Source organism: Mobula birostris, chromosome X, assembly GCF_030028105.1.
Source record: "Mobula birostris isolate sMobBir1 chromosome X, sMobBir1.hap1, whole genome shotgun sequence".
Lineage (NCBI taxonomy): Eukaryota > Metazoa > Chordata > Chondrichthyes > Myliobatiformes > Myliobatidae > Mobula > Mobula birostris.
Genome location: NC_092402.1, coordinates 35,188,800 through 35,332,064, shown reverse-complemented (window position 1 = coordinate 35,332,064; position 143,265 = coordinate 35,188,800). Strand labels below are relative to the sequence as shown.

General features: G+C 40.4%; 5 protein-coding genes across 5 annotated transcripts; 1 reads left to right on the top strand and 4 right to left on the bottom strand.

The window, feature by feature from the left end:
- Positions 1-6,676: 6,676 nt before the first annotated feature.
- Positions 6,677-17,735, bottom strand: tmem101 (transmembrane protein 101). The gene is made up of 4 exons (XM_072249212.1): positions 17,585-17,735; positions 12,681-12,861; positions 10,940-11,086; positions 6,677-10,362 (listed from the first exon to the last, which is right to left on the bottom strand). The coding sequence occupies exons 1-4, from the start codon at positions 17,713-17,715 to the stop codon at positions 10,054-10,056; spliced, it is 768 nt and encodes a 255-aa protein (XP_072105313.1). The 5' UTR covers positions 17,716-17,735; the 3' UTR covers positions 6,677-10,053.
- A 21,300-nt stretch (positions 17,736-39,035) lies between these two features.
- On the bottom strand, positions 39,036-40,223 carry LOC140191820 (uncharacterized). Its single transcript, XM_072249613.1, has one exon. The coding sequence runs from the start codon at positions 40,221-40,223 to the stop codon at positions 39,156-39,158; it is 1,068 nt and encodes a 355-aa protein (XP_072105714.1). The 3' UTR covers positions 39,036-39,155.
- Positions 40,224-49,182: 8,959 nt separating this feature from the next.
- On the bottom strand, positions 49,183-50,370 carry LOC140191497 (uncharacterized). The gene has a single exon (XM_072248950.1). The coding sequence runs from the start codon at positions 50,368-50,370 to the stop codon at positions 49,303-49,305; it is 1,068 nt and encodes a 355-aa protein (XP_072105051.1). The 3' UTR covers positions 49,183-49,302.
- Positions 50,371-78,613: 28,243 nt separating this feature from the next.
- LOC140191650 (protein LSM12-like) lies at positions 78,614-115,831 on the bottom strand. Its single transcript, XM_072249247.1, has 6 exons — positions 115,662-115,831; positions 106,268-106,511; positions 101,154-101,287; positions 86,590-86,699; positions 83,842-83,968; positions 78,614-79,655 (listed from the first exon to the last, which is right to left on the bottom strand). The coding sequence occupies exons 2-6, from the start codon at positions 106,443-106,445 to the stop codon at positions 79,560-79,562; spliced, it is 645 nt and encodes a 214-aa protein (XP_072105348.1). The 5' UTR covers positions 106,446-106,511; positions 115,662-115,831; the 3' UTR covers positions 78,614-79,559.
- A 149-nt stretch (positions 115,832-115,980) lies between these two features.
- Positions 115,981-142,920, top strand: g6pc3 (glucose-6-phosphatase catalytic subunit 3). The gene is made up of 6 exons (XM_072248917.1): positions 115,981-116,315; positions 119,419-119,528; positions 123,014-123,104; positions 125,503-125,621; positions 128,848-128,989; positions 134,186-142,920. The coding sequence occupies exons 1-6, from the start codon at positions 116,098-116,100 to the stop codon at positions 134,547-134,549; spliced, it is 1,044 nt and encodes a 347-aa protein (XP_072105018.1). The 5' UTR covers positions 115,981-116,097; the 3' UTR covers positions 134,550-142,920.
- Positions 142,921-143,265: the final 345 nt, after the last annotated feature.

Sequence of the window (143,265 nt, the reverse complement as noted above, 5' to 3'; positions counted from 1 at the left end):
GGAAATAGCAGGGGCTCTGACAGAAATATTTCAAATGTCATTCGAAATGGGAATGGTGCCAGAGGATTGGCATATTGCTCATGTTGTTCCATTGTTTAAAAAGGGTTCTAAGGGTAAACCTAGCAATTATCGGCCTGTGAGTTTGACATCAGTGGTGGGTAAATTGATGGAAAGTATTCTTAGAGATGGTATGTATAATTATCTGGATAGACAGGGTCTGATTAGGAATAGTCAACATGGATTTGTGTGTGGAAGATCATGTTTGACAAATCTTAGTGAATTTTTTGAAGAGGTTACTAGGAAAGTTGACGAGGGTAAAGCAGTGGATGTTGTCTATATGGACTTCAGTAAGGCCTTTGACAAGGTCCCACATGGAAGGTTGGTTTGGAAGGTTCAATCATTAGGTATTAATATTGAAGTAGTAAAATGGATTCAGCAGTGGCTGGATAGGAGACGCCAGAGAGTGGTGCTGGATACCTGTTTTTCAGATTGGAGGCCGGTGACTAGTGTGCCTCAGGGATCTGTACTGGGTCCAATGTTGTTTGTCATATACATTAATGATCTGGATGATGGGGTGGTAAATTGGATGAGTACATATGCGGATGATGCTCAGATAGGTGGAGTCGTGGATAATGAAGTAGGTTTTCAAAGTTTGCAGAGAGATTTAGGCCAGTTAGAAGAGTGGGCTGAAAGATGGCAAATGGAGTTTGCTGAAAAATGTGAGGTACTACATTTTGGTAGGACTACTCAAAATAGGACATACATGGTAAATGGTAGGATATTGAAGAATGCAGTAGAACAGAGGGATCTAGGAATAATGGTGCATAGTTCCCTGAAGGTGGAATCTCATGTGGATAGGGTGGTGAAGAAAGCTTTTGGTATGCTGGCCTTCATAAATCAGAGCATTGAGTATAGGAGTTGGGATGTAATGTTGAAATTGTACAAGGCATTGGTGAGGCCAAATTTGGAGTATTGTGTACAGTTTTGGTCACCGAATTATAGGAAAGATGTCAACAAAATAGAGTACAGAGAAGATTTACTAGAATGTTACCTGGGTTTCATCACCTACGTTACAGAGAAAGGTTGAACAAGTTGGGTCTTTATTCTTTGGAGTGTAGAAGGTTGAGGGGGGACTTGATAGAGGTATTTAAAATTATGAGGGGGATAGATAGAGTTGATGTGGATAGGCTTTTTCCATTGAGAGTGGGGGAGATTCAAACAAGAGGACATGAGTTGAGAGTTAAAGGGCAAAAGTTTAGGGGTAACATGAGGGGGAACTTCTTTACTCAGAGAGTGGTAGCTGTGTGGAACGAGCTTCCAGCAGAAATGGTTGAGGCAGGTTCGATGTTGTCGTTTAAAGTTAAATTGGACAGCTATATGGACAGGAAAGGAATGGAGGGTTATGGGCTGAGTGCGGGTCGGTGGGACTCGGTGAAAGTATGAGTTCGGCCCAGACTAGAAGGGCCGAGATGGCCTGTTTCCGTGCTGTAATTGTTATATGGTTATATTAATATGGAAAAGCATAGGAAGGTTAAGTTATTGGAGCAGCATCCAATGTTTCTGGACCATTGATCCAGAGGTATGTTTGGAATCCACCCTGGCAGCTGGAACATGAAAATTCAAGCTAAGTAAAACCCAGAATTTTAAAAAAGCTGTCTCAGTAACTCAAGACTGTTGCAAGAATGCATATAGTTTAGGGAAAGAAATCAGCTACTCTTCGCTGGTCTAGTCTATATGCGGCTCCAGTAGCAGTTGATTCTTAACTTTGACATGTAAAATTACTCATTCCTCCCTCAACAGTCATAGAATAGAAATCATTTATTTGAAAATCAAACTAACTAGATATGTTGGAAATCTGGAAGTGCTCAGCTGGAGGGAGAAACAAAAAAGTTAATTGTAGAAAGAGGAAACGGTGACGAGAACAAAGGAAATGCTGCTGATAATGTGGAGAGCAAGACTACCTAGATGTCACACCACTTGCAGAACTGTCTAGTTAAGAAATGAATAAAGATAGTCAAAAAAATATTAGAGGCAGGAAACTGCTGAAACTGTAAGAGGCAGGGTGCAGCAGTTGCTGGAAATCTGAAATAAAAATATTGGAAATTACAGCATTAAGGTAAATGACGTATTAAAACCAGCTAATTCATACACAATCAGAAATAGTGACGTTTGGCATTGCTGAATTTAATATTGTGGTTCCAAGGCTTCAAGATGTCTAAAAGGAAGATGAGGTGCTGTTCTCTAATTTACATTCAGAGCCATTCGTTGTAGGAGGCCAGAGTATCAAAGTCTGAGAGAGAAATAGAGATTTAGAGTGATAGGTGACTAGAAGCTCAGGGTTGCCTTTGCAGATGGAATGGCAGTGAGCTGCAAAGCTAGCACCAAACCTGCAATTCCCTTTGCAGAAAGCCTCAATACTGTCCTTTCCAGCTACCTATGATTTTAGTTCTCCAACTCACTCCCAGTCTGACCTCTCATCTGTTTTCTCTATGGATATTATTTGTAACTACTTCTATTCTTCATAATTTCCAAATATGAAAGCATAGTTTTTCTTTTATTCATAAGGAAATGTAGACAATTACTGGCAATGCTGGTATTTCATAAACACAAGAAAATTTGCAGATGCCAGAAATCCAAAGCAACATACACAAAATGGTGAAGGACCTCAGCAGGCAGTATCTGTGGAAATGAATAAACGGTTGATGTTCCAGGCCAAGACCCTTCTTCAGGATATTTATTGCTTATCCTCAATTTTCCTTGAGAAAGTGGCAATGAGCAACCTCGATGATCTACTCATCCAAATGGAAAAGATTCTCCCCTCCAGTATGGAGTTCCAAAATCCTAATCAAGCAAGAACAAAGGAATAACACATCATTCTTACTCGGAATGTTGTGTAAATTGAAACTTGATGGTGATAATGTTTTCACATACCTGCTGTCCTTGTGCTTTTAGAAGGTAGATACTGTACATTTGAGATGGATTGTCAAAGGAAACACAGACATAATTCCTGATCTTATAGCAGAGGGAAAAAAAAATTAACAAAGCAGGTGAATTTGTTTAGGCTAAACAAATAGGTTCGGTGTGCAATTTGGAAGGCAAACTGCAGCCACTGGTGTCTGCATCTGCTGCCTTTACCCTTCTTGGTGGCAGAATTCATGGGCTAGAGAGGCAGTGTTAGGCATTTTGTAGATTGTATACACTCAGCTTCAGTGAAGAGAAGTCAGGTGAGTTGCTCTGACATGGATGTCAATGAGCTTCCCAACATTGATCATTTTTCATTATTTGTTGCTAAAGTATATTTACTTCAAGGAAAATTGAGAAGAATTTTATGAAAAATGTTTTTCCCCCAAGGATTAAAGAATGACACAAAACATGTTTTGAAACTTTATTAGATTTAATTTTGAAGTTTACTTTTACATTCAATTTGCATTTTAAACTAGAGAGAAACATTTGTTATAATTCTAATCTTTAAATAATTAAGGGTTTAAATATGAACTATGGAAGCTACCCAATGAAAAAGACGATTTGAACCTTTTAATAAAATTTACACATTGGCTGGAAAATAGAAACTGGAAAAGCACATTCATTGCTAAGTGGCTGCTAAGAAACAGTATACCATCCATTCGATTAATTTTAAAATCTGAATCATTTCTGAAACTATTTTCCCATTTCTCATACTGACCACATTTTTTAAATTGTTTGGAAAATACTTTAAATGTGAGCAAACATTTCAATGCATTTTTTAAAAAATTATTCCTACAGTCATATCACATGGAAACAGCCTTCCAGCCTGTTGTGTCTGTGCCGATCAGCAAGCACTCATGTAGACTTAAGTATCTTCCCTCCTGGATCACCATCAATTGTAGCAATCCCAATTCCTGCCAACCCCTCCTCAATTCTCCTGGGGGGGGGGGGGCGCAAATCCAGTCACAGCGAGAGCATGGTAATGTCAGGATCATGCATGGTCTTAGGCGTCATGAGAGAATGGTCTAACTGCTGTACCACTGTGCTATTCATATAATCTTCAATGGTCAGTGTGCGTAACTTGCTTGAACTAAGTAAATTGGGAATAATTTGCAAGTTTTATTGACCTCATTTGATGACAAACCTCAGTCTCAGTATAAGGGTCTTCAAATTCTGCTGCTTTACATTAGAATCTACACATATTGCTTTCATGACTAATACTTATGATCCTGTCCTCCTACAAATGACTAAAATCACTGTTCATGGCATCTTGTATATCACAGCACAACTAAATTATATTTAGCTTTTCAATCCTTTGCCTTTGAAGGATAAGTTACCAAGGCAAATGAAGACTGATTTTATATTAAGATTCAGACTTTGCAGTGTGTGCATGAACTCTTTTTCCACATATTGCAATACATTTTGCAAGCATCTTCATGACCTAAAATTCTTCCATTGCTAAAAATCTCCCGTATTTACAGGGTCACAAAAGTCAATACATTTGGAGAAAGATCTTGATAAGTAATTGGGGTTAGAGAAAGACAGTAGATGGGAAAATAATTCCTGCCATTTAATTACAAAACAGCTTGACGTTAGCATCACTGCACAACAAGGTTATGTAAACAATTTATGCAAGTGCACACAGAAAATAATTCATGGTTACTAGTTCAAGTTTCAATTAGTAAGTAGATTAATAAAGGTTTGTTTATCCAAAGAGAATCCTATAGGTAGTATGTGTGAGCTAGAGAGGGACAGAAAATATTGAACAGGAATGTTAACTAGACTGCGGGGCTTGAGTGACAAGGGAAGATTGGATAGGCTGGGACTATTTTCCCTGTAGCAGAGACCAAGGAATGACCCTATAGGAGAGTATAAATTTGTAAGGGACATGCATAGGGTCGATAGTGTTTTTTTTCTAGGGTAGAGTCGTCGAAAACTTGAAGCACAGGTTTCAGATGAAAATTGAAATATTTAAAGGGGATCTGAGGGGCGAGTTTTCCCCCCACACAGAGAACGGTGCGTATATGGAACGAGCTGCTGGGGGAAGCGACAGAGGCAGGAAAATTGCCATGTTTAAAAGACATTTGGAATGATAACATGGGTGAGAAAGGGATCTGGGACAGCAATGACAAGTTGGACCAAATGGTCCATTTTATTATTATATAACTATGATTGCAGCCATTTAATCAATGATTTCTAATGAGCTGAGCCTATGTTTTCAGAATCATAATATTTGGCATAAAATACAAAGAATTTTCACATCTGGTAATGATGATTTTTGATTGTTTTTTTTGGAATTTGACCAACATGGTAAGACTCGACCACTTCATTACAATACAAGTTTGCTTTTGAAGTTTTAAACTAGTTCTGTTACAATTTCCCCTCATTCAAGTGACTGACAAAAGTGAAAAATTGAAAAATTAGATTTCACATCTATTTTCCAGAATTACTGCACATTTCATATAAAAAGAATCCTCAGGGAATATTCACCAAACAAATATTGTATTTTGGTTAAAGCTGCAGTAAATACCAAGTACTTTCTCACATCAGAAAGCTACATAAATAATGAGGGATGATGTAATGATGAAATTTGGCTCAAGAAGCTACAAAATCATTATCTTTCACAAGGAAAAATAAAATTTGCACTTTGGTATGGTATAAGTAAAGAAGATTTCATACCAAATTGGATTTCAACAGATTTTCCTTGAAATGATTAAATTAGCAACATCCACCTTGTGAATGTAGCAGGCCAGGCAGCATCTCTAGGAAGAGGTACAGTCGACGTTTCAGGCCCAGACCCTTCGTCAGGACTAACTGAAGGAAGAGATAGTAAGAGATTTGAAAGTGGGTGGGGGGGAAGATCCAAAATGATAGGAGAAGACAGGAGGGGGAGGGATGGAGCCCATCCTCAGGGCTTCCCCCACCTTCCCCTTTTCTTTCTCCCTAGGTCCTCTCATATCCCTTTTGCCAATCAACTGTCCAGCTCTTGGCTCCATCCCTCCCCCTCTCAAATCTCTTACTAGCTCTTCCTTCAGTTAGTCCTGATGAAGGGTCTGGGCCTGAAACATCAACTGTACCTCTTCCTAGAGATGCTGCCTGGACTGCTGCGTTCACCAGCAACTTTGATGTGTGTTGCTTGAAATTCCAGCTTCTGCAGATTTCCTCGTGTTTGCGTTTTTAAACATCCACCTTGAACAAGTTTAGAAGTACTTAAATCCAAATAATTCATGTACAATGTCAAATCAGCCAAGAAACTGTAAATGTTTGAATTACAACTATGTTAGTGCTATTATTGCCATTGCATTTTAAACTTTATACTTGGATCAAATTCTACTAACTGCATAAAGCAAGCTGGTCTGGGAGGGGGAAAAAGAAAAAGGGGCAATGGAGTAGGCTTTAGCAGTGATGCTGGGAGGTAAGGAAGTGGGCGTGGATAAGGATATGTGTATCTATTTGTGCTGGCAAAATGCATGTGTGTGCACATCCAATGGTTATAGGCACTTACGCATTGTCACATGTTAAGTCTATGCAGCAGAGTCTGCCTTTGGACCAAGATATCATGCTGACAAGATCTTAAGGCAATTGGCATGTTACATTATTCCCAATTTTAAAGAAGTCACACAGAGGCATCACCCACTCCTCACTCAAGAGAAAGCAAGACGTCCTTCCCAGTGAATGCAAGCTATGAATAAAGTAACTCAATTTTAATAAATAAGTTAAAATAACAAGCTTTTTAATGAATACAAACTAATTACAGCTTGGGGCACACTTGGGTTGACTGGTAACCTATTCAGTTTTTTTTTTAAATATACATCAGATTGAAAATAGAATATGTGCATAAAAGTTAACCATGGAAATTTACCAAACATTTAGTGATTTGAACAAAAGAGCATTCAAATCATTCTGTAGTTAACTTCATTTGAACAGCTCCTTAGGCTTAATGAAAGCCATTTTGTCATTTATTATATTTATAGTGAAAATTTTACTCCCAATCTATACACTCACAATTTGAAACAAACACTTACACAATATTGATCAACCTACAAGAAACAGAAGTGAGTGGATTGGATCCAACTGATGCAAAAATTACCACCACCCACTTAATCTAAACATACTATTCATGGAGAAAAGTAACAATGATAATATTGTCAAGGATACATTAACTTTTGTTTTATATTCTTCAGCAATTTCAGCACAGAAACTCTAGACACCTTTCCTTTACCATTACATTGGTACATATGGGGGATGAGAGAGGACCCGAACTGTGGTCTGTGGTCAAAAGGGGACACTGGCTCATATACTGTCCGGGTGTAAAACAGCCCTAACTCAAAGACAGTATAGGTGGTGCCATGATAAGGTGCTTCTGGCTCTTGCTGACACACTAGAGCGAGAGAGATGCAAGAAGAGGACGGCTGGCACAGATTTGAGGAAGGCCATCAACTTCATCAAAGAGGGAGCTAGGCCTTTTGTAACCAAACAATCAAAGTTCAATCTGCTGCTAATGGCCAGGTCCTGGGAGATGAGGGTCGATGTGGGAAGGAGGCTGCAGTTCCCAGATGTGGTCCACACAACCCTACGCCCAGACATTGTATCGTGGTCAACTGAAGACAGGAAAATAATTCTGGTTGAGCTGACTGTGCCGTGGGAGGAGGGATGGGAAGAGGCCCACCAGAGAAAGGCCTTGAAGTACCAGCCCTTACTGCAGGAGTGTAAAGACAAGGGATGGCAGGCATGGTTGTTCCCTGTGGAGGTCGGCTGCAGAGGTTTCCCAGCCAAATCAGCATGGCGGTTGTTGTCAGCTCTGGGTCTGGACGAAAGGAGCAAAAAAACAAGCAGCTCATAGGATGAGGGAAGAGACAGAACAAACCTCTTGTTGGATTTGGAGTAGGCGAGAGGAGGGGAGCTGAAAGCCAGGAGCAGACAGGCAGTGATTTGACCACCACTGCCGGCCCACCAACTGGAGAGTATCGTGGTTAAGGGTCGAAACACTCAGTGAAGGTTGGGAACCACCTGATGACATCTGCTCCTGGCTGAAGGCTACGGTTACCTTAAGGTATCTGGAAAATGCACCCTAACAGGTGTATGTAACAAAAGGCTTCAATCTGACCAAAATATAATTAGACTTAGTTATTTTCAAGAACATGAGTTACAAGGCTGCTACAGTTTTACCTTGTACAATATTGATCCCATTTTTTCAAGTAAATTATCCAGGTGCTACAGTTCACAAGCACTTCAATTGACAAGCCAAATCACTTCAACATATAGCATGTTCTATGGCGAAATCATGTTTTTTATGCTCTCCTTAAAATGCTCATTTTATGAGCATTTTATTCCTGCATAAGTATTCACAAATACAACATAAAAATTTAGAAATTCCAAATATTCAAATACGGTAGACATTGGTCTCTTTGTTTTAATTAAATGTCTACTTGCTTAAAATTGAAATGCATTTCTGGATATTTGCTTACAGAAATGGAAGTCCTTTGCACTTAAGTGAAATCACAATGAAAAAGTTAGAATAATGTAACTTAACTATTTTAAAGAGACCTTGATAAATAATCCATAATTTCATCACAATCTATGGCTTCAATCAGAGAGGATGCACTTACTGAACTTTTTATAAAATGATGGGAAACAAGAGATCCTCCATTTCTTCACAAAAACAATACATTTTTGAAATCCTGATTCTACTTTTTAAATTCTGTTTTCCAAATCAGCACAATTGTTTGAGGGACTGTAATGCTTTAGTAAAATTTTGTTCAGTCGTCGGATTAAATGAAAAGATTGGGAAAGAAAAAGAAAACACAGTAAATCTGAAACTATTAATTAGTCAACGTACTCTAAGACATTCCTAAAAGCTCTATCTCTGTTTCACTTTTTGAAAACAGAGAGCTACATTAATGCAGCCTGAAAAGCAACCTCTAGATTATAAAAAGAAAATTTTTTAAACTATGACTTGACATACATCCAAATGCAACCACTCATTGTACCTTGAGCTACTAAAAGAGAGATTCACCACCAATAACCACAGCCCGCCAAAAAAAAAATCAACTCTAAGCAGAGATGCAGAATTGAGACAAAAAAAACCAAAAAACATCTGTTGAAAAGTTAGATAAATCGCTTACTTTGTGAAAAATATCAACATAACCAACATGTTTAAAACAACCATTTCACTCAAATGGATTGATGCTATGGCTTCATACCAACATGTACACTGCTGTGATCAACAATACTCACTTGGACCACAGTGCTAATTCATCATGTATTCTGGCTTAGTTACCTTCTAGTTTACCTACTCTTCCTGCTACAGAGGTAGATGAGAAATTCTAGAGGAGTAATCCTTCAGAAACCGATAGTTAAAACTAGAGACTGCTGATGGATGAATTCACTATTGTGCTAACAAATACAACTGGATAAAAGTTTTGTCAGTGGCATCAGAGTCCAAACTAAAACATTATTCAAAAACATGTCCCACATGTGGATTGTAACTGATCCACTAACTCAAGAATTAAGGAGTTCTTCAGGTTATCAGTTAGATCAACCAATACACTAGCTGCATAGGTGTTGTTCATCTGTTTGCTCAGATAAATTGAAAAAATTGCAGCTTTAAGGGAGAAATATACTCATCATAATAATAGAAATGTGTTGTACTATACTACTAGGAATCAAAAGTTATATAAATCACAAGACAATGTTGTACAAATTATAGAGCTTACTTATGACAGTGCATGGAATTTAGTGTGAGGATTATAAATGAACACAGTGAGTCAATTTTCCAGATACACACACGTAGTGTGAAAGCACTCAAAACGGTCCTAAAAAGTGAGACTGCCAGGAGCAAAATTTCAGGATGTTGCCCTCAGTTAGTATGTAAGTTCACTAGAATCTAAGCTATTGCTCACACAGCTGTTTATCTTTAGAATTGTGTAAGAATATCAACCATACTGAAAATATATTCAAGAACCTGTACAATTTTTTTTTTTTTTTTTTTTTTTTTTTTTTTTTTTTTTTAAAATGTCAAATAAATAGCAGTACAAGGCAGTGGTTTCATTAGTGCCACGCAATGAGAAACTCCACCTTTAAAAATCATTAGCAATCTGTGGCCAAAATGATGGCAGCACCAAAAATGCCCACATTCTGCCCAAGCAATTTCATTTGATTCCAAAATTCAACCCGACGAGAATGGTGCCAATAGCCCACATTTCCATCAATAAACAGAACTACAATAGGCATAAGAATAGAAAGCATCTGGGCTGCAGTCCGAACACAGTATCCAGAGAGGAAAGACAAAGCCAGCACAGCATAAAGTACAAACAACAACTGCAGTGTAATTTCACCTCCTATGATGTGATTCAGATAGGCCAGGCGATCCTCCTTACTGTGCTGAAGGGAGTAAGCCTAAAGATTAAATACGATAGAATTAGAATACCAGCACTTAACCTGCCATCTATTATAACTACTGCATGTTCCAAAGAACATTTCACTTCTGCAATCTCTGCTACCTCAAACCAAAATCTAACTGAAATGCAATTCTACATTGCTGAAAGGCTTTTGGGGAGGAGGCAATTAAGAGACTGAAGTGAATTAAGTTAGTATCACAAACACAAGAAAATCTGCTGATGCTGGAAATCCTAAGCAGCACACCTAAAATACCGGAGGAACTTAGCAGGCCCGTGGACATCTATGGAAAAGAGTAAACAGTCAGCGTTTTGCCAAGACCTTTCTTCAGGACTCAAAGGTCTCCTGAAGAAAGGCCTTGGCCCAAAACGTCGACTGTTTACTCATTTCCCCCATAGATACCGCCTGGCCTGCCGAGTTCCTCCAGCATTTTGTGTGTATTGCTTTGAATTAAGTTAAGTTAGGACAGGTCCGAATATTTATTTTACTCCAAAAAAAGGAAAAAAAGTATTCACAAAATGCATAGAAAAACATTATCAAAAATATACCTTTAGTGAAAAAAATATTAATTACTCACCACACAAATAAGGTGGATGCCAAGAAACACTTGCCCGGTGGACTGTAGTGACCTTGTACGAGGTTTCTGCCGATATACCTCACCAGCTCCACTTGCCAAAATCAGAAATCCTCCAATTACAGCTATAGTCCTGGAATACATTCTTACCTGTGGAATTCAAAATACTTATTTACATACTTCATCTATATGGTTTTTTTATAACTGCATCAGTCAAATCAAATTTATGATGTATGCTATCGTATTTTATATCTGAACACTGATCGCCATCCAGTAATAAAATGTCACCATATTTAAAAAGGAATTCAAGCACTGCCCAGAAAATACAAACTGGATTTTGATACACCCAGCACATCTGGCAACAGCTCACAGGTACAAAACAGTACAAAAGAGTCCAACTGAATTCTGTTCATCCATTGTAAGTTTTATTTTTCGGAGGATTAATGGTGCTGAACAAAGACATTTATTTTCTGCAGCACAAACAAGCAGATAAATGATGCCAAAAAGACAACCTAAAAATATTGTTTGAATAGACTAAGGATACAAACCCAGAAACCTTTCAGTTTTGAAGAATTATTCGGGCATTTTCAAATCACAATTTAATGTTAACTGCTTCAGCAGTATATGGTCAAACAAAATCAGTGAACATCAGTGGCAAGCAAGAATAAAAGCCTCATTGAATGTACCTAATTGTACCCTTCCATGCTGACTAATTTCAGCTGATCATAGAAATTGATACCTAAAAGTTTAAAGTAAATTTATTATTAAAGTGCATATAGGTCACCAAATAGAACCCTGCAATTCGTCTTCTTGCAGGCATTCACAGTAAATACAGAGAAACATAATAGAATCAATGAAAAACTGCACGTAAAAACATTCAAACAATTGTCTGCAAAAGAAAAATAGTGCAAATACAAAAATAATAATAAACAAATAAATGATAAATATTGAGAACATAAGTTGTTGAGTCTTTGAAAGTGAGTCCATTGGTTATGGAATTAGTTCAACTGTTGGGATGAGTGAAGTTATCCACTCTGGTTCAGCAGCCTGATAGTTGTTCCTGAACCTAGTGGTGTGGGACCCAAGGGTCCTGTACCTCCTTCCCGATGGCAGCAGCAAGAAGAGAGCATGACCTGGATGACGGGTGCCATTTCCCTGGGGCCACACTTATCTACCAGCCCTTTATAATCTCAGATTCATATGAGATGTGATGTTCACATATGAAGAGAAGGAAATAAATATATATTAGAACATAGAAAAAACAAAAATGACATAAATGTAAGCCATTCCTCAAATTCATGCTGATTCTTGTCTGCCTGTACCTGCAAATTAAATAACATGAACGCAGGCCACAACTTGACTAAAACTGATTTGTTTTGCAAAAGTGATGTCTATAATGGTGCTAATAAATCACAACCAGACTCAAACTTGTGCAGCATTATTAATTACCCTGTTATTATTATATATCAGCAATTCTAGCACCAAGAAACATTGCCATCCAAGCATGTCAACTGAGGATGATGTCAATCTCAGGATTGATTCAGTTTTACTTAATCTGAATAGTCATAAGTAGCTCCCTTCCAGTTTTCCTCCTTTGAGTAGAGTTACACTGAAATGACAGCAGGAAATTTCAGGTCAACAACAGATTACAAATGGCATGAAAATCATATAAAACGGAATTACTTCATGGCATCTCCGGTTAAATTAGACTTTGAGATTTTCTGGTGCAATCTGGTTTCCTTACCTTAAGCCAGTCCCCATAGTGCACTTGTTCTCCAACGTATGATGCATATGTGCTGATAGCCAATTGAAGGGCAGCTCCCAAAGCAAACCATCGCCTCTTCACACCAAAGGACATGAAACTGGCACAGATAACTGCAGCACCCATATCAAAATAGAGGTATGGCACAGGAATATCTGGCTTCCTAAGAGAAGTCATAGAGGAATCATGAACAGTAGTTAAACTGCAATTACAAAACATTCTTGACAGCCTTCAAAAGAAACCAATTAGTTTAACATAATGATATTTACAGACTAAATTTCACAAGATATGAAATCTATAATTTCCTTACGACATGGAAGAAAACCATTTCAAGACACTGCATCTGAACTGGTTCATGGAATAATCCCATTTCCCATTAATTTTCCCTGCAACTTCTCCCACATTCCCATCAACTCTTTCCAACCATCTCCTTTCCACAACATAAGGAGAAAATTTACAGTGGCTTACTAAATTACCAATCCATGCATCTTTGGGACTTCAAGTAAGCCAGGGAAAATCCACAGGAAGAACATGCAAGTCTCACATAGACAGTAGAGGTCAGGATTGAATCAAAATCACTGGAGCTACGAGGCAGCAGTTTATAAATTGAACCACTGTGTGGCCCCAGTCACTAATAGGAATACCGAATATTAGCTTAAAACTACATCTCTCTCGTGCCACAGGCAGCATGGGAGTTGGCTTTGTTCAAAGCTGTTTGATTGCTCACATTAAGTGAAATTGTCATTCTGTTCCAGAATTCACGCCCTCAGCTGTGACAGTCTGGGATTGGAAATATTTAAAATTTATCGCGAATTCTCTTTAATAGAGAGTCTACCTCAGCCTACATTCTAGAATTTTTGACAAATTGGTGCCTATCAGATTACCACAGTTAGCAAATCAATGCAAGTACTGGTTTAGTTGCCGATTTGGCTCTTCTCAGCCAATTAACTCTTCTCAGACAAAGCTAGTAATGGGCATCAGCATCTTTGGGTGAGCTAAATGTTGAAAATGAAGTTCCTCATCAGTCCAGTCGGGAAAAGACAGGTAATTATAAGCCAGTTAGCCTGACTTCAGTGATTGGCAAGATGTTAGTCCACTATGAAGAATGAGGTTTTGGGGTAGTTGGAAGCCTGACAGATCTGTTTAAATTATTTGAGGAAACAGCAGACAGAATAGACAGAGAGTTAGTGGATGTTGTTTACTTGTATTTTCAGCTGCACATGAGACTGCTAACCAAGATAAGAGCTGATGGTATTACAGGAACAATACTAGCATGGGCAGAAGACTGACTGACTGGCAGAAGGTAAAGAGTGGCAATAAAGGGTACCTTTCCTGGTTGGCCGTCAGTGACCGATGGTATTCTGCAGGGGTCAGTGTTGGGTCTGCTACTTTTTACGTTATGTGTTAAAGATCTGGATGATGAAATTGATGGCTTAGTGGCCAAGTTTGCAGATGATACAAAGGTAGGTGGAGGGGTAACGTGTGTTGAGGAAGAAGGGAGTCTGCAGAAGGAATTGGACAGATTAAGAGGAATAGGCAAAGAAATGGAATACAGTGTAGCTAAGTGTATGGAATGGAGGCATAGACTATTTTCTAAACAAGGAGCGAATTCAGAAATTGGAGGTGCAAAGGGACTTGAGAGTTCTAAAGTAAAATACCCTGAAGGTTAATTTGTAGGTTGAGTCTGTAGTAAGGAAGTACAAATGCAATGTTAGCAGTTATTTGAAATGCTGCTAGGCTGGGAGACGATGAATAGTGAGGATCAGAGGAACCATTTTATTGCTCTGGCCAGCCAAGAGCAGAGGTGCAGGCAATAAATGAGAAGCAGTCGAGGCTCTAGCATCTATCATGGTTGACATGATGACATCTCAGAATCATGGAAAATCTCTTCATCAAAGCAGACATAACACAGACAGAGGAGCTAAATGAATGGGGTGAATCCTTATGGAAAGCAGGATGAAGTACAAGTCAAGATAGCTGTACTGGCCTGTGGGTTCATAATCAATACTGGTCACTAACCTATCCCCCAAGATGCAGACTGAAAAATCCAGCAGGGGAAACAGAGCCAGAAATGGGTCATGTTAAATAGGCATCAGAGAAAACTGGCTGCAAAATTACTGAAATTTAAGCAACACACACAAAATGCTGGTGGAACACTGCAGAAATTTAAGTTCTGTCTGCGCGTAGGAAGCAGCAATAAACTCATCCATGTATAGGAACAACAACAACTGAGGAAAATAAGTATTAAACCCTCTGTTCAAGTTTTAAACTGCACCAAGTATTAGCAGTCTGAAAGTTTACAGGGCCATGTAAATATATTCAACCCCCAACCCTTTGTTCACATAGATGTGTATTTTAACCAGGGATTTTGATCAATTTAACTGAGAACTTTTATTTGTGAATCACGTGCTCTTTTTTCACAGTACAGCCCCTTACAGATCCAGTATCTCTCTGTATTTAGCAAAACTCATCTTCTCATAAGTCATGACCAGATTTCCATCCCCATAACAGAAGCTACCTCCACCATACTTTACAATAGGGATAACGTTACCTGGCTGATGTGCAATATTAGATTTACGCCATACATAGTGCTGAGGCCAAAAAGTTCCACTTTAGTCTCATTTGACCAAGTTTAGAAGGGCGACCTGACCTAGACAATGTGGCTGTGGCTTTATATTTTTTTCCACTTTTTCAAGATAGACTGCACTGAGCTCAAGGTATGTTCAGTACCTTTGAGATGGTCCTGTACCCTTCCCCAGATTTGTGCTTCTCTATTATCATTTCCCTGACATACATTGAATGCTCACCTGGAGAAGAGGGATCCTTATATTAGAATGCTGTTCTTGGACTATAGCTCAGCATTCAACACCATAATTCCCCACAGGCTCGACAAGAAACTCAGAGATATTGGCCTGCACCCTGCCTTGTGTAACTGGATCCTGGACTAAATGTCAGATCGTCAGCAGGTGGTAAGGATAGGCTCCCTCACCTCTGACCCCCACAGGAGCCCCCCAGGGCTGTGTCCTGAGCCCCCTCCTCTACTCCCTAGACACAACTGTGTAGCCACACATAGCTCCAATCTGCTGATCAAATTTGCAGATGACAAGACATTGATAGGCCTTATTTCCAACAATGATGAGACAGCCTACAGAGGAGAAGTCAAGGCACAGTGGTGCCAAGAAAACAACCTCTCCCTCAATATTGAAAAGTGAAGGAGTTGATCATTGATTACAGGAAAAACAGAGACAGGCTAATCCCTATAAACATCAATGGATCTGGGGTTGACAGGGCAAACAGCTTTAAGTTCCTCAGCATAAACATCTCCAAGGATTTCACGTGGTCTGCACATACCGGCTGTGTGGTGAAAAAAATACAACAGCATCTCTTTCACCTCAGAAGTTCAGCGTGAGTCCCCAAATCCTCAGGACTTTACAGGGGCACCATCGAAAGCATCCTGACTCGCTGTGTCATCACCTGGTAAGGAAACTGTACTAACCTCAAACGCAGGACACTGCAGAGAGTGGTGCGGACAGCCCAGCATATCTGTGGATGTGAACTTTCCTCTATTCAGAACATTTACAGCAGCAGGTGCGTAAAAAGGGCCCAAAGGGTCATCAGAGACTCCAGCCACCCCAACCACAAACTGTTTCAGCTGCTACCATCTGGCAAATGGTACCACAGCATTAAAACCAGAACCAACATGCTCTGGGGCAGCTTCTTTCATCAGACCAGCAGATTTATCAATACGCATTGATTTGATTGCATCTCTGGCTGCACATACATGTATATAAAACAATTATGTATACAATTTTAGTCTTTGAGCCATATCCTCCCATATTTCCCCTCTTTATTGCTTGTACATTGCGACAGAGATGCAACTTCAAGGTTTTTTACTCCCTTGGATGTAAGAAATAAAATATTCTATTCTATTGTTTTGACTTTGGTTTGGTCTGATGAAAATCTGCCATACTGTTGGACCTTACAGAGAGAGGGGGTATTTATTCAGATGACCCTCTAATTTTCTACATCAACAAATTGGGTGAGTTGGTATGGTTAATATACTGTACTGCACCTAAAGAAAGTTAACATAGTAATTACAAAGGGGATGAATACTTTTACAGCCTCATAATTTTGGTTTTTAATCTTTATGAAATTTTTGACAAGTTTTGGAATTTTTCTTTTGATTTGACACAATGCAATGTTTTGTAGATTAGCTCAAAAATTCTACTTCAATATATTTTAAATTTAGAAAATGAGACAGTAAAATGTGAAATTAGTTGTGGGGGGCTGAATACTTTTTCAAGGCACTGTAAAAGAAAATCATTGCAAAATGCAAAACTAAATGGCAAATAAATGACATCATAATGTGAGAATCTGCACTGCTGTCAGTAGGAGGGAGATAGGCATTTCAATGTGATCTCATAATTAAATACATATTAAAAGGGCAATAGAGAGATTATAGTTTGTAGTAACCAGGGAAAGAGAAGAAATTCCTTAATTTGTCATGGAAGTGCCTCAATAACAGTTCAAGATTCTATATTTTGATTCCTCCTCCCACCACCACAAATCCTCCCACCCTTTTCCTCACCACTCTCCTCCCCACTGCTATCCCCATTTACCTCCACCCTTCCCAACAACCTTCCTCCTTCCCTCCGCCATTTTACACTGCTCCACTTTCCAACCTTCTCCACCCCTCCTCCCTCCAAGTTCCCCATCCTTCTCTACCCCTCAAACCCCAGCATCCTTCACCAACTCCCACTCATCCCTCCCAATCTTACCACTCCACTATTCTCTCCTTACTCCACCTTCCCAGTCGCATCACCTACCCTCTCCCTCCCTCCGCCAAATCCAACTCCTGCACCGCAGCCCCCCGGGGTCACACTCACCTGCGCTGATCAGCTCGTTCTGCAAACAGCATCAACATGCTGAAGCAATTCCAAAAGGGGAACCGTGTAAGGATGATGGCGCCGAGGCGCATGAGGAGTTTAAAAAACCGCCTGCGAGCATCCAGCGCCATGACTTACCGCGCCGCCCGTCCACAACTAAAGTCCGGCCGGAAACCCAGGCTCAGCGCGCTTGTTCCCACCTCCGCCAGCAGAAGATTTATCAACCAGGGCCACCCCTATGAGCGTGAATATCTTTGTGACTGAGAAACTCGTTTTTAACTAATTTATTTACATAAAATCTATCTAATCTGCTATCTTTCACATTTACTAAAGTAACTACAGACACGTTAGCAACATTTAAGTTTTTGTGTTATACGGATACCGACTTCCTTTGTACTGAAATTATAAATTGAATGATCACATATATTACAGGACAGCATTAGTTTAAGGGAACAGTAAAAAACAATATAATCTTTTTGAATGTTGACGGTGGAATATTCCATTTTTTTAGTAATCGAGATATCTAAATGTTTATATGTTGTTTTACTGTGTTTAAGGTAGATACTTCTATTTGTAATATGATTGTAACTATATTCTGGAGTTCATCGTTTCTCATTCATGTGTAGTCTTAAGTTAACTTTGTTCATAATTAAAGATAGCTGTCTCAGTGCCGAATAAAAACTAGCTCATCGCCCTCAGTGAGACAGAGATTGGGGCTCCCAGGAGTTCACACTAGACAAGTACTTATCTGTTAACCGCAACTCAGTCACTGAAGTTGTGACCTTGGTTCCAGAGTGTAGTTGATGCAAGTTGAATAGTCTCCCATTAGTTTGGAAGATTTAACCTACCTCACTCTCCCTTACCTTCTTATACTGGTTATCTCCCCTTAACTCTTTTAGTCCAGATGAAGGGACTCAACCTGAAATGTAAACTGCCCAGTTCCCTCTACAGATACCGCCTGTTGGTTGAACAGCTCAATTTTTGGTTCAGATTACAAAATCTTTGTTTGGGCATTTGATGGCTCTAGGCCTGTACTCAATGGAGTTTAGAAGAATGATGAGGGATCTCATTGAAAAATATTAAATATTGAATGGCCTAGATAGAGTGGATGGGAGAAGATGTTTGCTACAGTGAGGGAGTCTAGGACAGAGGGCAGAGCTTCAGAATACAAGGATGTTGCTTTAGAACAGAAGAGGAGGAATTTCTTTAGCCAGATTGATGAATCTATGGAATTCATTGCCATGAACAGCTGTGGAGTCCAAGCTATTGGATATATTTAAAGCAGAAGTTGATGATTTTTTAATTACTCAGGGTGTCAAGTGTTACAGGCAGAAGGCAGGAGAATAGGGTTGAAAGGGGTAATAAATAAGCGATGATAGATTGGAAGAACAGACTCGATGGGCCAAATGGCCTAATTCTGCTCATGTCTTACAGTTTTATAGTATATATGGAGGCTTTTCTGTATTTGTTTCAAGAAAAAAAATCCCAGGTTTTCCATCCTAGACTTACAATTGAAATGTGGCACTTTGAAACTATTCAATTAAATGTTTTTTAGCCCCACCCATCATTTTGATGGGAAACTATTGATCTTTACTCTTGCATTAAGTTTATTTTATTGGTTATTTTAGTTAAGAAGTGATAGTAACACTTTCTAATTGTTCAGTGGAATAGATTGGGAAAAAAACTCAGTGCAGAGTCGTTTCCACATGGGGTTTCTAGCAATTTCTCACTTAAGTCAGGCTAAGAGTTCAGGAGAATCCTGATGAATTTCAAAGTTGTTGTATATGTTGATAGAACATTCCTTCATATATCTTGAAATTAGATTAAATATTCGTATGATTCCTATGTTAAAATCTATCTATTAATTCTTGTAACAGCTTCTTACATGCACCAGGTGGTGGTAGTTTCATGTTATTTTCTCCTCAGCCTTCTAGGTGGTAGAGATTGCAGGTTTTCTGAATGGAACCTTAGTGAGATGAAGCCATGCTTTTAATTTGGAAGTAGTGCACACTGGAACGATGTTGTTTTGGTGCTGGATGGAGAGTATGTTCAGGGTGATTGAAGGATTACAATTAAGCTTCAGTCTTCAAAATTCGTAAAATTTATTATCAAAGTACATATACTGCACGTTGCCATATACAGTACTTCCTTCAGATTCATTTCCCTACAGACATTTACAGGAAAATAAAGAAATAAAATAGAATTTACCAAAAAATATACATAAAGTGTGGCAAGCAACCAATGTGCAAAAGAAGACAACTTGTGCAAATAAAAAATGAAACTGAGAACATGAATTATAAAGCATCCTTAAATGTGTGTCTATAGGTTGTAGAATCAGATCAGAGTAGTGCTGAATGAAGGTATTCACACCGGTTCAGGAGCCTGATGGTTGAACCTGGTGGTGTAGGTCTGTACCTCCTGCACAATAATGGTAGTGAGAAGAGATCATGGCCTGGATGGCAGGGTCTTTGATAATGGATGCTGCTTTCCTGCAACAGCGCTCCATGTAAATGTACTCAATGGACTCATGGTGCGGAGGACTCTGCCTGTGTTGGACTGGGCTGTATCCACCATATTCTACAGTCTTTTCCATTCCTGAGCATTGGTGTTTCCATAGAAAGCCATGATGCAACCAGTCAGGATACTCTCCGCTGTGCATCTATGGAAGTTTGTCAAAGTTTTTGGATAGCATGCTGAATCTACACAAACTCCTTGGACAACTTGTGAAAGCAGAGAAAATCTAGGTCAGTGCAATACATTCCTTTATAATATTAATATGATGTGTAAATGACAGAAAGGCTTGAGGAACCAAAGTGAGTCTCAGGTAGATGCAGTGACTGGTCTGATCCAGACAGAGAAATCATTATCCTGCACATTTAATTGAATTCCCAGGTATTGCAAGTGGCTGCGTGATTCTCGCATGTGAATCCAGGCATACAAGTATTTGTCCTTATCCTCAAACAGGCAGAAATCAGTCTAGTGTCGTGGTTGAAAGAGTTGATTGATGTAATATAAACAACTTGTTCCCTGGATGTCTAGAATTGATTATCAAGTTTTCTGGAAATGGTTACATAAAGATTAAAATCCTTTGTAGTTTCAGTTTAGTTAATATCCTGAGGTGGAACTGTCAAGGTAATATAGATACAGTAATGACCCACTGTATCTCAGGAAGGCCATATTGTTGGTAAATCTTACCATCCCCACTCCTAATACCATAAACCACCCCTCCCCAGACCAATGCTCATGTTACCTCCTTTACTGCATTCCATCCAAGGAGAAGGAGATGAATTTTATTCTTGAACAGAGAGCATTGGCACCTTTCTGATTCATCAGTAGATAACATGACACTGATGTGACTAGAATCAACAAGAAGTGACAATATCTGGGGCTACTATTAGCTCTAAAGCCATTACTAGAATGGTCCATGCATTGCTCTGCAGATGTTCTGATGGTTTAGAGTCAATGTTCTGACACATCCACCTACAGCAGTAGCTGTCTGGCCACTTGTTGGATATGCCATCCTGACCCCACCTCCTACATCTGACAGGCAGCCCTGCTCCACAGACCCTCGCCTCCTCCACTCTCCACCTTAAGGCTTGATTCATAATTACCAACATATCTGTATCTGATTACCAGTGTAGACAGACAAAGATATAACTCAGGATTTTGAGCTCAGTCCCAGCAACAGTACTCGCTGGATAAGTGACAGAGTTTCCTCTGCACTCCACAGTTCAACTGCAGTTCTCATAAATGAACTGAACACTTAATTACCAACAAACATTCAGGCATCATAGGTTATTTTAAATGGTTATGATGGGTTGGAAATATTTCTTCCTCTTAATCTATGGTTTTTCATGCATAACTAACAGATGCCATTTGATGAATAATTACAGTTCAGGATTGTCTATGAATAATAAATTCCAAATCTGTATTCTTCTGCCATGAACTAGAAAGTTGCAACGTGTTGAATTGCACTAAAAAAAGCCACAGATTTAAAAACAAATTGTAATATTAATATCTTGTCTTTTCATAGAATCCTTCATCACCAGAATTCCCGACCATTAGCCTTGCTTGGCTGGTGATGAGAATTGCCATCTCTAGCAGATCCTTCACACACAGCCAGAGTCTCAACCCCATCTTGTGTTGCCATTCAGATGGCTGTGATGTGGAAGAGATTGCAATCTGTCTCCTGCATTGTGTATTTGTCATGATGGTTTGGAAAGGGATGCAAATTTCTTGTTGAAGTTTATCTTCAGCAGCTGTGTAACACTGGACTCTGAGCTCCAGGGGTGCATCCTAAAACAAATGTCAGCTGCTGCTGGAATATCTTCAACTTGGTGAATTCATGAGGATAGGTTGAGTAAACTAGGGCTTTTCTGTTTAAAGTGAAGGAGAATAAGAGATGATTTAATAGAGGTGTATAACACAGTAAGAGGCATAGATACAGCAGACTATCAACGCCTTTTTCCCCAGGATAAAAATAATAAATGTGAGAGGGCATAATATTAAGATTACTGGAGAAAAGTATGGAGGGATGTCAGAGGTAGGGTTTTTTTAACACCGAGAACAATGGAACACACTGGTGCTCGAGGCAGATACATCAAGGAGATTTAAGAGACTCTTAGGTAAACACATGGATGAAGGACATGGAGGAATATATGGGAAGGAAGCATTAGATTGATTGTGGAGTAGGTTAAAAGTATGATACAACATTTTAGGCTAAAGGGCCTCTACTGTGCTGTACATTTCTACATACTTTGGTCTGCCCAGATGTTGCTGACCTTCCAGCTGAAGCACATGCTCACAACAGAATCTAGCAGGACCATGTGCTGAGACATTATTATAGAAACATAGAAACATAGAAAATAGGTGCAGGAGTGGGCCATTCGGCCCTTCGAGCCTGCACCGCCATTTATTATGATCATGGCTGATCATCCAACTCAGAACCCCGCCCCAGCCTTCCCTCCATACCCCCTGACCCCCATAGCCACAAGGGCCATATCTAACTCCCTCTTAAATATAGCCAATGAACTGGCCTCAACTGTTTCCTGTGGCAGAGAATTCCACAGATTCACCACTCTCTGTGTGAAGAAGTTTTTCCCAATCTCGGTCCTGAAAGGCTTCCCCTCTATCCTCAAACTGTGGCCCCTCGTTCTGGACTTCCCCAACATCGGGAACAATCTTCCTGCATCTAGCCTGTCCAATCCCTTTAGGATCTTATACGTTTCAATCAGATCCCCCCTCAATCTTCTAAATTCCAACAAGTACAAGCCCAGTTCATCCAGTCTTTCTTCATATGAAAGTCCTGCCATCCCAGGAATCAATCTGGTGAACCTTCTTTGTACTCCCTCTATGGCAAGGATGTCTTTCCTCAGATTAGGGGACCAAAACTGCACACAATACTCCAGGTGTGGTCTCACCAAGGCCTTGTACAACTGCAGTAGTACCTCCCTGCTCCTGTACTCGAATCCTCTCGCTATAAATGCCAGCATACCATTCGCCTTTTTCACCACCTGCTGTACCTGCATGCCCACTTTCAATGACTGGTGTATAATGACACCCAGGTCTCGTTGCACCTCCCCTTTTCCTAATCGGCCACCATTCAGATAATAATCTGTTTTCCTATTTTTGCCACCAAAGTGGACAACCTCACACTTATCCACATTAAATTGCATCTGCCATGAATTTGCCCACTCACCCAACCTATCCAAGTCACCCTGCATCCTCTTAGCATCCTCCTCACAGCTAACACTGCCACCCAGCTTCGTGTCATCCGCAAACTTGGAGATGCTGCATTTAATTCCCTCATCCAAGTCATTAATATATATTGTAAACAACTGGGGTCCCAGCACTGAGCCTTGCGGTACCCCACTAGTCACCGCTAGGACAGACTTTATTAAAACACCAAATCGAACAGAGTCTTTCCCAACCAGAAGCTCTGGATGAACCATGAGATCTAAAAGCTGCTGAGGGCCAGATCCGAGGCATTCAAGTTTGGAGACCAAGAAAGCTACAAATGGTGCAGGTATGATCTCTGGAACACCATCTCATGGGTGAAGTGAGAATTCCACCCAAAGCTTAAATCAACAAGGGATGTTCAACAGCTGTGACAGGGCTTGACTGCTATCACCTCCGACAAAATTAAGTCAAGTGACATGGGAGACAGCAGAACTTTGCTTCCACATGATCTCAATGCCTTCTATGCTCGCTTTGACCATCAAAAGATGGAGGGACTATCACGAACCCCCGCATCCCTCGATGATCTTAGTCTCTGAGGCTGATGTGCGGGCTGCCTTCAGAAGGGTGAATACATGGAAAGCATCTGGACCAGATGGGGTACCTGACCAGTCTCGTTGGAGCTGTGAGGAAGCAGCTGTACTGGTTGTGTCGCTGAGCCGTCATAAATTGGAATGATTGGCTTTGCATACTTTATAGCTACAGCAGGGCTTGAATACTATCGCCTCTTACAAAGTTAAATTAAGTGACATGGGGACAGCAGGGCTTTGTTTCCAGATGAACTCTGTGCTCACTTTCACCGTCAACATGGAGGAACCATAACAAACTCACACATCCCCGATGATCCTATGACTTCAGTCTCTGATGCCGACGTGCGGGCAGCTTTCAGAAGGGTGAACCCACGAAAAGCATCCGGCCCAGAGAGGATACCTGGCCAAATACTAAAGACCTGTGCTGATCGACTGGCTGGTGTGTTCACTGAGATCTTTAACCTCTCACTTCAGCAGTGTGAGGTACCCACCTGCTTCACGCAGGCTTCAATTATACCAGTGCCCAGGCAGAGCGTAGTGACTCACCTCAATGACTATCACCCAGTTACACTTACATCCACAGTAAAGGAGCATTTTCAGAGGTTGGTGATGAAAGCTATCAGCTCCTGCCTGAGAAATGACTTCAATCTGCTTCAATTTGTCTTCTGGAGCAACAGGTTCACAGCAGATGCCATTTCATTGGCTCTTCACACAACCCTGGAACATCTGGACAGCAAAGATGCATACATCAGGATGTTATTTATCAATTACAGCTCAGCATTCAATGCCATCACCCCCTCAAAACTAATCAATAAGCTCCAAGTTCTTGGGCTCAATACCTCCGAGTGCAATTGGATCCTGGATTTCCTCAGTTGTAGACCCCAGCCAGTTCAGACTGGCAACATTTTCTCCACGATCTCCATCAGCACAGATGCACCACAGGTACTTAGCCCCCTGCTGTACTTGTTTTACACCCATGACTGTGTGGCTAAGTACAGCTCCAACACCATATTCAAGTTTGCTGATGACACCACTGTTGTGGGTCGTATCAAAGGTGGTGATGAATCAGGATACAGGAGGGAGATTGACAATTTGGCTGAGTGGTGTAATAACAACAAGAACCTCTCTCTCAATGACAGCAAGACCAAGGAACTGATTGTAGACTTCGGGAGAGGAAAACCAGAGGTCCATGAGCCGGTCCTCATCAGAGGATCAGAAGTGGAGAGGGTTAGCAACTTTAAATTCCTGCCTGTTACTATTTCAGAGGACCTGTCCTGGATCCAGCACGTAAGTGCAAATGCGAAGAAGGCACAACAGCGCCTCTATCTCCTTAGGAGCCTGCAGAGATTCGGCATGACATCTAAAACTTTGACAAACTTCTATAGATGTGTAATGGAGAGTAGATTGACTGGCTGTATCATGGAAACACCAATGCTTTCGAATGGAAAATCCCATGAAAGGTATGTAAGGAGTTTCTTCTTTTATGTTACTGCTAAGGCTAATAAAAATGGCTTCTTTGTTATGTTAACTGCTGAGAAAGTGCTTCTCTCTCACAGCTTGTTTGAGTTATAATTACTGATAAGAAAATTGTATTCATTTGCTAACCAATGGGGATGGATGTTATTCTTTCTTGTGTGTCTGTAAGCTATTGTTTGCGTGGGCTTCGAGGGAGAAGGCACAATGGGGACAGAGAGAGGAGACGCGATGCTGTAAGCTGGGTGGCGGGACGGACCCCGAGTGGGAGTCCGAGGCCCAGGATCTTCGGCTAGGAGAGGAGACAAAGACAGATTTGTGTGGAGCATCTGGTCAACCACTGTGGTTGGTCCCAGGCAGCGGGCCGAGGAGGTCAGAGGGGATCAAATGGTGGAAAAAAGACTCCATTAATTGAGCTCCAACTGTTGTGCACGAAGTGGTTGAATTTTGATAAGTTTGGTGCCTTTTACTTTCCTTTTATATTTTATCTCTATTAATTACATAGTTCCAGTAAGATCTATGAAGTGTAATCATTTAATCACATATGGTGTACTGTCTGTTATTTGGCGGGGTGGGGTACATCACACAGCATCTACACAAGCGTGATTACCCAGTTTGGCGGGGCCGAAGGCTGCTCCCCTTAGACGAAAGCGAGCTGAGCGAGCCTGAGGCTTACCAGGGGGCCACAGGTAGTAGATCACAGCTAAAGCCCTCCAAACCATTGAGCACATCTACATGAATCACTGCCGTAGGAAAGCACCATCCATCATTAGAAACATGCGAAATTCTGCAAATACTGCGTGGCCTGCTGAGTTCCTCCAGCATTTTGTGTGTGTTTTTCCATTATTAGCCAGGTTCGCCACCACCCAGGTCATGCTCTGTTCTCAGTACTGCCTTCAGATAGAAGGTACAAGAGCCTCAGGACTCGCACCACCAGGTTCAAGAACAGTTACTACTCCTCAGCCACCAGGCTCTTGAATAAAAGGGGATAACTATGCTCACTTGCCCCATCATTGAAATGCTCCCACAACTAATGATCTGACTTTAAGGACTCTTTATCTATTGTCTCATGTTCTCATTATTGCTATTTTTTATATTTGCATTTGCACAGATTCAGAATCAGAATCAGGTTTATCATTACCGGCATGTGTTGTGAAATTGTTAACTTAGCAGCAGCAGTACAATGTGTCACGTACCCCGTGACGGGGATAAAGAACCAGCAGAAATAGAAACCACTTTGGAGTCCAGTATTGCTATAAACTACTAATATTTATTAGTAACTACACAATACAGTAATATCAATGTAAATAAATCACACAGGTTAGCAATGATTACATATAAAAGTAAGTGTGGAATATATATGTATGAAAACCAAGCTTCTCTAAGTCTAGAGGTAAAAAGATACAGTCTTACGATGTTGAGTAAAGTTCAGTTCAGTTCAGTTCGTGGTATTTAGTTGAGTAGTGATGGAGAGAGAGAGTGAGTTGAGTCTTCAGGTGAGCTGATGCCGTTGATCTTCTCGTCATCCTCCGAAATCCTTCACAAGTCACCGACTGTGACTTTAACCAGGGGAACCTGTTTTCCTGTGGTGGAGTTATCACCCAGGCGAGGGTGGACACATAGACAACTCCCCACCAGTCAACCCCTTCTTCACTGTTGGAATAGCAATGTGGATCAATCCACCTGATCGATCCTCCAAAACCCACTTTCTCTGTGGGCACAACAATGCTCATTCAGTGTCCAGATCATGTGTCTGAGGTCTGTATCATCTGACCTCCCATTTATTTCACCAGGCTGAGCATCACCTGTCATTCAAAGAGTCCCTCCTTCCTTTGTCTGTGAAGAAATGCACAAGCAGGCAACAAGTCCTTGAAGAAATATCAACAACCTGCTGAAAACCATAACATCGAGTGTCCATTAAATAACACCGCCTTCGGTTACCACAGCAACTTACGAGCTGCTCGGTGCTGTCTCCAACTCCAAACTCAGTAAAAATCCAAAGTTACTTCCAATGCCTTAAAGTGACAGTCCAACTGTTAATCTTCGTCTCTCTCTCTCTCTCTCTCTTTTCAAAAACAACATATCAGTGGTAAATAACTCTCTCTCTGTCTCTCTTCAAACAGATAATAGGGGCACTCCTGGATCCCCTCACACTCCCCTTCCTCAGGGAAAAAAAATTGTCTATCACAGGGTTTTAAACAATACAGGGAAAAACATCAGATGACAAAGCAAAAATGTGTACAGTTTTCAACTTAACATCGGGATAACTAATCAGCTATAACATTGTCAGTAACTTTCACATGTTTGATTTTTAAGTCACCTTCCTGCAATACTAGTCTCCAATTTAACAGCCTTCTACTCTCATCCTTCATCTTAGTTAGAAACATCAACAGATTATAACCCATGTAAACCACAAGTGCTCTCTGAGCAACAGAAAGGTTTTGAGGTCTCTGATCATAGGCCTCAAAATGTTGTAAAGCCAGAATAAGTGCCAATAACTCTTTTCAACAGTTGAATAATTTTTCTGGTGTACATTAAAGTTCTTTGAGAAATAAGCTACTGAATGTTCAATGTCATCCACTCCCTTCTGTAACAGTACTGCCCCAGCAGCTTCGTCACTAACACCAGCTGTTATAGAAAATGGCTTTGAAAAGTCAGGTACTTTGAAAACAGGATGATAACACAGGATGGTTTCCAGATGTTCAAATGCCTCCTGGCAAAGGTCACTCCATTCAAATCTTTCACTCTTCCCCAGAAGCTTTGTTAGGGGGAGAGCGATGTCAGCCAAGTTCTTACATAACTTATGATAAAACCCAACCATTCCTAAAAACCTTCTCGAAGCTTTCTTGCCAGTTGGAACAGGAACTTCAGCAATCGCTTGAACCTTGGCCTGTACAGGAGCCAGCTGGCCTTGGCCCACCACATAACCCAGATATATGACTGGGGCATGGCCAAATTCACTTTTAGCAAGGTTCACCATAAGATTAGCCTTAGAAAGTCTGTCAAACCGTTTTTCTACAGCTGCAATATGCTCTTCCCACGTGTCATTCCAGACCACTAGGTCATTGATATGAACTCCTGTGCTTCCTAACCCTCCAATCACAGAATTGATTATTCTTTGAAATGTTTCTGGAGCATTCTTCATCCCAAAGTGTAAAACATTGTATTCATGCAGTCTAGAAGGTGTCACAAATGTTGATATCTCTTTAACCCTCTCTGTTAAAGGAACACCCTTTTAACAAGTCAATCTTAATAAAGTATTTAGCCTTCCCCACTCTATCAATACAGTCATCCATTCTCTTTCTTTGTTCTTTCCTGTTTCTAATTTCTTCTTCAATCATTTTACTTTTCTCAAAATTCACTCTGTGAAGATGCCATTTCATAAGCTGGGCTAAATTCATAATGATGTCATGCACTGCACCTGTGCACCATTTCAAAACACCAATTAGTTCTTTTACTTGTTTTTTTCAGTTTTGGGTCCAATTGATGGACCTTATCAGTAATATTTTCCAAAACAATGGAATTCTGACATTTGGGTGAGTCTAGATTCAATGAGTAAACACATTTTTCCATTCCATTATCAGATTTCACAACTCCATTTTGTACTACAACAATTCTCCCAGTTGCAATTCCAGTAAACAAGTGTCTTATTTTGACTCGCCCGTTTTGTAAACTTTCCCTAGCAAAGTCACAAAGCTTACTAAATCCCTTCCAGAGTTCTCTGAGTAGGGGCAAAGGTCCTTTTGGCCTGTAACTGAACACAGGTTCCAACAAATTACCCTTCACCGCCTTCTGAATCGAATCTCCAACAATAAATAAGAAGAGGGGAACCCCCTCATTCCCATTTTCCTCATTTCTCACACAATGACGTCCACCTTAAGGCATGTTTAAAATTTCAGCCCTGTAACCTTTCAAAACCACCACGTGACTTGCAGGCACTGTGGCTGGTCTCCACTTCCTCATCAACACCTCATCTTTAGGGTAACATCCCACTGACTCTCTCTGAACCTCCTCTCCTGTGAGAGCCATCTCCCTTAAAGTCACCATTCCAGAATCTCGCTTCTGTTCCTCGATACATTTCTTTCTCAATAAAGACAAATCTTTCTTATACACCTTACCCTTATCAATTGTACTACCCTCTAAGTCCTGCTGAAATCTGGAAGGTAGAAAAGTCTGTGACATATCATAATTTAAACCTTTGGTCCTGCTATAGGCCTCAACAGCAGCTTTGCTCATTAGCTGAATTGCTGAAACACTCTTACCTTGGAGAGCTGTCAACATGTCTCCATTGTTTATTAAACTCAGTACCATCATCAGGCTGATCAGAATCATGTATACATTATGGAAGAGACCAAATAAACTACCCATCTGATTACGTCCTATACTTCCACTTGCTTCCATAGCAACTCCCACTCCAAAATCACAACAGTTCTTCCTCTCCATAATATTACTCTGAATAACAGCATGACCTTGCAGGTGCTTAAATGTCCAAACAAAGTCCAACAAACTAGCGCATCCTGTCTCAGCGGGCCTTTGTCCTGCAAGCAGGGTCAAAGAGCGTGCAACCAATCCAACCTTTCCCAGCACTTTATCCAAAAGTCCAGGAACAGCACTTTTCCCATTACTTCCAGCAACATTGACCTCACCAGCTTTTAAAACACTGTCTACTACAAATGACTGAGAATCCTCACATTCCACTGGTACCAAGGTTAACCCTTATTCACTGAACCAAGATCATCTGACACACAAAAACTGCATTCCTTTCCAACCAAGTCAGGCACCTCAGACTTCAACTGAGCCTCAACATCATGTTCAGAATCCTGTGAACCCACAGGTACTTCAACAACCTGAACACAGGCAATCAGAACAACTGCCTCTTCTGGGCTGTCATCACTAGTCCCAGTTTCAAATTCAAGGTCATCTCGAACCTCCCGGCTATTCTCTGGCAAACTCTCATCTGGAGTTAACTCAACCTCATGGGTTAAAACTTCCTCGTCTGCTTTCTCAACAGACCCCCTCAGGGTGGGGCATCCTCTGCCACAGGATATGCCCTTACCTCATCAGGAACACAACTTTTAAATTCATCACACGAAACAAACCCTTCTGAGCTGTAAAAATCATCAGGGTCCGACACTAAGCCTCTTTGCTGCAACTACTCCCTTTTAAACTGTCTCTGCCTTTCTGCCACGTGATCTTCACGTTGCCATTTCTCCCTCTCGAGCTGTCTCTGTCTTTCTGTCTCTTCTCTCTGTTTTGCTGCTTCTGCTCTCTGTTTCTCTGCCTTTCTAGCCTCATGGACCCTTCGCTTTTCTGCTTCAACAGCTTCTCTCTCGAGCAGTTTTAATTTCAATTCATGCTCCCTCTTTAATATTTCCAACAGAAGCTGAAGCTCATCCTCAGTAGGTTCACCTTCCACGAACAACTCTAATGCCTCCTCATCAAATGTTCCCTTATCTATATAATATTCAACTATTTTTCTTTGAATTTCTACCTTACTCACACCCTTCTTTACCTCAATTCTCAATTCTTTAGCAATGTCTCACAACTCATACTTTTTAGCTAACTTCAAAGTCACCAGGTCTGGTGATTTCAGAAAGTCTCTAACATCCATTTCTGCTGTTTTTCCACACAACCAAATCAAAAGTCCAAATCAAAAGGGATTTTCCCCAATCAATTCAAACCAGCCTCCCGACCAATTTGTTCATATCGCGGACGCAGGCCCCAATTATGTCACGTACCCTGTGACGGGGATAAAGAACCAGCAGAAATAGAAACCACTTTGGAGTCCAGTATTGCCATAAACTACTAATATTTATTAACTACACAATACAGTAATATCAATGTAAATAAATCACACAGGTTAGCAATGATTACATATGGAAGTAAGTGTGGAATACATAGGTATGAAACCCAAGCTTCTTTAAGTCTAGGGGTAAAAAGATACAGTTTTACGATGTTGAGTAAAGTTCAGTTCATGGTATTTAGTTGAGTAGTGATGGAGAGAGAGAGTGAGTTGAGTCTTCAGGTGAGCTGATGCCGTCGATCTTCTTGTCGTCCTCCGAAATCCTTCACAAGTCACCGACTGTGACTTTAACCAGGGGAACCTGTTTTCCTGTGGTGGAGTTATCACCCAGGCGAGGGTGGACACATAGACAACTCCCCACCAGTCAACCCCTTCTTCACTGTTGGAATAGCAATTGGGATCGATCCGCCTGATCGATCCTCCAAAACCCACTTTCTCTGTGGGCACAACAATGCTCATTCAGTGTCCAGATCATGTGTCTGAGGTCTGTATCATCTGACCTCCCATTTATTTCACCAGGCTGAGCATCACCTGTCATTCAAAGAGTCCCTCCTTCCTTTGTCTGTGAAGAAATGCACAAGCAGGCAACAAGTCCTTGAAGAAATATCAACAACCTGCTGAAAACCATAACATCGAGTGTCCATTAAATAACACCGCCTTCGGTTACCACAGCAACTTACGAGCTGCTCGGTGCTGTCTCCAACTCCAAACTCAGTAAAAATCCAAAGTTACTTCCAATGCCTTAAAGTGACAGTCCAACTGTTAATCTTCGTCTCTCTCTCTCTCTCTCTTTTCAAAAACAACATATCGGTGGTAAATAACTCTCTGTCTCTCTTCAAACAGATAATAGGGGAACTCCTGGATCCCCTCACAAATGCAATACATGATAATACAGAAAGAAAAAATATTTTAAAAATAAGTAAAACAATTACAGTAAGTATATATATGTATATTAAATAGTTAGTTTAAAAATAGTGCAAAACAGAAATAATATTTTAAAAAGTGAAATAGTGTTTATGCGTTATAGTGTTTATATAAAATAGTTAAATTAAATAAGTAATGCAAAAATATAAATAAAAAAGTAGTGAGGTAGTGTTGACGGGTTCAATGTCCGTTTATGAATCGGATGACAGAGGGGAAGAAGCTGTTCCTGAATCGCTGAGTGCGTGCCTTCAGGCTTCTGTACTTTCTACGATGGTAACAGTGAGAAAAGGGCATCCCCTAGGTGATGGGGGCCCTTAATAATGGACACCGCCTTTCTGAGGCACCGCTCCTTGAAGATGTCTTGGATGCTATGGAGGCTGTTACCCAATATTAAGCTGACTAATTTTGCAACTTCCTGTAGCTTCTGTGCAGTAGTTCCACCCGCCCCCCCCCCCCCCCCGCATACCAGACAGGGATGCAGCCTGTCAGAATGTTCTCCCCGATACATCTGTAGAAGTCTTTGAGTGTTTTAGGTGACAAACCAAATCCCTTCAAACTCCTAATGAAGTATAATTGCTGCCTTGCATTCTTTATAGCTGCATCGATATGTTCAGACCAGGTTAGATCCTCAGTGATCTTGACACCCAGGAACTTGAAGTTGCTCACTCTCACCACTTCTGATCCCTCTATGAGGATTGGTTCATGTTCCCTTGTCCTCCCCTTCCTGAAGTGCACAATCAGCTCTTTCATCTTACTGACATTGAGTGCCAGGTTGTTGCTGCAACACCACTCAACTAGCTGGTCTATCTTGCTCCTGTACACCCTCTCATTGCCATTTGGGATTCTACCAGTAATGGCTGAATCATCAGCAAATTTATAGATGGCATTTGACACAGTTTGTTGTCCTCTGCACTCTGATTGATCTTTTATTGACCCTGCTATAGTTACTGTTCTATAGATTTGCTGAGTATGCCCACAGGAAAATGAATCTCAGTGTTGTGTATGGTGACATAGATGTACTTTGATAATAAAATTTACTTTGATCTTTGAGTCAATAGACAATAGGTGCAGGAGTAGGCCATTCGGCCCTTTGAGCCAGCACCGCCATTCACTGTGATCATGGCTGATCATCCACAATCAGTACCCTGTTCCTGCCTTCTCCCCATATCCCTTGACTCCACTATCTTTAAGAGCTCTATCTAACTCTTTCTTGAAAGCATCCAGAGAATTGGCCTCCACTGCCTTCTGAGGCAGAGCATTCCACAAATCCACAACCCTCTGTGTGAAAAAGTTTTTCCTCAACTCCGTTCTAAATGGTCTACCCCTTATTCTTAAACTGTGGCCTCTGGTTCTGGACTCCCCCAACATCAGGAACATGTTTCCTTCCTCTAGCGTGTCCAATCCCTTAATAATTTTATATGTTTCAATCAGATCCCCTCTCATCCTTCTAAATTCCAGTGTATACAAGCCCAGTCATTCCAATCTTTCAACATATGACAGTCCCGCCATCCCTGGAATTAACCCAGTGAAACTACGCTGCACTCCTTCCATAGCAAGAATGTCCTTCCTCAAATTTGGAGACCAAAACTGCACACAACACTCCAGGTGGGGTCTCACCAGGGCCTTGTATAACTGCAGAAGGACCTCTTTGCTCCTATACTCAATTCCCCTTGTTATGAAGGCCAACATGCCATTAGCTTTCTTCACTGCCTGCTGTACCTGTATGCTTACTTTCAGTGACTGATGAACAAGGACACCCAGATCTCGTTGTACTTCCCCTTTTCCTACTTGACACCATTCAGATAGTAATCTGCCTTCCTGTTCTTGCCACCAAAGTGGATAACCTCACATTTATCCACATTAAACTGCATCTGCCATGCATCTGCCCACTCACCCAACCTGTCCAAGTCTGCATTCTCATAACATCCTCCTCACATTTCACACTGCCACCCAGCTTTGTGTCATCGGCAAATTTGCTAATGTTACTTTTAATCCCTTCATCCAAATCATTAATGTATATTGTAAATAGCTGCGGTCCCAGCACCGAGCCTTGCGGTACCCCACTAGTCACTGCCTGCCATTCTGAAAAGGACCCGTTAATCCCGACTCTTTGTTTCCTGTCTGCCAACCAATTTTCTATCCATGTCAGTACCTACCCCCAATACCATGTGCTCTAATTTTGCCCACTAATCTCCTATGTGGGCCCTTATCAAAGGCCTTCTGAAAGTCCAGGTACACTACATCCACTGGCTTTCCCATGTCCATTTTCATAGTTACATCCTCAAAAAATTCTAGAAGAACAGTCAAGCATGATTTTCTCTTCGTAAATCCATGCTGACTCGGACCTATCCTGCTACTGCTATCCAAATATGCCGCTATTTCATCTTTTATAATTGACTCCAGCATCTTCCCCACAACTGATGTCAGACTAACTGGTCTATAATTGCCTGTTTTCTCTCTCCCTCCTTTCTTAAAAAGTGGGATAACATTAGCTACCCTCCAATCCGCAGGAACTGATCCTGAATCTATAGAACATTCGAAAATAATTACCAATGCATCCACGATTTCTAGAGCCACCTCCTTAAGTACCCTGGGATGCAGACCAAGTGGGTCCCTACACCTCCTATCTCACCACCATTCAGGGCCCCAAACAGTCCTTCCAGGTGAGGCAACACTTCACTTGTGAGTCTGTTGGGGTCACCTATTGCATCCGGTGCTCCCAGTGTGACCTCTTCTACATCGGTGAAACCCGATGCAGATTGGGGGACTACTTCGTCGAGCACCTCCGCTCCGTCCGCCACAACAGACAGGATCTCCCAGTAGCCACCCACTTCAACTCTGCTTCACATTCCCATTCAGACATGTCCATACGTGGCCTCCTCTACTGCCATGATGAGGCTAAACTCAGGTTGGAGGAGCAACACCTCATATACCGTCTGGGTAGTCTCCAGCCCCTTAGTATGAACATTGAATTCTCCAACTTCTGGTAATTCCCTCCCCCTCCCTTCCCCTATCCCTATTTCACCCTGCCCCTCCCCCAGCTACCTACCACCTCCCTCATGGTCCCACCTCCTTCTACTACCCATTGTGTTTTCCCCTATTCTTTCTTCACCTTTCCTGCCTATCACCTCCCTGCTTCCCCTCCCCCACCCCTTTATCTTTCCCGACTGGTTTTTCACCTGGAACCTACCAGCCGTCTCGTTCCCACCCTCCCCCTACCTTCTTTATAGGGCCTCTGCCCCTTCCCTCTTCAGTTCTGACGAAGGGTTCCGGCCCGAAATGTTGACTGTTAGTTTCCACGGATACTGCTCGACCTGCTGAGTTCCTCCAGCGTGTTGTGCGTGGAGGGGGCAGGTTGGGTCTGCTATCCATAAAGAAGCGGAGAATTTTAAGGTCTTTCTGATGGGGAGGTGGAGGATGGAAGTATATAGGAAATGGAAGTCCAAGGTGAAAATGAGACGATCGGGGCCAGGGAACTTGAAAAGATCCAGAGCATATGACATGTCACGGATGTAGGTGGGAATGGTCTGAACTTGGCGGGGGCGGGTGCGGGGGGAGGGGGGAGAGTGGAAACAAGGTCGAGATATTATCTAGAAAGAAGCAGAGAGCTTTAAGCTCTCCGTCAGCTCTTGGGTCCTCGGAGACTCCATCTTCCTCCCATCCACCTTCCCTGAAAACCCCAACCTCCCCTAATTCCCCTCTCTGATCCCAGCTGTCTATGCCGGGTCTTCACTATTCCCTGTGACCTTCCCCTCTCTGAGGCAGAACGTTCTGTCCTTAGTAAGGGCCTAACTTTCGTCCCCCTAAGCCCACACATCGGTGAGTTACGCGCCCGCCTTGAAGCTGAGCGCTTCTTCCGTCGCATCCGTCCCCGTGCCTGTTTCTCTACCCCGCACCGATGACCCCCTTTCTCCCGTCTTCAACCCTCCTCATCTCCCTTGACACCCTGCCCTGGTCTTCTGCCTGCTCTGGATCTTTTCAGTACTAAATGCCGACGAGTCTTCAACCGTCTCGACCTTACCACTCCTCTCTCAAATTCAAACCTCACTCCTTCAGAACGCATTGGTCTCTGCTCTCTCCACACTAATCCTAACCTCACCAGCAAACCTGCAGCGAGGTGCTGTAGTTGTCTGGAGGACTGACTCCTAACTTGCTGAGGACAAGCAACAACTCTCAGTCACTTCCTCGTACTTACCCCTCGAACAGGACCTCACTGAGGAGAACCAACCATTGTCACCCGCACCATCATTGTCCTTATTATGGATCCCCTTATTCTGGATCCCATTCACTGCCAGCAACCTCATAGTTCCCTTACCCCGCACTTCCCGTTGCTACCTCCTGTCCACAAACCCGTTAGTCCAGGTAGACCCATTGTTTCTGCTTGTTCCTGTCACGCTGAACTTCTATCTGCATACCTCGACTCTGTTTTATCCCCCCAGGTTCAGTCCCTTCCTACCTACATCCGTGACATTTCACATGCTCCGGATTTTTTCAACTTCCCTGGCCCCGATCATCTCACTTTCACCATGGACGTCGGGTTCCTATACACCTCCACCCTCCATTCCCCATCAGGAGGGCCTTAAAGCTCCCCGCTTCTTTCTAGATAACAGGTCTAACCTGCTCCCTTCCACTACCACTCTCTTCCGTCTGGCGGAACCGGTCCTAGCTGTTAATCTCTCCTTCGGCTCCTCCCGCTTCCTCCAAACCAGAGGTGTAAGTAGCCATGAGCACTCGAATGGGTCCTAGCTTTGCCTGACTTTTTGTCGGCCATGTGGAACAGTCTATGTTTCAAGCCTACACTGGTGACCATCCCCCACTTTTCCTACGCTACATCGACGGCTGCATTGTTGCTGCTTCCTGTATTCGAGCTCGTCGACTTAATCAACTTTTCCTCCAACTTCCATTGCCCTCAAAATTTACCTGCTCTATTTCCAACACCCTCTCCCCTTTCTCGATTTCTCTGTCTCTATCTCTGGAGACATTTGCCTACTGATTTTTTTATATAATCCTTTTTGTAACCCCACTGGTTCTCACAGCTACCTGGTACTTAGCCTTGCCAACGGAACAAGTGCTACACCCGCCCCTATACCTTCTCCCTCACTACCATTCAGGGCCCCAAACAGTCCTTCCAGCTGAGGCGACACTTCACCTGTGAATCCGTTGGGGTCATCTACTAAATCGGGTGCTCTCGGTGTGGCCTCCCGTATATGAGTGAGACCCGACGTAGATTGGGAGACCGCTTCCCCGAGCACCTACGCTCCTTCAGCCAGATCTCTCGGAAGCCACCTATTTTAATTCCACTCCCCATTCCCATTCCGACAAGTCCATCCATGCTCTCCTCTATTGTCGCGATGAAGCCACACTCAGGTTGGAGGAGCAAAACATATTCCGTCTGGGTAACCTCCTACAAGATGGTATAAGCATCGATTTCTCGAACTTCCGGTAATTGCCCCCTTCCCCATTCCCATTCCTGTTTCCCTCTCTCACCTTATCTCCTTACCTGCCCATCACCTCCCTCTGGTGCTCCTCCTCCTTCCCTTTCCTCCACGGTCTTCTACCCTCTCCTATCAGATCCCACTCCCCCCCCCCCCGCCCTTCTCCAGCCCGTCATCTCTTTAACCTATCAGTTCCCCGGCTCTTTACCTCACCCTCCCCCCTCCCGGTTTTGCCTATCACCTACCACCTTGTGCGTACGTACGCGTGTGTACACACACACACACACACACACACACACACACACACACAAACACAGACCACCACCACCACCACCACCTTCTTGCTCTAACTTCTCATCTTTTTTTCTTGTCCCGATGAAGGGTCTCGGCCGGAAACGTCGACAGTTTACTCTTTTCCATAGATGCTGCCTCACCTGCTGAGTTCCCCCAGCATTTTGTGAGTGTTGCTGTATATTGGCTAAATTGGCATTAATCAAATGCTCACTATACTTTGATGAAATCCCCCAAAGGTCTTTATATAAAATGCAAACGAAATACAGTACAGTAGTTATAATTTCCAGCACGCAAGGAACAAATTTTAAAATATTATTATTTTTAAAAAGCCCTGTTGACGGTTAAGGTTGATGAAACAGCTAATAATTAATATTAATTTTAAAAGGACACACTTCAGTTTAACTTTTCACCAAAATGAACAGTAACACAAAGCAGTTCATTTTCGCATACTGCATGTAAGCGCCATTTTACCAGGTAATGATGGCTCCAGTATCAGTGCTTGTAACGGTTTAAGAAAGCTACTCTGATGTAGCTATAAAAGCTCAGAAAACATCTAGAGTTTCAAAACTGAACTTCGTTTATAACATTTTAAGAAAGCAGCGAGCCGACTTGTTAATCTACTAGTGAGCTTGACATGCTGTTGAATTCTTTAGGAATGCAGTAGCCAGTGGATCGCGCGGAACAAAGAATTCTCTATGCAAAATGTTCAGTTTTACCTGTTCATCGAGAAATTCAAAGCTAGAGTAATTCAAGAGCATTCACTTCCACTTTGACTTAAGTAGCACTAATCAATATAACCGTTCCCTGATACTTTTGCATTACAGATATACATATAGACATGACTTCACTGATCTGCCGTCTCATATTCTTCCTGTCCCTTACATCACCGATTCACTCCGAGCATTCTCCGTCTGCTTGGATCGAACTACAGTTGGGATATTTCCAAGTCTCGCCAATATTCATGGTCCGTGTTAGCTACAAAAAAAAATGGTTAAACTATAAGGGAATTAGAAACATTCTATAGCAGACGGGGTGGCGGGGATTCAGTGTTGTTAATATTCCGGGAAAGTGTGCATTCTCAAGGGGGGAAAAACAACCGGAACAACTCTCAATGAATGATTTATCGTTTGACATAATCCTGACAGATCGGGAGATATAAAGAACGGTATACAATTTCTGTTCAAACAAATGGTTGTGTTAATTTCTCTGAAAGTTGGTTTACTTTTGTGGGTTCTCAGAACGTGGGCTCTCAGAAACTGATTACAATTTATCAAGAACATTTTCTTGAAAGATAATGTTTATGATAAGATGTTCTGAACCTGGTATCTCAGCGGAAACCGACACCATTGATCTCAATACAGTTCTTCAGCAAAGCGTCATTTCTCCTGAGAGTCAAAGGGCCCGTCGTTGTCGTTCCAACTCTTGTTCCCGGCTTTCTTCCGGTTCCTTTCGGCCATAACCATGGCGGCGATGACAGTGACCAGCACCGTGCCAGTTATCACCAAGACGGTGGCAGTCTCGGCCACGCACAGCTGCGAATCCACTGCTACCAGTGGATATCCCAGGAGGTGTCCAGGAGCTGAACACGTGATGTTGCTGTAATCGTCTACATGCAGATGCCGAACACTGACGATCTTCCCAAACACTCTCTGGAGATCGCAGTCACACGTCCAATGATTACGAGCGAGCTGCAGGTGGGTTCCTTGAGTCTGAATGTTCAGAAACGTTTTGAAGTTGATGTGATTCAAACGATTTCCATTCAAACACAGGAGATTCAAGCTCCGCAGAGAGCCGAACGCTTCTCCCTGGATGGTTGAAATGTTGTTATTCTCCAAGTGAAGAACTTCCAGACTTTGTAGCATGAGGAAGTATCCGTTTTCAATGACGACCAGCCTGTTGTTTTTCAGGAACAGAGTCCGGAGTTTGAGCAGACCTCTGAAAACCCCGCTTTCCATGGACGTGATCAAATTGCCGCTCAGGTCCAACTTCTGCAGGCTTTCCAAATTCCGCATGCTGTCGCCGTGTATGTATTCAACATGGTTATTCGACAGTCTCAGTTCTATCAAGTGCTGCAGGCTATTAGAAAGATCCCCGGGTAGAAACTTTATACGATTTTGATCCAGATCTAGGCTTTCCAGAAAATTCAGGGACTCGAAGGCTCCAGAATGGATGCGATTGATTCGGTTGCGAGCCAACAGGACTACCCGCGTGGACCACAGTCCGCTGAAGGAACCGCAGGGAATCTCAGCCAGGTTGTTGTATCTAATGTCTAGCATCCATGTGCCGTGTGGGATATCCCTCGGGATGGAAGTCAGGGAACGCCTTTTACAGTCCACGAAATGGGAAAAATCATCGCAGGAGCAACGGTGCGGGCACAGTTTGAATCCATCGGTCTTCAGGATGCCCACCAAGACACCGAGGCAAGTGGTAATAATTAGGTTCATACCGTTTGCAATTTTCAAAGTGCTTCAGAAACTGAGGTTTTCGAGATACGGATAAACAAATTCCTTCAAGTATTTGGCGAATGCAAAATGTATGCCAGTTCCATTAAACTGAGTCACTTTAACAACCTCTCGCAAATAGTTTAACTATTGAAAACATATATCGTAGCATTTGTGTCTTTTGCTTACATTTACGGATTGTTCTCTTGATTACCTTTCTAAAGCTACTTTTTCCTTTAATTTTGGACATACAATATTCACCTTGTCACTGCAGGCTCATCGCTTGTCATTTGTTTTTGTTTTTGATTTCTTCTTTGTCAAGAACGTCCAAATTTACAACTACTTTCTCGTCACTGTAACAGTAAATAAAACATATGTTACTTAACATAATGTCTAACTTTTCTCCCATGATCCACATCAAATATACATTCTAATCCCTTATTACCTTTATATTTGTCTGGGTTAAATTAGTTTTCCCGACAATTATATATTAAATGACATGTAGTAAACTTGTGAATATTGTGTCCTGTCTTGGGTGCCTCCACTATTCTAGAACCCTCAAGATTAGGAGTCAACTATTCTGCACTAAGAAGAGGGAAGATTTCTTCACTTAAACTGTGTTGAATACTGTACATGGAATTCTGTATCCCAGAGGACTGGAGACCTTCCACGAACAACTCTAATGCCTCCTCATCAAATGTTCCCTTATCTATATAATATTCAACTATTTTTCTTTGAATTTCTACCTTACTCACACCCTTCTTTACCTCAATTCTCAATTCTTTAGCAATGTCTCACAACTCATACTTTTTAGCTAACTTCAAAGTCACCAGGTCTGGTGATTTCAGAAAGTCTCTAACATCCATTTCTGCTGTTTTTCCACACAACCAAATCAAAAGTCCAAATCAAAAGGGATTTTCCCCAATCAATTCAAACCAGCCTCCCGACCAATTTGTTCATATCGCGGACGCAGGCCCCAATTATGTCACGTACCCTGTGACGGGGATAAAGAACCAGCAGAAATAGAAACCACTTTGGAGTCCAGTATTGCCATAAACTACTAATATTTATTAACTACACAATACAGTAATATCAATGTAAATAAATCACACAGGTTAGCAATGATTACATATGGAAGTAAGTGTGGAATACATAGGTATGAAACCCAAGCTTCTTTAAGTCTAGGGGTAAAAAGATACAGTTTTACGATGTTGAGTAAAGTTCAGTTCATGGTATTTAGTTGAGTAGTGATGGAGAGAGAGAGTGAGTTGAGTCTTCAGGTGAGCTGATGCCGTCGATCTTCTTGTCGTCCTCCGAAATCCTTCACAAGTCACCGACTGTGACTTTAACCAGGGGAACCTGTTTTCCTGTGGTGGAGTTATCACCCAGGCGAGGGTGGACACATAGACAACTCCCCACCAGTCAACCCCTTCTTCACTGTTGGAATAGCAATTGGGATCGATCCGCCTGATCGATCCTCCAAAACCCACTTTCTCTGTGGGCACAACAATGCTCATTCAGTGTCCAGATCATGTGTCTGAGGTCTGTATCATCTGGCCTCCCATTTATCTCACCAGGCTGAGCATCACCTGTCATTCAAAGAGTCCCTCCTTCCTTTGTCTGTGAAGAAATGCACAAGCAGGCAACAAGTCCTTGAAGAAATATCAACAACCTGCTGAAAACCATAACATCGAGTGTCCATTAAATAACACCGCCTTCGGTTACCACAGCAACTTACGAGCTGCTCGGTGCTGTCTCCAACTCCAAACTCAGTAAAAATCCAAAGTTACTTCCAATGCCTTAAAGTGACAGTCCAACTGTTAATCTTCGTCTCTCTCTCTCTCTCTCTTTTCAAAAACAACATATCGGTGGTAAATAACTCTCTGTCTCTCTTCAAACAGATAATAGGGGAACTCCTGGATCCCCTCACAAATGCAATACATGATAATACAGAAAGAAAAAATATTTTAAAAATAAGTAAAACAATTACAGTAAGTATATATATGTATATTAAATAGTTAGTTTAAAAATAGTGCAAAACAGAAATAATATTTTAAAAAGTGAAATAGTGTTTATGCGTTATAGTGTTTATATAAAATAGTTAAATTAAATAAGTAATGCAAAAATATAAATAAAAAAGTAGTGAGGTAGTGTTGACGGGTTCAATGTCCGTTTATGAATCGGATGACAGAGGGGAAGAAGCTGTTCCTGAATCGCTGAGTGCGTGCCTTCAGGCTTCTGTACTTTCTACGATGGTAACAGTGAGAAAAGGGCATCCCCTAGGTGATGGGGGCCCTTAATAATGGACACCGCCTTTCTGAGGCACCGCTCCTTGAAGATGTCTTGGATGCTATGGAGGCTGTTACCCAATATTAAGCTGACTAATTTTGCAACTTCCTGTAGCTTCTGTGCAGTAGTTCCACCCGCCCCCCCCCCCGCATACCAGACAGGGATGCAGCCTGTCAGAATGTTCTCCCCGATACATCTGTAGAAGTCTTTGAGTGTTTTAGGTGACAAACCAAATCCCTTCAAACTCCTAATGAAGTATAATTGCTGCCTTGCATTCTTTATAGCTGCATCGATATGTTCAGACCAGGTTAGATCCTCAGTGATCTTGACACCCAGGAACTTGAAGTTGCTCACTCTCACCACTTCTGATCCCTCTATGAGGATTGGTTCATGTTCCCTTGTCCTCCCCTTCCTGAAGTGCACAATCAGCTCTTTCATCTTACTGACATTGAGTGCCAGGTTGTTGCTGCAACACCACTCAACTAGCTGGTCTATCTTGCTCCTGTACACCCTCTCATTGCCATTTGGGATTCTACCAGTAATGGCTGAATCATCAGCAAATTTATAGATGGCATTTGACACAGTTTGTTGTCCTCTGCACTCTGATTGATCTTTTATTGACCCTGCTATAGTTACTGTTCTATAGATTTGCTGAGTATGCCCACAGGAAAATGAATCTCAGTGTTGTGTATGGTGACATAGATGTACTTTGATAATAAAATTTACTTTGATCTTTGAGTCAATAGACAATAGGTGCAGGAGTAGGCCATTCGGCCCTTTGAGCCAGCACCGCCATTCACTGTGATCATGGCTGATCATCCACAATCAGTACCCTGTTCCTGCCTTCTCCCCATATCCCTTGACTCCACTATCTTTAAGAGCTCTATCTAACTCTTTCTTGAAAGCATCCAGAGAATTGGCCTCCACTGCCTTCTGAGGCAGAGCATTCCACAAATCCACAACCCTCTGTGTGAAAAAGTTTTTCCTCAACTCCGTTCTAAATGGTCTACCCCTTATTCTTAAACTGTGGCCTCTGGTTCTGGACTCCCCCAACATCAGGAACATGTTTCCTTCCTCTAGCGTGTCCAATCCCTTAATAATTTTATATGTTTCAATCAGATCCCCTCTCATCCTTCTAAATTCCAGTGTATACAAGCCCAGTCATTCCAATCTTTCAACATATGACAGTCCCGCCATCCCTGGAATTAACCCAGTGAAACTACGCTGCACTCCTTCCATAGCAAGAATGTCCTTCCTCAAATTTGGAGACCAAAACTGCACACAACACTCCAGGTGGGGTCTCACCAGGGCCTTGTATAACTGCAGAAGGACCTCTTTGCTCCTATACTCAATTCCCCTTGTTATGAAGGCCAACATGCCATTAGCTTTCTTCACTGCCTGCTGTACCTGTATGCTTACTTTCAGTGACTGATGAACAAGGACACCCAGATCTCGTTGTACTTCCCCTTTTCCTACTTGACACCATTCAGATAGTAATCTGCCTTCCTGTTCTTGCCACCAAAGTGGATAACCTCACATTTATCCACATTAAACTGCATCTGCCATGCATCTGCCCACTCACCCAACCTGTCCAAGTCTGCATTCTCATAACATCCTCCTCACATTTCACACTGCCACCCAGCTTTGTGTCATCGGCAAATTTGCTAATGTTACTTTTAATCCCTTCATCCAAATCATTAATGTATATTGTAAATAGCTGCGGTCCCAGCACCGAGCCTTGCGGTACCCCACTAGTCACTGCCTGCCATTCTGAAAAGGACCCGTTAATCCCGACTCTTTGTTTCCTGTCTGCCAACCAATTTTCTATCCATGTCAGTACCTACCCCCAATACCATGTGCTCTAATTTTGCCCACTAATCTCCTATGTGGGCCCTTATCAAAGGCCTTCTGAAAGTCCAGGTACACTACATCCACTGGCTTTCCCATGTCCATTTTCATAGTTACATCCTCAAAAAATTCTAGAAGAACAGTCAAGCATGATTTTCTCTTCGTAAATCCATGCTGACTCGGACCTATCCTGCTACTGCTATCCAAATATGCCGCTATTTCATCTTTTATAATTGACTCCAGCATCTTCCCCACAACTGATGTCAGACTAACTGGTCTATAATTGCCTGTTTTCTCTCTCCCTCCTTTCTTAAAAAGTGGGATAACATTAGCTACCCTCCAATCCGCAGGAACTGATCCTGAATCTATAGAACATTCGAAAATAATTACCAATGCATCCACGATTTCTAGAGCCACCTCCTTAAGTACCCTGGGATGCAGACCAAGTGGGTCCCTACACCTCCTATCTCACCACCATTCAGGGCCCCAAACAGTCCTTCCAGGTGAGGCAACACTTCACTTGTGAGTCTGTTGGGGTCACCTATTGCATCCGGTGCTCCCAGTGTGACCTCTTCTACATCGGTGAAACCCGATGCAGATTGGGGGACTACTTCGTCGAGCACCTCCGCTCCGTCCGCCACAACAGACAGGATCTCCCAGTAGCCACCCACTTCAACTCTGCTTCACATTCCCATTCAGACATGTCCATACGTGGCCTCCTCTACTGCCATGATGAGGCTAAACTCAGGTTGGAGGAGCAACACCTCATATACCGTCTGGGTAGTCTCCAGCCCCTTAGTATGAACATTGAATTCTCCAACTTCTGGTAATTCCCTCCCCCTCCCTTCCCCTATCCCTATTTCACCCTGCCCCTCCCCCAGCTACCTACCACCTCCCTCATGGTCCCACCTCCTTCTACTACCCATTGTGTTTTCCCCTATTCTTTCTTCACCTTTCCTGCCTATCACCTCCCTGCTTCCCCTCCCCCACCCCTTTATCTTTCCCGACTGGTTTTTCACCTGGAACCTACCAGCCGTCTCGTTCCCACCCTCCCCCTACCTTCTTTATAGGGCCTCTGCCCCTTCCCTCTTCAGTTCTGACGAAGGGTTCCGGCCCGAAATGTTGACTGTTAGTTTCCACGGATACTGCTCGACCTGCTGAGTTCCTCCAGCGTGTTGTGCGTGGAGGGGGCAGGTTGGGTCTGCTATCCATAAAGAAGCGGAGAATTTTAAGGTCTTTCTGATGGGGAGGTGGAGGATGGAAGTATATAGGAAATGGAAGTCCAAGGTGAAAATGAGACGATCGGGGCCAGGGAACTTGAAAAGATCCAGAGCATATGACATGTCACGGATGTAGGTGGGAATGGTCTGAACTTGGCGGGGGCGGGTGCGGGGGGAGGGGGGAGAGTGGAAACAAGGTCGAGATATTATCTAGAAAGAAGCAGAGAGCTTTAAGCTCTCCGTCAGCTCTTGGGTCCTCGGAGACTCCATCTTCCTCCCATCCACCTTCCCTGAAAACCCCAACCTCCCCTAATTCCCCTCTCTGATCCCAGCTGTCTATGCCGGGTCTTCACTATTCCCTGTGACCTTCCCCTCTCTGAGGCAGAACGTTCTGTCCTTAGTAAGGGCCTAACTTTCGTCCCCCTAAGCCCACACATCGGTGAGTTACGCGCCCGCCTTGAAGCTGAGCGCTTCTTCCGTCGCATCCGTCCCCGTGCCTGTTTCTCTACCCCGCACCGATGACCCCCTTTCTCCCGTCTTCAACCCTCCTCATCTCCCTTGACACCCTGCCCTGGTCTTCTGCCTGCTCTGGATCTTTTCAGTACTAAATGCCGACGAGTCTTCAACCGTCTCGACCTTACCACTCCTCTCTCAAATTCAAACCTCACTCCTTCAGAACGCATTGGTCTCTGCTCTCTCCACACTAATCCTAACCTCACCAGCAAACCTGCAGCGAGGTGCTGTAGTTGTCTGGAGGACTGACTCCTAACTTGCTGAGGACAAGCAACAACTCTCAGTCACTTCCTCGTACTTACCCCTCGAACAGGACCTCACTGAGGAGAACCAACCATTGTCACCCGCACCATCATTGTCCTTATTATGGATCCCCTTATTCTGGATCCCATTCACTGCCAGCAACCTCATAGTTCCCTTACCCCGCACTTCCCGTTGCTACCTCCTGTCCACAAACCCGTTAGTCCAGGTAGACCCATTGTTTCTGCTTGTTCCTGTCACGCTGAACTTCTATCTGCATACCTCGACTCTGTTTTATCCCCCCAGGTTCAGTCCCTTCCTACCTACATCCGTGACATTTCACATGCTCCGGATTTTTTCAACTTCCCTGGCCCCGATCATCTCACTTTCACCATGGACGTCGGGTTCCTATACACCTCCACCCTCCATTCCCCATCAGGAGGGCCTTAAAGCTCCCCGCTTCTTTCTAGATAACAGGTCTAACCTGCTCCCTTCCACTACCACTCTCTTCCGTCTGGCGGAACCGGTCCTAGCTGTTAATCTCTCCTTCGGCTCCTCCCGCTTCCTCCAAACCAGAGGTGTAAGTAGCCATGAGCACTCGAATGGGTCCTAGCTTTGCCTGACTTTTTGTCGGCCATGTGGAACAGTCTATGTTTCAAGCCTACACTGGTGACCATCCCCCACTTTTCCTACGCTACATCGACGGCTGCATTGTTGCTGCTTCCTGTATTCGAGCTCGTCGACTTAATCAACTTTTCCTCCAACTTCCATTGCCCTCAAAATTTACCTGCTCTATTTCCAACACCCTCTCCCCTTTCTCGATTTCTCTGTCTCTATCTCTGGAGACATTTGCCTACTGATTTTTTTATATAATCCTTTTTGTAACCCCACTGGTTCTCACAGCTACCTGGTACTTAGCCTTGCCAACGGAACAAGTGCTACACCCGCCCCTATACCTTCTCCCTCACTACCATTCAGGGCCCCAAACAGTCCTTCCAGCTGAGGCGACACTTCACCTGTGAATCCGTTGGGGTCATCTACTAAATCGGGTGCTCTCGGTGTGGCCTCCCGTATATGAGTGAGACCCGACGTAGATTGGGAGACCGCTTCCCCGAGCACCTACGCTCCTTCAGCCAGATCTCTCGGAAGCCACCTATTTTAATTCCACTCCCCATTCCCATTCCGACAAGTCCATCCATGCTCTCCTCTATTGTCGCGATGAAGCCACACTCAGGTTGGAGGAGCAAAACATATTCCGTCTGGGTAACCTCCTACAAGATGGTATAAGCATCGATTTCTCGAACTTCCGGTAATTGCCCCCTTCCCCATTCCCATTCCTGTTTCCCTCTCTCACCTTATCTCCTTACCTGCCCATCACCTCCCTCTGGTGCTCCTCCTCCTTCCCTTTCCTCCACGGTCTTCTACCCTCTCCTATCAGATCCCACTCCCCCCCCCCCCGCCCTTCTCCAGCCCGTCATCTCTTTAACCTATCAGTTCCCCGGCTCTTTACCTCACCCTCCCCCCTCCCGGTTTTGCCTATCACCTACCACCTTGTGCGTACGTACGCGTGTGTACACACACACACACACACACACACACACACACACACACAAACACAGACCACCACCACCACCACCACCTTCTTGCTCTAACTTCTCATCTTTTTTTCTTGTCCCGATGAAGGGTCTCGGCCGGAAACGTCGACAGTTTACTCTTTTCCATAGATGCTGCCTCACCTGCTGAGTTCCCCCAGCATTTTGTGAGTGTTGCTGTATATTGGCTAAATTGGCATTAATCAAATGCTCACTATACTTTGATGAAATCCCCCAAAGGTCTTTATATAAAATGCAAACGAAATACAGTACAGTAGTTATAATTTCCAGCACGCAAGGAACAAATTTTAAAATATTATTATTTTTAAAAAGCCCTGTTGACGGTTAAGGTTGATGAAACAGCTAATAATTAATATTAATTTTAAAAGGACACACTTCAGTTTAACTTTTCACCAAAATGAACAGTAACACAAAGCAGTTCATTTTCGCATACTGCATGTAAGCGCCATTTTACCAGGTAATGATGGCTCCAGTATCAGTGCTTGTAACGGTTTAAGAAAGCTACTCTGATGTAGCTATAAAAGCTCAGAAAACATCTAGAGTTTCAAAACTGAACTTCGTTTATAACATTTTAAGAAAGCAGCGAGCCGACTTGTTAATCTACTAGTGAGCTTGACATGCTGTTGAATTCTTTAGGAATGCAGTAGCCAGTGGATCGCGCGGAACAAAGAATTCTCTATGCAAAATGTTCAGTTTTACCTGTTCATCGAGAAATTCAAAGCTAGAGTAATTCAAGAGCATTCACTTCCACTTTGACTTAAGTAGCACTAATCAATATAACCGTTCCCTGATACTTTTGCATTACAGATATACATATAGACATGACTTCACTGATCTGCCGTCTCATATTCTTCCTGTCCCTTACATCACCGATTCACTCCGAGCATTCTCCGTCTGCTTGGATCGAACTACAGTTGGGATATTTCCAAGTCTCGCCAATATTCATGGTCCGTGTTAGCTACAAAAAAAAATGGTTAAACTATAAGGGAATTAGAAACATTCTATAGCAGACGGGGTGGCGGGGATTCAGTGTTGTTAATATTCCGGGAAAGTGTGCATTCTCAAGGGGGGAAAAACAACCGGAACAACTCTCAATGAATGATTTATCGTTTGACATAATCCTGACAGATCGGGAGATATAAAGAACGGTATACAATTTCTGTTCAAACAAATGGTTGTGTTAATTTCTCTGAAAGTTGGTTTACTTTTGTGGGTTCTCAGAACGTGGGCTCTCAGAAACTGATTACAATTTATCAAGAACATTTTCTTGAAAGATAATGTTTATGATAAGATGTTCTGAACCTGGTATCTCAGCGGAAACCGACACCATTGATCTCAATACAGTTCTTCAGCAAAGCGTCATTTCTCCTGAGAGTCAAAGGGCCCGTCGTTGTCGTTCCAACTCTTGTTCCCGGCTTTCTTCCGGTTCCTTTCGGCCATAACCATGGCGGCGATGACAGTGACCAGCACCGTGCCAGTTATCACCAAGACGGTGGCAGTCTCGGCCACGCACAGCTGCGAATCCACTGCTACCAGTGGATATCCCAGGAGGTGTCCAGGAGCTGAACACGTGATGTTGCTGTAATCGTCTACATGCAGATGCCGAACACTGACGATCTTCCCAAACACTCTCTGGAGATCGCAGTCACACGTCCAATGATTACGAGCGAGCTGCAGGTGGGTTCCTTGAGTCTGAATGTTCAGAAACGTTTTGAAGTTGATGTGATTCAAACGATTTCCATTCAAACACAGGAGATTCAAGCTCCGCAGAGAGCCGAACGCTTCTCCCTGGATGGTTGAAATGTTGTTATTCTCCAAGTGAAGAACTTCCAGACTTTGTAGCATGAGGAAGTATCCGTTTTCAATGACGACCAGCCTGTTGTTTTTCAGGAACAGAGTCCGGAGTTTGAGCAGACCTCTGAAAACCCCGCTTTCCATGGACGTGATCAAATTGCCGCTCAGGTCCAACTTCTGCAGGCTTTCCAAATTCCGCATGCTGTCGCCGTGTATGTATTCAACATGGTTATTCGACAGTCTCAGTTCTATCAAGTGCTGCAGGCTATTAGAAAGATCCCCGGGTAGAAACTTTATACGATTTTGATCCAGATCTAGGCTTTCCAGAAAATTCAGGGACTCGAAGGCTCCAGAATGGATGCGATTGATTCGGTTGCGAGCCAACAGGACTACCCGCGTGGACCACAGTCCGCTGAAGGAACCGCAGGGAATCTCAGCCAGGTTGTTGTATCTAATGTCTAGCATCCATGTGCCGTGTGGGATATCCCTCGGGATGGAAGTCAGGGAACGCCTTTTACAGTCCACGAAATGGGAAAAATCATCGCAGGAGCAACGGTGCGGGCACAGTTTGAATCCATCGGTCTTCAGGATGCCCACCAAGACACCGAGGCAAGTGGTAATAATTAGGTTCATACCGTTTGCAATTTTCAAAGTGCTTCAGAAACTGAGGTTTTCGAGATACGGATAAACAAATTCCTTCAAGTATTTGGCGAATGCAAAATGTATGCCAGTTCCATTAAACTGAGTCACTTTAACAACCTCTCGCAAATAGTTTAACTATTGAAAACATATATCGTAGCATTTGTGTCTTTTGCTTACATTTACGGATTGTTCTCTTGATTACCTTTCTAAAGCTACTTTTTCCTTTAATTTTGGACATACAATATTCACCTTGTCACTGCAGGCTCATCGCTTGTCATTTGTTTTTGTTTTTGATTTCTTCTTTGTCAAGAACGTCCAAATTTACAACTACTTTCTCGTCACTGTAACAGTAAATAAAACATATGTTACTTAACATAATGTCTAACTTTTCTCCCATGATCCACATCAAATATACATTCTAATCCCTTATTACCTTTATATTTGTCTGGGTTAAATTAGTTTTCCCGACAATTATATATTAAATGACATGTAGTAAACTTGTGAATATTGTGTCCTGTCTTGGGTGCCTCCACTATTCTAGAACCCTCAAGATTAGGAGTCAACTATTCTGCACTAAGAAGAGGGAAGATTTCTTCACTTAAACTGTGTTGAATACTGTACATGGAATTCTGTATCCCAGAGGACTGGAGACTTGGTCACTCAAGTCTATTCATTCCCCAGATCAACAAATTTTCAAACAACAGGGCATTAGTGCACGAAAGTGGGGCTAAGGTAAAAGATTACCCATGACCTTGTTGAATGACAGCGCTGACTTGAGGGCTGAATGGCCTGCAGCTGCTTCTATCTATTATGTTCTTATACGTAAGCTGAACCTGGAATAAGAGCTGATTAAAGAAACCAGGCTCCTGTAGATCAATCAAAGGTCATTAATGAGATCTGGATAAGGTATTCAAAATTGATAAAGTAAATTGCAAAGAGCCCATTTACATTCATCACCTTCTGTAACCTAAGGACAGAGATGGGTAACAGCTGATAAAGAGGGAAGGAGGTGGTTTGTTGAATTATATTATCTAGTAACTTCAAATACTTTGCAGATATAATTTCCCTTCCTTTACACATTGGTAGCCAGTCTTTATTTATGTATGGTTTTTCCATAAATTCTATTGGATTTCTTTATTTTCCTGTAAATGCCTGCAAAAAAATGAATGTCAAGGTGGTATATGGTAACATATATGCACGTACTTTGGTAATAAATTTACTTTGAAAACTTAAGGATAAGCATGATGTAAAATGTAAAGTTGATACATATTTGAGAAAGGATAACTTAAAATGGGTTGTGAACAGTGTCAGTGGATGGGTGTAAGTGAATAACCCAGTCAAGTGATTAGAGTGGTGATAATGGACCCAATGGTGTCCTATGCTTTGAATCAACTCTGGATATTCCTTTATATTTATTAATGTTTTGTTTGTGAATTTATGCATGTAACATGAAAAATCATTTAATTCTACACTGCACAGCAAGAAAACTTAAACCATCAAATTAAGTAGAAGACAGTCAGGTAGAAACAAAATAAAATCATAAAACAATTCACATCAAACTTCTCCTTTCCTCCATGGTTTTTCCAGCAGCTGGTATTAATAATTTTTTGGTGTATACAAAAACAGCATGTACTCCATAAATGGTGTTAGCATAATTTTACTTTTACAAATATTTGTGAAAGATTCAAAACACCTGTAGGTAAATTCAGTGCAGGGTGTCACGAAAATGAAATCTTTTCTGGTGTTATGCACACCATTGAAATTTCTTCTATAATCCTTAGGAAGGTGTCCAATGTGTCAGCTGTCTCTCATTTAAATATATATTATACATGATGTAACACCCCATTCTATATCATTTCAACCCATAAATTACTGTATATTCCAATTTTTTTAAGTTGTCAGCCAATCCAATAAAAACTGGAAGCACACAGCAGATTAATCATTATATAGCCATTTCTTCTATTCCTCAGAATATGGTTACAGCAATTTTACTTTTCAGTGCCTGCAGTAAAACAAAAGTTGCCTGTGAGTTCCACAAATTATGGCTGACCCACTGTGTTTTTCCAGCATTTACTGAATTTAATATTTATAGTATATGAAACATTTTCTCTTTGCTTATCAATGCAGCAATTGATTAGATTAATAACATGTAGGTAACAAGATCTGAATATATCAATATACATGATATCACTTACCCCTCTCTGTAGGATGGAATGTACTTGCAGTCTGAAGGTTTGGTTCTGTACTGATGGTTTTATAGAGCTGGGGCTGTCACATGTGAAACTGCTTCCAATCAATTTTTACTTTGTTCTGACATGTCCTTCTGCAGTAACCACAGATGTTTTAACTGGAAACTTCTGTCTCCACAGATTGACAGCTCAGATTTTATTAAGATTACACTCATCAACCAAGATTAATTATTTAAAAGTCAGTTGCTTTACAGCTACCATTAATGAAGATTAAAAGTTGCCGTCGCAGTAAAATAAGTATCTTCGAAGGATTGTCATTTACTAATGCACAGTTGCAGAGAGAGAAAAAAAATAAAAATAGAAGATCGAGTTTCTGGCTCAATTCTTTTCTTTTAATTTAATTTTTATTTGGATAAGGTATTCACAAGTAATACACAAACTTTTTTTTACATATATAACCTTTTCCATTTTTGTGAGTAAATCTATATTAATTTGTACATTCACAAGTGCACATTGAGATAATATAGAAAATAATTAGGCACTCAAATAGATGTTTATGTGCAATTGTAATTCCACTCTATTAAACTAAATAACGATAATAGTTGTTATAAAAATATTAATAATAGTGGTTGAATACTAATTTCCATGTACTGGCTCAATTCTTTAAGCATCTGGTCTTCTGTATGCAAATCCTGTAGACAAATGGACACAGGAGAAGCAGTGAATTTCCCTCAGAGGTTGATCATAGCCCAAAATATCTTCTTTCCTTTCTCCATATTCCACCCCACTTCCTCTCACTCTTATTGGAGTTCAAAGTGCAACAAGGGTGGGTAACAATATAGACATGTTTGTTCTTAAAATTTCCCTCTGGCCCAGTAGTGCATGGCAGTTTGTGCCTTTTTGTTACAATGATCAAGGCATAGAGGAACAGTTTTAAGCTCTTCAGTCAACCATCTTCTGAAAAGGTAGAGTCAGATATAAAATGATAAATTAGCCTTTTCTATACACATCAGCTTCTTTGTTAAAAAAAACTTTTGTTTTATTTGGTGCCCTCATATTGTCACATTATTGGAACATAGGTTAGTCCATATGTGAGTGTATGTGACAAAAGTCAATAATCAGGAAATTACTTAGGAAAAGATCCCCAGAAACTATGGAGTAGTAAAATGTTGCACTTCATTTAGATACAATAATGTGAAATGTAGAGTGATTTCCCAGAATGGTATATTTGAAAATTGTATTGACCATGACAGAAAGAATATGAAAGGAGATCAAATGTATCTGTCTAAAAAGTGGAAGGGCTGGGCTGGTGGCTGATTAAAAAATGAGATTAGTTGCAACTTTATTATGTGCATGTGACAATTTGCCAAATCTCCTCTGTGTCCCCTGGAACCTAAAAAGGTGAAAAATTATAATTCACAGATTATAGATTAGAGTAACAATTACAGAAACAAATATTGAAGAGACAATAGAAACAATAGATTCCATTAGTATTGTTGTTTTCAAACTTTCAAATATTACATAAATGTTATCTTAAAGAAACAGGTTTAATTACAACAAATTAAAACATGACCGCCATTTGCCCCTCCTGGTTACCACCCATTTAACTTCCTCAGCTGATGAATGTTGAACATTTGAAAGAAGCACTAAAAGCTGAAAGGGCACAGAATCCAGTCAGGATGGGGGACTTCAATATCCATCTCCAAGATGGCTTGTTAGAATCACAGTGTGAGCTGGTCAAGTCCTGCCAAATGTAACTGCCAAATTGGATCCAATATTAAGGATAAGCCTACCTGAGCAACAAATAATCTGCTGGAGAAACCCACATGGTTGAGCAGCACCCAAGGGGGTGGGAGAGAAGGAATTGTTGATGTCTCAGATTGAAACCCTGCATCAGGCCTCAGGGTTCTGATGGACCTCAAAGGGAAACTACTCCAAAAGCCATACCTTGAACAAAAGCAGACGGATAAAGCATTCCAGTCCCAGGATAGCAGTGTGCTAGGAGCAAATATTTTAATTTGCTTCATCAATGACCTTCTTTTCATCAGTAAGTCAGAGGTATTTCTCATGATAACAAAATGTTCAATTCAATTCAGTTTTTGAGAAGTAAAACATTCCATGTCAGCATGCAGCAAGATCTAGACAACACTCAGACATGGATGAAGAAGTGGCATAATATTCACAGTATAGAATGCCAGACAATGATCATCACCAGCGAGAGAGAGAGGCTAACCATCTATCTGTGACATTCAGTGATAATCATTAGCATCCTGGGCTTTACCATTGAAACTCAATTGATCCAGCAACCTGTTATGGCTGTAGGAGCATTCTTCACTGTTATGGCTGTAGGAGCATTCTTCACTGCTTGGATGAGTGCAGCTCCAACAAAATTCAAAGAAGCTCAACAAAATCCAGAATAAGGGTGCACAGTTGACTGGTACACAATCTGCCACCTGAAGTATTCATTCCCCTCATTACCAATGCATTGCGGTTGCAGTTATAGTACTACATTGTGGTTCAGGAACAGTTGTTGCCCTACAACCACTGAGCTCCTAGATGGGTTCAACTAACCTCAACACTGAACTGGCTCCACAACCTGTGGACTCATTTTTGGGGACTCTGCTGATCATGTTCTCAGTATTATTTATTTACTTATTTTATTATTTGCACAATTTGTCCTCTTTTGCCTATTGGATGTTCATTAGACTTTGTTATGTATGGTTTTTTGTCATGGATTCTATTGTATTTCTTTATTTTCCTGTGGGTGCCCGCAAGAAAATGAATCTCAATCTTGTATTTGCTATACCTACTTTGATAATAAATTTGCTTTATACTTTGAACTTATAAAAGAAACTGCAATTATTCCCTTAGCCTACTACCACAGCACCTCACCCAACTCATGATCTCTACCAGAAAGGAACAAGTGGTTTCAGGTGAATAGGAACACCACCACCTGCAGATTCTCTCCAAGTCACACTCCATCCCATCTTGGAAACAGTTCAGCATTTCTTCACTGTCACCAAGTCTAAGTTCTAGACCTCCAATTCAACATTACAGTGGGGGGACCTTCAATTGTTCAAAAAGATGGCTCATCCTCCCCTTCTCAAGAGCAGTTAGGGATGGGAAATAACTTCTAGCCATACCAACAATGCCAAAATGATTTTTATAAGTCTTAAGTATAACTAAGAAAAAGAGCAGGGATAAGAAAGTACAATTATACTTGGAAAGGACAATAAATATATTGGACCCACTTCAAAGTATTAATAATTTTATTATATGTATTTTGGTAAGATCTTTAACCTTGATTCTCAGTCAATAACAAAAAATAAATGCAAATTTCCAGTCCTACTGGTCTATTTTTAAGTTCTGTAGAGGGATGAAACTAAACACCACATGAACATGATCACAGCAGGAAATTTGAATCAACTTTGCTGCCTGACCCAAAGGTTTCCCCAGACAGCTATAAACAGATTGCTTTTGTACTTCCATCAAATTGAAACATAATCTGGATATACCCCTGCTAATACCAACCAATGTGTTCATCCTCTGGGTTTCAATATGAAACAATTAAGGAGTGCTTTATTGCATTGTGAGCCGAGACTATTTTCTCAAATGACATCTGAAATTAGATTCTGAATTTAAATTGCATCAATTAAAAACACATAAAAAGTAATAAAGTTGTATGCTGTATTTTCCCAGTCAAAATATTCCAAGCATTTTTGATGAACCATTCCAAATTTACTGTTGGCCATGTTATGTTAAGAACATCTTACGCTTTATCAAGTTCCCTTTGGTGGCTTTAACAATGGTGTTAATGTACTTAAATTTGAAAGATCAATGCTCCCTCCAAAATACTTACTTGAATAATTATTTCCCAATGTTGTGTATAGAAATTGCGTTGATACTACTAAAAAAAATCTACTTAATTATGCTGTCAGACTTTGTGGTAAAAAGCGGATAAACTTTACAATTTTATTGTAACAAAAGTATGATGAATTTAACAACCCCCCTTCCATCTGAAAAACCCTACTTTATTTATGCAGCAAAATTGCTAGAAATCCAGGTTTCCAGTAAAGCACAAGATGACATCTGGGATTCATCAACTTTGTGCTCAATGGCCTTTCTCCTCTACCAACCAAGTTTACAGAACAGGGCAAATGTTGGTGAAGGGAATGTGTGGATTGGTGTAAAATTAAGTGTAGACAAATAAATAGAGAAGGGAAAGGAACAAAGTGCAATAAGATGGAGATTAAGAATAGACAAAAAGTTTATAACAAAAAGTGATGTATATGCAGAATAAGAGTATATGATAAGCCAGGTGTAGTGCTGATTTGTTGATCCCTGGGAAGTTTATTATGAGCAAGATATATATTCAAATATTCTTACTTATATCCAACACTGCAAGTTATTTTCTAAAAGAAGTCCATTTACTTTGCATTTCTAAATGTCAAATAGCAGAAATTATTTTTGCAAAAGTGGCACATAAATATTATGGAGAATATAAAAACTCTTTAAAAGTATTATCCAAAAACAATCTCTATCAGCTGGAATTAGACCCCCCCCCCCAGTTTCACTTGTTTTCTTTAATGTCGGGACCATAAATCATTTCATTAGCAGTACCCATGCAATGAGATATACCAACCTTAAATGGTGATGAGATTTAAGTCTCAAATACTGTGCAAGCTATAAATTTCATGATACATAATCAATTCCAGTTAGGACCTGATGGCACAGTTAGTCTTCCTGTCTTTTATCAAAACTAATGACGACATGAAGCAAAATGTGGAGAAATGGAAATTATATTTTAAATGTAAGAAATAAAGAATATTTCTGGAAATCAAGAATAATACAAAATGCTGGAGGAACTCAATATGTCAGTTAGAATCTACGGAAAATGAGAATAGTTTGGGCCAAGGTTCTTCATCACTAAGGTCATGATGAAGGATCTCAGCCTGAAATATCAACTGTTCTCATTTCTATAGATGCTACCTGACCTGTTAAATTCCTCTAGCATTTTGTATCTGTTACTCTGGAACTTATATTATCTCTTTTTCACAAATTACTCAACTTCTGCTTATTAATAATTGGAAAAGCAATTATTTTTCAGCAATTCCAGACACATCATGTTATAAGAAATAAATTATGTCATCATGCTGCTGAAGGCTTATAGCCTGCAGGCAACCTTGATCTTTGTCAATGACCTAGCAAAGCAGATTGCTTTGCAATTTTAACAAGATCTACCAATATACTGTTACCTTGTCCATCTAATCAGGACCCAAGTTGATGGAACCCATTAAGTATATTGCAGTAGAAGATTATGCATTTTCCAGTATTGACTGGGATTGCCTTCATGTAAGGGACTTAAATTCTTTCTCTAAGTGCATTCAATAAAGTTTTTTGAGAGGAAAAAATACATGCATACATTCTGTTTTAACACACACACACACACACACACACACACACACACACACACACACACACACACACACACACACACACACACAGTGTCCAACTAGGGACAGGGCAGTAGTCGACCACATCTTGGGAAATGAAACTGGGCAGGTAATGAAAGTGTTAGGCAGGGGAGCAATTTGGAAACAGTAACCATAATTATTTAAGTTTCAAAGTCATTAGGGAAAGGGGAAAGGTTTTTAATTAGGCACTGTCTGATTCCAATAGTGTAAGAGGTTGTCTGGTGAAAGTAGATTGGGAGCAGATGCTCATGGATAAATCAACCAATGACAAGAGGAAGTCTTTTAAGACCATAAGGCACAGGAGCAGAATTAGGTCATTTGGCCCATTGTCTGCATCACTATTCCATCATGGCTGATTTATTTTCCCTCTCAATCCCATTCTCCTACTTTCCCCCGTAGCATTTGACACCCTTACTAATCAAGAACCTATCAACCTCTGTTTTAGATATACCCGATGACTTGGCCTCCACGGCCATCTGTAGCAATGGACTCCGCAGATTCACCAGCCTTTCGCTCATGAAATTCTTCCTCATCTCTGTTCTAAGGGGACAGCCTAGACTCTCCTACTATAGGAAACATCCTCTCCACATCCACTATCTCAGCCTTTCAATATTAAGTTTCAATGAGATTACCCTCACTCTTCAAAATGTCAGCGAGTACAGGCCCTGAGCTACCAAAGGCTCCTATGTTAACCCTTTCAGTCCTGGGAACATTCTCATAAACCTCCTCTGGACCCTTTCTTAGATATGGAGTCAAAACTGCTCACAATACAACAAATATAGTCTGAACAATGCCTTTTAAAGCCTCGTGGAGGCTTTCCTAACAAGGATTCTACATATCAAAAGAGACTTGGTAAGAATTCAGGGTGAGCATATTCCAATAAGTGAGAATGGCAAAAATAGAAAGATTAGGGAACCTTGGGTGACAAAGGGTATTAAAGATCTGATGAGGAAGAAAAAATGAACATATAGCAGGCATAAGTCACTGGGACTGAGTCTCTTGAGGAATAGAGTGTAAAAGAGTCAGAGTATTACAGCACAGAAATAATCCCTTTGACCCAACCATTCATGCAAACCAAGATGCCCCATCTAAGCTAGTCCAATTTGCCTGCACTTAGACCATATTCCTCTGAAGCTTTCTATCCATGTACTGTCTAAACATATTTTTAAGTATTTTAATTTCACCCACCTCTACATCTTCATGTGGCAGCTCACTCCATTCACCCACCACATCTGGGTGAAAAACTTGCTCCTCTCACCTTAAACTTATGCTCTTGAGTTTTACATTCCCCAATGCTGGGTGGGGGGGGGGTTAAAAAAAAGACTATATATCCTACTACTACGACTCATAATTTTATAGACATCTATAAAATCACCACTCAGCCTTCTTTCTCCAGGGAAAACAATCCAAACTCATAACTCAGACCCTCCAATCCAGGCAATGCATTTTGAAGTCATATAGGGTTAGGATATATTCAGTAAATGGAAGCATACTGAGGAATGTTGATGAAGAGGAACCTTAGGGTTTAAGTCCATGGTTTACAGTTAGTGGCAATGCAGGTAGATGGGCTGTATGGCATACCTGCCTTCATAGGTTATGAGATAAAATGTGAAAGTTGGGATATTTATGTTGCAAATTTACAAAACACTGGTTAGACTGTACTTGAAGATGAAAGGGCTGAAAGAGGTAAACATAGATAGGGTAGATGGGGAATGTTAAGGGGTATCAAAAACAAAAGGATTCATTTCAGCTGAGAGGAAGGAGTTTTAAAAGGGATTTAATGGAGATGGACAAGTATTTTTTTTAAAACAGCTCTTGTTGATATCTGGAACAGCAGGGAATACTTCCTTTCTAATGTTTAACTAGGAATTTGACAAAATATTTATCTTAATAAGGAATTTCAGCAAGTTATTTTAGCATGGCATTGTTTTCTTGTTAAATAAATATTAACAAGAAAGGGCCTACTAGAACAGCACAGGAACAGGCCCTTTGGCCCACAACATTTGTGCTGACCATGATACCAATTTAAACTGCTCATCTTCCACAACATGGCCAATATCCTTCCATTCACTTGCCTGCCTAAAAGCACCTTAAACATTCCTATCATATGTTTCCAGCATTTCCCCTGGCAATGTGCTTCAGACAACTACCACTATGTAAAAAAAAATACTTGCCTCAAATACTTGCAGATCAGTGGGACTAGGCAGAAAAATGGTTTGGCACAGCCAAGGAGGACCAAAAGGCCTGTTTCTGTGCTGTAATGTTCAAGGATTCTATAAATCTCCTTTTATGCAAATGCAAGATGATTTCCTGACTTTTATATTTGGTGCCCCATACATCTTCTTAACACTCAATCCCATACTGGTGTTGCCACTTTCAGGGAGCTATAGAGTGTCTGATGAGGTTACCAAGCACCCAGCACATATTTTTCAAAAATCTGTACAACAGCATTGCCATAGCTGAAGTTCTAGATAAATGGATTAAATTAGTGCTTGCATGGAGATGGGGGAATCTCCAGATCGAAATTCATCTGCCAAGTAAATTATTAATAGGAGGGAGCAGTTCAGATCAACTAAGAATTTGAGAATATTTCTAATCTCTCAGAAACTAGTCATCTTAGTCCTGACACTAGACCACATACTGCTGCAAACCAGAAAAAAGATTTAAGTTTAATAATAAATTGAGGAACTTTCCATCATGAATAAATTTGAACATGAGAATTGTCTATTATTAATGTTACTTTATGTCATTTAAGTATCTATTACTTTCAACCATCATACATGATCAAAACCTGTGCAACATTCAATTAAAAATTGATTATTCATGGCTGAGAGATAAAACTGAGTAATGACACCTGTGTTTATTAGGTTCATGGATGAATATTTATTCCAGAATAGTCTTATTAGTCAAAAATAAATAAGAATAAATTAGCCTAGATGCTTGTGAAGTTAGCAAACAGTCTTGCAATACTGAATTAATAGTATACTTCAAGATTCTGATTGCAAGAGACCAGAAATAAAATCTAGTTTGCAGATTTTAAATCTGCACCTGACCTCTACCCCACTACAGCTGGATGATGCAATGAGTTGAATGAATGAGACAAAGAGCATTGTAAGAGTCAGATTTTGAAATGAAGAGCAGTTTAAATTTCATGAAAAAAAATCAAAGCACAAGTATTATATGTTTTATATTTTAACCGTGAAAAGAATGTTTGAGAATTACATGCTGTAGGCACATTTACAACACTAAAATAATTTTATATAAAATACATAGAACAGTTACAATTATGGCATTTTCAGATAGTAACAATGTCTTAATGTGCTTTATACAGAGCATATTATGTAACCAAAAAGGCTGACAGACTAAGTACTGGAATTGGCACTTCCAAATAACTGAGTTCCAAGTCGAAAAAAAGTACGTTCAATCCTTTATTACGAAACCAGCAAAGACGAATGATTTTATAGCGACATTAGAAATTAACTAAACTAAATTAGCAATATAGCAAAATAAGCAATTAGCATTCAAATTAGTGTAATTAAGCGGTCAACAAAGAAAAAATAGCACCCCCGGCTCAGTCCCTCTCAACTAAAGTAAAACAAAGAGTGAATACGTAACAATATTTCTTTGCTTCTACCACGCCCCAACCCACGTGACAAATTACCGAAGCTCATAATAAACGCACAATACAAAATACAGTACAGACAAAAAGTAGATACATGGCTCCTACATTATGAATACAAATCTATTGTAGCTCATTAAAACTTGCCAACATTCTTTATTGAAGCAAACGCTGTACTGTAGTAACGGGTGGACAGAGCGGTGATGGAGGTCTCTGGTACACTGGCCATCAGTTAGGGAGCTAACTATAGAAGTTGGGAGATTATAGCACAGTTCCACAAGACTTTGGTGAGTCAGCACTTGGTGTACTGCATTCAGTTTTGGTCACCCTCCTATAGGAAAGACGTTATTAAACTGGAAAAGGTGCAGAAAAGATTGGCAAGGGTATTGCCAGGGATTGAGGGACTGAATTGTAGGGTGAGTTTTGACAAACTGGGGTGTGAGAAACTGAGAGGCAATCTTAGCGGTGTATAAAATCATGAGGGGCATGGATAGGGTGACACACACAAAATGCTGGAGGAACTCAGGTCAGGCAGCATCTATGGAAATGAATAAACAGTCAACGTTTCAGGCCAAGACCAGGTGTCTTCCCTCCCCCACCTCCAGAGTGGCAGAATCAAGAACTATGTAAAATGCTGGAGGAACTCAGCAGGTCAGGCAGCATTTATGATAAGGAATATACAATTGACATTTGGAGCCAAGGCCCTTTGTCAGGACTGGAAGGGAAGGGGAAGCAGCCAGAGTAAGGAGATGGGGGAGGGCAAGGAGTACAAGTTAGAAGGCGATAGGTGAAGCCAGTTAGATGGGGGTGGGGTGGGAATGAAGTAAGCTGGGAGGTGATAGACGGAAAAGGTAAAGGGCTGAAGAAGGAGGAATCTGATAGGAGAGAAGAGTGAACCATGGGAGAAAGGGAAAGAGGTGGGGTGCACCAGGAAGTGATAGGCAGGTGAGGAGAAGAGGAGGTAAGAGGGGAGCCAGAGTGGTGGTGGTGGGGGGGGGGATGGAAAATGACCTCAACTGCCCATCACCTTCCCCAGTGCCCCCTCTTCCCTTTCTCCCATGGTCCACTCTCCTCGCTTATTAGATTCCTTCTTCTCCAGCCCTTTAAGTTTATCTCCCAGCTTCATATTTTATCCCCTTCCCCCACCCACCAGGCTTAACCCATCACCTTCTAGCCTGTACTCCTTCCCCTCCCCCCACCACGTTATTTTGGCTTCTTCCCCCTTCCTTTCCAGTCCTGGTAAAAATAGGCGCTATGGTGAAATATACTGATGGTCCTTGCAGAATAATTTGCATATAAATATAGTCAATTTGGTATCAACCCTTTTCCTTTCCCAACATTATTTCTGATAATGAATCATACTTTCAGACCTAATTTAAGGAAGCTTTTAGTCCATGATTATATTCAAAGGACAATTTGCATTGGGTTACATGGAAAAGGCAGACCTATCTGTGATGACCTAACAACCAGAGTATGTGGCTAATTATGACTTATACATGCATAAAACAAAACGCTGAAGGAACTCAGCAGGCCAGACAGCACCTACAAGGGAAATAGACAGCAGACATGGGAGAAAAAGATAGACAGTTGACACTTCAGGCTGAAAGCCTTCATTTGGACTTGGATTGGATTCTGGACATTCTTCCTTATCCAGTGTAGAATCCCTTTTTTACTACAGGCCTGTTGAACTCGAGTAATAAATATTTGACTTTGTCCAGGAGGTGGAATTACATGTCATTTAGATCCATCAAATAACCTGAGGTTTCTTTGGAAATTAAAGATCTATAAAATGGTATTTTTGATCTCACATTCTTCAGTTTTGAATTTAGCACAGGTCTTTCAAATTATATAAAGTGGTAAAGCTATTTAACAGAGTGAGCAAGAGGTATGATCAGCAATATTAGGATCTCTATAAGATCACAAAATGCATTTCCAAAAAAGGTCACAGAATATTTGCAATACTGAAAATGCTTAATGATTTCAGTGCTTTCTATAATCTTTGTCAGTGGTGTATCATGTAATTATACAAATCCCCTTAGATTAAGGGAGGTGACACTTAAACCAGTCACCAGTATAGAAATAGAGCTTATCCAGTAGTAAAGTGAGCCACGGTAGCATAGTGGTTAGCACAACACTCTTATACCTCAAGATGTTTCAGAGTTCAATTCCGTGCCTCTGTAAGGAGTTTGTACATTCTCCCTGTGAGCATGCAGGTTTCCTCCAGGTGCACCAGTTTCTTCACACAGTCTAAAGACTTACCAGTTAGTAGATTAGTTGGTCATTGTAAATTGTTGTGTGATTAAGCTAGTGTTAAATAGGTAGGTTGCTGGGTGGTGCAGCTCGTTAGGCTGGAAAGGCCTGTTCCATGCTGTAGCTCGAAGCAAGAAATTAATGAAGGATCTAAAAAGAATGAACAGATTTAGAAAGGCACAATTTTCACAATTAGATTACTATAAATCATTTTAAAGTTGCTTTATTAGCTCAGTCACTTCCTTTTCCGGTAACTTATATTTTCCATAAAAATCTTAGAACATTCAGATTAAAGCTTTAATGTTATTTTTAAAATATAATTGTTATTAATTTCTTAATAAAAACATTCTCAAACAGCATGCACATTATGGGGGAATAAATGAACAGATATTTTCAAATAGACAAAAAAAATGTCACAGAACTTCTTTAGGCTTGTAGAGACCCTCATTGATTCATTCAAGGCAAAACATGGTAAAGGGGCCATATGACACTGAGGAAGCTAAGCCGAGAAGCTGGAAAGCAGCAGAATGAAGCTACATGAAAGAAGAAACTCCCCATCCCTTCACAGAAATGTTCTCTTATGTGTGATGATTTATTGATTGTTTACTGCACCCAAGAACACATTGGTTTGATAATAACCAATAAAATCAATATTGTACAAGTCAGAACTATATTAAGTAAATACAAGGTAGAATTTAATTTCATGATATTTAATGTCAAGTTTGATTGAACATATATATATATAAAAAAAGGAGCAGGTCATCCAATTGGCATCTCAAGTGTGTTCTATTTAAATTCATAGCTGATTTACCTATTACTTTTCTTTTATTCTATCGCCATATCCCTTGTTTCCTTTAATATTTAGCATCTATTGCTGTATTTTGAATACAATAAAGGACGGAACCTTCACAATGCTCCTGGGTAAAATATTGCAAAATGTCACCATCTTCTGAGTGAAGAAATGTCTCAATTTCAGACCTAAATTGTCTGCCCATTCTTATTTTGGGACAGCCTTATCCCTAGTTTTAATTCCACAGTCTGTCAATTAATCTGAAGCTTCCACATTATTCAGGAAGAATTTATTATTTAAATATTTCACATTTATTTTCCTCTTATAAATTCCTAGGTTCCTGTTAGAAATGGGCATACATGTATTACATTGTGGTTAATCTCCTCCAGCATTGGGACTGTTATGGGTAGATGAAAGCTGTCCTGAGCAGTTCTCTGATCGATGATAATTTGTTCCACTCTGGTTTGACAGGCTCAGTGGTGGCTATGAGTTTGATGTCAGAAATGAATATTATTCCACAGATGAGGCAGCGGCAGCAGCTGGTAGATAATTAGCTTTTTAGGTGGTTCACACAATCCACCATTTACTCCATGTTCCTATGGGCTGCTTGTCCATAGTTTGAGATTCACAGCATAATCCAGAATGCTCCTTAACCACTTAGGTTAGTTCCAAACTAGAAGTTGCCAAGGAAGAGCGGGAATATTGCACTTCAAGTGGAAGTGAGCACATCCTCAAATCTATTTTTCTTGCTCTCTTGGTAATCTCATCCCAGAACAGAGCTCGTCAATTTTAGGAATCTGGCATCTGACGCATGAGGGATATGGGGTAACTAACGTACTGTAGTGGACCATGAATACCTAGGGATCAATTCTAAGGCAGTTAGCTTGTGAGTGTACATTATTTCACTTATCCTTTTGGGGAAGTTGGATGAGTTTGCAAGGACGACATTGATGTTACATTTCATTGCCTTGAGGTGCCTGCTGTACGTAATCCAAATCATGTATGGATATAGGGGGTAGAGAACAAAAGTTCATGAGATTTTCTTTGAACACCCTACTCATTAACTAAAAGGCTGCACCGTGTATCTAAGGTAGCTAGGGAAGCAAGATTTGGAAATTCAATGTGTCATTGAACTAAATCTCAAATTGCAAAGTCTGAACAATATAGACATGTTAGCATACTGCATACCTCAGTGTGTCACAAATTCATATTGCATCCCTCAGGGCATCACAATATTCCTTACTGTGAAAAATAGATTAGTATACCTACCCTAACATATCATTGATATTGCTGAATTTCTTACATCAATACCACATCTAATCCAGGCCCAAAAAAAAGGCAAACCTTGCATTTATATAGCAGTTTCAGTGGTTCTGTGTATGTTGCAGAATGGACTATACTGAGAGAAAATGTAAACCAAACCAATAAGTAGTAACCTAAAAAGCATAAATAAAGTGTGACGGGATCCTGAATTACCCTTATGAACTGTGCTCGTTTACCCCTATTAACTGTGTTTTTGAAAAGAGAGAGAGAGTTATTTAACATCGATATCTTGTTTTGAAGAGAGAGAGACGAAGACTAACTGTTGGACCGTCACTTTAAGGCACTGGAAGTAACTTTTGGATTTCTGCTGAGTTGGAGAGAGAGATGGCACCGAGCAGCCTGTAAGTTGCTGTGGTGACCGAAGGCGGTGTTATTTGATGGACACTCGATGTTATGATTTTCGGCAGCGTGTTGATACTTCCCAAGGACGTGGCATGCTTGTACATTTCTTACACAGACAAAGGAAGTAGGAGTTATTTGAGTGTCAGAAGATAAAATAGGAGGTCAGATGGTAGACCTCAGACACATGTTTTGGACACTGAATGAGCTTTGTTGTGCCCGCAGGAAAAGTGGGGTTTTGGAGGATCAATCAGGCAGATCGCTCAGTCACTCTTGCAGTGAAAAGGAAAGGGGTTGACTGGTGGGGAGTTGTCCGTGTGTTCACCCTTGCCTGGGTGATAGCTCCACCACAGAAAACCAGTCCCCTTGTTTGTGGTCACAGTCGGTGACTTTTAAAGGAGTTTAGAAGACAACGAGGAGACTCGACAGCGTCAGCTCACCTCCAGACTCAAAGACTCACTTTTCAACTCAATACCACGAACTGATCTGAGCTTTACTCATCATCGTAAGACTATCTTTTTACCCCTAGACTTAAAGAAGCTTGGCTTTTCATATATATATACACACACACACACACACACACATATATATACACACACATATATATATAAATCATTGCTAACCTGTTTATCTACATTTATATTACTGTATTGCATAGTTACTAATAAATGTTATTAGTTTATAGTAATACTGGACTCCAAAGTGTTTTCCATCTCTGGTTCTTTATTCCCATCACGGGGTACGTGACAAAAGGATTAAATTAGGCTGTGAAGAATGAGGCACATGAATAGATGATGGAATTTGTTACATCTATACGCAATCTTGGAGTAATAAGTAGTGGCATGTCAAAAATAGAAGCCGATGTCAAGCTAAATGAAATAGCAGGATATTCAATGAACAAAATTCATGAGATTATACTGTATGTAAAGCATTAGTGACTGAGCAGATGTTCAGTACAGAGTCAAAAATAATGGATATTCATGATGAAATACATGAAACAAAGATTACAAGGGCACATTGTAGTGCATGTGGCATAGTTAATTTGTGATTCATTGTTGAAAACTATTTACAAAGTTGAACTTCCGGCTGCAAGAACACAGTGAAAAAGGCTCATTCCTCCATAACTGAAGCTGAACTTCTCAGACCCATTAATTGGTACTAAACAATAGAAAAGTATGATGAGCAAGACAAGTGGAGAATTCACACTGACATAATCAATAACCAGTGTTACTACACCTTATATTGAGAAACCCTTTCTATAGTCAAGTTACTACAATGCCACACTTAAACCATTCATGGATACTAATTGTTAATTGTTGTCTCTTTTGCATAGGTGCCAAAGGCATATTTGATGGTTTTTTTTAAAAAAAGATGCGCTCTCAATGTTGCATTATTGGCAACACTGACATTTGCTTCCTACCACTAAATACGGTGATATCTGGCCATTGAAAAGGACATGCAAGTGAATCACATTGGTGGGGTACCGGAAGCTGCACACTGAACCAAGATATAAAATCATATGCATTCTAAAATGCAGTTGTCATCAGCTTTATCAGATGGCTGTTTGAACTGCTGGAACTTTAAGCCTTTGGAAACATCACATTAATATGTTCAGTTCAGTCTAGATTGGGATAATTTAATTTCAGTCTCTCAGCAGGTCCTGTGACCAAAACATTAGTTAGTTCATCTATTCTCAGGAATATGTGAATAGTACTAATTCATATCTTCCATACTAAAAATAAATAAATCAGGAATTTACTAGTATTTTTGATTTATTCTGACAATTATTTTCCCAACAATAACTATACACATCTTTGAAAATTCTGAAACCCATGCTTCAAGATTTTAAGATCAATTCATTTGCATTAAATTTCTAATCAACACCACCCCAAAATAGCATTTAATTTTGCAATCTACAAATGTTCTCATTTGGCTATGCTCTTTTCACAGAATTAATAGCATCAAACCCAAGTCTTACTCTTACAAGGATGTATTATCCTTGAACCAAAAGGTTTCATCTCTGACACTGTGGCAATTGTTCATCATTGCATTGAAATCTTATCCTGAACTGTAGTAAAGAAAGGAAGATCAAGTCTTAGATCCTCCAACTTAAATAAGACTGTTACTATTGAAATTAATGTTATTAGCATTAATAAAGGTCTATTAAGGCAAAACAAACTCAGTTAAATGATCTTCACCAGTAAGTTCCTGCCATATCTCACATGTGTGCAATACTTAAGATTGGCAGCTGAATCTTGTTGAAGGGAATGAAACTTCTTGGTCATTTTTGAAAACATGACTTTTGTACATCAAGGGACACAAAAGAGGAAACAAAACAATTGAAAATTGCTCAAAAATGCTTAGATTTAGCTTACATTTTTGATACAATATTCAAATAATATCTGCAACCCAAACTATTAAATTTTAACTTCCATAAAACCAAGCCTCAATTAAAATTGTTTGTCTTACTGAAACTACATGTACAGAATCAACTGTAACAATACCATAATGGATTAAACTTACTTTAACATCTCCAAGCTGACTCATTACTGTAACATCTCTCATTTTGTCATCTGTTTCAATTAAGAGACAACAGGAAGAGGCTGGGTTCTGCTCCATTACCTAAGATCACAAATGATCCTCTGCCCAAGTCCACTTTCTTACTTAGCACTATTAGTTGCCTTAGCTTTGACCCTACAAAACAAAAATCCTCATTTAACATGTTAAATGAGGTGTTATTGCAAACCTGATGAAATGCTTTAAGAGTTGAACTAGCTGAAGTACTTGAGCTCATTTTTATCTAGTTTATTATGAGGAAGATATTTTCTTTGAGCACGTGCTCCATGTCATCCAGTCAGTTGTTCAATACAGTATTCTGAATACCCAAAGCGAGCAGTTGCTTGCCCAAAATTGGGGGAAAAAATCCCATTATGAACAGAATTTCTGGGCACTAAGGGCAAGGAGAACTTAGGAGGAATGTAGCACAGTCCACTCTTCATTGATTTACAGGTAAAGATAGTGTCCATTTCGTTACTGAACCAAAAAAATCCCAGTTTCAATTCCACACTATACAGTTAATTAATTTCAGCCTGTGGCAATCTGCAGCACCACATTCATTTAGGCATTCAAATGAAAAGGTTCTGAATAATAAAATGAGCAAATACTACTCTTGGAAATATGACCTCATCTGAACAGTGGTCAGCACTCATTTGGGATTATGCATGAGTAACAAAAAATTTTGACTGGTTGAAGCTACAAGTGCATTGAACCACATTGACAAATGGACTTAAAAAACAGAAGTTCCCCCCCCCCCCCCGGATATTATGAGGATACAAGATAAAAGGAATTTGGATCTCTGGTTATTTGTAAATTTTACAAGCATAAACTTTGAAACAATTTACATTACCGAGAAAAAAATCCATGACCCGAGGGTGCAGTTTCAGAATAAAGGGGCATCCATTTAAAACTCAGATGAGGAATTTCTTCAGCCAGAGGGTGGTGAATTTGTGGAATTCATTGCCACAGAGGGCTGTGGGGGGTCATCATTGGACGCATTTAAGGCAGACATTGATAGGTTCCTGATTGAGGAGGAGGTTATAATTCCCCCCCCCCACACTTTTCCTTCGCTACATCGACGACTGCATTGGCGCTGCTTCCTGCACGCATGCTGAGCTCGTTGACTTTATTAACTTTGCCTCCAACTTTCACCCTGCCCTCAAGTTTACCTGGTCCATTTCCGACACCTCCCTCCCCTTTCTAGATCTTTCTGTCTCTATCTCTGCAGACAGCTTATCTACTGATGTCTACTATAAGCCTACTGACTCTCACAGCTATCTGGACTATTCCTCTTCGCACCCTGTCTCTTGCAAAAATGCCATCCCCTTCTCGCAATTCCTCCGTCTCTGCCGCATCTGCTCTCAGGATGAGGCTTTTCATTCTAGGACGAGGGAGATGTCCTCCTTTTTTAAAGAAAGGGGCTTCCCTTACCCCACCATCAACTCTGCTGTCAAGCACATCTCCCCCATTTCACGCACATCTGCTCTCACTCCATCCTTCCGCCACTCCACTAGGAATAGGGTTCCCCTGGTCCTCACCTACCACCCCACCAGCCTCCGGGTCCAACATATTATTCTCCGTAACTTCCGCCACCTCCAACGGGATCCCACCACTAAGCACATCTTTCCCTCCCCCCGCTCCCTGCTTTCCGCAGGGATCGCTCCCTACGCGACTCCCTTGTCCATTCGTCCCCCCCCCCCATCCCTCCCCACTGATCTCCCTCCTGGCACTTATCCTTGTAAACGGAACAAGTGCTACATATGCCCTTACACTTCCTCCCTTACCACCATTCAGGGCCCCAAACAGTCCTTCCAGGTGAGGCAACACTTCACCTGTGAGTCGACTGGGGTGATATACTGCGTCCGGTGCTCCCGATGTGGCCTTTTATATATTGGCGAGACCCGACGCAGACCGGGAGATCGTTTTGCTGAACATCTGCGCTCTGTCCGCCAGAGAAAGCAGGATCTCCCAGTGGCCACACATTTTAATTCCACATCCCATTCCCATTCTGACATGTCTATCCACGGCCTCCTCTACTGTAAAGATGAAGCCACACTCAGGTTGGAGGAACAACACCTTATATTCCGTCTGGGTAGCCTCCAACCTGATGGCATGAACATCGCCTTCTCTAACTTCTGCTAATGCCGCACCTCCCCCTCGTACCACATCCGTTATTTATATGTACACATTCTTTCTCTCACTCTCCTTTTCCTCCTTCTGACCATAGCCCTTGCCCATCCTCTGGGTTCCCCCCCCGCTTACCCCTCTCCCTGGGCCTCCTGTCCCGTGGTCCTCTCATATCCCTTTTGCCAATCACGTGTCCAGCTCTTGGCTCCATCCCTCCCCCTCCTATCTTCTCGGATCTTCCCCTCACATCTCTTACTAGCTCTTCCTTCAGTTAGTCCTGACGAAGGGTCTCGGCCTGAAACGTTGACTGTACCTCTTCCTAGAAATGCTGCCTGGCCTGCTGCGTTCACCAGCAACTTTTGTGTGTTGCCAGTTTTATAGAGCTGCATCATTACATCGCGACTCTTAAACTCCATCCCTCGACTTATGAAAGCTAACATTCCATAAGCTTTCTTAACTACCCTATCTACCTGTGAGGTAACTTTCAGGGATCTGTGGACATGTACCCCCAGATCCCTCTGCTCCTCCACACTACCAAGTATCCTGCCATTTACTTTGTACTCTGCCTTGGAGTTTGTCTTTCCAAAGTGTACCACCTCACATTTCTCCGGGTTGAACTCCATCTGCCACTTCTCAGCACACTTCTGCATCCTATCAATATCCCTCTGCAATCTTCAACAATCCTCTACACTATCTACACCACCAACCTTTGTGTCATCTGCAAACTTGCCAACCCATCCTTCTACCCCCACATCCAGATCATTAATAAAAATCATGAAAAGTAGAGGCCCCAGAACAGATCCTTGTGGGACACCACTAGTCACAATCCTCCAATCTGAATGTACTCCCTCCACCACGACCCTCTGCCTTCTGCGGGCAAGCCAATTCTGAATCCACCTGGCCAAACTTCCTTGGATCCCATGCCTTCTGACTTTCTGAATAAGCCTACTGTGTGAAACTTTGTCAAATGCCTTACTAAAATCCATATAGATCACATCCACTGCACTACCCTCGTCTATATGCCTGGTCAGCTCCTCAAAGAATTCTATCAGGCTTGTTAGACACTATCTATGAAAGCAAGAAGTGAATTTTATATACATAGTGACAAAGTTGGTAAACTGTTGGCTAATCAGTTGAAGACTAATTCTACTAAATTTCAAATTAATCAGATTTATAATCAAAAAGATCAACTGACATTTGATCAAGCTGAGATTAATCAATCCTTTTTTGACTTTAATTCCTCCTTATATCAATCAGAGTCTCCACGAGATTCTAAACATATGTGTGACTTTTTAAGATAACCTAGATTTCCCTAAGATTTCACACGATACATGTTCTATGTTAGACACTTCCTTTACCACTGATGAGATTAAGAATGTTATTTTTTCTATGAACCTGGGGAAAGCTCCTGGTCCTGATCGGTTTACCGTGGAATTTAAAAATTTTTTTGCATCCTCATTAATCCCTTGGCTATTCAGGGTTCTGGAGGCCTCATTAAAACTTGGTAAACTACCCGAGTCCTTTTATAGAGTATCGATCTCTTTAATATTAAAGGATAAAGACTCTGCTCAATGTGCATCTTATAGACCAATATCCTTGTTAAATGTTGACTCTAAATTTTTTTCTAAATTATTAGCAAACAGACTAGAAAAAGCACTTCCTTATATTATCTCGCAAGACCAAACTGGTTTTATTAAAAATTGTTATTCTTTTTATAATATTCGTACACTTTTAAACATTGTCTATACCCCGTCACAAAACGATCCTGAATGCTTCATTTCCCTAGACGCTGAAAAAGCCTTTGACAGGGTCGAATGGCCTTACTTATTTAAGGTGCTTGAAATGTTTAACTTCAGCCCGAAATTTATATCCTGGATCAAATTATTGTATCATTTCTCCTATGGCCTCAGTTCGTACTAACTCTTCAAATTCACCCTTTTTCCCCCCCTCTTTTTTGAGGTACCAGACAAGGTTGTCCTCTTAGTCCTTTATTATTTGATATTGCATTAGAACCTCTTGCAATTGCTATTCGAGAATCTCCTAACATTATTGGTATAACTCGTGGTTTAATGTCTCAAAGTATCACTTTATGCTGATGACTTAGTTTTATATATTTCTAATCCTCAAAAATCTATTCCTGCAGCTTTAGATTTAGTAGTACAATTTAGTCTTTTTTCAGGTTACAAGTTAAATCTCAATAAGAGTGAACTTTTCCCGATTAATAAGCAAGTTCCCTTATATCAGAACCTGCGCTTAAATTGGTTAATAATCATTTTTCACATCTTGGAATTAAAATTACCTGTAAACATAAGGATTTAAGACTAATTTCCTACCCTTAGTTGACCACATTACACAACTTTCATTTAAATGGTCTCCACTTTATCTAACTTTGATTGATCGTATTAATGCTGTTAAAATGTTTATTCTCCCAAAATTTTTATACATATTTCAGGCATTACCCATTTTTGTTCCAAAATCCTTTTTTGACAAAGTTGACTGTAAAATTTTATTTATTTGGCAAAATAAAAACCAGAGACTGGGTAGAATACATCTACAGAAAGCTAAGAGAGATGGAGGTTTGGCATTACCTAATTTTAGATTCTATTATTGGGCAATTAATATTCCATACATGAAATTTTGGTTACTTGACCAAGATATACTATCCATTCCTAAATGGATAGTATTGGAATTACAATCTGCTCACGGTTATGCACTTGGCTCCATTTTAGGTTCTTCTCTTCCTTTCGATTTGAAACACCATAAACAGGTTTGTAACCCAATAAACATACCTTACGCATTTGGTTTCAACTCCAAAAATTTTTCAATCTTGATCAATTTGGGCTAGCGATTCCTATTTTACGCAACATATTCTTTCCCCCCTCTTCTACGGACCCTGCCTTTCAAATTTGGAAGACCAACGATATATCTCAGTTTTTGGATTTATTTTTAGATGGCTCCCTTATGTCTTTTGAACAATTATCTAACAAATATAACTTACCAAGAATACCTTTTTTTTTTAAGGTATCTCCAAGTTAGAAATTTCCTAAGCATCATACTTTCTTCCTTTCCGGCATTACCCCCTACATATATTTTAGATACTATAATTATCCTTAACCCATGTCAGAAAGGTGTAACGGCTATTATTTATAATACTATCATGAAACTTAGGATAGCTCCATTCGATAAGATTAGGTCCAGTTGGGAAAAGGAATTGGGCTTTTGGCGGATGACTGGGCACATATTTTACAACTAGTCAATACTTCCTCTATCTGTTCCAAACATTTCCTAATTCAATTTAAAGTTGTTCATAGAGCACATATGTCTAAAGATAAATTAGCTCGTTTTTATTCTCATATTAACCCTCTTTGTGATAGATGTCATGGGGAGATAGCTTCCTTAACTCATATGTTTTGGTCCTGTCCTACTTTGGAAACTTTTTGGAAAGACATTTTTAATATTATCTCAAAGGTATTGAATACAGATATTTCTCCCCATCCTATTACTGCTATCTTTGGATTACCTAAAACTTCCAGTAATCTTTCCCCTTCAGCCCATAGAATGATTGCATTTCTTACTATAATGGTGAAAAGATTTATTTTACAACATTGGAAGGAGATTAATGCCCCAACTACATTTTTTTTGGTTTTCTCAAACGATACTATGTTTAAATTTGGAAAAAATCAGAAGTAATCTTTATGATACTTCAGTTAAATTTGAACAGACCTGGTGATCTTTTATTCAATATTTTCATTTAATGTAACTTTTTTTCCTCTTTGACCATATTTACATTCCCTTCTTGGTTTTTAACTGTTATTAATGGAGGTCGGGTTTGAGGACGTGATTGTTTAAGTCTACTTGATACCTAGTTAGCCCATTGCTTTGCTTTTTAGCTTAGTTGCACGGTGGGTTTTTTTTGGGGGAGTCTTTTTTTGAGTTTTTTCTTCTCCTTATTGATATATATGGAAAATTAGTATATTACCTCGTTATTTTATAACTAAACTGCACTGTTTGTACTGTTTTTTTATGTATTAACATCTCTTGTAAATTTATATCACAACAGTGTATTAGTTTGTTTTACCTTTTGTGTACTAATTCAATAAAAAGATTTAAAAAGAAAGAAAGACACAATCTGCCCTTCACAAAGCCATGCTGACTGTCCCTGATGAGACCATGATTCACTAAATGCCCATAGATCTTATATCTAAGAATCTTTTCCAACAGCTTTCCCACCACAAACGTAAGGCTCACTGGTCTATAATTACCTGGACTATCCCTACTACCTTTTTTGAAAAAGGGGACAACATTCCCCTCCCTCCAATTCTATTCCCGTGGATGAGGACATAAAGATCCTGGCCAGAAACTCAGCAATTTCTTCCCTCACCTCATGGAGCAGCCTGGGGAATATTCAGTCAGGCCCTGGGGATTTATCCGCCCTAACGTGTTTTAACAACTCCAACACCTCCTCTCCCTTAATATCAACATGCTCCAGAACATCAACCTCACTCATACTGTCCTCACCATCAAGTTCCCTCTCATTGGTGAATACTGAAGAGAAGTATTCATTGAGAACCTCGCTCACTTCCACAGCCTCCAAGCACATCTTCCCACCTTTATCTCTAATCAGTCCTACCCTCACTCCTGTCATCCTTTTGTTCTTCACATAATTGAAGAATGCCTTGGGGGTTTTCCTTTACCCTATTCACCAAGGCCTTCTCATGCCCCCCTTCTTGCTCTTCTCAGCCCCTTCTTAAGCTCCTTTCTTGCTTCCCAATAATCTTCAATAGACCCATCTGATCTTTGCTTCCTAAACCTCATGTATGCTGCCTTCTTCTACCTGACTAGATTTTATACCTTATTTGTCACCCATGGTTCCTTCACCCTACCATTCTTTATCTTCCTCACCAGGACAAATTTATCCCTAACCTCCTGCAAGAGATCTCTAAACATCGACCACATGTCCATAGCACATTTCCCTGCAAAAACATCCTCCCAATTCACACCTGCAATTTCTAGCCTTATAGCCTCATAATTTGCCCTTCCCCAATTAAAAATTTTCCTGTCCTCTCTGATTCTATCCTTTTCCATGATAATGCTAAAGGCCAGGGAGCAGAGGTCACTGTCCCCCAGATGCTCACCCACTGAGAGATCTGTGACCTGACCCGGTTCATTACCTAGTACTAGACCTAGTATGGCATTCCCCCTAGTCGGCCTGTCCACATACCGTGACAGGAATCAGTCCTGGACACACTTAACAAACTCTGCCCCATCTAAACCCTTGGAACTAATCAGGTGCCAATCAATATTAGGGAAGTTAAAGTCACCCATGATAACAACCCTGTTATTTTTGTACCTTTCCAAGATCTGCCTCCCAATCTGCTCCTCTGTATCTCTGCTGCTACCGGGGGGGGGGGGGGGGGGCTATAGAATACCCCCAATAACTGCTCCCTTCCTGTTCCTGACTTCCACCCATACTGACTCAAAAGAGGATCCTGCTACATTACCCCACCCTTTCTGTAGCTGTAATAGTATCCCTGACCAGTAATGCCACCCCTCCTCCCCTTTTTCTGCCCTCTCTATCCCTTTTAAAGCACTGAAATCCAGGAATATTGAGAATCCATTCCTGCTCTGGTGCCAGCCAAGTCTCTGTAATGCCCACTACATAATCCAAACTCTCAGTTCATCACCTTTGTTCCTGATGCTTCTTGCATTGACGTACACACACTTCAGCCCTTCTACCTTACTGTCTTTACACCGTTTATTCTGCTTCTCTTTCCTCAAAGCCTCTCTATATGTTAGATCTGGCTTTACTCCATGCACATAACCTCTGTCACATTTACTAATCAAGAACTTCTCAACCACTGCTTTAAATATACTTAATGACTTAGCCTTCACAGCCTCCTGTGGCAATGAATTCTACAGATTCACTACCCTCTGATCCCAGACATCCAAGAAGAAATACAGGTCAATTTTTGAAGGACAAATTTGCAGATTTCTGCAAAAGCTGCTCAAACTAAAACTCCTAGAAACCAGATCGATATCAATGGTAACCACTTGCTTACGCAAACTTCATTTATCCAATTGTTTTAAAAGGTCTGTAATACTTCTATACTTTCTTCATTAATAATTTAAGCTTAATGATTCTCTGCAAAGGGGATTTATCCCTGGCATCTAACCCAACTATGAAACAGGTGACAATGGACACAATCTCTTTCACCAATTACAATATCCAGAAAAAAATTCACAAGATCAGTGGAAATGCAACTCATTTGCTTAGTACCTACCCATGAATGCAAAAAATTTAGATAGCACCTTATCATGAGCACGAGGCTAGAATGGTATTGACCCAATTACTTATTTTGCCTTAAGGGCTTATACGTACATTAATGAATATTGGTACAGGATTTTTAAAGCACTTCAATCACTGATATTATACTAGATGAACAATGAACCACAAAAGCAGAAACTGTCAATAAAGAATTGCTATTCCTGCTTACAAAACCTGCTTGTCATTTGCCTTCTAAGCAGAACTTTCCCCATTTCCAATAGGATTCTATCAATTGCTAATTCAAATAGGAAACAAGTTCAAGCATGTACGTACTTACCATATTAAATATAACTGCACTGTTTATGAAATTGGTACAAAATATTTGAACCAAGCTTTATAAAATATGAAATTCAAATGAATAAAATGATTCCCTTGATGAATACTTGAAGGCATCCATTAGTCTTGTGAGACCATGGATCTATGCCTGGAAAGTCTTCACTCTCCAGGGCGCAGGCCTGGGCAAGGTTGTATGGAAGACCGGCAGTTGCCCATGCTGCAACTCTCCCCTCTCCACGACACCGATGGTAAGGGCAAGGGCCGATATAGCTTGGCACTGTGTGGTTAAGTGCCTTGCTTAAGGACACAACATGCTGCCTCGGCTGGGGCTCGAACTCACGACTTTCAGGTTGCTAGCCGAATACCTTAACCACTTGGCCACGTGCCCAAACATGAATACTTACTCAGTGGTATTCATTTATCATCACATTGCTCAAATATTTAATTGAAGAAACATTTTGACAATAAAGAAAACATAGCTGGAAAACAGCTTGATATCAGACTGCAATGGGAAAAATTTTGTCAGTAGGTTCACCAAGTGGGCAAATAACTATTGCAAAAAAAACCTCTCCATAAGAGAGAAACAAAGGTAATAATTTGTTTCATAACATCCCTAATAGTTAAGTAAACTTTAAGCAAAAGGTACTGAATTGCAATCCTCTGTTAGTTTTACATTGTTAATACTAATCCTTTTGGTAAACCAGTTAACTTCGGTGTGAGGTCAACTGAAATTAGTACAAGTGTACAACAGTTCCATATGACAAATTCATTCAACCATGCAGTACTAGACTTCTCAATACAATTTCTAAAAACTTGAATTCACTAGAAATGATGGTTTAAAGTAGAAGATATTAACAAATTGCATCTCTTCTTCAAATTACCCAGAAAGGTGCCATGGAAATTTTGATGAAAAAAAGTCAATCTAGCAAAATATCTGCAGGGAAAATAAAGTATAAAGAACACTGATTACACGTTTCTTCGTACTCTTTAATTTCATATTTTCAATCAAAATAAGACAATAACAGATTCAGCTTTAAAATGTTTTAAATTCCTCCAATTTATATTATAGCGTTGTGCTGACAGGGACTGCGAATAAAAATATACATTATCATAGATTCTTCACCAGCCTATAAAAAGGACTTTATGACTGTTACTGCCTAATTTTATTATGCAAAGACCAGGCAACACCTTTTCTTCCAATTTAATGAAGTGTACAGTACATGATACATGCAAAACTGCATGAACAGTTATATCCTTTAAAATGGCCACTCTCCATAAGCACTGTCTTAGCAAGACAAACCGATTCTGTACACAGTCAGAGGATAAGCTTATGAGCCAAATCTTCCATCATCAAATACACGATTCTTCACTGGAAGACTTTTCAGTGACGTTTAAAAAAAACACAACTGGACTTATTCCTTCTGAGAATAAGCTTCTGGAAAAATAAAAGGACTTAAAATGAAATCTCTCCTACATGGGACAACCACTTAACAAGTTAAATTACCTTCTTGCTTTGGTTTCCTCGTTAGAACACCATTACTATAATGAGCTGGTTTGTTACTTTAACAAATATATTTGTAAAGTTGTGTAAGTCACAAACAACAATTTAGGATCTACCTAAAATGAGTGTAATGACAATAGGAAAAGTAAATGAACATGTAAAAAATAAAACAAAATGACTTTTTTTTTTAAAAAGCTAACAAAGAAAAAAGGTAATTTATAGTTAGTCAAGTTACAATAAGTGTTGTCTTGTCTGCTTTTTTGTAAAGTCTATTCTCTTCTCAAAGTGGAAATGTCAGCTCACTGTAGATTCTCCCTGGAGAACATGTGGACTACTCCCTCCCCATCACAGGAAAAAAAAAAATTCCCCATCCCTCCCTGATCAGGCTCTGCAAAGGACTATCCAAGCCACTCAGGACGACAAAGCAGTTTCCTTCTGTGTTTGCTGTGCTTGTGAACGTTGTTGCATTAACTTCTGATTTTCCAAATCTCTAAAATGTTTCTCAACCTAAAAGAAAGGAAGAGATGAACAAAAATGAGCAAAACACTATGTCTTCCTTTTTTTTTTTAAATATACAGTCTGATAGCTTCACTATACTAATAGAAGCCTCCCCCGCCCCCCATTTATCTTGCACACAAAGTTACAAATGACAAAGCTGAACATTTATGGAGTAAAAATGAATTTGATTATTTAGGGCAACCTAGTAGATCTGGTGCACAGGTTCAAGTAACCAAACTACTGTTAGAATATTGCCTAATAAATCAGCTCCATTCAAAATGACATTTTCTGCTCCCTCCTACCCCCCAGCCAGTTTCTCTTAACCTCTGCAGCAATAGGTACTATTTTATTCCTTCCCAAATACACAATGATTTACTAATAGTTTGATGTTTTACTAGATATATACCAGGGTTTAAAAAGTTAAATTACGAAGTTTGTTAAGACTAAATTCTATGGAGTTGATGACAAAGATAATTTCTTTAAAACTATCAAAAGGATTCTTTAGAGAGCAATTAAAATTTTGTTTACAGTGGTAGGAGACTGAACAAAGTGGCACTAATTCAAAATTAGAGAGGGGCCTTTCAGGAGTGAAACAGATAAAAGCAGTGGAAGGGCATTATCCATAAACTTTACAATCCATCATACTTTCCTCAGACAAGCCGTAGATGCTGAGTTAACTAAGATTTTCAACCCCCAAAAGGTTTTGAGCGAAATGAAACTGGTTAATTATGTAGAGATTAGTCCATAATTAACCACTCAATGAAATTAGTTCAGGACTGAAAGTTCAATGTTTGTGTATCTGCCAGCTTTAAAAGACTATTTTTACTTGACAAACATAATGCATAATAGAGCACATTCAAGAATAAAACAGCCTTAATACATTGGAGGTCAAATGAAAGAGGAAAGTATACAGTAATGGTAGAACACTCAAGGGCATTAATCTAGAAAGGGATATTGCAGTCAGCACAAGCACATAGCTGCCCAAAATTGACAACACAAGTAGATAGGATGGTAAAGGTGGCAGATGGGCTTATTCCAGTCCTGTTCTACAAAAATATTTACCCAGAACTTTAGTGAAAACATGAACATTATACAATAATCTCAACTGGAATTTGAAGTCAGTTCATTTAATTACAAAATTAAAATTATGAGAATAATTTTGAGATATTCTGTTCTAATAACGTCAAACACTTGACTAACACTGTACTTTGAAAGTAAATGAGTGTCACAGCCACTATGGAAAAGGCACATGCAGAATCTGAATGGCCTTGTTTCTAATTCAACACTTGCATGACACTGACCCATGCACCCCCATTTAAAATACATCTGGAATATAATAAATGCTTAACTTTAAAGTACCGTTTTCCAAACACAGAACCATTGTTTTGTATTTAGTAAAGGAGTACATCGCCTGTTTATGACATACTGCATCATCTGTCACTGCCTAAACTTTAGTAACTGCTTCTTCTCCTCTGCCATCAGATTTCTGAACAGTCCATGACTAACTTACTATTCTTAGGAAATATTTGTTTCATCATTGTCTATAAAGCAATGCTCCCATTTTCTTTAACCTTCCCCACCAATCAATTCCATGACACACCCTGAATGAATAAGTGACTCTAAAAATTCATGCTCAAGTGCCTAGCCACTCTACAGCTAATTAAAGATTCCAATAACTTCCCCACAATGCATGCCCAACCAACAGATTCCCAGAAAATGGCCGTATTCTAATGTGAAAAACAAAGCTTTTCAAAGAAGTCTGTTCTTCCTGTGCTTTTGGGAAACATTGTCCTAGAACACCACCCCACCAAATCACATAAAAATTAGCGGAGTCTTTAATATTTCACAACACCAATCCACCCCATCCCCCCATGCAGTTCTCCTTTGCCCCCTACCAATTACTTACTTTTTTAAAAAAATCACATGATTTACCTCCACTTTTCCTTGCATTTGTAGGGTTATTTTCTCTTGGTGTGATACTGCATGTTATCCTATTTGTTGGGCACAGCTGCTTAATTGGCCAAATGGAATTTGTCTTATTGGCATTATAACTAACTGATTAATTGCCATCTTTGAACTGTGAAGCCTAGTTTACTATGGCTAATATATTTTTCATCTCTTCTGCTTCTTTTGCTGATTCAAATGCAATCATACTATCATAATTCAAAAGATCTTCCCTGTCGAATAAATGATATTATTAATCTACTAATACTCCTGCGTTTAGTTCTTATCATAGGGACAACATAGATCATAACAGTTCCTGTGTCAGCCGTAAGTATTTATTAATGCCAGCTTTAAGTATACTCAGCAACCAAGTATCCACACTCAAAAGGTATAAAGTGCTAAGTGTTCCAGAACACTGCCCAGAATATATTCTGATTATAAAATGTCTTCAACAGTTAAGCTGCTTAGCTTCTATCAGTCTCTGAAAGTTTAAATACAATTTCTGCTACAAGATTTCATGATCTCCATAGCTATACCCTGCAAGTGTCATGACTACCTGGAGGACTTTCAGGAATTTCAAAGTCTTGCATTCAAGGTTCTTCTTAGTTCTGTCTAGTGTGCTTTGAAGCTTGCCCTCCCTCTTATTATTTAATCCAGTATTTAACATAAAAAATAAACTACTCAATACATGGAATATCAACTTGCACCATCTAAATTCCTACAAATGTGTACAATTATAATGGGTCTGTCTAGTATTTTTTAAGATGCAAGGTACACTAGCAGCACAAAAACAAATGATAGGTGGAGAGTGACATTTGGATTTTAACCAAACTGCATTCTATTTCACCTACTACTTCATAACAAAAGTTAATTAAAAATTAAGTACCTACCAGATTTAATTACCTGACAAAATTGTCAGTTCAACAGAACTTTAAACATGTTATAAGCAACCCCAACATTATCAAAATTTAAGATGTTTATTAAATATCTTATGAACACATACTTATAACAGTTATAAAAACCAGCATGTACTAACAAAACCCTTTGGTTAGATGGTGCCCATTCCATCATGAGCTCTCATTTCTCTTTTTACTCAAAGCAATTCCCAAGCACAAATGCTAGTTTAAGACACAGGATGGCAATGCCCAACTCTCACAGCTCTACAAATTATACTTAAACTGGTTACTTTTAAAACAGCCAAATAAAATATACTGCAAAAGACAACATACTGTGCAATCATAAGCAGTTTAGAAGATGGGTGTGAGAATTGTGAGAATTATGAGAAATGCTGATTTCAGCATTGAGTAGTAGAAGTGGACAAACTCTCTAAATGTACAGCCTTCTTGGTCTAAATATAAATTAATGAACTAAAGTTCAGATCAGGCCTTCGTGCAAGGGCAATTCAGGTTGGAAATTTGATTGTTATTGGTACTAATACATGCTGTCCTTCAATATTAACTATTTTAGATTTGACTATAAAGCACAACTATGGGAAGCTTAGCACATCAGAATAACTCAAGGTTAAAACAAAAGCAGCTAACAATCAAGTATTTTCAGAAATGTAATAAAATAACATTTTCAGGGAAGTCTGATGATTTGCAAAACAAAATCAATTTTGAAGAATTCAAAAAGAAACTGCTGGAAAAACTTGGTAACAGATGCTCACCCTCACTCTTCTCCTGTCACTCACATGTATCTTGTTTTGGGCAAATTGTAACATAGAACAGTACATAACAAGTAGTCCCGTCAACACATGATGCCAAATCAAACTAATCTATTTGCATGCACGTGACCCATATTCATTCATTCTCTACACACTTATGAGCTTGTCTTATCTGCCAGTGTGCATACTTTCATTACCTTCTCAATTGTTTCTCCAACTGCTGGCAGCACAAAAAATAATGCAATCATTCCAACACTACGGATACAGCGTGGTAAGAAACCACTTGCAAAAATTTAAAGCACTGAAATATAAAGAATGAGCATGTGCTCAAACAGGTTTCTTCTATTTTTTTTTGAAGGATGGAAGATGTTAAAGGTTAAATAAAAATTCTCCAAGCTCTGACTCCATTGACAGAAGAAATTTGCAATGCTTTCACTCTATTGGCAATTTCAGGTCACTGAATTTAATTAGCCATAGAGAACTATTTGCTCACAAAATTTGCCTGGGTATAAGAAGTGTCTACCAACGATCAAAGAATATCATGAATGAGACCTTAAACAGGGAGGGAGAAAATGTACGTGTACTTACTATTTTACGTACGTGACTTAATGCGCTTCCTTCTTTGCCTCTACAGTTCTCAACTTGGTAAGGTGGTACAATTACAACTTCGTCCATGACAATTATGCTCTTCTCTTGCCATTTACATTCCTTGATGCTAAAAAAGTATACATTACATAAGAATGCTGGTTGACCAGATAATTAAATGGATTTCCGATCCATTTACCATTAAAATTATTTCAAACTTTGTTATCAACTAAAAGCTGTTGTAACTTCCAATCAAAGCACAATAGCTTTTGCACTCACATATGTCTGCAAATCAAATTAACAAGCTTGAAGGGCACCAACTGGGAATACAAACATCTTTAGTGTTAGTCACCATCACCAATACAAAACCCTGGCTCAAGACAACAAAATAAATTTTTTAATTCAAAGGGAAAATAGGATGTATGCTTAGAAAATTCCTGGCAGTTATAATAGAGCAACTTTATTCTCCTCTGTAACTGAGTATTTAGAAGCTCCGTGCAATCTTGCCCAATTGGCCATTATCTATGCAAGACAGCAGACAAAAATCATTACTTCAAAAGCGATTGGCTAATGCCTGTCTTTACTTACTGTTGTGCAGGCAAATATAACAGGCAATTTGCACACTGTAAATAAATAGATAAAATAATGCAGTGTTGATTAAGAAATATTGGCTATAATGCTAGCAGTACAGCCTGCATTTCTTCAGAAAGCAACATGCTTTTTAAATCCATTTACTTGAAAGGGACAATGACACTCACTTGGTGCTACACTGAGCTACCAATTTAAGATTATATGTTTATGTTCCTGAAGTGTGCAACAATAACTTTGCAAGCTTTTACACTGATCTTTTCCATTTTTGGCTCATTCTTCCTTGTCCCGATGAGCAGAAGCAGAGCGTGGGCAAAATGGAAATTCAGGGCCTAGTTCAATCATTAGACAAGAGCAATGATTGCGTGACAGTGATAATATTGGAATACCTGACTAATACTCTGCCAGGGAAAGCCTGTTCCTCTCATGCAGATCTATTGAAAATCTTAACCCCACAGTAAAAATCCTGGCATAAATATTGAACACCATACCATATGATCATTGCATTTCCAGAAATAATGCAAAACTTTAACACCACTCTAAACATGTGTTAAGTGAACTATAATGAGGAACACGTGGAAAAAGAAAAAGTTAATGTTAAAAAAAAGTTGAAAAAAATAATTTAAGCTTAGAGGAAGCTAATTCACCCAAGACACTGTTCAACCATGAAACTGTAGTACTCTAAGCATTTTGTCACCAGATATGGAAAACTAATTCCAAAATTTTCTTCTTTCTCCAATATCTTTCAAAGTGGCCATTTTCAAAATATTCACACAGTTCCTTTCAGTAGATTAACTCCAAATTATCTTAAGGTTAAAACAGATAACTTGCAGCAGCAGTCAGTTTTACCTTGTTTAACAGTAGGGTTTTTTTTAAAAAAGCAAATTCCTATCATCCCAGCTACACTATTTAACAATGACCAGTTAGATGGGATGGGGCGTATATAAGCTCTGGAATGGCGTGTTCTAGTTTAAAAAGTGAAATTGTGTAGTGATCCACTAAAAAATAGATGCAAAAGTAAACTTGAATACCAGGGCATCTTACTTAACAGTTTACACAACCAACAACTCATGTAATCCATGAATCATATCTCTTAAGAGCTAAAATTTCAACATCACAAGATTGTGACGGAAAGGGTGAAAAAGAATAGACAGCATTCTGGTCTCAATTGCTATCCAGCAACAACTGCCTGACATGCGCATGGATGTCACCAATGTACATAATCAGAATTAGCTTCAAGTTCAGAAAGAAAAGCCACTTGGACAGTTACTGAAGAACAAGTGTTGTTCAAAAGGTGTACAATTTCATAAAGACATTGGAACTGAAAGAAGATGGAAAGTGGAATGGAGTGGGGCTAGGAGGAACATGGGTAGGGAGCGGAAGACAAAAATGGCATGGATAAAACAATTAGATGTTCTTTATTAAAAAATGTACATTTTGTGAAAAAATTGCATCTTGCTGGAGAGAAAAGTGGTTGATATTATTGCATCCTTGTAATAACGGAACTAATCGAACATTCTTGTTATAATCAATCCTCAGGCTGAATTTAAACAGAACTGATATTTTGCAATAATGGCTTAATTCAATTCCACTGATAGAAAAATGTTTTGCATTATCCAAGGCAGAATTATACAATAAATATAATTAATTTATGTAATTACATAATTTATATAATATTCTGGCAGTTAAGCAAGCAACTGAACAGAATTTATATTGATTTTACATTACGCCTCAAGTAAATATTATCAACTGATTGAGATAATCAATGAATGCCATGATTGCATAGTGTGTTTAAATTATTTAAAATCAATATTGGTTCAACTGGATCAGTACCCAGAAATTTATTCCTGCTTGGAAGCACTAAATCTACTTTACAGTCATGGCAATGCACCATACACCACTTCCAGAATGCACTATGTTAAATTCAATATAATGAATTTGGGAGGCAGTAACAAGCTCTGACATGACTATATAGTAAGCACTACAGAACAGGGATGAATCTTTAAGTATATATTGCTTCGACTTTTTACTTGAACAGATTCTCAAAATGTTTTCAAATTAAATCAACTGCTGTATCATACCACAACCTTTTTTAATTCATTGAACTAGAAAATTTCTCTATTTTTGATGAAATAAGCCATTTAGAAAAAAAAACGAACTTACGTCTTATGGATAGTCTGAAAAAGCTGCTGGCCTTCTGGAGAGACTCCGGCACTAATTGCATAAGCTTGGCTTAATTTCTCTTCCTTCTCTGTCCGTGCTCGATTGGCAAGCTAGTGATAAAACAACAGCTTAATCATCAGACACTGCCATCCTGAAGCAAGCAGCTGAAACAATTCAAATGGTTACCAAAATTGTTAGCACCAAGTTTTTAAATGGCAATTTAAAGCTAGCAAACAGATCTGCTGCAGTCATCGTATCAAAAGAAACATTTAATCATTCCTCCAATTAACATCAAGGTGTACAGTTCATTAAAAAAATCTTAGGCAGCAATTTTACAAGTTTGGAAGACAAAACTGGCAACATGGGTAGGCAATGGATATGGCATATATGGACGTTAGTAAAGCACTTGACAAGGTCCTTCATGGCAGACTGACCCAAAATATAAAAAAACATGGGAACCACAGTGACTCGATAGACTGGATTCAAACCTCTGTGACCAGCAGTGTTCTGCCGTGATCAGTACTGGGACCTATTGTTTGTGCTTAGACATATGTAAATAACTGACAAAACAAGTGTTGGGTGGGTGGGGGGGGGGGGAGAGAAAAGAGGAGAAGAGCTAGCTTGCAGACAACACAAAGGGAGAGCTGTGGATAATGAGAAAACTATTGCATCAGGAGGATGCAATAGAAAAGGTACCTCAAAATTAAAGTAGGAATTGATCTGAATAGTATTTGATCCACAAAGAAAACATTGCTTAAGATTTAATCTGTGCTTGCAAAAGTTTTGTCTATGGACTTACAGTTAGGGAATTCAATTCTGCATATCATTCACTCACTTGCTCCACTGGCAAAAACATGCAAAAGTCATGCAAATCTGAAGCCAGAACCTGGCTGCAGATTGGTTTTACAAGTTAGGGGTATCAAGGGCTGCGTTAGTTTGGGGCAGTGGAATCAGATACTGCAAACTGTCAGGAAAGTTAAATGATCGGAAGGTCATCAAGATATTAACGAGCCTGAAAGAAAGTCAGGAAAATAAATTTATGGGGAACTAACTTAAGTGGTTCCCAGTATCAACCTGGGACTTCCCAACCATCACCCCAATTTGGCAGAATTTATAGCACATTGAAATAAAATGGAAAGAACATCATGGGCTATACTTTTAAGCAACTGAAAATCCCAAATGTGAATTTAATTTCATTGCAACACTCAAAGTTGCTGGTGAAAGCAGCAGGCCAGGCAGCATCTCTAGGAAGAGGTACAGTCGATGTTTCATAGAAACCATAGAAACTACAGCAGAAACAGGCCTTTTGGCCCTTCTTGGCTATGCCGAACCATTTTCTGCCTAGTCCCACTGACCTGCACACGGACCATATCCCTCCATACACCTCCCATCCATGTATCTGTCCAATTTATTCTTAAATGTTTCAAAAGAACCCGCATTTACCACCTCGTCTGGCAGCTCATTCCATACTCCCACCACTCTCTGTGCGAAGCCCCCCTCCAATGTTCCCTTTAAACTTTTCCCCCCTCACCCTAAACCCATGTCCTCTGGTTTTTTTCTCCCCTTGCCTCAGTGGAAAAAGCCTGCTTGCATTCACAAGGGTTTCAGGCCGAGACCCTTCGTCATTTCATTGGTCATTTCTGTGCACATTTGTGATAATCTGCAAACATTGTGAACCCCAGACTCAAGTCTGGTCAGAGAAACAACTGCCTCACGATCTAAAAGGCAAAGACTGATTTTCATTTTTTTAAAAAACACAACTTCAACTGTACACTGCACCCAAATTAAGAACCACACAATCCAATTTCTAGACAGATACAAGACCATAAGATATCAGAGAAGTAGTAGACCATTCAGCCCATCGAGTCTGCTCCACCATTCAATTGTTCCAGTCATACCCACTCCCCTGCCTTCTCCCCATTCCCTTTGATGCCCTGGCTAATCAAGAACCTATCTATCTCTGCCTTAAATGCACCCAATGACCTGGCCTCCACAGCTGCTTGCGGCAACAAATTCCACAGATTTACCACCCTCTGACTAAAGGAATTTCTCTGCATCTCTGTTCTAAATGGACGTCCTTCAATCCTGAAGTCGTGCCCTCTTGTCCTGGATTCCCCTACCATGGGAAATAACTTTGCCATATCTAATCTGCTCAGGACTTTTAAGATTTAGAATGTTTCTAAGATACCCCTTCATTTGCCTGAACACCAGGGAATACAACCCAAGAGCTGCCAGACATTCATCATACAGTAACCCTTTCATTCCTGGAATTATTCTCGTGAATTTTCTCTGAACCCTCTCCAATGTCAGTATATCCTTTCTAAAATAAGGAATGCAAAACTGCACACAACACTCCAAGTGTGGTCTCGCGAGTGCCTTATAGAACCTCAACATCACATCCCTGCTCTTATATTCAATATCTCTAGAAGTGAATGCCCAACATTGCATTTACCTTCTTCACCACCGACTCAACTTACAATAAGAGCTATATTCTGAAGAGAGACAAGCCCAAAAATACAGATTGATCTGAATTAATGTTTTTGAAATGAGTAGCAAGTATCACTAACAACTGTTTTTGGAAAAAAGCCCCAACATGCAAGAATAACTATTATATCTACTGCAATGCAGCAAGCAAGGGAGATTGAAGAAATTGGGCACAAAGATGCAGGAATTTAATGTAATTAGTTTATATAATCGAAAATAGTTTGCATCCAGCAAGGGGCACACACAATTGATGCAATTTCAATAAGTAGCTTAAATGCTTATTCCAAAGGCTTCTAGAAGCACACCTCAGAATGTGAAAAAGCATTTCCATAGAGGACAAATGGAATGCGAAGTTTTAGAATATGCTTTTCAAAACTGATGGGTATTTAAACAGTGTGTGAAAAGATGGTCTTGGTGAATCTACATTTAATGAAATGAAAAAGATATTACTATTTCCTGCCAAGAGAAAACACACATCTGCAAAGTCACAAATTCAATCCTAAGCAAATGCTAACTAGGTTGCCACTGAGGCAACTATAAACAACAGTGACTCTTCAATATGAAACAGTTTTGCGCTTCCCATCCCACTGTGCCCGATGTAAATTACATGCACATAGATATAGCACAAGTTACATTCCAATGCCAACTGTATAAAAATATCCTGTTGACACATTACCAGAAGGAAAATATTGACTAATTACAAAGCTATCCAGGGATGATATCTCAGATCTGTCACCTTCAGGAAGAAATACTTTTTCTGCAAACAGCATAAAGTAGCCTATATCTAGTACCTAGCACTTTTGACAGTGTACTTCCACAAAACAACAAGTTATTTCCATTATGCCTAATTTGGTTCGTTGTGAGGCATAATTGGCTATGTGAATTGTCAGGCAAAAAACCTTTCAAGTTGAGAGGGAAAAGAGCTAGTAGCATCTAGTCTCCTCCAAAAATAATACCTAGCAGCTAAAACCAAAATGCACTGGAACTTCCAGAGGATGCATTCCAACGATCCAAGAACCATTGACTTCACTTGTACATTTCAGAAAAAGGAAATTACATTTCATGCAAATTTTGACAAAGATTACTGAGAGCACATTAAAAGAGGAAGAAGGGAAGACATACCAGGGTGGAGTGGAGAGAAATCAAGATTCTCAAAAGTAGAACCAAGCCAGCAAGCAACTAATAACATAGCAATCAGGTAGATGGTGAGCACAAGAGAGAAGAGAGTAGAAAAAAAAACATCTATAAGACTACATTTAACTTCTTAATCAAGCAGCAGTGGTAAGAGAAACTCAGATCTGGCTTTGATTTACACTCATAGCAGACTTAACTGAGGTGACAAAGGTCAAGGATAAATTTTCCAAGGCTCCTGACATTTAGAAAGGGCTAAAATTAGAAAACAAGCCCCAATAAGTAAATACATGTGAACCCTTCGCAATTACCTGGTTTTCTGCATTAATTACTCAAAATGTGGACTGATCTTCAACTAAGTCACAATAATAGACAAACTGCCTAAACTAATACAAACAATTGTACTATTTCTCGTCAATACCGAACACCATTTAAACAATCACAGTCTAGGTTCAACAAAGTACGTGAACCTTTGGGGTAATGCCTTCTACAAAACCTATTGGAGTCAGGTGTTCCAATCAATGAGTTGAGATTGGAGGTGTGGGTTGTAGATGTGATCTGCCCTACATATTAAAAAAAAAGACAGTCAGGTTACTGACAGAGTCTGCTCTTCTCAAGATCTATTTACAGTCGGCCCTCCTTATCCGCAAGGGATTGGTTCCGGGACCCCTCGCGGATACCAAAAAACGCAGATGCTCAAGTCCCTTATTCAACCTGTCTCAGTGCGGTGGACATTAGGACCCAGCAGCGGAGCTCTGAAGCCGCAGGGTTTCTGTTCACGAAAATAATCACTATTTAAAATAAAGTGGCAATAATAAAGCAATCGGAAAGAGGTGAAACGCCATCGGTCATTGGAAAAGCATTAGGCTACAGTTGGTCAACGATCGGAACAATTTTAAAAGGATAAAGTGAGAAGGGCCCTGCCCCGATGAAAGCTACAATTATTACTAAGCAACACAGTGATTTAATATTGGGTTTTGGGGTATTGTGTTTTTGATCCTCCGTATCAACCCAGCATGGATGGAGAGCGCGCTCGGGAGCACTCTGTCACTGGATCGAACTTGGGAATTTCCATTTCCAAGCCCGGTGCTGTAACATACGTTTCTTAAGTGTTTTATATGCATAGAAAGGTAAAATATATACTATATACTAAGACAAACGTTTGACTAACTGACGATAATACCGGAGGTACCTGTTCCGACTTACTAAGAGAACTTCCGTTTTTTTTCCAATCCCGATCCACAATAAATTACGCACATCCTTCCGTATACCTTAAATCATCTCTAGATTACTTATAATACCTAATACAATGTAAATGCGATGTAAAATAGTTGTTACACTGCATTGTTTAGGGAATAATGACAAGAAAAAAAGTCTGTACATGTTCGAACAAGTGCTGGAAGAGCACTTCCGGGTTTCTCGATGCGGTTGGTTGAATTTGCACATGCAGAACTCGCGGATAAGGAGGGCCGACTGTATGTGCACCATATTTCTTGATTAAAACATCTTTCAGGAGGAACTCAGAACTGTAGAGATGTATGAAACTGAAAAAGGCTACAAAAGCATTTCTGAAGACCACAGTAAGAGAAGCAGTCTACAAATGGAGGAAATTCAGTACTATTTCTACTCTCCCTATGAGCGGGCATCCTGCAAAGATCACACCAAGAGCACAATGTGGAATGGTGATGGAGGTGATAAAGGACAAGGTTAACAGCAAAAGACCTGCAAAAATCTTTGGAGCTTGCTAAAGTCTCCATTCGTGTACCCACTACAAGAAAGACACTGAATAAGAATGGTGTTCATGGAAGGACACCATGGAGGAAGCCACTGTTCTTAAAATAAATAAATAAATAAATCATCCTTGCACGCCTCAAGTTTGCAAAAGACCACCTGGATGTTCCGCAATGCTTCTGGGAGAACATTTTGTGAACAGATGAGACAAAAGTTTAACCTTTTGGCAAAAATGCACACCACAGTTTTTGGAGGAAAAAAAAGCACTGCACACCAACACCAAAACCACCAAACTGTGAAGCATGGTGGAAAGAACATCATGGTTTGGGGCTGCTTTGCTGCCTCAGGGCCTGGACAGCTTGCAATTGTTGAGGGAGCAATGAATTCAAAATTGTATGAAGACATCTTACAGGAGAATGTCAGGGTAGTGGTCCATCACCTGAAGCTTAACAGAAGTTGGATGATACAGCAAAACAGTGATCAGAAGCACACGAGTAAATCAACAATTGGTTTAAAAAGAAGAAAATTTGTGTTTTAGAATGACCAAGTCAGAAGTCCAGACCTTAATCCAATCGAGATGCTGTAGCATGACCTGAAGTGGAACTGAAACAGTTTTGTATGGAGGAATGGTCTAAAATTCTTCTTCACCATTGTGCAAGTCATTTCAGCAGCTACAGGAAATATTTGGTAGAAGTTATTGCTGCTAAAGGAGGCTCTGCTCGTTACTAAATACAAGGATTTACATACTTTTTCCCGCCTGGACTGTGAATGATTAAACAACGTGTTCAATAAAGACACAAAAGTACAACTGTTTGCACATTATTAGTTTAGGCAGATTGTGTTTGTCTATTATTGTTACTTAGATGAAGATCAGACCACATTGTATGAGTAATTAATGTAGGAAACCAGTTAATTGCAAAGGGTTCACAAATTTTTTCTTGCAACTGTATATCCTATTTAATGTTTGCCATTGCCCATCTACTTTCAACTTTTTAAAATAAATTGCTGAATTCATACCACATACTTTCATAGCTTCTTTTAGTTAACCTCAGAAGCAACATGATTTTGACCCTTCGAGTTTTATTTCTATACTTACTATAATCCTTAAGCTTCCTGCTATTAGGTTAACAGTGTCTCACTTTAACTAATTTGATTAAATCCAGAACACCCCAAGAGTGTGAACAGCCCCCATTTGTTATTTAGTTCAACACATCCAACTTTATTTGATAATCCTTCAACATATACAGTCAGCCTTCCTTATCTGCGAGTTCAACCAACCGCAAGTCGGGAAAACTCAGAAGTTCTCTCTCCAGCACTCGTTGTTCAAGCATTGTTCACCTCGTGTCTCGCTCATTCGCCACTTTGTTTCTGTGGAAAAAAATGGCTCCTAAAAAGCAAACGATGTGGTCAAAGCAATTCCTCAAAGGCTAAGAGGGAGCGTAAAGTGCTATCTCTTGCCAAGAAATTAGAAATATTAGATCTTTTGAAAAGTGGCATGTTGCATTCCGAAGTGAGCCATAAGGTTGGTAAGAACAAATCGAGCATTTGTACAATAAAGCAGAAAGAAGCTGAAATTCGTGGAAGTGCTAGTGCTAGGGATGGCTGGCTGGCTACGTAAAGCACTACAGCCTCAAGAACTTAAAGATCACGGGAGAATCGGCATCAGCGTTCCCAGAAGAGCTACGATGGTTGTGTCTGTACTGAACATGTACAGACTTTTTTTTCTTGTCAGTATTCCCTAAACAATACAGTAAACAACTATTTTCATAGTATTTACATTTTATTAGGTATTATAAGTCAACGGAACAGAAACACAGAGCGGCGGGTCTTGCGCTGTCCTGGGTCCTAAAGTCCACCCGCACTGAGACAGGTTAAATAAGGGACTTGAACATCCACGTTTTTTTGGTATCCGCGGGGGATCTTGGAACCAATCCCTTGCAGATAAGGAGGGCTGACTGTACATGACTTTAACTGAGTAAAGAAACAAGGAGGAAAAGGTTACTTGAAGGACCGCAAATTGTTTGAAATGCCTACACCAAGATTAGGAATGCTTAGTCATTTAGTATATTCAAACTGAAATAAAAGTTTTTTTTTTAAAATGCATTTTCTGTCTTTATTACAAAGATTGTGTTCAGGCTCTCAAATTACAAAAGGAAAAAGGTTGCCTTAAATAATGGTTAAATTGCACTTGGCAGGAAACCACAATGCATAACAGGATTGTGGTGTTGTAGTTTACGGGATAATAAAATACCTTCCCTTGTATTTACACCATCCAGTTTTCTTTAAAAAAAATAAAACAGACAAATAAAACAAAATCACAAAGATTCACAAGTTGTGTTGTAATAGCAGACTTGCATGGAACTAGATTGCAGCTGAAATGTTTGCACTGGCTATGTATGGGTGCAGTGTCTGGCGATCAATACCAAAGTTTATTATTCTGCCCCAACAAAAGCTTCTTCAAAATTAAATACAAGTTATTTTGATATTAAAGGATTTGGTGGACTGAGCAAGAAAGAGGACCTGATGCATGATAAACTATCATCTTTGTCACATGACCAGATCAAAGTAATTTGGCTTAATCCTTTTTCCACTGTATCTATTTTTCAATCATTTACAATTGGAATTGTCTTTACCAGCTGAAGTTTTCCATAATTTTCACAAATATCTATACAAGTCTGCAGAGACTTACAATAACCATGATCCATTTTTTGTTCCAGTGAAAGGGGGAAGGTATTACATTCTCAGAAATCTGAAAATGCTGCAATGTAAAATCTGCATTACCACAAGCATGTTGCATGTTCTATTGGTACATTAAGATCATGATTATACTAGAGGGCACAGCCTCAGATGAAAGGGGCATCAATTTGGAAAAGATGAGAAGGAATCTCCTTAGCCAGAGGTTGGTGAATCTGTGGAATTCATTGCCATGGACTGCTGTGGAGGCCAAGTCATTGGGTATATTTAAAGCAGAGGTTGATAGGTTTGTGATTAGTCAGTGCATCAAAGGTTACAGTGAGAAGGCAGGAAAATGGGATTGAGAGGTATAATAAATCAGCCATAATAGAATGACAGAGCAAACTCGATAGGTCAAATGGCTTTGTTCTGTTCCCATGTCTTATGGTCTAACATTTAAATCAATTCAACAACTCACTATCAAACTTTGTTATACTATAAAACTTTATAGAGGAACTCTTAAGATTAATCAAACAATAGTTATACCACTCTACAACTAAAACATCTCAGGAGCTCCTGCATTGAAAATTACATTCACAAATAATTTGAGGGAATTAATATCTTTGTAGTTTAAACATTGAGTCATGTAACAATGTTAGTACTCAAAAGAAATACAAGAATGCAGTATGTAATCTGCAGGACAATAATTTCCAAATTCACCTTGGGTGGAGAAAAGGGTAAATAATTCGCTTTGATGCAGAAAGTATACTGTAACAATGCAATACTCTGAAGCTGATGAAGACCAGAAATATAGTAAAAGTGGGACTCACACCACTTCCTTCTCTCAAAGGAAAATTATAAACATAGATCACAGTTCAAATTAAATGTCAAGTAATCAATGTCATGATAATCATTTGAAACTAAAATAATTGTTAAATTGATAAATTTTCCAAACATTCTATAAATTTGTACTTTAAAAAAACACACACACAATATTGACAAATGCAATTTGGACTGAAATTCAGAAAACTTTAATTATGGCACAATTTCTAGTAGTTCCATTTATCCAGAAGATGGGTGACCTATAAAGACTGGGACAGCCTAACGCAATTCTAGATCTGTGCTAAATTAGAATTTCTCAACAGAACTGACCCCAAGGGCTTCAACTTTAGATAACTAACATTGCTGCAAATAAACAAATTACTAAATTGTACTGACAACTAAATAATCAGCATTTATGGGACCATCATGTAAATTGTAAGGATATCTGGCAATTTCCTAGTTTAGCTTAAATTTATAACAATGGGCAATCAGAGATCCAAAACACAAGACATAGCTCACCCAGTTTCACCGATTGAGTATATAAGGCATCGACTCATGGCAGATTGTTGTTTTGAGCAGCAGCTAATCAGCAATCACGATTGGCAACAAATTAAAATACGACAGGGGCAAGTGGAGCTGCTATCGTTAGAGTGGGGATCTTGAGGCTTTAGTTCTTTGCGACTTCAGTGAGGAGAGGCTCGAGTGAGAGAAAGTGAAAAGCTATAGATGGATTTTCCAGCCCCAGTTTATTGTGTTTCTTCCTTTACATTTGCTCTGCTAGGACAGTAGAATGCTCCTCTTACAGGATGTGAGAAGGCAGGGAGATCTCCAGTGCCTCTGACGACTACACCTGCGAGAAGTGCATCCAGCAGCAGCTTCTAACACTCCACACTGAGTTGGAGCTGGAACTGGAACTGGATAAACTCCAGATCATTTGGGAAGCTGAAGGAGTGATAGATAGGACATATAGAGAGGTAGTTACACCCAAGGTGCAGGACAAAGAAAACAGGCTGACAGTCAGGAAGGGGAAAAGAGGTTAAATAGCCAGTACAGAGTACCCCTGTGGCCATCCCCCTCAACAACAGGTATACCACAGAAAGCAAGTTCTGTGGACGAGAACGAGACTCTTGGATGGTATGTTCCCTTTCAGATGCCAGGGTCCAGGACATCTTGGATTGAGTTCTCAGCACTCTTAAGTGAAAGGGTAAACAGCCAGAGGTCATGGGTCCATGTAGGTATCAATGACATAGCTAGTGACAAGGTTCTGCAAAGTGAGTTCGGTGCTAAGTTAAGGGAAGGACCTCCAGGGTTGTGATCTCACGATTGCTACTCTTGCCACGTGCCAGTGAGGCCAGAAATAGGAAGATTATACAGTTTAACATGTAACTAAGGAGTTGGTGCAGAGAGAGGGAGTCAGATATTTGGATCATTTGACTCTCTTCCATGGAAGGTGGAGCCTGTACAGAAAAGACGATTTGCACCTAATCTGGGGGTGGGGAAGAGATGCGGGAAAGAGGAGTTAAACGGAACCAGAGTACCAGAACAGATAGTGGAGAGGCTGTGGAGACAGGTCTTAACACCTCAGACAAAGTCAGAGATCAAAAGATTGAGCATAGTGTGACTAACGTCCTGAGCTGTGTACATTTCAACCCAAGTATCATCGCAAGAAAGGCAGGTGAGTTCAGGGCATTATTAACAAACACATGGAATTATGATATTGTAGTCATTAATGAAACATGGTTGCAGGAGGGGCAGGACTGGCAGCTCAATATTTGGGGGTTCCACTGTTTTAGATGTGAGAGTGGGAGGGATTAAAGGGGGAGGGACAGTGTTACTAGTTAGGGAAAATGTCATGGCAGTGCTCAGTCAGGACAGACTGGAGAACTCACCCAGCAAGGCTTTCTGGGTCGAACTGAGGAATAAGAAAGGTATGACCATGTTAATGGGGCTATATTACAGACCACCCAACAGTCCACAGGATTTAGTGGAACAAATTTGTAGAGGGATCACAGACTGCTGCAAGAAACACAAGGATGTTTTAGTAGATGATTTTAGCTTTCCACATATTGACTAGGACTCTCCTACTGCATAAGGACTAGATGGGATAGAGCTTGTCAAATGCGTTCAGGAAAGTTTCCTTAACCAGTACATAGAAGTCCCAACAAAAGAGTGTGCGATACAGCATCTCCTATTAGGAAATGAGACAGGGAAGGTGATAGAAGTTGGCGCAGGGGAACACTTTGAATCTTGATCATAGTACCGTTAGTTTCCAAAATAAATATGCAAAAAGGTAGGTCTGGTCTGTGGGTTGAGATTCTAAATGGGAGAAAGGCCAATTTTGATGGTATCAGAAACGATCTGGCAAGTGTGGAATGGGACAGGCTGTTTCCTGACAAGGTGTACTTTGTAAGTGGGAGGCCTTCAAAAGTGAAATTTTGAGAGTACAAAGCTTATATATGCCTGTTAGAATAAAAGGTAAAGATAACAAGTTTTGGGAACCTATTTTCAAGGGATACTAAGGACCTAGCTTGGGTGGGTGGGGGGGGCGGGGGGGGGGAAGAGGTGCATAGCAGGTATAGGCAGACAAGAACAAATGAGGTACTTGAGAACAAGAATAACACTTAAGAAAAAAAGTCAGGAGGGATAAAAGGCAGCATGAGGTTTCCCTAGCAGATAAAGTGAAGATGAATCCCAAGGAATTCTACAAATATTTTAAGAGCAAAAGGATTGTGAGGGACAAAATTGGTCCTCTGGAAGGTTAGAACAGTAATCCGTGTGTGGAGCCAAAAAGAGATTGGGAGATCTTTCATGGAGTTTTTGCATCTTTATTTACTTGGGAGATGGACACAGAGTCTATAGAAGTGAGGTAAAGCAGCAAGGTTATGAACCCAATACAGATTAGAGGAGGTGTTTGCAGTCTTTAGGATGGATAAATCTCCAGGGCCTGACAAGGTGTCCCCACGCACCCTGTGGAAGGCAAATGAGATATTTAAACCATCCTTAACAGGCAAGGTATTGGAGGATTGGAGAAGTGCTAATGTTGTTCCGTTGTTTAAGAAAGGTTCCAAGATGGAGCCAATAAGTTATAGCCTGGTAAGCCTGACATCAGTAGTAGGAAAGTTATTGGAAGGTATTCTAAAGGACCGGATATGAGCATTTGGATAGACATGCAACTGATGAGGGATAGTCAGCATGGTTTTGTGTGTGGTAGGTCATGTCTAACCAATCTTATAGTTTTATTTTAGGAAGTTACCAGGAAATTTGATGAAGGCAACACAGTGGATGTTTTCTACATGGACTTCAGCAAGACCTTTGACAAGGTCCTACATGGAGGGGTTGGTCATAAAGTTGCTTGGCATTCAAGATGAGGTAGTAAACTGAAATAGACATTGGCTTTGTAGAAGCCAGAGTGTGGTAGTAGATGGTTGCCTCTCTGAATGGAAGCCACAGGGATCAGTGCTGGATCTGTTGTTGTTTATCACCTATATCAATGATCTAGATGATAATATGGTTAACTGCATCAGAAAATTTGCAGATAACACTAAGATTGGGGGTGTAGTACAGTGAGTAAGGCTATCATGGCTTGCAGCAGGATCTGGACCAGCTTGAAAAAAAATGGACTGAAAACTGGCAGATGGAATTTAATGCAGACAAGTGTGAGGTGCTGTACTTTGGCAGGATCAACCAGGGTAGGTCTCACACAATGAGCAGTGGGGTACTGAGGAGTGCGGTAGAACAAATGGATTTGAGAATATAGGTCCATAATTCACTGAAAGTGGCAGCACAGGTAGATAGAATTGTAAAAAAAGCTTTTGGCGCATTGGCTTCCATAAATCAAAGTACTGAATACTGGAGGTATTGAAGTTGTACAACATGTTGAGAAGGCCTAATTTGAAGTATCATGTGCAGTTTTGATTACCTACCATCGGGAAAGCTGAAAATAAGGTTGAAAGTGGAAAGAGAAGATTTGCAAGGATATTGTTGGAACTGGGGGACCTGAGTTATAAGGAAAGATTGAACAGGTTAGAACTTTATTCCCTGGAACATAGAAGATTGAGTAGAAATTTGATAGAGGTATATAAAATTATGAGGGGTATAGATAGGGTAAATGCAAGCAGGCTTTTGCCACTGAAGTTGGGGACTGCAACTAGAGGTCATGGGTTAAAGGTGAAATGTTAAAGGGAACACAAGTGGAATCTTATTCACTCAGAGGGTCATGAGAGTGTGGAGTGAGCCGTCTGCAGAACTGGTGCATGCAAACTCGATTTCAACGTTCAAGAGAAATTTGAATAAGCACATAGATGGTAGAGGTGTGGTCCAGGTCAAAGGGATTAGGCAGTTTAAATGGTTCTACACAGACTAGATGAGCTGAAGGGCCCATTTCTGTGCTGTGAAAATTAATGCAAGTGATGAAACTGCCAAAGTGGACTTTCAACAGAGCTTGAGATCATATCAACAGTTGCTTGTCAAGACTCACGCCTGAGACCACACAAGGTCATCCAGCTTCAGTTTCCTATGGCTCATTCCGGAGAATGAGGTGATAGATAGGAGCTACACAGAGATAATCACACTCAAGTTGCATAAGGAACATCACAGACACACAGAGGTAGGGAAGGGTTGGATTGATTTCAGGGTAGGTTAAAAGGCTGGCACAACATTGTGGTCTGAAGTGCCTGTACCGTTCTTTAAAAACAGAAAACATTATCAAGATTGAAGAAAAGTGTTAAATTCATTTTGGAAGGAATCCATGGAGAAGTACGTTCCTTCGGGTATAGGCAAAAACTATGCAGTTGAACATCTATAAATGAAGGTCCTCATCAGGTTATGAACGCCTGACTTATGGACATCCATACGTACAATCGAGCATTTGGGAGACCAGCAAGATGGACTTGCCAGTCATCTTGCAGGCAGATTTGGGAAAGCTGAGAAAAAAAATTACAGGTTTGTTATAGTGGATAAATTCAATTTCCCCAATACAGGTTCAGACTTCCCTACTGCAAGAGGATAAATGGGGTAGAATTTGTTAGGTGCATCCAATACACTCTATAAACATTGTGTGATAGCCCATAATAAACTTTGCACTGGGAAATGAGCCTGGCCAGGGGGAGAGCAAGTTAGAAGAGTATTAGGCAGATGCTAGGAAGAGTAAATTGGGAGCAGCTGTTTTTGGGCAAGTCCATATCTGACACATGGTGGTTGTTTAAGACCAACTGCACTGAGTGTAGGACCAGCAAGTTCCTGACAGGATGGAAAGGGAAAGGGAAAGGAACCTTGGGTGATGACCAGTTGTGAATTTAGTCATGATAAAGGAAACATACAAGGTTAAATAAGCTACAAGCAAAGAGTGCCCTTGAGGAGTATAAAGAAACTAGTAAAGAACTTGAAGGGAATTGAGAGCCAGGAGGGCCATGAAAAGTCTTTGGCAAGTAGGATTAGAGTATCCCAAGTTATTTTGTGACCAACAGCAGAGGGTAGGACTACTCAAAGATAAATTTAAAGTCATGCTCTTGCGGTAAAACTAAGTTAATTTTGTATGTACAAATTCATAGCACATCTAATTGGAAAAGTTTATATCAATTTAAGCATTTTTGTTTCAAATGGTTGCCTGAATATTTGAAATACACATTGGTAAAATCCTGTTTTTTTTTTTTTGCAAATCTTAAGGATAAGTAAAGATAATCAAAAATTTCAAAATGTTATCTTTCCTTAGTTAAGATTCTTACCTTGCTAACATTCAGTGAAGCTAAGGGTGGTGGAGTTTCTGTGCGATCATTAATTGTTTTAACATCCGAAACATAAGCTAAATTAATCAGTAGAACATCATTATGGTTGGGCTTCCCACTGGAAGAAGGACATTCTGAGAAAATGGTTAAGGAATACAAATAATGAATGGTAATTACTAATACACATATTGCATCTGAGTTCAATCAGTTCAATGGATTCATGCTGGCTCGTAGCAGAATATCCCAACAGTACCAGTCACCATTTCCCTGTAGCGCTGTAACTTATTCCTTGTTACATCCTCATCAGCATACACCTACAGTTTTGGCAAATGGAAGGAAAGTGAAGAACCTTGCAGAAACCCTCATGGTGGTAGGAAGAATGGTAGAATGAAGCAGCACCCAAGATCAGGAACAAACCTCAATTCCTGCAGCTGAGACAACAACAGCAATCACTGCAACACACATAAAAGTTGCTGGTGAACGCAACAGGCCAGGCAGCATCTCTAGGAAGAGGTGCAGTCGACGTTTCAGGCCGAGACCCTTCTGAAGAACTTCCTTCAGTTATTCCTGACGAAGGGTCTCAGCCTGAAACGTCGACTGCACCTCTTCCTAGAGATGTTGCCTGGCCTGCTGCGTTCACCAGCAACTTTGATGTGTGTCGCTTGAATTTCCAGCATCTGCAGAATTCCTGTTGTTTGCGTTTAAAAACAGCAATCACTGCACCACTTTACCACCCTTTGCCCATCTCCACTGCCAAATTTCAATAAATCTGTAAAAAGGAAAAAATTGAAGTACCATTATTGTTCAACAATAGATACTCTAAGATGGAGAGAGATGAACAGCTGACATTTCAAGCCAAGACCCTTCACCAGGAATGGAAAGAAAGTTGCATGGAGCCAGAACACCCCACCCTTTTATTTTGGCTTCTGACCTTCCTGGTAGTCTTTCTGACAGTCCTGAGGGGTCTCAGCCCTAAACACCGACCATTCATCTCCTTCCATACATACTGCATAACCTGCTGAGCTCCTCCAGTGATGTGTTACTCCAGATTTCCAGCATCTGTAGTCTTTGCGTTTCTTCAAACCCAAGCACCATCTTTTCCAACTAAAATTTACAAATGTTGTAGACAAGTTACACATTGCACAATATTTCAGACTGCTTTGTTTAAAAAAAATTGGCTTTGTAGTATTGATGTATACTTGATTCAAAACAATTGCATGGAAATAGCATTATCCAATATTTACAAACAAGAGAAAATCTGCAGAAGCTGGAAATCCAAGCAATATACACAAAATGCTGCAGGAACTCAGCAAGCCAGGCAGCATCTATGGACTGGAGAAAAAAAAGTCAGTGTTAGAAGGTTGGGGGGTGGTGGGAGAGGGGGAGGAAGAACAAGATGATAGGTGAAACTGGGAAGGGGGGTGGGTGAAGAAAAGAGCTGTGAAGTTGATTGGTATAAGAGATAATGGGTTAAAGAAGGAAGAATCTAACAGGAGAGGACAGAAGGCTACAGAAGAAAGAAAAAGTGGTGGAGCACAAGAGGAAAGTAATGGGCAGGTAAGGAGACAAGGTGAGAGGGGAGAGAGAAAAGGGAAAAGGAGTTGGGGGGGGGAGGGTTGCGGCATTATCAGAAGTTCGAGAAATCGATGTTCATGCCATCAGGTTGGAGGCTAGCCAGATAGAATACAAGGTATCGCTTCTCCAACCTGAGTGGGGCCTCATCGCATCAGTAGAGGAGGCCACAGATTAACCAGTCGGAATGGAAAGTGAAATTAAAATGGGTGGCCAATGAGAGAGCCAGCTTTTTCTGGTGGATGGAGCAAAGGTGCTCAGCAAAGCAGTCTCCCGATCTACATTGGGTCTCACCGATATACAGGAGGCCAATTCAGAATGCTGTGGGATAGCAATTGAAGATGGCGATTCTCCCATTCTCTTGCTGCCCTTGCCCTTCTCACTAATGACAGTGAAGGTTTGAAGTCAGCATGGAAGAAATCCTAGTAGGCCATTTTTTTAAAAATGGGTATAAAGCTTGACAATGTCACCCAGCATCAAAAGTGAATTCCCAGTGACAGATGATGAAAACAAGAAAGTGGAGCTTACTTCAAACTGATCCTGCAGAAAATATGTTTATACAAACTTTTGATTTATATTCAATTACTTTAGGCAGGCCTGAAATGTTATCTATCCTGCTAACATACACATTATTTTAAAATTGATCGCTAATCCAACATGTAAAATATTCGAAGTTCAAATTAAAAACTAAGATATTACTCTACAAACTAAAAGCCTGATTAAATTCAAAATATCAGTTTTGCAATGTCAAGTTTAATAGATACATTCACTGTAACTATCTACCTAGTTCTGTTGTTTTATTAATTTGCCTGATCTGTGCATTTACATGTTTACTTTCTTTTACAGAACCACATGCTAATTCAAGATGGAACTTAAATAACACACACAAAATGCTGAAGGAACTCAGCAGGTCAGGCAGCATCTATGGAAATGAAAAATAGTTGACATTCTGGGCCGACACACTTCTTCAGGACTGGAAAGGAAGGAGGAAGACACAATAAAAAGGTTGTGGGAGAGAAAGGAAGACTAGCTAGGTGGCGACAGATGGGTGGGAAAGGTAAAAAGCTGAAGGAGGAATCTGATCAGAGAGGAGAGTGGACCATGGGAGAAAGTGAAGGAGGGGCAAAAGGGAAAGTTTTGGAGAAGAGGGAAGAGGCCAGAGTGAGGAATAGAAAAAGGGGGAGGAAAAAAATTACCAGAAGGAGAAATCAATGCTCATGCCATCAAGTTGGAGACTACCTAGATGGAATGAGATGTTGCACCTCCACCCTGAGAGTGACCTCATCATGGCAAAAGAGGCAGCCATGGACCAACATGTCAGAACAAGAATGTAATACGAATTAAAAAGGTTGGCTACGAGTAAATCCTACTTGCGTTGAGTTTCACCAAGTAGCGGATGCCGCATTGGAAGCACTAGCTACAATAGCCGACCCCAACAGATTTACAGGTGAAGTGTTGCCTCATGTGGAAGGACTGTTTGGAGCCCTGAACGGAGGCAAGGGAGGAGGTGAATAGGTAGGTGCAGGTATCATGGAACTTAAAACATCCAGAATATTTTGGGGAAAGCACTAGGAAAAGATTCAGAATTTCAAAGGTCTTTGTGAAGACAAGAATCCCAGGTTGTTTAACTGCACTTTGAGGCTGAATCTGACAGCTTTAGATTTTTCCACCTAAGTGATTCTGTCTCAACATCTGCATGAACTTCCTCCGATTGTATAAAATCAGAAAACTTGGGATTTGTATGGCATCATTCACAGAATGACTATTCACCTCAAGAACATTTCCCTACGTGCTCCACGGCTAACAAATGTCTGAATCATGACCAAATCCTCAAACCCATGCATTTATTGATGAATGGGTGCAACAGCCTTTCAGTCCAATATATCCATTATACAGTGTGAAAATGAGTGCACATTTTCAAATGAACTGTCCTTGCATTTTCTAAAAGACTACACATCAATGATAGCTGAAAACCCATGTGCTAGAGTAACACAAATCTTGGGTTAGGCTACAAGCTTTACCATCTGTTCTTAATATACAAGTGGAGAAATATACAAACTCCATTCCAAAACCACCACATCCACACTCCAGACACCTTAAACCATACTAAATTGTTGACAATCTCAGTATCATTTCAACTTGTTATTTGTGCCACATCTCTTTGAAAGACTGTTACTTTATGACATTACCTATGCCAAATTCACATTCCCAAATTCAAATCCAATCTTCTTTCAGCACTTGGGCATTGACCTGAGCCACCAGCTCATTTTTAAAATTCCCAACTTCAAGTTCTATTCCCAGTATGCTCACAGCCTCCACTTTCTCTTTAGTCTCACAAACCTGCATGAATCCCACACGCTTCCAATCCTGGTTATTTAATATGCCTCACTTCCTTACTTTAATACATTAGGAACAAAATAGCTGTGTAGTTCCTTACCTAAATGTCACCTTTCTTTCCTCCTTTATATTTAAAATCTGGTTTACAAAGCTTTTGGTCAACCGTTATAATTTCTTTCCCTGCAGTTCTACCTTTTTTTCTGCATAAACCCAAGATTTTACTATGCATACTATACAAAACAAGTTATTACTTTTAAAATTCAACATAATCCTAATTAAGTCCCAAAGGTTTAGGTGCAAATTTAAAACACCCATACTTCAATACCCTAGTTATAGTAGCACATTAACAGTAAAGTAGCACATTGTTGGAAAATACCAAGTCGAACACAACCTTGTTTAAAACTGCATTTTAAATAAAAGTAGCTTTGCAGATCTGAAACTATAGCTTTACTAACCTGAGCAAGCACTTACTCGATGTAAACTACGAAAAATATTCTTCCCAAAATAACTAACTGCATGCCGATCATCTCAATCTACTTTCGATACCTTTCACGAATATATAAAAAAAATCATTTGTTTATTCGGAGCCATTTGCGTTGCGATTTACCTATTTGGTAGAATTTAACAGCAAACAGAAAACCAAGACGGCGTACTCAAGCTTTGCCCTACCCATGGTAACGACATTAGCAGTTTGTTACCCTTACTGGAATGCAACCCCACGGTGCCAAGGCAACCCTTGGCCAAATTTTTTAAATATATAATTTAAGGATTTCTATCGACGCAACTCTACCGTCGCTTAACAGTTGCTATAATCAAGTGCCACATAAGGGATTTTTCATACAATGAGCAGGGCCATGATGCAACCACCGAACTGCCACATAGTGTCCATCCAACCTCACCTTATGCCAAACAACGTGGTGACAATTAAAATGTGAAAGATTAGATTCAATCCGGAATTCTGGGAGATCACAGCAGAGAATGGCAAGGGATGTATTTTGCAGGTTACGGGCAATGATTATGGTTTCTCAAGAAGACCACTTTGTGGCAGAGGCCAGAGGGTAGGTGAGCGCATGCGCTAACCCACTATCTGGCAGGACACCGGCGAAGGCCGCTCCATCCCCGCATTCGCTGGGCCTGCACCCGCTGACTTACACATCCCCTACCGTGCTTCGTCCGAATCGCCGCGCACTCCAGACAAAGGATACTTAAAGTTAACATCTTGGATTGGTAATCGAAGGCAACCACCTCCCCGTGCAGCTGCTGGCCCAGGCACGTCAGACAGGAAACCTGGCTTCCGACGCTAAAGTATTCTCCCGGAGCAGCCATCTTGTTACTGCCGGGCCAGCAGCGCTTACCCAGCAGCCTTTCAGCCGACCTGAGCATGCGCAAGGGGAGGAGGCGGACGGCAGTCTGTCAATCAAGGAGGAAGGCGGATGGACTCTTCAAGGTCTGCAGTGAGAAAGTCATGGCAGCACTGTGTTAGTTTGTGCCCAGAAACAGAAAGTAAATCGGCAACCTTCAAAGCCCTAATCAGCAGAACAGTGGAATATAAAAATGAGCACTCAGTCTATACCATCCACAAAGTGCACAACGGCCTCTCACTGTGGCTTAGAGGTGATATTGGTGTTATAGTTAAAAACATGTTAACTACTGAATGTATTCAGCAAATAACACAAGGAAAATAAAAGGTTTTTGCACTCTTTTCTTTCTGTATATGTATTTTCAATATAAAATTTATTTTTGAAATTAAAAGGAAGCACCTCACACCCGTGACCTTCATCACCCAGGAGGACAAGGGCACAAAGCACATGGGGAAAAAAACAACAATCTTCCTTTCAACACATGTACTCTGAATAAAATAGAATTATATTTGAATTCCGTAGCCTATTTAAAATTGAAAAGTGAGGTTATGATTGTATCGCTATTATGTATGTATTTATTTATTTAGAGATACAGAAGAGGTACTTCCAGCCCTTCAAGTCACGCCGCCCAACAACCCACACCATCACGGGATAATTTACATTGACCAATTAACCTACTAATCGGTACATCTTTGGACGGGAAGAAACGTACAAACCTGCTTACAGAGGACGCCGGAATTGAACTCCAAAGTCCTAAACTGTAATAGCGTCGCAGTAACTGCTACCGAATGCACTCGATCGTGAAAGCTATCCTTCAAAATCCACAAAGATTCGTTCCTCAGCATTCCGGTGAATCAAGCTGTGCATCCTCATTGTGACTGAGCACCAGAGAATAGATTCTTCCCATTAGGTATTATTCTGGAGTTATGAAATTATGGCTAACAGATGTTTATCAAATTGAAGACACATAACGAATGTCTTCACAATGTAACTTCAATTGATATTTTAGGGCTATTGAAACCAATCAATGGGTGTGGAGCATTCTGATTCCGTCTCATTGAAACTATGCAGGGGAGGACAATAGGTGAATGTTCTTGACAATTGGTTCTCAATAAAAATGTCAGGAAGAGATCAGGGAAGGCATTAAATGATCATCTCTTGCATTATCGCATCATTAAAGGCATATCGCTGCCACTCAATGCATAGTTCACGAAAGGTCTGCTTTGTCACTTAATATTCTGATTAGTTTTACATACATGGAGTCATCCCACTAAACTGTAACAAAAGAGGTATAATATGGGTGTATGAAATTTATACTGAGAAATTTTGGACGAGCCACCTGTATTTAATATTCAAAGCAACACACACAAAATGCTGGAGGATCTCAGCAGGCCAGACAGCATCTATGGAGAAGAGTAAACAGTTTCAGGTCGGGACTCTTCATCAGCACTGTTTAAAAAAAATGAGCCTGGTCTTCTGCCTGCTCTGGATCTTTTCATTGCTAACTGCTGACAAGACGTCAACTGCCTTAACTTTAACACTCCTCTCTCCAATTCCAACCTCACTCCTTCCAAATTCTCTGCACTAATCTGAACCTCACCATCAAACCCACAGATGGTGGGGGTGTTGTAGTAGTCTGGCAGACTGACCTTGCTGAGGCCAGGTGACAACTGTCAGACATCTCCTCTTAACCCTTGATCAGGATCCCAATAAGAAGCACCAGGCCATTGTCACTTGCACCATCACGGACCTTATTAACTCCGGGGATCTCCCACCAACCTCATAGTTCCCTTACCTCTTGTTTCTACCTCCTACCCAGATCCATAACCTGCCTGTCCAGGTAGACCCATTGTTTCAGCTTGCTCCTGCCCCACCAAACTTCTATCTGCATACCTTGACTCTGTTTTATACCTCCTGGTTCAGACCCTTCCTACCTACATCCGTGACACTTAATATGCCATGGATCTTTTCAATGACTTCAAGTTCCCTGGTTCCAATTGTCTCATTTTTACCATGGACATCCATTTCCAATACACCTCCATCCTCCATCAGCTGGGCCTTAAACTCTCCTCTTCTTTCCAGCCAACAGACCCAACCTGTTCTCCTCTACCACCGCTCTCCTCCTTCTGGTGGAACTGGTCCTCACTAACAATAATTTCTCCTTTGGCTCCTCCCACTTCCTCTAAACAAAAGATATAACCATGGGCACTCGCATGGGTCCCACTATGCCTGTTTTTTTTGTTGGCTACATGGAACAGTCTGTGCTCCAAGCCGACATTGGTGTTACTCCTCAACTTTTCCTATGCTACACCGACAACTACATTGGGGTTGCTTCCTGTACCCACGGAGAGCTCGTCAACTTCATCAACTTTGCCTCCAATTTCCACCCTGCCCTCAAATTTACCTGGTCCATTTCTGACACCTCCCTCCCCTTTCTTGATCTTTTGAGACAGTTTATCGACTGGTATCTTTTACAAACCCACTGATTCTCACAGCGACTAGGACTATACCTCTTCCCACCCTGTCATTCTTAAAAACACCATTCCCCTTCTCTACATTCCACCGTCTCTGCCGCATCTGCTCTCAGGATGAGGCTTTTCACTCCAGAACTAATGAGATGTCATCCTTCTTCCAAGAAAGGGATTTTCTGTCCTCCACCATCAACACTACCCTCACCCGCATCTCTTCCATTTTGTGTACATCTGCCCTCACTCTGTCTTCCCGGCACCCCACCAGGGATAGGGTTCCTCTTGTCCTCACCTACTGCCCCCGTAGCCTCCATGTCCCTTGTCCATTCAATCCTCCCCACTGATCTCCCTCCTGGTACTCATCCTTGCAAGCGGAACAAGTGCCGCCCACCCCTACACCTCCTCCCTCACTACCATTCAGGGTCCCAAACAGTCCTTCCAGGCGAGGCGACACTTAACCTGTGAGTCTTTTGGGGTCATCTACTGTGACTGCTGCTCCTAGTGTGGCCTCTTCTCTATTGGTGAGACCCGAAGTAGATTGGGAGACCACTTCGCTGAACACCTATGTTCCATCTGCCAGGAAAAGCAGGATCTTCTGGTGGCCACCCACTTCAATTCTACTTCCCATTCCGACATGAGAGTCCACGGCCTCCTCCACTGTTGTGCTGAGGCCACACTCGGGTTGGAGGACCAACACCTTGTATTCCATCGGGGTAGCCACCAACCTGGTGGCATGAACATCAATTTCTCAAAATTCTGGTAAGTGTCCCCCTTTCACCACTCCCCATTCCTGTTTCCCTCTCTCACCTTATCTCCTTACCTGCTCATCACCTCCCTCTGGTGTTCCTCCTCCTTCCCTTTCTTCCATGGTCTTCTGTCCTTTCCTATCAGGTTCCCTTCTCTGGCCTTTTATGTCTTTCACCTGTCACCTTCCCAGCTCTGTACTTCACCCTCTCCCCCTCTTCCGGTTTCACCTACCACCTTCACTTCTTCTTCCCCTCCCCCCACCTTCCTGCTCTAACTTCTCATCTTTTTTTCCCCCCAGTCCTGATGAAAAATCTCGGCCTAAAACTTCTGACTGTTTGCTCTTTTCCATAGATGCTGCCTGGCCTGCTATGTTCCTCCAGTATTTTGTGTGTGTTGCTTGGATTTCCAGCATCTGCAGATTTTCAAGTGTTTGTGCTACACAATACTCCACATTAGGCCTCACCAATGTCTTATACAGCTTCAACGTAACATCTCATCTTCTATATTCACTACATTGATTTATGAAGGCCAATGTGTCAAAAGTTTTGCTGATGAACCTATCTACCTGTGACACTACTTTCAACGAATGATGGACTTATATTCCCAGATCCCTTTGTTCCATCTCACTCCTCGGAGCCCTACCACTCACTGTGTGAGTCCTACACTGGTTAGTCCCCTCAAAGTGCAACACCACACACTTATTAAATTTCATCTGCCATTTTTCAGCCCATTTATCCAGCAAGTCCAGATCCTGCTGCAACCCATGATAGACTTCCTTGCTATCAATGACACTCCCTAGTTTGGTGTCATCTGCAAATTTTCTGATCCAGTTAACCACGTTATCATCCAGATCATTGATATAGATGACAAACAACAACGGACCCAGCACTCCACTAGCCACAGGCCTCCAGTCAGAGAGGCAACCATCTACTATCACTCTCTGGCTTCTCCCACAAAGCCAATGTCTAATCCAATTTACTACCTCATCCTGAATGCTGAGTGCCAAAACCCATTCTTGATCAACTTCCTGTGCAGGACCTTATCAAATGCCTTGCTAAAGTTCATGTAGACAACATCCACTGAGTAACCTTCATCAACTTCCTGGTAACTTCCTTGAAAACTCTATAAGATTGGTTAGACACGACCTACCACACACAAAGCTATGCCAACTATCCTTAGTCAGTGCATGTCCATCCAATACTCATATAACTGGTCCCTCAGAATACCTTCCAATAATTTTCCCATTACTGATGTCAGACTCATCGGCCTATAATTTCCTGTTTTATTTTTAGAGCTTTTCTTAAACAGCAGAACGACATTGGCTATCTTCCAATTCTCTGGTACCTTTCCTGTTGCTAAGAATGATTTAAATATCTTTGCTAGAGCTCCAGAAATATCTGCACTTGCCTCCCACAGGGTCCAAGAGAACACCTTGTTAGGCCTTGGGGATTTATCCAGCCTAATTCACCTCAAGTTAGCAAACACCTACTCCTCTGTAATCTGTATAGGGTCCATGAAGTTGATGCTGCTTTGCCTCACTTCTATAGACTCTGTGTCCATCTCCTGATCAACGTTCTCTCTAATTTGTAATGACCAGTGCGCGCAAAAATCTCGTGCTCTACAAATTTTTTGCCCAGTGACAACAACATGGTAGTACTAAATTTTATATATAGAGGTATTCATTTTAGATAGATAGATAGATATACTTTATTGATCCTGAGGGAAATTGGGTTTCGTTACAGCCGCACCAACCAAGAATAGAGCATAAATATAGCAATACAAAAACCACAAACAATCAAACAACAAAATGCAAACTATGCCAGATGGAAAAAACTCCAGGACCAGTCTATTGGTTCAGGGTGTCTGACCCTCCACGGGAGGAGCTGCAAGTTCGATGGCCACAGGCAGGAACGACCCCCCATGCCGCCCAGTGTTGTATCTCAGTGGAATATGGCTGAAGTCCGACAGTAAAAAGTTCACTATCCGGTCTACAAACATGTTCCTCGATCGTAATATAACCCGGATTGCACCATCTGTTGTTAACCAGAACAGTAAGCACCCAACTCCTTTACGCTTACCGCTCTCAGTGCACTTCCAGTCAGCCGGAACGGTCTGGAAGCCATCCATGGAAAAGTTTTGATCGGGGGATATGTCCTCGTGCAGCCCCGTTCCAGTGAAACACATAACACTGCACTCCCGAAATGTTCTCTGACGCCTGGCTAGCGCCAGGAACTCATCCATTTTATTACCTACCGAATTCCTCTTCTCCATAAGTCTCTGTTGTCTCGACCCGATCCTCTTTCCTCGACTTTGTGATACCCCTCTGCATCCTCTGTGTGTTTTCCTCCGGATTTCAGCAGGGGTGTCCGCCGCTCTGCTCGCTAAACCGGCCGGCATTAGCGCAAGCAGCTGGTCCCTGGAATGAACAATGTGACCATGCTTCTGTCTCGCGTGTCGGGATGTAACTATTTCCAGCGCTAAAAACCCAAATAAAACTCTCTCTACCAGCATGTTAGAGACGGTGCAGCTTCGACATGTTATCGTGAGGAAAAAAAACACAAAAAATAACGTAGGTTAAAAAGTAAGAAGAAAAAAGTAAGAATCCGATCAGAACGGCTGTAACAGGCTGCATGCCCGACCGGCGCATGTGCACTAACAGCTCGCAAAACATGATCTCCTCTGAGTTTGACCGGTTTTGTTCTCGTTCATTTGCACGTATGTAGCAGGCCTGTAGCAGGTAATGGGTAAAACAGTGTATTGCCATCTATTTGAGAGAACAAGTGAAATCTTGGGTTTAGTGTATCATCCAAAATTCAACACCTTTAACAGTATCAGTCTAGATTTTTACGCGTCCCAGTTCATGGGTCAATTGGTCATTGTAAATTGTCCCTTCATTGGACTCAGGTTAAATTGGGAGCTACTGGGTGGTGCGACTCGAAGGGCTGAAAAGGCCTATTCTGAGCTGTATCTCTAAATAAATAAACAAACTCAGGAACAGTTGACAACATCAATTTCTTCTGGAAAAATGCTTTGAATTATTACCAGTGCTGAGGTACAATGTAGGCAGCAAAGCTAGGGTTCTGCCCTAAACTCAAATATTGAAAGATATCTAGTGATAAGATGTTCATCTGGCTTGACTACTCCCACCCTTAACATCAAGGTCTGGACGCCACCCACACATTGGGTATGGACTCATCCACCTTGAGTACATTAACACAGTAGCCTAGCATCTTTTTCTTCCCAGAGGTCAGGTAATGAAGACTGATAATCCTCACGTTGCCTTCTTCGTGTACAAGCATTTTTATCCTGCAAAGACATATATGAAGAAAGAATTATCTTTAGCTATTTCAGCTAATGGGATAAATTAAGGAATTTAATGGTCTATACCTCTCCGATTAAAATCAACAATATCTTTGTCACTTGTGTCTACTCCTGAATGCATGAGGGCTAGGATATGGAGAAGCTGAAGAGATTGTCATATCTTCAGTCTTCTTCCATAGCACTGAGCTCATCTCTCTCTGCCACGGCTGTTTCTTATGAAAATATATCACTTCACACTTTTTTACTAATGAATTCCATCTGCCACTTTTTATTTCACTCTCCAGTATTCCAGCACACATCCACATTCAATAAGGTCTTGGTAATCTACTGCATTGTTTCCCTCAGGCTCTTGGAATATATCCTATTGCGATTTGGCATCTTCTCTTCTTTTTATTAAACTAATTTATCTGAATTTTCATTTTACTCAACATCTTCCTCTTCACCACTTAAAGATTCATCTTCTCTCCACTCTCCATGAAGGCAATGCACATGTCGACCAAACTGCCAGAGAAAGTAGTTGAAGCAGGTACAATAACGCCAGTTAAAAGACACTCGAAAAAGTAATAGATAGGAAAAGCTCAGAGGGATACAAGCCAAATTCAGGCAAGTGGGACTAGCCTAGGTGGGCACCTTGGTTGACATGTTATATTATTTTTTGACTCTGAGTTATTTTCTCACGGAGACAAAAGCAAAGTATTATAAAAGATCTCTGCTATTTCTGCTGTTTTAACAACTCTCTTTATTGATATACTTCTAAAATTATTGTAGCTTTTGTTGGACTTAAATTATTTTCTTTCCACATAACTCCACTTGTCTCTGCAAGTTCTCCATGAAATAATTTTGCTTCCCTTTTCATATTATCTTTTTTATCATCTATATCATTCATAAATCCTTATAGTTCTACAGCACTTCTTCACTTATAACAGATTTCTATAACCATAGCACCTTGAAATGGTGCTGTCCACACTTCTCGCTGCCTCAGTAAAGCAGGCAATAAAGCATAATTAGAAATTTCACCCGCCCCAGACATTCTTTTCTTTTCAAATCTTTTTATTGTTATATTATACAGGAAAAATAACACGAGTACATTGAAGTAACAACACTTACAATGTCTCAAAAAAGACATTCTCTCTTCTCCTCTTCCATCAGGCTGAATGTCTGAAAGCATGTACGACCAGGCTCAAGGGTAGCCTCTACCTTGCTGTTATAAGACTACTGAATGGTTCCCTAGTATGATAAGAAGGACTCTTGACACCACAATCTACCTTGTTGTGAGCTTACACCTTATTGTTTACCTGCACTGCACTTTCTTTGTAGCTGTTACATTTTATTTTGTATCCTGTTATTGGTTTACCTTGTTTTGTCTCAATATATGAGCAGTATACAAGACAAGCACAAGAGATTCTGCAGATGCTGGAAATCCAGAGTAACACAAACAAAATGCTGGAGGAACCTCAGCAGGTCAGACAGCATCTATGAAAAGAAATAAAGAGTCAACATTTCGGGCCTTGACCAGTGATCCTGATGAAGGGCAAACACGAGGAAATCTGCAGATGCTGGAATTTCAAGCAACACACACAAAAAATGCTGGTGAACACAGCAGGCCAGGCAGCATCTATAGGAAGAGGTACAGTCGACGTTTCGGGCCGAGACCCTTCGTCAGTCCTGATGAAGGGTCTCAGCCCGAAACGTTGACTGTACCTCTTCCTATAGTGGATCCTGATGAAGGGTCCTGATTAAGGGTCTCGGCCTAAAACATCAACTCTTTATTCCTTTTTGACCTGCTGAGTTCCTTCAGCATTTTGTGTGTTTTATTATGCAAGTTGAGCTTTTCACTGTATCTTGGTACATGTGACAACAATAAACCAATACCAATTCCAAACTGTTGTCCTTTCTGTTTATGTTGGAATAAACAGAGTGTGAAGTTTGTTTTTGTTGTAGGATTCCTGTGTGGTTTCAGTGGCAAATATCTTTTCAAGAAAGTAACCATGCAAATAATTTAGAAAAGAGAAACAAAGGAAAATTCAGAATTCAAAAAATCCATCTTCTGCTCAGTGATTCCAGTCAGGAAGTGCCAGGGTGCATATTTGAATCACAGAGAAGATACAGCACTGGCCGCTCGAGTCTACACTAACGATCAAGCACTTGTTTTTACTCTAATCTTCCTCTAACCTATTTAATTTTCACATTCCCATCAATCTCCTCCACCATTCATCTACACACCAGGTTTAAAGCAGTCAATTAACCTACGAAACCTGATGTTTTTGGAAGAACCTCTCACTATCACATGGAGAACATGCAATTGCTATGCAGAGTTTAGGACAGAACACTGTTAGCAGGAGCTGTGAGGCAACATATCTACTAGCTGTGCCACTTTACCACCATTTAGAGGTGTACAATCAGAATACCTTTCTCCTTCAATTTGTGTTAAGCTCATGAATCACCAGCAGAGTAGGCTACAGACCAAATGCTGGTAAAGGGATTGATATGTGATGCTTAGATTGGACACAGTGGGTGAAGGGCTCTTGTTTTGTGCTGTATGAATCTAAGGCTTTGGCCTATTACAGTTGACCCAAAAGCACCAACTGGATTGTTATCAATATCAAAAGCAAACTACTAGAAATGCCAGAAATCTGAAACTATATAAAAAAGGAAGATACAACAAGTTAGGCAGCATCTGTGGAGAACGAAATAGAGTTTACCTCTTTTGATGGTCAAGGACCTGAAGCGTTTCTCTCTTCCAGAATGTTGCCTTCCTTACCAGGTATCTCCGACATTTTTGTTGCTTTTCCCTCTTAAGATAGCAATTATTAACATTTACCTTTGCGATCTTTATCCAGTGAGATCAGGCTATTTAGCAAGATCACGATCTCATTCTCCAGGTTTCACGGATATTTCACTAAACGATTTCATTCGTCCGACAAGTGACATCAACAGCGACGTCAGCGTTGAGAGGTTGAAACTTCAAGGAGCGTATGATTTTGCCTTGATTGTAATCGCCGTATGGAAAGCGAGGTTTGTCACCGTTGGTTTGCTGTCCGACAAACCCGGGGAAGAGAACGTAAGTGGTTCAGTCATTGAGACGTCCGGTGTTATTGCTGGCTGCGGTTCGCCGCGCTTGGCCGCCCTCAGAACGCGATGGAGCCGCTTTACAAGCACGGTATCCAAATGGCTGAGTTTCTGCAGCAAACTCTCGGTGGCTTTGAAAAGAGTATGCTCTTTATGAGTTGGATCGGGGACCCCAGAACCTCTTTTTTTATTTACTTCCCTGTAACGTACTACCTCAACAGAAAGATTGGGATTTCAGTGTTGTGGATCACTGTACTTACTGAATGGTTGAACTTAGTATTTAAATGGTAAGTTTCTCTTTATTGGGTCCAATTTTCTTTCTCCCTTCCAATGTATCCACGACCACTGTCGTTTCCCATTCTCCAAGGATGGCGATTGAATCATTGATATGCCCTTTGATGCTGTAACTCAAACATTCTTATTTGCACCTAATTAATGGCTTTTTAAGTATGCAGTGAACGGTCATTTCTAGTGCTGAGGTATTTTACTGCCTATCTTAGTGATAATCATCAGGTGAGATAAGGGAGTTCCCTTTCCGTCGCTGGATTGTTTGGGTCAATGTTAAAACCGCTAATTCACTATTGGAATGTTGTGTTGAGGAAACTTATTGAACAGCTTTTATTGCTTTTGCAAAATGGTTGCTTCATTGGCCTTCATAAAAAACTTTATTATGTAAAGCTTGTTTCAAAAAATAATCATGTATAATAGAATATAAACCATATATTTTATAGTTGAGATTACAAACTGAAGTGTCAAAATTGAAAGGAAGAGATTCGGTATCAAGCTCTAATGTCTTAAAATTGTTAGCCTAGAAGATAAAGTGAAGATCAACGTCTGTAACTATAGTTCCTCTTGAGGAAGGCGTTAGTGTAAAGTAGAGCTATCAACTTTGGGAGGATGTATCCTTGTAAGCTCAGAAACATTACTTCCTCTCTTCAAACCTCATGTCCCTACAAGTGACACAAATTATATGAGAGCGTGGCCATCCAAGATAGATTGGGTGTGTATTCTGGTTGCTATCCAGATCAGAATAATTTACCTAGTAAGATTAACATTAAGAGAGTTGAAAGTTTCAGATGTAATTGTGTTTCATCCTTAGATATTTTAGTTGTATGTTTGAGGTTCTTCTGTTTACGGTGATGGTTGAGATGGGTATAAAATGATTAGGTTTTGATTGTTTTGCTTTTGTACCTGAGAACAGCTTTAAGAGGTGTCCTCACAAAGCCCCTCCTTCTCATTCAACACACGCAAAATGCTGGAGGAACGCAGCAGGCCAGACAGCATCTATGGAAAAAAGTACAGTCGACGTTTCGGGCTGAAACCCTTCGGCAGGACCTCCTTCTCATTGCTTGATGCTTTATTGATAGAGTACATGGTGGCGTAGGAGCAATTGTTGCTTCCTCGCAGCTCCAGATTTAATCCAGAACTCAGATGCACCTGTATGGAGTTTGCACATTTTCCCTGTGATTGTGTGGGTTTACACTGGGTGTTTGGTTTTCTCCTGTGCTGATGGGTTAATTAGCTACTGTAGAAAAATTAGTGACTATAAGGGACTAAAGGGGAATTGATGGGATGAAAAAAATGGCAATGCAATAGGCAAATAAGGAGCAGAAATGAAACTGATGGGATAGCTTTGGCAGCCAGCCACAACTTGATAGCCTGAATGGCCTCCTGTATCACAATAAGGAATCCTTCTCATTGCAGAACACTATAGAGACATGGAATATCCAGACACTATTAGGCACAGAGTATCTGTTTCAATATTAATTTAGAAAATGAGTTAAATTAAAATATAACTTTCTTTACTCCTCTTCTCACTAGACCATCTTTTTATATTTTTAAGATTACTTAATGTTGAAAGCATCCCTGTAAAGATGAAAGAAGAGCCTGCCATTTTAAAACTAACCTACATAGTTCAAAAACCTGCCAAATTTGATTACTGGGCAGCATTGTGTCAGAAGAGTAACTTGAGGACATGGGGTGTTGGGTATTGAATGTAGTTGGATTCAACAGTGGGAGAGACAAAATATTGGCAATATTTTCTGATTATGATTGCTGCTGCACAATGAGCTTATCCCACCATAAATCACTTACAGAGAACAGAGAGTAAAACTGGATTATTTTGAACAGTAAATTGAAAATATCATCAAACACATTTTGGCAAAAAGATCGTATCCTTAAATGTGAATATAAATATCTATTAAGGGGAGTTAACTTTTCTCCTTTTTGTTGACTATTTCCGTATTTTAACTTTGACCACGTAATCTGTTTGCTGTAGATTAATGCTTCAATCATTTCTCAGTTGACAACAATTTATGTGCAATTTAATGATGAATGTTGAGAGGATATTTTAATGGGAGAGTTCATTGCACTTGAACTATATTTGCCTAGAAATTCAATAACATAACATGATTTTTTCCAGTTTTATGCACTTTGAAATAAGATTTTCTTTCTGCAGTGAAATGCAATAGTAACATATTTAGATACAGTACTTTGAAAATTCAGCTGAATCACCGACATTAGAAGATTGGCATGAAATCATTTTGGGAATATTTAAAATGGAAAAGATAACCTACTCTCTGAGAATTCAAAAGGAAAAATTTTATCAAATTTGGAACAAATGGATTGAATTTATAACCCCAGAGCGAGCAGACTTTAGATGACTCTCCTAATGGTTTATACTGTTTGTCTCACCAACATAGTAATAGTGTTAACGTAAGCACCCTTGGCTCGAATGTTTACTGTTCTTTTTTTTGGAAAATGTGGAATTAACACAGGTAAAGAAAAGACCTGGGGAAATTTTGGACCAGAAAGAAATGGACCAAAAGAGATACATGGAAATTAGTATTCAACCACTATTATTAATATTTTTTATAACAACTATTATCATTACTTATTTTAATAGAGTGGAATTACAATTGCACATAAACATCTATTTGAGTGCCTAATTATTTTCTATATTATCTCAATGTGCACTTGTGAATGTACAAATTAATATAGATTTACTCACATAAAAAAATGGAAAAGGTTACATATGTAAAAAAACAGTTTGTGTATTACTTGTGAATACCTTATCCAAATAAAAATAAAATTTTAAAAAAGAAAATTCAGCTGAATATGACTCTCTCTTGCACTGAGGATGGGGCTGCAGGAAATAACATTCTTTATTTTTCCTTTTGTACCCTTATGGGAATATTTGGACAAAATTGTCACTGAAATTACTATTGTTTATTATTCCTTGAAAAACCCTGTCCTGCATCTCCCTCAGTTTAATGAAATAAATTTCTTATCTTGGTTTTGAAGAGTGGCTGAAATGAAATCTTGAAAGTGTAATCTCAGCAAAAATCAGTTTTACAGATCAAATTTGAGTGTTTCTTACTTTCCCAATAGGTTGCTGTTTGGTGAGCGTCCATTTTGGTGGATTCATGAATCGGGGGTCTATAGTAAGCACCAGATGCCAAAGTTACAGCAATTTTTCTGCTCCTGTGAAACTGGTCCAGGTTTGTTACAATGGAGTACAATATGACTTTTAAATGTATACTTGCTAGCTGATTTTCAGAGAGTTGAGTCACAAATTAACATTTTAAATTTATTTAGAGGAATTAGGTTTCAAAGTTTGTAATTAGAATTATTTTTAAAAATGTTTCAATACATATCTCTACTGTTAGGGTTTGTTTTAAATGTCACACGTTTACCCAAATCTTACTCCTATGAGAAAGTAGTTGCAGTAAATTATCAGTCTAAGAACACATTTTATTGAATGCAGAACTGACTTGAATCTGCCAGTTTCAATATGTTTTATTAACTAGCAAGTTAAAATTGAAAATTGGCTAATCTTCTCACAGTGTGGTCATTTTTAATGTGTCCAGTTGTTCGCTGTTCATTTGGTTGCTATTCAGGTAATTCTGACCTTCAATTAGAAGGCTTACCTTGAAGAAGCTTACATTTTCTCTCTACACCCTTTTAACATCTTTGAAAGTTTTTCTTTTTCACTGTATTGGTCTTTGCATCAATGCAAGCAGCAACTGGAGCTGTCCATTTGGTTCCCTTTCCAAATATCCTATCTAGCAAACCTCCTGGAAACTATCAATGGAAAAACCTTTCCAGTGCTGACATTGTGGACTCTGCCATCAATGACTTTTTGCTACCCCTCCCCCTTCTTCCTTCAGAATATTTCCTTCCTTGTAAAATCAGATTCCTGTCTTCCCTGACCCAATTGCAGATGATTGAAGTGATGGGAATCTGGCAAAGAGCTGGTGTTTTTCACTAATGAAACTTCCTCACCTAATTGTGCTTTTCATGGCTTTCCTCACCCACACTCCTGCATTTATAATGTGACTTTTCATCGAAAAATATTTTGCTCCACTCTCTTGGCATATTTTCTTGTCTGACTCTCCAATCTTATTTCAGTTCTGCCAACTATTATTTAATATTCTTAAACTCTACCACCTGCTCAAGTACCACACTGTATTTTTGACAAGGCATTGTCACTGCTTTTCTTACTCCCTTTCTGTTCCACTTCATTTTATTCTCAGTAATTTCAATTTTTTATCTCTATGCACTCTCTCCTCTGAGTTTACTATCTTCCTTTTAGTTCATACAGCTCCTCGCCTTCTCCATAAAAACACCCTCATCTGTACTTACCATCTCACAAAGCCTCACTACTGTGCCAATCACATAAATGGTCAAATAATGTTTCTTCTGTGCACCAATCTCCATCTGCATCCCATTTTTCCTTCCTAATCTCACTTGTTTCTGTGACCAGGTGCTGCCTGACTTGTGGAGAATTCACAACATTTTCTGTTTCTGCAAAAAGGTGACTATTTCCTCTCACCCTTTCTCAGGCTTCCACATCCTTCCTACAACGAGGTGACCAAAACTGATCACAAAATTGCAAGTGCGGTCTAACCAGGGTTTTATAGAGTTGTAGCATTACCTTGTGGCTCTTGAACTCAATCCTCCATAGATTCCTGAGATTATGTCCATGGCTGTGAACTGGTACCTTTCCTTCCTCTTTCCAAATTTATCTTGTCTATCAGGTCCATTTTTTCCCCTGAACCTTACTCCACCCAAACTGGTGAGCATGTAACTTTTCTTCCTGGCCTGTAACTAGCTTAATTGGGCACTGTTCCCTTTTCTCGGTTCTATCCCCCACCTTACAAATCTGCCATCTTCACCCTCAAGCTATCATGCTGTCTCCAAGCAACCTTTTATCTCCAAAATAGTAACATAGAACAGCACTACACAGTAATAGGGCCTTCAGCCCATGATGTCTCTGCTGACCATTTTGCCAAGTTACACTAATACAGGTGTCCTTGTACATCAGTCACTGAAAGCAAGCATGCAAGTACAGCAGGCAGTGAAGAAAGCTAATGGCATGTTGGCCTTCATAACAAGGGGAATTGAGTATAAGAGCAAAGAGGTCCTTCTGCAGCTGTACAGGGCCCTGGTGAGACCACACCTGGAGTACTGTGTGCAGTTTTGGTCTCCAAATTTGAGGAAGGACATTCTTGCTATTGAGGGAGTGCAGCGTACTTTCACAAGGTTAATTCCCGGGATGGCGGGACTGTCATATGTTGAAAGATTGGAGCAACTGGCTTGTATACTCTGGAATTTAGAAGGCTGAGAGGGGATCTTATTGAAACATATAAGATTATTAAGGGATTGGACATGCTAGAGGCAGAAAGCATTTTCCTGCTAATGGGTGAGTCCAGAACCAGAGGCCACAGTTTAAGAATAAGGGGTAGGCCATTTAGAACGGAGTTGAGGAAAAACTTTTTCACCCAGAGAGTGGTGGGTATATGGAATGCTCTGCCCCAGAAGGCTGTGGAGGCCAAGTCTCTGGATGCTTTCAAGAAAGAGATGGATAGAGCTCTTAGAGAGAGCGGAATCAAAGGTTATGGGGATAAGGCAGGAACTGGATACTGATTGTGGATGATCAGCCATGATCACAGTGAATGGCGGTGCTGGCTCAAAGGGCCGAATGGCCTACTCCTGCACCTATTGTCTAATCCCATCTGTCTTTGTGTGGTCCATAATCACTCATTGCTTGCCTGATCATGTGCCTGTCTAAATGCCTTTTAAATGTCACTATCATATCTAGTAGTGCATTCCTGGCATCTGTTACTTTTTTAAAAAAAAACTTGTTTCATGTCTCCTTTAAATTTTCCTTCTCTCACTGTACCCCCTAATATTTGATATTTCCATTGTAGGGGAATAAAATAACATCCTGAAATTGTTCTCTTCTCAAATGCATACCCATCTTCTCTCCAGTTTTTGATTATCTGCCCCTCTATCTTCTACTGTAGCACCTGTGAACATTCCTGGAATTTTGTTTTGGATGTTTCAGTTTGTTAAAGTCCCAATGTAAATGCAAGTCATTATTGATCATTGGACAATGTCTGCCCACTGGTATTGTGGTCCCAAGAATTGTTTACCCCATCCTGTGGTTCTGGCTTTGACTAAGATGTTCCATTCAGCTCAAGGACTCAAAATGCTAACTCAATCCACTATCCCTATCATACAAATGCATGAATCTACAGTTGTTTATTGTGGAGTAATACAGGTATAAATGGTTGTTAATGAACAAAAAAATAATAAAAGTATACTCACAATTTTCAATCTCTACTAATGACAGCCACAGAAGGCTAGAACTAACAAGTGACAGGAAATATTTTATTATAATTAATTCATGAGTGCATTCATTAGATTCCTTTTTATTTTTAATTAAATGTAGCTGTGAATTATTCTCAGGACACATTTTTAAAACTGAAGTACTGTTATAATTCACACTATATTTCAGGTATGCAATTATTTTCATAATTGACTGAGATCCTATGAACATTCTATGGCCTGGTTACTATACCTATCTCTGCATTACAGACAGCTCGGATTCAGCTCTTGGAATCATTGTTGCATCAGATCTGTGACTTGTGATCTGGGAAATAAAATGCGAGTTCACTTGTAATGTTTGTTTATGCTTCAGGCAGTCCGTCAGGCCATGCGATGATCACAGCTGCAGCTTGGTGGCTTATGATGACCAGTTTTTCCACATTCATTTACAATCGCACTAGGAGGTTTGTGCTGCTTTAACTGATTAAACATAAAAATAGTTAAGAAATGTCACAACCCTGAAACACAGATTGTATAACTCACCTCCCTCACTGACAGTTATCTCCCTTTCTGAAGGAATTGAATGTTGTTTGCTTATTTGTTTCATTGGGATCATTGGGCCCTGGTGATTTATTGTCTTCCAGTCAAATTAATTTCTCCTATACAGAGGCTCCTCAAATTACTGATGGCTTGACATATGGAAATACAACTTTCCTGAAATTCCCCTGTGTATGTTTAAACCTTTTTTAAGCTAGTAATAATAAAATGTTTATTACGTTCATTAATAACTGGATGCGGTATACAGTATATTCCATTGCTATAACAATGGATTACATTAGAGTGATCATTCAACTAAATGAATGAATTATACCAAGTGTGTGTAAAGCAATACAATATGATTACTATAGAAAATAAACAATTAAATTACAGACAGTTCACAAGAATGGCACATGGGGACTACTGTACTTATTTTCAGCAATATTAATTTCTTTAAGCTGCTCATTTACTCCAGACCTACACCCTCCTCCATTTCTGAAACGAAAATGAATAAAGCTGCAGATGCTGGTATCTGAAGCAAAAGATATTGGAAGAACTCAGCCAATCAAGCAGCATCTGTGGAAATAAATGTTAATATGCACTATTGCTTCCTGATGATTCAAAGTACAATTATTATCAAAGTATGTATACTATATACAACCTTGAGATTTGTTGCCTTACGGGCAGCCACAAAACAAAGAAACCCAATAAAACCCATTTTAAAAAAGACTGTCAGACACCCAATGATCAGAAATTGTGCAATCTATAAAAATAAGCAAACAACATTCAGAACTGAAGTTCACAAAAGTGAGTCTACAGTCACAAAGCTAGTCACAGATGATCCAGGAGCCTGTTAGTTGCAGGCCACAGCCTCAAACAGCGGGTTGTTCCTCGCTCACGGACCCGGGCCTTGCTCCTTCGATAGGTTCTTGGGGCTCGAGCTCCACCGCTTCAATTCGGCCCATTTATGCCACACTGCAACGTCCTGCACTTTCATGACTCCAGTTCATGCTGCAAAAATGTCAGGTCATACAGGCAGTTCAAAAGCTCGACTCCAAAAGGGAAATCACAGGCTATTGATTGAATTGATTGTTTTCTAGAAAAAGTGTGATTAATAAGGTAGTTAATAGTTGTTTTTGCTGTTAGCAAGTCATCGTCGTGCTTCACCAGTTTCAATGGGAAAATTGTGGGGTTTTCATTAGCCATTTGGCTACCATTACTGCTGCTTTCACTTTCTAACTTTCTCCTCATCAAACCCTCCCGCCAACTATTTAGATTAAGGGCAATATGCTAACTTGTAGTTCACTGGGACACTAGTCCTAGCTTTATTCCTGCTTTTGCCTTTAAGGAGTCTCTCTGTTCTCCGTGTAACCATGTGGGCTTCCTCCGGGTGCTCCAGTTTCCTCCCACAGTCTGAAGATGTACCATTTGGTAGATTAATTGGTCATTGTAAATTGCCCCGTGATTAGGCTGGGATTAAATCAGGGGCTTGCTGGGGGGGCGTGGCTCGAGGGTCTGGAGGGGCCTATTCTGCGCTGTATCTCAATAAATAAATAAAGATAAGCCCATCCCAATGGAACAGCTTCCTCTTTCCCAGTACTGTTGCCAGTGCCCTATGAATTGAAACCCATTTTTCTAATATTAACATTGAATCCCACATCCATTTTCCTTATCTTACTTCCTCTTTGCCAATTTTCATATATTTCAAACAGTAATCCAAAGATTATTACATTTATAATGCAGTTTGTCAAATTTTAGCAGAACCTGCTTTGTCCTTTCAATTGTCATCGGTTCCTTAGCCCTGGCACTAAGCTGACAACACAGCCTTTGGGATTTGCGCTCATACCTGTAGAGAATATTACCTACTCCTCCAACTGTACTGTTGTTATTACACCATTGTTCATTACCCCAGGGAAAAGCCATACTCTTCCTGTGTCATTTGACTATCAATTTTCATCGGACTAAATCTCAGTAGGGCGATTGTTTCGGATGGTTCTCCACTCCCTGAGGCAGTGTTTAGTGTCAAACCCTAGTTCATTCAAAGTGTCCTGTATATATGATGCACTTGCACACTGAGACTGCTGGTAAGACTCCAAGCCATCCATTGTCTCTTTTAACTTTTAACTTTTCATTGTTAGTGAAATCCTGAAGTCAATCTCCTTCTGCTCTCTGTCGATGCCCTCCAGCTACCCTGTTCTTAGACTTGATTTTGACATTGGGTACCTAAAGTGCAGAATCCCTTCCTAGTTAATCAAATATTGTATTTCTATACATTTCAACACTTAAAATATGCCAATAATAATGTTTTTTTTTATCTACTTTAAGCACACTGGCAAGGAACATTCCTGTAGTATTGTATATCGCTCTGCTGCTGACAATTGGCATCTCCAGAATATTTATTTTGGCTCATTTTCCACATCAAGTCCTTGCTGGAATAATTACAGGTTAGATCTTTAATTATCATGGGTGAATACAAGTGTCTGTATCGAAAAAGTGCATTGATATTTGTCTTTAATTTTCTCATTTGAAATTCATTCTCAAGATATGCCTCCTACTGTTCTTGTGGTGGCACACCAGTGAGTCTCAGGAGCTGCCGGTGCCTAACAGAATGAGTTGCAGAAAAAGCAATTTATTAACATCAACACCTCTACCACTGCCAATTCTAAACACAAAGACATTGGCATATCATCCAAGGTTACGAGCAGAACTCTGTATCCGCATATGCATCAGAACACTTTAGGATTTTAATCCTTAAATTAATTCAAAGAGATGCAAGTTAACATAGCTGCATCAGATAGTTCAAAGATTGGAAAAGGTGTTCAATATCGATATTGCGATTACATACAGAACCTAATCCGATCCAAGGACTGCTGGACTACTTTAAGATGTAGATTCTTTGGAGGATTGTACAGAGTTTGTAACTGTAAGTACACACTTACACCTCTTATTAAAGGGAGTGAAGTGCCAGTACATTTTTCAATTAAAAGTGAAAACTATAACGCACAGAACTTGGAGGGCACAGTGGCCTGAACTTTGAAGACAGTGAAAGTAGAGAGCTAGTGATCTCTTTTCCAGTCTTCCCCTTTTCCAACATTCTTTGTTGTCATGGAACACTTGGAAGGATCTATGGCAACCAGAGCAGCCAGTCATTGTCAAAAAAATTATTACAAGGAGGAAGAACTTAAAGCCATATGAAGCACTTTAAACTAACTTGAAGCATTTTACAGACTGTTTAAGATAAAGATTAGGGCATCAGATAAGTCCAAGGTGGAAGTGAAAATATAATCAACTTTCTAAACATTTAAAAAATATTTTGAGCTTCTCTAACTTCCGCTAATGCCCTACCTCCCCCTCGTACCCCATCCGTTATTTATTTATATATATACATTCTCTCTCTCCTTTTTCTCCCAATGTCCCTCTGACTATACCCCTTGCCCATCCTCTGGGTTTTTTTCCCCCCCTCCCCCTTTTCTTTCTCCCCGGGCCTCCTGTCCCATGATCCTCTCATATCCCTTTTGCCTATCACCTGTCCAGCTCTTGGCTCCATCCCTCCCCCTCCTGTCTTCTCCTATCATTTTGGATCTTCCCCTCCCCCTCCCACTTTCAAATCTCTTACTAACTCTCCCTTCAGTTAGTCCTGACAAAGGGTCTCGGCCCGAAACATCGACTGTACCTCTTCCAATAGATGCTGCCTGGCCTGCTGCGTTCACCAGCAACTTTTATGTGTGTTGCTTGAGCTAATTACAATCTACATTGAATTATTATAGGATTGAAGCATTTACTATGCAATAATCATGGCATAATGCAGAATTTAAAAACTCAACAAGCATTGTGGAACAAAGTTCTAACCTGTACAAGGTTTTGTAATGAATACAATTGGTAAATATATGAAAAATTTATCATCTCAACAGACTTCTCTTTACTCCAGGGTAGAAGATTACAGCCAACAGAACTTGTTCAGGGGAATTTAACCACTGACAGCAACTTCAGGATTTAAGTGGTTCAAATCCTAAAGAGGCTGTTGGTCTCATGTGCAATGATGTCATTACTGGTGGTTTTCCAAAATTTGAACCATAGTAAACTGTGCATGATTAATGTCCAAAAATACAGAAATAGAGCAGTGCAGTCACTAGGCTTTTTTGCGCAGTTATCTCCATTCTGGCTGTTAGCTCTCCATGAGATCTTTAATTTCCAACTGGGTGTGATATTTATTAGTTAGATGTGTTTCCCTAAGCCGTGAATTTAAAAAAAAAACATCAAAGGATAATAGCTGTGAAAGCATCAGTATCATTTAGACATTGTGATGTAATATGGAGTGAATAAAATATGTAGTGTCACATTTTCAAATGCAAAGTTGGCACAATGAAGAAATTTGTAAGAATAATCATTTCACAACCTGCTCTGTGGAGCTTGCCACAGAGCAGGTTGTGAGAGGATTATTCTTATCGAGAATGATGTGTGGGGGGGAAAGAACTATATTGGTCCTGATGAAGGGTCTGGACCCGAAACGTCGACTGTACTATTTTCCATGGATGCTGCCTGGTCTGCTGAGTTGCTCCAGCATTTTGTGTGTACTATATTGGTTCTGTTCCTTTTACACCACGAATATAGGTTTAAATCCATCTTAGACTGATAAGATATGTGTTTCACCCGTTTCGTATCTTCGAGCAATGCTCAAAATGGGAATCCAGTTCTCATTCAGTTTTTAAAAATATAAAATAAGAAAACTAATATTCAATCATGGCACAAATATTATTGTACTTTTGATCTTTTAAATGTGTTTTGCTCATCTCCATCTACCTTAGGCCACAAACTTATTAATCACCCCGATGAGTTATTAATTGATGTGTTATTAATCTCAAACTTTCTGCATAATCACTGAAAGAGTTGGACTGCATGTGCATGTAACGAGAGCTGTATAACTCATCTCCTTCTACCTTAGGCCACGAACTTATCAATCACCCCTGCTGTGGGCACTTTCTGGAGGTCCAAGATCCGTATGCTCCACGACCGCTGGACTAAATGTGTAAATGTAGAAGGGGTCTACGTTGAAAAATAAATGTGCTAGGTTTTCTAAAATTGACTCCTTCTACCTTAGGCCACGAACTTGTCAATCACCCCTTGTACACACTTTGTTTTTATGTGCTGAGTTGCTATATTTGGGGTTTGGTTTTCTTACTGCCCCTTCTTTAGCCAACTCAGCAGGTAGCAGGAAATAGAGGCAAGACTGCTGATGTGTTCATTTCATTCTTAAACAATATGCTGTTAAGCCATTAAGTCATCAGAGAAGGAGAGATTGAGTCCCATTTCTCTTTTGAATCCTCCCTGATTTTTCTTGGCCAATGATCATATACAGCTGAGGTAAAGTTACCATGTGCTTCAATATCCATGTGAAACTGGATGCTACTGAGACTGATCCATGGTTACCTTTGTTGTCACGTTTTCTTGAGGTGTAGTATGACACTTTAGTCATACTGTTGATACCCCCAGGGTAAAGTAGTTAGACCACGTATCACATCAGAATTTTAGTGGTAGGTGTTTAACATGTCATTGTGATTTAACTGTTCAACCAACTATTTAAAGATTATCTTGATGTAAAGGCTTAAAAGAAGGCAAATATTCTGTGAGCATTGATGTAAATAGTCATTAAAATTTCAATTTGGATTTTAGGTGCTGTACTTGGTTTTCTGCTAGGCCAACGTATACCTGAGAATTTGAAATTAATTCAATACGTTGTGACCTCAGTCGTATTGCTGCTCAGTGCTATGTGCCTGTACTGGGGATTGCATTACTTTGGAGTCAATGTTGCCTGGTAAGTGCGGAATTTTTTTACTCGTTGTCATTCTGGCAGTTATTGCTTGTGTGAAGTTTTATTTTGGAAAATTCCTGTGTGTTTTATGTGGCAAACTTCTTTAAGAGAAAGTAAGTACAATTAGGAAAGAGATGAAACGCTGGTTTCCTCGGCTGCATAAGCCTAGGGAAGACAATCTTCAGCCCTGTCAAACATGTGAGATTGAAGTGCGAGACCTCCCCCCTCCCCCCCCAAGCCCCTGTTTGTGTGGATGCTGTGTAATTGGCTACGCTGTTACAAATTAGTGCTACGAAATAACAGACAGTACACTACATGCAATTAAAGGAATTATATTTATGAATCTTAACTAAAGGGTTAGTAAAGAATAATAAAAAGAAAAGGGCCCATTTTAATTAAACAGTCAAATGTGCACAAGTTGGAGCTCATCTTGAACTTCTCTGTCACTCACACACTGGGCCCTCGGTAAACGTGAAAGCACACACCACCTTCCGAACGTCGCTCGCAATGCATCTCGAACAAACGGGTCTCCCACCAGGTTGTATCCTATGACCGGTTCTCCCCAGTGTCTTCTCTCTTCATCTCCTCTCGAACAAACATGATCCCTTATCTTCAACAGTAACCTAAACAGGCTGAAAGTAGAACAAGCAGCTCTTACAAAGCTGCTAAATGAAATACCTACAGCATAATAGTAAAGATGTGAACCAGGGCACTACAAGGGGAAAAAAAAAACAGATTTTAGGGAGAAGAAAATTCTTCTGCCCAATGATTGTAGTTAGAAGGTAGAGGTGAGAAATACAGCATAAAAACAGACCCTTCAGCTCACCAATCCCTGTTGACCATCAAACACTGATCCTCCCCTAACTCATTTTATCCACTCCACATTCCAACCTGTCATTCCCAGATTCTACCATCTGCCCGCCAGGGGCAATTTACAGTGGTCAGTTCACCTACCAATCCACGCATACTTGAGACATGGGAGGAAACCAAAGCACCCAGAGAAAATCCTGTCATTTTTATGCACCCAAACTCCACACAGACAGCATGAAGATCAGCATTGAACACAGGAAGCTGGATCTGCGAGGCAGCATTTCTACTAACTACACCATCTTCTACTCTCATGAAGAAAGTAAAATGCACATTTCTTAAATAGAACCAGCTCCTAAATTACTTTTTTTAAAAAGGTTATGGTATAGTTTATTTGAAGGGACCTTTGCTGCTAAATAGTAAAAGATGTGTTGTTCAGGCAAAGCTAAAAGAAACACTTCTAGAACATCATCCCCAATTAGTAGCTAAACATGCTGTATAACAGCAGTGCTGCCTTTTACTTGGCTTGCAAATATAGTTCCATGGAAGCCAATGAAAAGGAATTTTGGAAGTTGAGGGAAAATTCTTGACAAGGATTGCAATTTCTTTCTTTTTCCCCTACCTCATACATATTGCTGTGGTTTGAATATTGGCTAAATGTATTAACACCATAGTAGGTCAGAAGTTGCAGCTGAAAGTCAAGAGGTTATGTTGTAACTTTATAGAACTCTGGTTAGGCCACATCTGGAGTATTACATACAGTTCTGGTCACCCCACTCTAGGAAGGATGATGACGCTTTGGGGAGGGTGCAGAAGAGGTTTACCAGGATGCTGCCTGATTTAGAGGGCATGTGCTATCTTAAGAGGTTGGACAATCTTGGGTTGTTTTCTTTGGAACAGTAGAGGCAGAGGGGAGATCGTTAGAGGTTTATAAGACTACAAGAGGCATAGATAGCGTAGACGGGGGAGATCTTTCTCCCAGGACAGAAATGGCTAATACCTGAGGGCGTGCATTGAAGGTGAGAGGGGGTAGGTTTGAGAGGGATGTGAGGGGTAAGATTTTTACTCAGAGGGTGGGGATGCCTGCCATCTGCTGCCTGGTATGGTGGTAGAGGCAAATACATTAGAGGCTTTTAAAGAGACATTTAAATAGGCACGTGAATGTGAGGAAGATGAATGGAGATGGACATTGTGTAGATAGAAGGGATTAGTTTTTTTTGGGGAGGAGTGGTTGGTTTACTTTTCAGCTGGTTTGGCGCGACATTGTGTGCTGAAGGGTCTGTTCGTGTGCTGTACTGTTCTATGTTCTATTTGTCAGCAACAGAGATATGTGAGAAGGACAAAATAAATAGCGACACTCAAAAAAAAAAAAGGGGGGGGTTGGGGGAAGACAAAGTTACAAATCAACATTGAAACAATGTAGCAAAGATATGAAAGGCTTCAGTACACTTGACTTGCTATTGCATAGATACTCCAGACAATGGCAGTGGTATTCTATGTATGCCTGGATACAATTTCTGGAACTTTGTCCATAGCTTCCTGGTTCCTCAGCCTGTGCTTCAGTAAGATCCTCCTTCTCAGAAATTTCCTTCTCTATTCACCTCAGTCCAGCAGTGACTGTGCACCCCACATAGCTAAATACAGTCTTCCCAGAAGACCCCATTCACTGATTATCACCCATCCCAATTCTCCACTGAAACCTACCAAATATTGAAACATCTAGATAGCGTGGACATGGAGAAGATGTCCTAGAGGGTACAGAGGGGACATCCTCAGAATACAAGGATGTCCCTTTAGAACAGAGATGAAGACGTATTCCATTAGCCAGAGGGTGGTGAATCTGTGGAACTCATTGCCATTGATGGTTCAAATTCAAGTTCCAAGTTTAATTATCATTTGACCATACACATGAATACAGCCAAACAAAACAGCATGGAGGCCAAGTCATTGGGTATATTTAAAGTGGATATTGATAGGTTCTTGATTAGTAAGGGAATCAAATGTTACAGGGAGAAGGCAGGCCATGGGGTTGAGGGGGAGAATAAATCAGCCAGGATTGAATGGTAGAGCAGACTTGATTGGTCAAATAGCCTAATTTTGCTCCTATGTCTTGTGGTCTAAAATCCATACCTCCACACAAGCCCCCAACAACCTATACCAGTTCCCCCTGCTCACCGCCCACTCCAACAACTGATTTCTTCTCATCTATATCTCACCACAGTCTCCAGCAGCTGACTCTGAATGTACGTCCATTGGTCCCGTTCCTTTACCAATCACAACCTCCCAGCTCTCTAATCCCTATCCTTACCCCACTTCTCCCCAGCCCCAAGTCAATCTTCACTATGGTAAGGCTTTTGATGAGGTTCTGCACAGGCTTGTGCAGATGATTTGGGCGTAAGTGATCAGAGGCGTGTTAGAAAACTGGATCTATAATTGGCTTTGTCATAGGATGAGGGTAGTGGTGGATAGATGCTTTACTGACTGGAGATCAAGAGGTGTACTAAAGGGATCAGTATTATGACCATTGTTGTTTGTAATATACAGTACATAAATGACCTGGATGAGAAAGTAGGTGGTATAAGTTTCGCAGATGACATGAAAATTATTGACTGAGCCTGGAAAATGTTGTGAATAGTTTTGTAACTGCAGTAGAAGTGTTTATTTAGTTTTCAGCTTTCATTTGGGCAGGCTTTCAGATCTTTTTAAATTCATTGCACTGCACATAAATGTTTCAAATGCATTTGGCTAGTAAAGGAATTAAGCCTTCTGGATTTGAACAACTGCAGACACACAATGTTTCTTGTTTAGCTTTTTTTTTTCAGTAGCAGGTCAAGTAATTGCTCAATAAACTGATTATTTTCATATTGCTAAGAGATGCATTGAAGCCAGACTAGTTAATTGATTATAACAGCAGCCCTTGTGGAAATTTCTCTTCCAAGAAATTCTTCACTCCAATTTTTATTCAAAGAATTCCACTTTATCCAGAAAATGGTAAGAATGAGACTGGAGCAGGGAAGCAACATCCTGTGCATGTTAACTCAACATTATTTCCTTTTTGCTTATAAAAGCATTCAGAAAATCTGTTGATTTTCTCTGAGTTCTTTTCTAGCTCCCTAAGTTGTTTCAGTAATTATTAAATAAATGAAGGTTGTTGAATAATTTAGCTTGGCGGTAGGTTGATTACCTTTTATTAATAATCATTTGAGGAATATCCCTCAATTTACATCATTATTTTCCAGTTAGGCTTGCGTTAAAACAACACAGCAGGCCACTTCAGCCCATCAGGCTCTCAACTGAGCAATCCTGTTAGAATGTTTTTCCTGTCTTTATTTCCCTGTAACCTGCTCTTTTTCACATAAGCCCATCAGTGTACAGTGTATTATTCTTTTTTGCCATCCACCTCAGTCCAGGGTAATTTACAATGGCCATTTAATCTTTGCTGTTGGAGGAAAATGGATCACTCAGAGAGAAAGCCCACAAGGTCATGCTGAGAGCATGTAAACTTCACGCTGTCAGTAGGCGAAGTTGGGCTTCAACCTAGTTCTCTGCAATGCAAGCAGCCTCTGTGTCATCCAAGTACCTATAATCTCACACACTGAGTTCTTTATTTAGAGTGGAATTAATACCAAGTACTTTCCTCTGCAAGAAGAAAGACTTCAAAAGAAAAATTACTTCACTCCTTCAATTTTCAAGGAAGGGTTTACCTTTATGATTTTGAAGTACTTTAGATGAATTTTTTTTGTTGCAGCCTCTGAATTTACTACGCCCAGCAAACATATGCCCAGTGATTTTTGTTCCCTTCGTTATTTTGTTAACAACATCTATTATCTTTGCCAAGCAGGGAGAAAGTGACTATTTTCTTCCTGTGATGGAAATCTTTTCTTTTAACAGTTGATATAGTCAATGTTTTGAAGCTGAGAAAGTGTTCTGAAGTGTGCAGAGTTCCACACACAGAAATGCTTACAAAGCACTGTTTTGCAACACAATTTGAAATTCTTATCATATGGTTTTATGCCAATCTGATCAGAGCTTTCAGGCAGGGAGAAGTGATGGTTAGTCTGATATTTTTCACAAATGCACATTGTTGCAGAGCCAATATTTAATGTCAGCATGTCCACTCTTCAGGCTTTTCCCACAGTCTGCAGGAATTAATCTTCTAAACGTTGCTCTAAGCAACCAGGTTTTAAAAAAAAAAAGTGGATTTCTAAATAGGTATTTTTCTCCTTTCTTTTGTACATGTGGGAGCAATGGCTATTGATTGGCTGAAGCACATAATGAAAATTCCAATAAAAATGTTGCCTTGACTCTGGTTGCAAATTAAAGTATGTAAGAATTTTATTATGTTTAAAGGTACATGCTCATTTGAAACTAATTCAGTCTTGGGTGTTCTAGGACAATTTTGCTTGCTACCAAGTGGTGTGCCAATCCTGAATGGATCCGACTGGACACTAGGCCATTCTCCTCACTAAGCAGGGATGCAGGGGCAATCCTCGGACTTGGCATTGGACTCTCCTCACCGTTGTATGCAAGTACACTGGGATGGAAGATGACATGGAAGATGAAAGTAGTCTGCATTGTTCTCTGTGAGCTCATCATTGAGATTATGGATCAAGTCCCGATGCCGAAGTACTCCACTATTCTGTTTTATGTTCTGTGTTACCTGAAGAATGCATTTGTTCCCATTCTGGTGACTGCCATTATGCCCTGGCTGGTCCATTCCATTTTTCAAATTCAGCCAACTAAGAAACAGCAGTAACAACCAAAAAAAGTATTTTAAAATGCTTTTTGCCTTCTCCTGATGCACTATTAATACTAATATACATCACCCAAGACCACCTCAATATTGTATGCTCATCTGAATCAAAGCTGTGAAACTTTTGAGAGTGTGGATGGTCCTTACATTGAGCTATACTGTTTAGTGATATGCACTGCAGATGTGTCTAACTTCTAGCTCCCCTTCCACAGCTCTAAGTTTCCATAACCAGAGAGGCAACTACCTGACTACTACCCTTCATATATGATGTGTCAACTTAGTTAACTAAGACATACAGTACTGTACAAGTCTTGGGTGTGTCTGGTCCACCAGGCAAGGTGTCATTTGATTTTAGACAATTACTTTATTGATCATTACAGAATGTCTCTCTGGTGTTTCCCACTCCCTCCCCTCTTCCTTCCCCTTTTTCCAACCATGATTCCCCTCTTGCTGCCCCCTTTCCACTCAGCCCAGAATGGAGACCCATATCATCACTCACATATGTCATGAAATTCATTTTTTTTTTGTGTGGCAGCTGTACAGTGCAATACATAATACTACTACAGTACTGTGCAAAATTCTTAGGCACCCTAGTTATATATATATATACACCCAAAACTTGTACTGTAGGTCAATTTTGGCCCTTCCATTGTTCAAATGCATTGTTGACTTTCCCTTCCTTCTGCTAATTATTTCCAACTTCCCTGTTCTGCTGACTTTTCTGCCCATATTTCTGGCTATTCCTCCTAGTCCCTCTATAACTTGATCTCACTTTATCAAGTCAGAAAACAGGCCCTTCAGCCCAACTCATAATGTCTCTCAGAATAATTTATTTGCCTGTACATACAGTAGCCACTTAATTAGGTACAGGAGTGAACCCAGTGTGGTCTTCTGCTGCTATAGCCCGTCCATCTAACGTGTTGTGCATTCAGAGATGCTCTTCACACCACTGTTGTAATGTGTGGTTATTCGAGTGACTGTCACCTTCCTGTTAGCTTGAACCAGTCTGGCCATTCTCTGACCTCTCTCATTGCCTCTACAACCTCCTCTGGTAGCTCATTCCAACAATCCACCACCCTCTGTGCTTTAAAAATTGCCCCTTCAGTTTTCCTTTTAATTATTTCCCGTCACCTTAAATGTATACCCTGTAGATTAGACTCTCCTAGACTGGGGTAAAAAAGTCTCTGCTCCTCATGATTTTATATACGCTAAAGTCACCCCCTCAGCCCCATACACTCCAAGAAAAAAGGAAAAAACAGCCTATCCAGCCCTTCAGTCCTGGCTGGTAACATCCTCAAGAATCTTTTCTGCATCCTTTATGTTATGGCTACCATATAAAATTTTCCAGTGTCTCCTTGATCTAGAGGCAATCATAAGCTTACATTTAAAATTAAAATGTTAAGATGATACCATTGTCACTTCATCTGAATTTTCCAGGTTCTGTTCATATCTTCAATTTTGTTAGGCATAAGGTGGTTATTGGGTTGTAACAGAAATAGATTAGGTGCAGCAAAGATCTACAAACATCAGAGAAGGAAAACAAAACACTCATTGTGTCTTAAGATGGATAAGCCTTTTTAAGACATAATTCTTAAAAGAGTGATCCTAGTTCTAGGTTCTCCCTTGAGGAAGCATCCTCTCCATATCCACCCTGTCAACTACACTCAGAACCTTATTTGTTTTTATCAAGTCCCCTCTCATTCTTCTTCATAACAGTTAATGCAAGTCTAGCTTGTCCAACATTTCCTCATAAGACAACCTGCTCATTCCAGATGTTATTCTATAAGACATAGAAGCAGAATTTGACCATTTGGCTCATCGAGTCTGCTCTGCCATTCTATCGTGGCAGATTCATTATCCCTCTCAACCCCATTCTCCTGCCTTTTCTCCATAACCTTTGACGCCCTGACTAATCAAGAACCTGTTAACCTCCGCTTTAAATATACTTAAACGCTTGGCTTTTACAGCCATCTGTGGCACTGAATTCCACAGATTCACAAGCATCACACACAAAATTCTGGAGGAACTCAAAAGGCCAGGCAGCATCTATGGAAAAGAGCACAGTCGATGTTTTGGACTGAAACCCCACTCTATCTAGGCCTTTCAATATTTGATGAGTCTCGATGAGATCCCCTCATTCTTCTAAACTCCAGTGAGTACAGGCCCAGAGCCATTAAATGCGCCTCATACATTAACCCTTTCATTAAACGTTTGTCAACCCCTTCGACTAAAACCTCTGAACTGCTTCCAAAGCATTGACATCCATACTAAAACCAAAAAAACAATTTTGTTCAATGTATTATAGATGTGATCATACCAGTCCTCCCCACATTTCTGTTCAGTTCCCTTACCTATAAATAATAATATAATTTCCAAATAATTTGCTGTATCTGCCTATCTGTTGTTTTGTGGATCATGCCCTAAGATACTCTGGTTCTTCTGCATTTAAAGTCTCCCATTGTTAAAGTAAATGTCTTTATTTTTGTATTTTCCCTGCCAAAATGGGCAACTTCATATTTTCTCATATAATCCATCTGCCAGCTTTTTGTGCACTGAACCTGTCTATATCTCCTTTGTCCTCTTCATGACTTGTATTCATATGTACCATTATATCATTGGCAAACTTAACAATCACATCTTAAACTCTAGAAGGAATGGTAGTATCACACCACTTGATATCTCTTGGAAGTATAGTACATTCACTGGTATCCACAGAACATGTTACTCTCTAAAGAACCTGAATAAATTGGTCAAACACAATTTCCCATTCGCAAAACCATGTAGATTTTACCTGATGACCTTGAATTTTTCTAAGTTTCCCTGTGATAGATATTAAATAGACTCAAACCCTTGGTAAGATAGGGAGATGTCTATCCCAGCATGTGAAGACAGACTCTGGCGGATTGAGCGGACAAGACCAATGGAAGATCCAACGGTCAAGAAGGCGGTCTCTGCAAGCGTCGTGGAACGTGTAGGGCACGACAAGACACACAAGACGTCCTGGTCATCCACTGCGCCTAGTCCCATCTCCAGCCGTCTCGACTCTGTCTTGCCACTGGATCCAGATGGGAATTGGGTAGAGAGAGTGAGGCTGACGCTGCACAACTCTCCCTCACTTAAATCCAAATCATGCGCGAGTCTCGACACCATCAATGGTGTTGAGGTCTTCATCAACGACGACGGACAAACTTTAAATAGACTGGCCAGTAAAGTCCTGTTTTCTATCTTCCTTTTTGAATTTAAATTGCTTGTGCTAGTTTTCAAAGTATCATTCAGTCACATGGAATTGAATTTGCTTGTAAGGTTAAATATTGGTGATCATAGTATTTTTAGATGTTATTACTGTATCAAAGTCCTCTCTTATGTTTGTAGGACTTTTTTCCCCAATGATTGATATACCTATTTTATTTATTTTAGGTGTTATTAATAGACTATAATGGAGTTTATTTGCTGCTTATTGTAATTTTCTCTAAGTCTGCTTGCAAAACTAATAGTTGCAGGAAATTAAAAACAACTTAAAAGAAAAATGATTACATTAATTTTAATGTGATAAATCCACTAATAAGAAATTAGATAGTGTATTTCCTTTTTTTAGAAACAGCTAACCACATAAAATATGATTTCATTGCCAGCAGACCATACAAGCAATCATTCCTGGGTGAAATCACACCAAATGTGAAATTGTAATTTTTTTTTTAAGCGTGTGGTGAATCTGTGGAGTTCATTGTCATTGGGTATTTTTAAAGCAGAGATTAATAGGTTCTTGGTTATAAAGGGTTTCAAAGGTTATAGGGAAAAGGCAGAAGAGTGACGTTGAAAGGTATAATACATAAATCAGATATGATTGAATGGCGGAGCAGTCTTGATGAGCTGAATGGCCTAATTTTACTCCTATGCCTCATGTACTGGGTGCTTCCAAATGTCATCCACAATAAGGCACTTAACCTTTTTTCCCAGAGACAGGTGTGACATCACTCTTTGTATAGTGTATGTCCCAACTTGTCCAAACACATTGGAACTTAAAGCTCCACACTATGTCTGTCATGAAGTAGTCTCAGTAGGACTGGGAGAAAATCGGACTATAGGGACATTCCAAAGTCTATGCAAACAGTGAGTGCAGCATTTACCTTGAAGATGTCCACTCATTGCAGCATGCCATTATTGTTATGGCAATAACTGGCTACTTTTCAGAGCAAGAGGCACAAATGCGCCCATTTGTGAAGAGTCTATACACGCAGAGTTAAAGAAGAGTCACGTCCTGCCTGTATCCCTCTGATGTAGGCTCCAATATTCCAGCACTGTCATTGAGATACATGACTTTAGAAAGACATTCAGTCATACTCTCCCACCCAGACTGCTCCCTGTATGGAGCTCAAGGTTACTTTGAATCTTATCTACCTTACTACGGGATCTTATCAAGCAGCCACAGCAAATCTTTGTCTTGTTTCCTAATTTGCTGCTCACTGCTACATCAGTATTCATAAAGAAATAATTTTGTCAACTTTTAATTGCAACTGGGATTTTGGAGCACAGCACAAGTCCTTTGGGCACAATGTTGTGCTGTCCTTTTAACATTCTCAGCTATCAACCTTTCCAATAGCTTTTTCTTTCATCCATGTGCCTACCTAAGAATTTCTTAAATGTCCCCAATGTATCTGACTCTACCACCACCCCTGCATCTCATGCACTTGTCACTCTCTGGGTAAAGAACTTCCCTTTGACATCTCCTCTATACCTTCCACCAGTCACCCTAAAAAATATGTTCTCCAGTATTAGCTGTTGCCACTCTAGGATTTTCCATCACTACTGCTTTCCAACAAGTGCAGGCATCTACTGACCACACTCATCTGTTCATAGTGCACCCATTGAGAACACAAACATTACCAAGAGAAAAAGATTTCCACCCTCTTATTGTGGTTGTTGTGAATCACGAAAAGAATTTCTTCATGGTGAATGCTATGTTTCTGGAAAGCACGCTTGACTTCACCATCCTACGTTTTCAGTGCTGGTGATGAAGGAGGGATGAATCCCAGCACACAAGAGCTACCCTCTAAGTCCAAGGCTGCTCACAGCAGTACACTCCGCTACGACAGAAGCTGAGCACATATACAAGAGCCAAGCAGGAACCTGGGCAAAGATGAAACTTCGTTGCCTGCATTGGTCCACGGTTGTAATGTAGTATGCAGCAAAGAGATGTAGAGACTGTTGTACGCCACGTGCTGTACAATCTAGCAGAACCTGAGACTGTGGCCATTGCATGAAGAAGAGCAACAAGGAGAGTTGAACCCTGAGGGCAATGAGCTGGAACCTACAGGACAACATAAGCATGGAGAGGAGGGGGAAAAAGAAAGGTGTTGGGGTATATCCTTTTCTAGTATTTCCAGCCTTGTCTTCCAGCTCAGCACAGAAGGGAAGCACACGGAGTACAGTTTATAAGGGAGTTTGTGATGGTGATGCTCCTTAAGATTTTATAAAAGGGAGGGCATCAATGGAACCAAGTGCCCATCTTTGTACCCCAAATGCTGCCATTAACATGGTCCACCAAATATCAGGGGAGCCCAGGTCACACAAAATATCACTCACACCCAGCTTTGCAGGTACACTGCAATGAGCAGAACCCAAAACCATAAAATGCTGGAAACACTCAGCAGGTCCAGCAGCATCTGTGGAAAGAGAAACGTTTGATGTTTCAGGTTCAGGCTTTTTGTAGAACTGATTTTCACGAATTGTTTCTCTGGTTACTTAACTAGCCTGTGTTGTGGATATGGAGTGGCACTTGGTTTAACAACTCAGGACCTCTATAATAAAAAAACTATGAGGATTCCCTCTCTGTATATCTTATTTATTTTATTTAGAGATACAGCACCGTAACACGGCCTTCTGCCCAATTACACCCATGTGACCAATCAACCTACTACCCTGTACAGCATTGGGATGTGGGAGGAAAGCGGGGCACCCAGAGGAAAACCACACGGTCATGGGTAGAACATACATATTCCTTACAGACAGCAGCAGGAATTGAACCTGAGTCGCTGGTGCTACAGTGCAGCGGTCCCCAACCACCAAAGCATGTGCTACTGGGCCGCGAGGAAATGATATGAGTCAGCTGCACCTTTCCTCATTCCCTGTCTCGCACTGTTAAACTTGAACATAGGGTTGCCAACTGTCCCGTATTTGCCGGGACAGCCCGTATATTGGGCTAAGTTGGTTTGTCCCGTATTTCCCCTGCTAAGGTAGAGCGTTCCTATGAAAACTTTTGTGCCAAAATGGCGTGAAGTGAAAAAGCAATTACCATTAATTTATATGGGAAAAATTTTTGAGTGTTCCCAGACCCAAAAAACAACCTAACAAGTCATGCCAAATAACACATAAAACGGAAAATAACAGTAACATATAGTAAAAGCAGGAATGATATGATAAATACACAGCCTATATAAAGTAGAAATAACGTACATACAGTATAGTTGAGAAGATTAAGCCAAAACCGATTTGTGGGGGAAAAAAATCGGCACGTACGCGCATGCACACACAGGTGCCCATAGTCATGGTAGTTTTACAGGGTAAACACAAGTGTCCCGTATTTGACTGTTACTTTTGTCCCTTATTTGGGAGTGTGAAAGTTGGCAACCCTAACTGTAAGAGACATGTTGAGGTGAGTTTAACCCTACTTGAACACCCACCCCCCCCCCCGGGTTGGCCAGTCCGTGGTGCAAAAAAGGTTGGGGACCGCTGCTATAGTGGCGTTATGCTAACCATTTGGCTATCATGCCACCCATATCTAAGCAATGACAGCCTGACATATCTTGTGAGGATATGAACTTTCTTTCCTGAATCATCCCTGCTGGAAACGACTGTAGCTGCTCCTACTAGGCTCTTCCTACATAGATATCGTGATCTCCTTGCCACACAGGATTACCCTCCCGGCAAATCTTTCATTGACTGTGAATGACTTTGTCCTTTGAAGTGAAAGTGGGAGTGTCTCCCTCTCACCCGAGTCATTGTGGCCTCTATGGCAACCATGATGTGTTACTGTTGTGTGGCTGTCATAGATACTGTAAAATTGAGGGGTGATCCCCATTTTATATTTCTGCACAGCAAAGGGTCAGGAGCTGGGATAAACTGAAGGGTCAGGTAGGAATCATGCAAATCTCAATTTAGTGCTTGTTTCTGCTTGTAAACCCCTAATTTTGCTTCAGAGTATTTTGGACAGTTTCACACTTGTTGCAATGGATAGATTTGGCACAAGGAGTGTTTTAGCATCAAAATTGATGGGATCCAATTTCGAAGCAGATACATGCAAAGACCATAAGACGTAGGAGCAGAATTAAGTCATCCAACCTGTCGTGTCTGCTCCGCCGAATGCAAAAGAAAAGTATTCATCCTCCTGTGACATTTCTTTAAAGTTTCTACAAACATACAGTATACAGTTAGTTAGCCTGAACAGATTTGCAATGGAATATTAAATATGCTATTCCTACAAATATAAGGTTAGGGTACATTGGCCACAGACCGGATGCACATGCAAACTCTGCAATAAAATTGTGCAGACACAGCATATGTTGAATAAATTGCAGTGCAGTGCAAAAAGGAAGCAAAAAGTCTTCATTACATAGGACATAGAATATGCCAGTACAGCACAGGAACAGACCCTTTAGCCCATGAGGTTTGTGTCAAGCAGGATGTCAAATTAAACTAATTCTCTTCTGTCTGTACACAATCCATATCCCCCATTCCCTGCATATTCGTGCATCTATCTAAAAGCCTCTTAAATGGCACTATCTGGCAGCCTGTTCCACGCAGCTATCACACTTTATGTAAAAAAAATACCATGCATATCTTCCTTAAACTTCCCCCATTACATTTTAAATGCAAGTCCTCTAGTTCATGAGATTACTACCCTGAAAAAAGAATTTGACTGTCAATGCCTCTCATGATTTTATAAATCTCTATCTGATTTTAGTATTTCATATTCCTTACATTGACAGATTTGGTTAACATTATCAGTGATTATTGTTTTAGTCTGCAGATCAGAACAGTTAAATTGCATTCAGTATTGACTAAATAAGGAGGTTTTACTGCATTCTACAAGAGGTATACACATTATGTTTCTGTATCACTGGAAGTTTGTGCTGATGTGAATTACAAATTGCTATATTATGTCAATTCTATGGAAACAAAATACCTGGAAATGTCATTTAAAATTGCCACTCTATTGTGGCCGTATCTTATTGATGTAGAGTGTTCTATAGGCATTTCAAAAAGTAATGTTTTTTTAATCAATTATATTCCCTGTTGTGATCTCCTGGTGAGATGCAATTCCATGTAAAGTAAAAAGAAAATGGTGAAATTTGAACATCAGAAGCCTTGGTGATTAGTGTTATCCATTAGTGGTGCAGACACTCAATTAATGAAACATGTATATCATGGTGTTAATAGTTATTTTGTACTCTCTTTTAGGTCCCAGAAAATGAAAGCTGGTGCCTAGTGATGAGGTTAAAATGACTGCCTACAGAAGCTTTGCAACTGGTTATTAAATCTATTCATACTATTCTTTGGTCTTAACAGTCACATACTTACAGATTCTGATTGCGACATTTCAACGGTAAACTTGACCATCTTAATTAACCAATCAGAAATAGCAATTCAGATCCAGCCAATCAGGATTAAGCATTAAGCCCCACCCATGCCCTGCTCACTTGAGAGGGTATATAAGGAGGTG

Bases quoted from the DNA above. Each gene is read 5' to 3' on its own strand.
- LOC140191650 (XM_072249247.1), bottom strand. From the start codon at position 106,445: ATGCTCAGGTCGGCTGAAAGGCTGCTGGGTAAGCGCTGCTGGCCCGGC. The intron at 86,700-101,153 runs GTAAGAATCTTA...TTTTATCACTAG, and splicing joins CTTCACTGAATGTTAGCAAG to CTTGCCAATCGAGCACGGAC. The intron at 83,969-86,589 runs GTAAGTTCGTTT...ATACTTTTTTAG, and splicing joins TTTCAGACTATCCATAAGAC to CATCAAGGAATGTAAATGGC.
- tmem101 (XM_072249212.1), bottom strand. From the start codon at position 17,715: ATGGCGCTGGATGCTCGCAGGCGGTTTTTTAAACTCCTCATGCGCCTC. The intron at 12,862-17,584 runs GTGAGTGTGACC...GACTTCTCTTAG, and splicing joins GAACGAGCTGATCAGCGCAG to GAAGCCAGATATTCCTGTGC. The intron at 10,363-10,939 runs GTGAGTAATTAA...TTTAATCTTTAG, and splicing joins GCATCCACCTTATTTGTGTG to GCTTACTCCCTTCAGCACAG.
- LOC140191497 (XM_072248950.1), bottom strand. From the start codon at position 50,370: ATGAACCTAATTATTACCACTTGCCTCGGTGTCTTGGTGGGCATCCTG.
- LOC140191820 (XM_072249613.1), bottom strand. From the start codon at position 40,223: ATGAACCTAATTATTACCACTTGCCTCGGTGTCTTGGTGGGCATCCTG.
- g6pc3 (XM_072248917.1), top strand. From the start codon at position 116,098: ATGGAGCCGCTTTACAAGCACGGTATCCAAATGGCTGAGTTTCTGCAG. The intron at 123,105-125,502 runs GTTTGTGCTGCT...ATCTACTTTAAG, and splicing joins ATTTACAATCGCACTAGGAG to CACACTGGCAAGGAACATTC. The intron at 128,990-134,185 runs GTAAGTGCGGAA...TGGGTGTTCTAG, and splicing joins TTTGGAGTCAATGTTGCCTG to GACAATTTTGCTTGCTACCA.